The sequence below is a fragment of the Antechinus flavipes genome, chromosome 5, assembly GCF_016432865.1.
Source record: "Antechinus flavipes isolate AdamAnt ecotype Samford, QLD, Australia chromosome 5, AdamAnt_v2, whole genome shotgun sequence".
Classification (NCBI taxonomy): Eukaryota; Metazoa; Chordata; class Mammalia; order Dasyuromorphia; family Dasyuridae; genus Antechinus; species Antechinus flavipes.
In genome coordinates, this window is record NC_067402.1 from 183,759,553 (window position 1) to 183,903,731 (window position 144,179).

At 33.1% G+C, this 144,179-nt stretch overlaps 1 protein-coding gene across 1 annotated transcript; it reads right to left on the reverse strand.

Moving 5' to 3' along the window:
* Positions 1-213: 213 nt before the first annotated feature.
* Positions 214-112,253, reverse strand: PTPRO (protein tyrosine phosphatase receptor type O). The gene is made up of 27 exons (XM_051962428.1): positions 112,176-112,253; positions 109,944-110,217; positions 98,748-98,906; positions 89,353-89,505; positions 84,287-84,730; positions 79,413-79,574; positions 76,010-76,209; positions 71,968-72,088; positions 71,456-71,649; positions 69,006-69,117; positions 61,653-61,804; positions 59,725-59,845; positions 59,038-59,177; positions 56,350-56,482; positions 52,169-52,289; positions 47,391-47,459; positions 41,442-41,525; positions 32,245-32,280; positions 27,766-27,847; positions 24,718-24,808; positions 23,578-23,654; positions 22,661-22,795; positions 19,572-19,694; positions 9,195-9,349; positions 6,319-6,454; positions 3,009-3,129; positions 214-565 (listed from the first exon to the last, which is right to left on the reverse strand). Exons 1-26 carry the CDS (start codon positions 112,251-112,253, stop codon positions 3,025-3,027), a joined length of 3,657 nt encoding a protein of 1,218 aa, XP_051818388.1. The 3' UTR covers positions 214-565; positions 3,009-3,024.
* Between the last annotated feature and the right edge of the window lie 31,926 nt (positions 112,254-144,179).

Here is a 144,179-nt window from a genome sequence, read left to right on the forward strand (position 1 = left end):
GGTACAGTACTTTAATGGGAGGGTAAACGATAACATCAATATTCCTATTTCCTTGTGCAGAATTGCAATTACTTGATGTATGTTCATGCCTCTTTCTTTAATAATGAAGAGTTATTAGATGCTAATAATAGACTAGTGACACATAGTGAAAGCAATTTTTCTTTCTGAGATAGTCACCAAAAAAAAAAAATATATATATATATATATATGTATATATATGTATATATTGTACTTGCATTTAAACTAAGTCCAACCAGCAAAAGACAAACCAAACTCTTCAGGAGTGGTGTACTTTCTGTCCTCTGTTCTCTGCAGAGTATCTCATCATTTATCATGTTTGGTTGAATTTGGTCCAATATTTTAATTGTCCAGAAATAAGCAGTCCAAAAGACACTGTAGGCTCATTAAGGCTAAGTCTTCCCAGTGTTTCTACAAGATAAAATATATCCTCTTTAATGGCCACGTACTGCAAAGCAGGGACCTTCCTTGGCAAAATGGCTAGTAGGTTCTTCCCGCCCCCAATAATCCTGAAGCAAGGGAAGGTGGGTATACTTCATGTTCTCTCCTGTGAATGAAGGAAAAAAGAATACAATAAGCATTCTGTGCTTGGAAAAGGTCCTGTCCCCTCAGTGAATGGGTTTGGATGACAAAGTAATACACCTATAAGTTTCTAGTCTCCTCCTAACCCTGTTACTAATTTACTTAATTTTTTTCAGCTAGAAGCAACATTCCTAAGTCTCCATATTCTTTAAATTTCTGAAAGACTCTTCCTTTCTTGTAATGTTCTTCTCTAAAATTTGATATTCTCTGGGAGCAGATTTCTTGGGGGGCCTCTGGAGGCAGATTTAGTTTCAGTTCAGTGTAATAACCCCAAATGCAGCCAGGGGTTAAAGTCCAAATCCTTTATTGTCTTCTTCACATCTTGTCTCCTTCACTTGGGGCTTGGCTAGTTTTTCTGGAGGCCTTCTGCAGTCTTGGTACCTACAGCATAAGCTGCCTTCTCTGGCTTATGAATATCCCAGACTGAATCCTGGTTGAGGCTTCTAGTGGGCTCATCCTCCAGTGGGCTTCTTTGGCCCTGAGAGCTTCTTGCTTATATGCTGTACACTGAGTATACACCAATCATTATATCACTAGGAAACCATTATTTGTTGTAGGATTAAATCAATGCTAAACTAGATTTAACTCCCGTCTCCTCAATTCCACTTAGTGCCTTGTTTCAAGTTCTGGCCTATAACATCTGCTTGTAGGATCAGATAAATCATACTGAACCATGCTAAATTAGGTAATTATTGTCTCTATCAATTCCAGACTTAGCACCTTGCAAGAAACCTAACACTTTCTTGTTATTTGTTCTTTCTTCTAGCCTTCCTCTTTCTCTGACAAATTTTCCATTTTTTCTTTTTCCCTTTCTTCCCAAGTTGACCTTTTTTATTAACCAGACATAATCTAGAACTGAAGTGATTTTTAAAAATTTGTTGTATTTATAGAATGAAACTTTGTTATCTATACTCTTGGGTTTTTCTTTTTTTTTTTTTAATTGAAGAATTAGCTATATGGCATTTGCCTCTCTTGAAGGATCAATGAAAAATTAAATTTTCTTTTACTGTCTGACATAACTTCCAAAACACAAGTTTTCATATTCAGTGTCATATTGAACTACTTGCTCTCACCCTATATAGCTGCTAAGTCTTGTGATATCTGCTCATCGTCTCTTATACACTTCTCTCCACAAGGCCACAGAGAAAAGTTACTGGAGGTAATAAGAAGAAAGGGAGAGGATGAAAAAGAGCTATCACAGAAGGTGACATTTGAGCTGTGTTAAAGGAAACCAGAGAAGCCAGGAGACAGAGGCAAAGAGGGAGATTTTTTTCTTCCTTTTTTGTTTTGGCTGAGGCAATTGGGGTTAAATGACTTGCCTATAGTCATACAGCTAGGAAGTGTTAAGTGTCTGAGGCTGGATTTGAACTCATGTCTTCCTGATTTCAGGGCTGGTGCTCTGGTCTCAAGAGGGAGAATTTTCAAGGCATGAAAGCCAGTGAAAAGTACAGAAGAGAGAGATAAAGTCATTTATGAGGTATAACAAGTAGGCCAGGTGGTTGGAACAAAAGAATACATGAGAGAAGATACATAAGAAGACTGAAAAGTTAGGAATCAGCCAAATTAGGAAGGACTTAAAAACCAAACAGATTTTATATTTGATCCCAGAAGTAATAGGGAATATTATAATATACTGAGTAGGAATATGTATGTGTGTACATGTGTTTGTGTGACAAAGCCAACCCTGAAATTTAGAAAAATCATTTTAATAGCTGAATAGAGGATGGATTAGAGTTGGGAAAATCTTGAGGCAGGCAGACCAATTAAAAGTACATTGAATTGTCAGGTGGGAGATAACCAGAGCCTGAATCATGGTGACTGGTTACTTTGTTATTTTGTTAGAGACAAGATATAGGAGATGTGTTAGGAAAGTAATAATAATATTTGACAGAAGATTGTCAAATGTGGGGTGAGTTCAAATCCAGTTTATTGGTATGTGATCCTGAGCAAGTTACTGAGCCCTATTTATCTTAATCCATTGGAGAAGGAAATGGCAAACTACTTCAGTATCTTTGCCCCCCCCCCAAAAAAAAAAAAAACAACTCATCAATAGTGTGGTATGGGGTCATGAAGAGTCACTAGTCATGACTGAATAATAATAAAGAAATGCTATTGTATTATTTTATAACCAAATTTATTCTTATTAACTCTCTCTTCCTTGCCTGTACAATCCAGCTCCTCTTCTGTAGTGCCCCATTACCTTGATCCAGACATTTCTATCCATGTTTACAGCTGAAGTTAGTATGATGGATGTCTGGAAGTCAGAATTACCATTCCTCACGCCATTACCCAGAAATATTAAGCACATACTCATATGTGCTTAATGCACATATTGTGCACATTAGCACAACACCTATTATTATTAATTATAATATAAATTATTAGTAGTATTAGTCTTCAATACTTACTATTCAGTATCCTTAACTAGGATTTGCTAACATTCTCATATATCACATCACTGATGCAGAACTGTCTCTTTTTCTTCATCCACATCAATTGTACACACTGATGGATAAAAATGTATTGTTCCTAGAGTAAAAGAGAAGTATGAAATCTTCAGAATCAGGTTTTCCTATACAGTCCTAAGACTATGATATCAAAATACATTTTATCAACAATATGCCAGGAAACTATGGTCATGGATCTGCTAAACTTTGATAGATGGTTTTTGTGCTGATCTTTGCATAGAGAGGGAAGTCTAATATCTCAAATTTGCTAATCTGATACCTCAGTTAAAAATGTATTTTTCAGTTCACTCCTTCAAGTGATTGATCAAAAAATATGCATCATAGAATCTTGTGATTGAAAGGGAAATTAAAAGTTTATGACTTTAATGAATTAGTGTGGTAACAATAGAAAAGACAGCTTATTTTAAGTCAAATGACCCAGATTCCAATTTTAGCTTCACTTATGATTTTTATAACATCATGCAATTCACTTAATGGTGCCTCAGTTTCTCCATTTGTAAAATGAGAGAATTGGCTTTCATCACAGTCCTAGAACTAGAAAGGACTGATGATTTCTGAGACATCTTATACCTCTAAACTCTGTGATCCTCTATAAAGCATGGATGCTCTCTATAACACCAAACTCGATTTAATCTTGATATACATACATTTATGATAGCAACTTAGAATAAAAAGTCACTTTATATTATCTCATTTGATCTTCACAACAGTTCTGCTCTTAGTCAAAATTACTAAATAATACACTAAAATTTATATGGTATTGATGAAATATTTACTCCTTTAGCAGAGAGGGAAAGAAAACAAAGTTAAACTAACTTTAATAATCATCAAGAGAAAAATTATTAAAATAAGAAGCTACCAAATGGTGGACCCATCTCTCCTCTTTTTTTAACCACTGTCATAGCTATACTGCAGGTATATTTTCTTCCTCAAGATATCCTACATGGGTTTTGTTTCCTAAAGTATCAAGTCTCCTCCTGGAGATCTCCCCTTCCAACCCGTGGTCCTTCCATTTTATTATCTTAGGCACCAGAATTATCAGTCAAGGCTCTGCCACAAGTCTTTTGATGTTATAACATCAAATAGCCTGCTGCAAAACCTGTTAAACAATGTTTAGTAAGTCCTTTATTTCTGGGTCAGGTGCAAGACAATTCAAGGGGAATTTTTTAAGGCCACTAAAAGTATAATAAAAAATTCTTTTTATTTGGTTCTTGCTTCCTTCAAAACAAAAAATGGTAGAATAATGCTAAGTGAATACCATGTTCTAAGTATAAACTGGACAGAAATGAGAGGCTAAGTAACTAGAAAATAGATGACATGTTCTCAAGAGTTTTGAAGTAAGTGAAAGATGAACATGTGAAATTGTTGTCTAAGATGAATATACTTTGTTCAAGGTCACCATGTTAACCGTGATTTTTTTTTTTTTTTTTGGTGAGGGCAACAAATGACCTTTCTGCAATTCAATGAAAAGAGCTTGGAAGTTGGAATTAAGAAATTTATGACATTGAGCAGATATGAATTTTTTTGATTTCAGTTTCCTCATTTGTAAAATGAGGAAATTGGGATGAATTTTCTCTAAAGTCCTTTATAAGTCTAAGATTCTGATCCTTGACTTCAAGTACTTTTTCTGCCAATTATAACAAAAAATTTAGGTATGAATCTATCTAAGGAGGGACAGGCAAACATTATGAATTTAATGACAATGTATTTGAATTCAAAGGGGAGAAATGATATCTACCTAGCATCTGGAGTTAGATTGTACCTAAATATAATCCTATTATTTCTCACATATTAAACAAATTGTTGTGTCCAGTATGTATGAGTATATGTGTTGGAAGTAGAGGGAGAAGGAGAGAGAAAGACAGGCTGACAGACATAAAAAGACAGATAGAAAACAGGAGGAAGAGGAAAAAGAGGAGAGTTGGAAAAATCTAACAGAAAACAGCAGTAGCTATTTTTTTAAATTATCCTGACATCTAGTGGTCTAGTGATGCAAAACATACGGAAGAAAACCACTTTTGTTCACTTGAAATTTTAAAAAGATCCAGAAAGCATTCAACTAAAGTGTTCCTCCCACACACTCCTTAGAAAATGGGGTCATTGTCTACCTGATTTTAAGATGTTCAGAATCTAAACTGATTGACTAGGATTATAGGAAGGGTGCCTGGGGTGTTTGTACTTACAATAATTCATGCCTACTTCCACTTTTTGCAAATCAGCTCCACTTTCAGGCTGCTGGTTGGCACCAGATTTTGATTATTATTATCACATCCTGCTTATATATTCCAAAGACACAAAGATGGGGGTGGGCTAGGGTATTATGTCCAATACAAGATGATGAAGAATGTCATTGCACATTTATCAAAGGTTTTTCCACGTTGTGAAAAATGAAAGATCCATTTAAATGAAAGAAGAAAACCTAACAATGGAGGTAGAAAAGCAATGGGCAAGGTAGGTTGGGGAGGGGGGAGAAGGGAAGGAGAGAGAAATAGGTTTTCTTCCGAAATCATGTACCAGATGTAGATTAGATGGTAATCCACCCAGAACCTATCATTGGTTGTGACACTTGCATAGAGAAAAACTAATGAAAAATTCACTGAGTCAAATCCAATATTAACAATTTAAATGAAATTTGGTCATCACTCTTACATGTTTTATTTTATCATGTTTTAACTTGTGGAAATATTCTTGTTTAGATACTTTAGTTTACTCATAAAAGCTAATTTCTCTTTTGGCAAATGAGGAGGATGGTCTCAATAATCTTGAGATGATTTTCAACTTTCAATTCTACAATTCTGTGATAAATGTTATAATAAAAAATCTTGACACCAATAAAATTATGATCATTTTAGAACAAATTTACTTCTAGAGACTCATAACAGTATGACATAGTTAATAAAGTGCTGAATTTGGAGGAAGATAGGGGATTAAACTTCTACTTTTAATCTTTACGAGGTATGTGACTGGACAAAACACTGTTTATGAACCTATTTCCTCATCATAAAATGGGGGTTATAATAATACCTAGAGTACCTATAGCATTTTTGTGAGGTAGAAATAAAAATATAAAATAAAAGCTTTTTTAATGCTAATTTTAGTTTTAATTGCTTCTTTTATGGTAGGATGACATCAAAATACATGAAAACACAATTATAGATAAAACCAGGATATTTGCGATGCTGTTTTCATGTAGATGATATGTTCTCTTCTGAGAGCAAAATTTAAGCATGTACATTAATCAAGCTCTTACCTCTGTCTGCACCATGGACATTCTGTATGATCTCATGTCTGATACCAGACCCAATATGTCAACATATTCATGATCACAAACATGTTGTAGCAGTCGATCCAGGGCTATGAATGTTCCTGTCCGTCCCACACCAGCACTGCAATGTTGTTTAGATCATTTTATTTGTAGTTGAGAATTATCAATTATTTTTCTTTAAACATAATTAGTACTACTAGGGAACATATTAATCATGTTCTCCCACAGTATTTTCCACTTTAATACTTTAAAAAAGCTATATTTTAAAGAGATGCAGTTATTCTTCCTGGTGTTTTTCCCCCACTTGGAAGATTGTTTTTTGCTGTTGATACTTTTTTGGTGAACTTGCTAAAGAGATGATGATCACACATTCACATGGGCTCTTAGTTCTCCAAACAAATCAATAATTTATTGAGCCTGTATTATAGGCTTAGCACTACTAAAGTCAATTGGAATACTAGACAAGTTGCTGACATCGTCTGTATCTTTAAGGGACTTGTGAGTTTATATCTTCCACAGTTCACACAGGAAGGTTCAACTTTCCAAATTTGGTTGTTATTGACATTTTTGTACTTATGGGATCTTAGCATTTTTGTCACTTTGGGTAAATGGGTAGTATACCACAAAGGAAGATCTGATTCTAAATTGTTAGAACTACAGCCCTGGAATATTTCAGTATGAAGTCTGTGTGACAGGCTAGTAGTAAAACCCTAAAGATCAGTACCCCTTGATAGAAGGTAAAGGAATTCTCTCGAAGGCAGAATCTTCAACTGATTATGGAATAACTCCTTCTTCAAGGACATCTTGGACAACTGTTTCTAAATAGAATTGAATATTTGGATCAAATCATCCAGATTCCAAACCCTAGGACTCTTAGGATCATGGGGTTAGGGGTGGGATGGAGAATAAAGGATGCATGTATTAGAGAATTTATTGGGATATCTAGTGTTCTGTATGAGTTAGCTCTTCTTTGCTATCAAACAATTGCTTCACATATTTACTGAAGCATCTAGGCAAAGAATGGTACTAATAGAACAATAATAAAGCTAATGTGTTCAATAATTCTGATGTTTGATCTTTAAGTCTTATGAGCTGAACTAAATGATATGAGCTTTCAAAGAAAGAACAATCCTAGTCTGAAAAATCTGGATTCATATTATTCATGTACAGTGATCTTAAAAGTTAAAAGACTTGGCTGACATAAAACCATATGTAAGAACAAGCATATTACTAGGCAGAAAATAGATAATGACTTTTGACAACTGGATTTAATTAACTCTTGTGCTTGCTTAAATTTATCTGCAGAGCAGACTCAAAACATCTCCAGTTTGCTACAAAAATTCCACAGAACTCTGTGGGTCCAACCTATTGTAGCTTTTTGGGAGAGTACCTTCAAAATGAATTTTGTAGCCGAAAGAATGATACATTTGATGCCATCAGACCCAAGTTCAAAGTCTGCCTCTGCTACTTATTTGTGTGACTTTGGGCACAAGTTTTTGTTTCCTCGATGAAAGAGAAGTATTAGAAAACCTTGAATTCCTCTTCAATGTCAACATCTATGATCCTATTATAAACTTGACAAAAATCTGTAAACATGAACATTTCCATATACAAAGAACAGAAAGGGGGAGGTTGTTCATGAGATTATGAATCTCTCTTACATAGTATTATTATATATATATATGTTTATACATATATATTATAAACTTAATCTGGCATTATGTGTCCTATTTTTCTATGTCCTATTCTGAACTTTCTTTTATTTTCTTTTATGCAATTTTAAATGTCTTTAACATTTCCTTCATTTTTATTTCATTCTCATGCCATCCCTCTTCCCTTTACAACTCCCCCTCCAAAAAAAAGCCTTCCCTTATAATAAGGAGACATAGTTAAGCAAAATAAAATTGCATATTGATTGTGTTTGAAATGTGTGTTTCATTCTACATGTACAGTTCATTTCTTCCCTGCCAAGAGGTGAGAAGCATACTTATCATTGGATTTCTGGACTAGTGATTGATTGATCTTTGCACAGTTCAGAGTTAAAATTTCAAAGCCATTTTTCTTTACAAAATGTCCAAATTGTTCTACTGGTTTCTACATTTCATTCTGTATCAATTCATACAATATTCTCTGAGTTTTTAAAAAATTTTTCCTTTCATCATTTCTTTGGTCTCAATAGTAATCCTTTACATTCACATATTTTAATTTGTTAGCCATTTCCCAATAAATGGTTACCTACTCTCTTCTCTATTCTTTAATACATCAAAAAGCATAGTTATAAATATTTGTATAAATAATAAAAGATATAACTGTAAGTAGTTGTATAAATTGATTCTTTCTTTCTTTGAGCTCTTCCAAGTTACTTTCTATAATAGAAAAATCCACAAAAGTATGTCTTTGTTCTTCCAAAGCCTCTCAAAATATTACAATTTTCCTTTTTTGCCTTGAAAATAAAAGAGGTAATTACAGAGGGGGTTTTTTTGGTCCTAAACTAGAGAGTTTTTTGGCATAGGTGCAGACCTTAGTAACTAGGAAATATGGTTTAAAAAATAAAAGCTTGTTGTTGATTAATGGGAACTCAGAAGAGATTGGTCCAGTAATGCATTCAGGAAAAAGTAAATGAAGAACACATAGTTTCCAAGTGACATGTAGCTGGGTAGGAGTACTGCATGTGGATAGTAAACAGTACACAATTTCATAGGACTAAGAGAGAGAAGCTAGGTAACATTTTCAAAATCGAATAGTACTCATAATAATTCTGAAAAATATTGCCCTTAAAGGAAATCTGGTATTACTTTCATTGAGAAAAAAAAAGCGCACCCCACCCATTGCTCAAAGGAAAACAGAAATGAATAAATTACCTGCAGTGTATGATCATGGGGCCTCTGCTCTTTGTGGAGTGCTGTCGGACCATCTGTACAAACTGCATGATGCTTTCTGCAGCATTTGTAGTGGGCACACCATGGTCAGGCCAGGCAGTGTAGTTAAAATGCATGACATCCTGCATCTCATCAGCCTTTTGTAGGAATATGCCAAAAAAAGTGTTTCAGTAACTTTTCTATGTGATTCAAGCACTTTATCAATAAATACCAACCGTGTGAGATGCACTGTGCTGGATGCTAAGGATACAATGAAAAGAATAAACTAGTCTTTCTTCTAGTAGCTTACACTCCATTAGAGACAACATGAACACATATAGTTACAGATCGAATCAATACAGATTATTTGATGAGGAGGCACCAATGAGATTAGGATAGGATGAGGGTTGTAAAAAAAAGCCTCCTATGGGGGGGTTCTCTTGCTAAAGTATGACTGATACTGAGCTCATAAATATAGAATTTTCAGTGGAAAGATAAAGGTATCCCAATTTTGCTTTATGTTACTTGGTTTTTTAAAATAAAATTATTTTTATTCTCACTTCTAAGTTCTTTCTTCCTTTCTGTCCTTCCCCATCCACTGAGAAGGAAAGACATACGATATTTATTATATATATGAAAAGAGGCAAAACATATTTTTTGAATAGATATCTACTGAAGAGAGGGAAAGCAAGAAAAATAAAGAGAAAAAATATGCTTCAATGTGTACCCTGAGTCTATCAGTTCTTTAAAAAATGAGTCATCAGGAATCCTTTGGTATTGTGGTAGATTTCTGTATTGATCAGAGTTACTAAATTTTTCTTTTTTTCATAATTATAACTTTTTATTGACAGAACCCATGGCTGGGTAATTTTTTACAACATTATCCCTTGCACTTACTTCTGTTCCGACTTTTCCCCTCCCTCCTTCCAACCCCTCCCCCAGATGGTAAGCAGTTCTATACATGTTAAATATGTCACAGTATATACTAGATACAATATATGTGTGTAGAACTGAACAGTTCTCTTGTTGCACAGGAAGAATTGGATTCAGAAGGTAAAAATAACATGGGAAGAAAAACAAAAATGCAAACAGTTTACATTCATTTCCCAGTGTTCTTTCTTTGGGTGTAGCTGCTTCTGTCCATCCTTGATCAATTGAAACTGAGTTAGATCTTCTCTTTGTCAAAGAAATCCACTTCCATCAGAATACATCCTCATACAGTATCGTTGTCGAAGTGTATAATGATCTCTTGGTTCTGCTCATTTAACTTAGCATCAGTTCATGTAAGTCTCGCCAGTCCTCTCTGTATTCATCCTGCTGGTCATTTCTTACAGAACAATAATATTCTATAACATTCATATACCACAATTTACCCAGCCATTCTCCAATTGATGGGTATCCATTCAGTTTCCAGTTTCTGGCCACTACAAACAGGGTTGCCACAAACATTTTGGCACATACGGGTCCCTTTCCCTTTTTTAGTATCTCTTTGGGGTATAAGCCCAGTAGTAGCACTGCTCGATCAAAAGATATGCACAGTTTGATAACTTTTTGAGCATAATTCCAAATTGCTCTCCAGAATGGCTGGATGTGTTCACAATTTCACCAACAACGTATTAATGTCCCTGTTTTCCCACATCCCTGCCAACATTCCGCATTATCTTTCCCTGTCATTCTAACCAATCTGACAGGTGTATAGTAGTATCCGAGTTACTAAATTTTTCACAGTTGATTATTTTACAATTGTGTTATTATGCAGATTGCCCTAGTTGCATCAATTAATATGTCTTCCCAGGTTTTTTTTTTAAACTATCTCCTTCAATATTTCTTAAAACACCATAGTGTTCCATTTCAACAACTTGTTCAGTCATTTCCCAACTGATGAACATTCTCTCAGTTTCCAATTCCTTGCCACTGGAAAAAGTAGTTATAAATACTTTTGTACATGAATGTCCTTTTTTTTCATTGAGTAGCAATATTGCTGTGTCAAAGAGAACACATAATTTTATAGCCCTTTGGGCACAATGTTTTAGAATGGTTATACTTGTTCACAAATTCACCAGTAATGTATTAGGGTACTATTTTTTTTAATATTCTTTCCAGTATGAAATGTTTTATTTTTCTCCTCATCTTAGCCAGTCTGATGACTGTTAGGACTGTTTTATTTTGCATTTCTCTAATTATTAGGAATTTTGAGCATTTTAATAGATAGATTGATAGCTTTCATTTCTTCTTAACACGTGGAGAATGGCTACTATTTTTTATAAATTCATCTTTAATATGCTTGAGAAATGAGATCTTTATTAGAAAAACAGTAGTTTTCCCCTTGGTTTCCTACTTTTCTTCTAATTTTAATTGCATTAGTTTTATTTATGCAAAAATCGTTCTGATTTTATGCAATCTAAATTATTCATTCAGCTCTGAACCCTCTAGCTTTCTTGGTCATGAACTCTTCTTCTATCCATAGATCTGATAGGTAATTTTCTATGTGTTCTTTTAATTCACATAAATATTACCCTTTATGTCTAAATCATGTATCCATTTTGAACTTATCTTGGTATATTGCATGAGGTGTTGGTCTATACTTAATTTCTACCAGACTACTTTCTAATTTTCCGTGTGGTTTTTGTCAAAGAGTAATTAGTTCTTGCCTCAACAGCTTGGATTTTTGCTTTTATCAAGTACTAGGCTACTATACTCATTTGCTTCTTATTCCTCCTTACATTGTGGAACTAATACAATCACTGTTCAACCATCCTATCTTTTAATTCACTACCAAATTGTTTTGATGGCTATCACTTTGTAATATAGTTTGAGATTTGTTTCTGCTAGATCTGCTTCCTTCACAATTATTTTCTTTAATTCCCTTTATAATCTTAACAAAATTCATTCATAGGAATTAGTTCTCCATAACTGCTTTTTGGGTGATTTTATAAAGGGAATTCACATATCAAGCTAGGGTTTGGGCTACATGATTTCTAAAAGCCTTTATATTTGTACATGGTCTTCGTATATAGTTGAGGGTTTTATTGTCCCAATCACCTAGAACCTAGAATACGCCTAGAAGATGAATAATTGTGACCATACAATGGGAAAGCATAGATTACATTAAAAATTGGTTACTGAAGGTTAGGTGCAGATGAAAAGAGCTCAGTAGGAAAAGTTCAGTATCTAAAATAATCAGCAGGACAATAAAAGTCAAAAATTATAATGTGACCTTGATCCTTATTTTTAAATAAAATGTTTTAATGAGAGTCATGAAGGTAAAAAAAAAAAAAACCTTTACAAATATGAAAGATAAGAAGGTAGAATCTATCAGAAGTGTCAAATGAATTGTGACACTGCATAATACTGAAGAAAAAAAGGAAACATGGTATTTATCAACATTAATTAGGCATATGAATCCCTTAGAGAGCTCAGATGCCATAGGCTACTAAATAACTTTTCCTAGAGAAGTTTATGATGGGTAGGTGGATAGAATGCCGGACTTGGAACAAAAAAGAGTGTTGAAAATTTATTTCTGGCACTTTCTAGCTGCAGAACCTAATTAACTTTTTTATCTTGATCTCTTTATCCTTATATGGGGATAGTAATATCAGCCATACTCATTTCATAGAGATTTTGGGGAGGATCAAATGAGATAATATATAAAAGCACCCTGCAAACTTTAGAGGATTATGCAAAGGCTTATTGATATGAATAATGATAGTGAAATATAAGACAGCATGTAGAATATGGAAATCACTTAATAAATATATTTACATATTCAACTGAGATAGGTAATATTATAAATCCAACAAAGCACAAGTCTTCATTTGATCAAACAAGACAGCAAAAAGAAATCAGCACACTTCAATAGCACATAAATTACTGGAATAAAAATCTCTGTTCATACTCTTTGTCCCCCAGTTTTTTACAATGTAGTTTCCCATCTGTTCAGTGTAGGACATTTGAGTGTGATGATATTTCTCTGGACTTTACCACATCAGTACCCATCATACAGACCAAATGAAAGATTTAATTTACTCTAGGCCTTCAGAGTACATTTCCTACATCAAATGAATTTGAAAAATTAGGACACAAAGATTGCAGAAAAATAAAGTGTTAGTTAAATATTTATTCCCATTTTCAGAATTTTGAATTGTCATTAGAATTTGTTGCCCTTATTTGATTCCAATCACCAAAATTAAATCTTTGAAAATATTAAGAATCTTGTGATTTTTTTAAACAAATAAATCTAGCCATGTCATTCCCCTTTTCAAAAAATTCCTTGCTATCCAATATTAAAATAAGACAGGAGTTCCTCTGCAAGCCGGGGAATACATTGACTGAGTGACATGGGGAAAGAGTCTGTCCTATCCTTCTCATAATATTCTTTCCCAGAGCCCAGGATAGATTTCAGAGGGGCAGGCTGTTACTCTGTGTGTGATGATCTTTCCCCTAGAAATAGTGGAAAAGGAACTGATGAATTCTCAAGCTAGGATCAAAAGCACCAATTTATATCATTGATGAGATGTTTCTATATTGATTAAGTGAAGTACTTTTGCAAAGAAATATATCACCAAATATAGAATTTGTTATACTATTATCTTGATATTTTACTAAATTACCAATGCATTAAAATAATTATTACTGTCAACCTTTTAGAAGAGTTCTATTGATTTTTCTACTGTAGCCAGCAATCCATATTAAATCAACAAATATCCACTAAGTCCTTATATGAATAATGTTTTTATAATATAATTAGTTGAATAGGGCTGTTTCTAGAGAAAGAGGAAAGGCATTAGAGCAACCTAATGAATATTTTCTATTATATTTTCCATTTTATTGACTCAATTCAATTCATTTCTTCAAACATGTATTGAGCACCATCATAATGATATTAAAGTCTTTTGAACAGGTCAATGGTATAATTAGAGCTATACATTAGGGAAAAATAATTCTGGCATCAAGTGAAAGAGGAACTAGAGTTGGGAAGAACCTAAGCACAAGGGGTTCAATTCATATGATCATAGATTTAAAAACTGAAAGGAACTTAAAAAAAAAAACAACTCCAACTGTCTTATTTTACAGATGAGGAAACCGAGACACAGTGAGATTAAGTAATTTCTCTAGGATCACACAACTATTGAGAATCAAAAGTAGAATCTGAACCCAAATTTTCCTTACTCCAAGTTTACAACTCTAACCACTAACCAAACACCTGCCTCCAGCACAGAGATCTAATATTCCAGAAGAGAGAAAGTGAGCTAGTAATTTTCTAGGTTTTAATATAATTAGGATAGCAGTAACCAGATTAGAAAGAAGGGGGAAGACATTCCAAAAGAGATGATGTCATCTCTTTTTATTTTATACTTTCTCACTTGGTGATCTTATCCATCCAATTTCCAATTATTGTTATGCAGATTACCATATATACCATATATGCAGACATACCATATATACCATATATGAATGAATGATTAAGTGCTTATTCTGAACAAAGCAATCTGCCAGGTGCTGGAGAAACAAATAAAAAAGTGTGACAGTCCCTGCTTTTAAAGAGCTCACTTTCTATCTGAATAGATATTTTTATTTTTCTCCCAAGCTCTAGTCATGCATTTCCTACCATCACATAGATATCTCAAATTGGATGGTACAGGCATCTCATACTCAACATATTTAAAACAGATCTCATTTTATTATATTTCATCTCCCCCCACAACCATTGAAAAATCCCTATCCTCTTTGATATTGTATGCACTGTTATTACTCTTTAGGGGTATCATCATCTTCCCAGTCATCCAGATTCATGGGTATCACTGATGTCATTCTTGACTTCCTATTTTCAGATTCAATCTTTTGCCAAAATTATTTTGTTCTTCACAACACCTCTTATAAATGCATCTGTCTTTCTATTCATACAGCCACAATCCTAGTAATGGCCCTCATCACTTTTCACCTAGAATATTGCAATAGCAGTCAACTTGGTCTTCCTGACTCAGCTTTCTCCCTATTCCAATGCATCCTCCAAGTTGCCAAAGCGATAGATAATTTCTCCAAAGCATAGATCTGACTGCCACCTCTGCTCCAAGTGCTACAGTGCCTCTACATTGTCTCCAGGATAACACAAAGAATCTGTTTGGTATTTAATGCTACTCATTACTTTACCCCTTCCTGTCTTTTCAGTGTTCTTACAATCTACTACCACAACTATATCAACTATCTTCCAATTCCTTGAATAAAATATCTCTTATTTCTGTATCTCTGAATTGGTTGTCTTCCATTCCTATTATACTCTGGGCACTTAACCTCTGCTTTTTAGTTTGTCTCACTTTTCCTCCCAAGACTCAACTCAAAGTTTTTCTTCAATGGGAAGCCATTCTAGTCCTCCAACCTGTTAATGCATCTCTTATTAAGTTATCTTCCATCTACTCTGCTGATATTCTGTATATTCCTAGTTATTCAACTAATCATTTACATCTATTAGAATGTATGCTTTCTCCTTGGGAAATTAAGCCAAGGCAGAATAATAGTGGCTGTTAAGGCAGATAATTAAAAGGCTGAAGGTTGATTTTTTGGTAAATGATCTGTAAAGGAATGAACATTGTATTGACTATGCTCCTTACTGTATTAGCTTGAGAATGTCATGTAATTTTTCTGGGCTTCAATTTACCCATCTGTAAAATGGGCATAATAATATTTGTACTCTACTTCACAGGATTACTTGAAAGTGATCTATATGATATGAAATACTTTGTAAATATGACCTATTTTGTTAGCCTGTTGTTATTGTTAATGTCATTATTCTAAAATAGATTTAGTTGAGTATGATAGCATATACATTTTTTTGTTTATTGAGAATTCTTGGGAAACAAAAGGTTCATATTATTAGTGTGTCCCTTATCCAACCATATGAATTATCAACTTTCATTAGAAGAAGAGAGATAAGGAACAAACATTTATTAAGAGCCTGTATTCCAAGCACTGTGCTTATCATCCTAATATATTATCTCATTTGATCATGTAATCAAAATTGTACATTAGGAAGATAAATCTGATTCTTTTTGTAGGAACTGAAGGGAAAGGGGAAAGGTCTAAGGATAAAGAACTCATTTCACAGAATCATAGATTTTGAGTTAGAAGGGACTGAAGACTGGAAGATATACTTAGCATTTTAAAAAATATGGTAAATATGATTACTGTCTGATTATTGGACAACAATTTTCACTGTCTTGTAGATGTGCAGAAGAAAGCCATTTGATAGGTTTTTTGAGATTTTGTTCTAATCCATAATTTTCTCTTCCTTCTTTGGCATTGGAGTATCTCTTCTTCATTTTTGGTCTCTAGTTTCTTGACTCTACTCTAAGGGGCAGATTTTCCCCTCCTCTTTTTTTCCTACACTTTTTTCTTGGTGGTCTTATCTGATGGGCCCATATAATTTTTTTTAACTAGCCCTAGTTTCTCTCCTAAGCTATGGTGCAAATAAACAAATAGTTGTTGCATATTTTAAATTGAATGTTTTGTAGGCAATTCAAATAGATTTCCAAATCCTAGTCTTACTTCAAAACAAAACTCATCTTTCCCTCACACACACAAAACTACTTTTTCCCAAATTTTTGTATTATCATTGAGGGTACCACCAATCTTCGAGTTACAACAGATTCAAAACTTTGTTCATCCCAGATATCCAATCCCTTACTAAATATCATAATTTTTTGGGGAACATGTTTCACATAGCCACCAGCCTAGTTGAACCTCTTATAACTTCTTGCCTGTACTATATCTATGAGCTTCTAATTTGTCTCCCTGCCTCAAGATTCCACATATTTCAATCCATCCTTATCACAACTAACAAAGTGATTTTCTTAAAGCACAGGATTGATGTCATTCCTTCTACGTATCCTACTAAATTCTAGTGGCTCCCCAACATCTCCAGGATCAAATAAAAAGCTCTTTGTCATTTAAACCTTGTTTCCACCCAGCCCTTTCCTCTTTTCATTCTTCTTACATTTCAGATATTGTTTGGTGAAGTCACACTGTTCTTCATACATGATCCTCTATGTTATACCTCTTTACTGCTACATAAGTAGTTCCCCAAGCCTAGACTATTCTCCCTCTCGATTTCAAACTCTTAGAATCTTTTTCTTCCTTTCACACTAGGCTCAAATGTTATCTCCTTTAAGTCTTTTCCTAAACTGAGTGGATACCCATCAATTAGAGAATGGCTGAATAAGTGACGGTATGTGAATGTTATGGAATATTATTGTTCTGTAAGAAATGACCAGCAAATTATTTCAGAGAGGCCTGGAGAGACTTATATGAACTGATGCTGAGTGAAATGAGCAGAACCAGGAGATCATCGTACATGGCAATAACAATATTATATGACAAGCAATTCTGATGGACGTGGCTTTCTTTAATAATGAAATGATTCAGGCTAGTTTCAATGATCTTGTGATGAAGAGAGCCATCTACACCCAGAGAGAAGATTGTGGGAACTGAGTGTACATCACAACATAACTTTTTTTAATTTTCTTATTCATTTTCTCTCCTTTTTGATCTGATTTTTCTCAAGCCACATGATAATTATATATATTTACATATATCAGATTTAACATATATTGGATTGCTTGCCTTCTAGGGGAGGTGGAGTAAGGAAGAGAAAATTTGGAACACAAAGCTATGCAAGGGTCAATATTGAAAAATTATCCATGCATATGTTTTGAAAATAAAAATCTTTAATAAAAAAGTTTTTTCCTAGTCTTCTTGCCTCTCTCCATCTGGTAGTGCCATCATGTCACTATTTATCTTGTATGTTCTGATTTACCTTTCATTGGAATGTAAGCTTCTTGAAAGTAGAGATTGTTTCATAGTTCTAGTGTTTAACACTTTCAAGATATTAGGAGATGCCCTGATACTGGAGCTAAAGTCCAACAAGCTGTCCCCTGAGATTGGTGTAACAATAATCCTTTGTACTAATCCTCTAGATGATCTTACCTTCTGGCAAAGTCATGTAATTATTGTACTGGTTTGACCAGCACCAAGTGTTCTCTGAGCTCAGATGAATTCTAGTTATGCTATGAATCAAAGTGTCTCATTGTTGCATTACCCCTCCTTGTCAGGACTATGGCTCACTCCATAACCATTGGAATGAGTGTTGAGATTTGGCCACATTAAAGTAGGTCCTCTCACCAGGGATGGACCCCAGTCCATGTGTCTACATCCCCTCCTTGCTTGCAAGTCATCTCCCTCACTTTGAAATTAAATTTCTGTTTGATTCCTGACTCTATTGTCTCTAGCCTGCTTTGTTCACTCCAGCTGTGCACAGGTTAATGGACAATTTGGGTGGGTTGACAGCACAGTTCTGGCACATAGGCAGCCCCTAGCAAATACTTATTGGTTGATTGATGAATGGATCCATGCTACTCTAATAAATATTGAAAGGAATGGAAATATGACACCAAAGTTCGCCTATAGATTATAGCCTGGAAAATTTTACATTTCAAACTCCACAGGCATCAGTGTCTTGCTTGATTGCTAGTCTCTTCACCTGATAAGAGAATTCCCCAACTATGTCCAAAGGGCTATCAAATTGTGCATATCCTTTGATCTAGCACTGTCTTTACTGGGTCTGCATCCCAAAGAGATCTTAAAGGAGGGAAAGAGATCCATATGTGCAAAAATGTTTGTGGAAGCCCTTTTTGTAGTTGTAAAGAAACTGAGTGAATGCTTATCAGTTGGAGAATGGCTGAATAAATTATGGTAGATGATGTTATGGAATATTATCATTCTAGAAGAAATGATCAATCAATGTGGCTAAATCTTGATGTTCATACCAATGGCTATGAAGTGAGCCATAGCCCAGAATGATTTCAGAAAAACCTGGAGAGACTTACATGGACTGATGCTAAGTAAAGTGAGTAGAACCAAGAGAACAATGTACATGACAACAAGATTATGTGATGATCAACTCTGATGGATGTGGCTCTTTGCAAATGTGGCTATTCAGACCAGTTCCAATAGAGCTGTAATGGAGAGAGCCATCTGCACTCAGAAAGAACTGCAGGGACTGAATATGGATCACAACATAGTATTGTCATTTTTTTTGGTTGTTGTTTACTTGCTTTTTTTCTTTCTTTCTCATTTTTTCCCTTTTGATCTTATTTTTCTTGTGCAGCATGATAAACTGGATTGGATTATTAGACTGGATTACTTGCTGTCTAGGGGAGAGGAAGTCTCCCCTAGAGACTCCTAGGGTCAGGGAGAGGAGGGAGAAAAATTTGGAATACAAGGTTTTACAAGGGTGAATATTGAAAAACTGTCTTTGAATGTATTTTATATAAAGCTATTATTTTAAAAAGAGAGAGAGAGAATTCCTCCATGATCCCTGCTACTTACATAGCTGATTCGGAAACTTCTATAGGCCCAATCACTATGTTCTTCTTCAGAAGTCATCTCTACTGTAATGTCTCCATAAGCAATGGGTTCTTCAGTAAAGGGCCAGTAATGATCACATTTTACCTGCAACAAAAAAGGACCTATGTTTTCAGAACTATGAAAATGAATGATAATAAATCAATTAGGCTATTTTAAGAAAAGACTAGAAATTTATAATCTTATTTGATTCTCTCTCTCTTTGGTCTTCAAACTTCATTTTACTAAGGAACAAAGATCTAGACTTAAATCCAACCTCTGACTCCTGTGAAATCTCTAACTTCCCTAGGCTTTGGTTTCTCTGTAGAAGAAAGGAGTTAGTCTAGGTTACCAGAAATTTTGCTCAGTGTTAGGCATATAAATATGAAAATTAAATCATTTCTGTCCTCAAAGAACTGAGATTCTATTAAAGGAAAAACATGTACCAATATAACGAGGTACAAAAAAAATGCAAGAGATAAAATTATTTAGTGGGGAAGAAAATCAAGAAATATGTCACATAGGAAATAATCTTAGACTGAGTTCTGAAGGAGATTAGAAGTTCTAAGAGGCAGAAGTGAAGGATGAGTGCATTCTAGGTATGTGGAATGGCCTGTTCAAAAGCAGAGATACAGTACCAAATGTGAAGAACAGTAAGTATATCAATTTAGCTGAAGCATAGAATGTATGGTGTGGTAATTTTCTTCTTTTAAAATAATATAAAGGTTCTCTCTAGGAGAAGATTTCTCAGGGAGGTTTTCTGGAGGCAGCCTTAGTTTTGGTTAAGAGTAATAATCACCCAAAAGGCAGCCAGCTGGTAAAAATGCAAATGTTTATTTTCTCCTTCAAAAGAGCCCGGTTAGTTGAGGCCTATCTCTCTGCTTGGTTCCAAGAGCTCTTGCAGATTGTCCTTTGCTTCTGCCTCTGCTTTCTTCAGCCTCCAGCCAGCACAAGTGGAAAATGGAATGAATCTCTCTTGCCTCAGAGAGAGGGCTTGTGGGCTTCCTCCCAGAGTGCTCCTCTCCGACCCCAGTCAATGTTCCAAAGTAACTCTCTCTAACCAGAAGTAACTAACTCATCCGAAGCTAAGAGCCTCTTTATACATGATCTCCCAAAGGTTGACTTCTCTTTCTGGAGACACACCTAGGGGAGGTGTGAATTCACAAAGTTACACAGTTTACTTTGTTAATCTCCCATACTTGTGAACTCCAGTGAATACTGGTGTGAACACAAGCATTGCATCAATTATTTCTACTTTAGTATCTTGTTTCAGGTTCTGGCTCAAAACATCTCCTTGTAAGATCAGATCAATGATACTGAACCATGCTAAATTAGATAATTATTGTCTCTATCAACTCTAATGATTTAACAGTTTGTAAAGATTCCAACAGTATGGCAAGGAGTTATGTATAATAAACAGAGTAGTAGGGTGGAAACTGTGATGACCGCATATTTAAAATCAGCTGGAGTCAGGAATTCAGGTTAAGGGAAAAATCTTCAATCTATTCTCAGTAGAGGTGAGGGGGTTTGTGATAGCAATATGGGCAGACAGGGGGGGATCAGAGATGATCGCAATAGCAATGCGAGCAGCTGTGTCAAGACACCAGCCAGCAGTCTCTCCTTCCCCTTCCCTCTCCACTTCCCTGCCTCCACTCACCAAAATCGTCATTTCCTATATAATACATGAGGACTTGCACAAAGAGTGGGTGGGGGCCATTCTTTCTCCAAGCACATATATTAATAGAGTATGGTCCAATTACTATTTAGCCTCATGTGCTTGGGACCTCAGTGCATCAACCCGAGCCTAGACCATTACAGGAAACAGATTGGGAAATATTTAAAAAATAAAATAGAGGAGCCTATATTTCATCATAGAGCAACAGGAAACCGCTCAAGCTCTTGGATTTGGGTAATGACTTGGTTCACCATGTACTTTAGAAATATCACTAGATGCTATGTAGACTATTCTTTGGAGCGGGGAGAGAATAGAGCCTGGGAGGGTCAATTAGGAGGTTACTGAAATAAAACCAGACAAAAAGAGTCGATGAGGGCCTGAAGTTGAGTAATAGGCACATGAGGTGGAAAAAAAAGGTTATGGAATGAGGGATTATGCAAGTAGGATTAATAAGAGTTGGCAACTGATTGAATGTAAGAGGGAGGTAAGGGAGTGCAAAGAGTAAAGCATGACAACTTGTGAAACTGGGTAACTAGAAGAATAATGATTGCCTTGATAGAAAAAGGGAAGTGAAACTTTTTTTTCTGAATGTTAACTATCTGTATTACTGTGGGACTGTCCCCAGCCTAAGTTTCAATTTTTTGATTTGTAAAATGAGGATAATAAACCTGTAATTCCTTTTTATATATTTGCAAGAGTCAAGTGGGAAAATGCATATAAAGCAGTTTTGCAAACCTTAAAGAACTACCAAGAGCAACTATTATTGTTCTAGAAAGCTCAACCAGCAAACCACAAGCTAGAGCAAGATTCTACCATACTGGAAAGATTTTTATCAAGGGCCAAGGAAAGGTCTATATTTCTGGAATCTGAAGAATAGCTTAGCTAAGTTGAAGCTGACTCTGGGGAATGTGGAAATGGTTCAGGTCAAACAATTTGCTCTTGGGTCAGAAACAAAGTAGGACTAGAAAATTATGAAGGTAATCTGCTTCAGAGGTTCAGAGAAATGATGGTATTTCTGAAAATTGAGTCTCTGTGTTGTGATCAGAAGTAGCGTATTTGAAAAAGTGAGTATAGCTTCACAGGGTGGATTACTTTGCAAGCAATAAGACTCATTTGGATAAAAAAGTTCTATCAAAATCAAACACCCTAATTGATGTTAAAGTTTTATCAATAGGATTACGTATTGAAATTTCTTTCCCAATACTTACCATATTTTCTATCTATATCTATCTCTCTCTATATATATCTATACATATATATAATAAACAGCATATAAATATATAATAATTATAGTAAAATACCTTTACTTATAGACATATAAATACACACAAGCCCTGTTTTCAATAGAAACTAAAGTTTCTATTGATTTTCCCACATAAAATAGAACTTAGGTACTTACCCGCCTTTTCTCATTACACTGAGTGAGCATGACAATAATCTGTGACTTCTGCTGAAGAACCATCTTCCAAAAGTCATTTCTGGTTTCTGGGAGGGGTCCCTGTGTGGCAATGTACTCCTGTGGTGAATTATATCCCTGTTTTAAAAAAAAAAAAAAATGTGGTAGATACATTACCCATAGGCTATTGCCAACATTAACAACTCCTGAGTGAGCAAAGTATAAGCACCTGCAGCATTAGCATGGCAGGCCTGATTAAAATAAAAATTTGACTCTGACTATATACATTTTTAAGATTAAATTTTGAAAAAAAAATTTAATGTTATAACCACCCAAGCTAATTTAAATGATTATATAGAACTTTAGGATTTCCATCGTTATTTCCAAGGCAACCTGACGATTTCTGTCTTTAGTCTTTTTGAGCAGTTGGTTGGATTAGCATCCCAGAGACTCAGCTGTTGCTATTTCAGCTAGTTCAGATCCCTGGCTTTGAACAATCACAAAAAGTAGAGGTAGTTATTGGCATCATTTCTATTTCAACTTACACTAAAAGTATGTTTAAGTAATATTTGAAAATGGAAATAAAGATACTATGATTTTATTCATTCATTTTTACTCTGTGTTCTGAAAAAGAAAAATGGATATTGTCCATTAAATAATAGGGAGGGTAAAAGAATTGTGAAACTTTTTAAAAATATTTTTTCCCCTGGAACTGACATTTCTTTCATTTTATCTCCCAGTATTTCATTTTTTTTTGAATTTTATATTATCTGAATGTATGTCTTATATTTCCTTTAACTTCCATTATTGAAACCTATGCCTTTAGGTATATTTGTATTATTTATGGAAGTCTGTTCAATTATTCAATTATATATGTATATTATATATATTCTAATATTTGCTGATTCTTTTTTACTTACAGGAATATAGTTGGCATTGATGTAGTCTGCACCTTCCTCTTCATTCATGGAGACTAGTCTGACACGGCTAAAGTCATCTGTAAAGATACCAGAAGGAAAGGAATTATATTCACATTTCTTCATGGAAGATGGGTGCTGAATAAGTCCTCAACTCAAGTGTGGGCTAAGTCAGCAAAAGTCAAAGAAACCTTTAGAATCATGAAGGAACATGAGTACCAGCTGGGCAAGGGTCACATGCCTCCTAAACTTCAAATTGTTTTCATTTAGATTTTTTTTTAGGTTGTAGCATAACCCCCAATACTGTTGGGGATTTTTCCTCACACGAATTATCTAGCTATATTAGACATATTCCCTATACATTTGATTTCTGAACCCAAATATAGAAGTTTATATTTTTCCTTATTAATATGTTAATACAATTAAATCTCAATTCATAAAATGTCATTATTCTAGCCTTTTTTGATTCCTGATTTCACCACTTAAACTTAACAGTTTCATGTCATCTAAAAGTTTCACAAACATATCATCACTTGAAACATTTTCTGAGGAGACATGACTATATATGTCATCTAACTCTTAGAATATTATAGGAATTATGAATGTCCCTTTGCAAGAGATAACTTGAGGGTAGACCTCTCTGGTGACCAAGACATCTTCTTTCTGATTTCACAGATCCTGGGATGGCCTTCATGGTACACTTCAGCACAGAGGAAGAGTGGAGTCTGGCTACAAATGGAATCTTTAACTCTATGCTGTGTTGTCTGTTCCTAAAATACAATTCCTATTACAAAAATGCTCAGATTGAATCTAGCTTGTCAGTTATAAGTAGGCATTTCAGATAAATTATCCTTCACTTTTTCCTTCCCAATATGTTAAATAAATATCAATGTTATGGAAACCCTTATTTCAATCTCAGATTGAAGCTTAATGTTTTCAATGAGTGTTAAATATCCATAATTTTCTTTAGTATAGTAGCACCCATTTATTACCATTTCTTATCAAAATGAACAGCCAGCAAAATTTTAACATGATACAACAAAATTTTATCATAATTAAAAAAAAACTAATAAGCTATTAAAAACAAAAACTTTGGCCCTTGATATATATCAGCATGACTGGGACAATGTTCAATATACTCACATGGTAGAATATTTGTGTAACGGTTTTTACATCTATTCAGTGGAAGATCAGCAGCAAAATGTGGAATATCCAGTCCAATTAGCTTCAACTCCTATTAAATGACAGAGAACAGAATTCTGAGATAATATTCTAGAAGTTTTTTCATTACCTAAAAAAAGATAGAGGGTCAAGATACCCCTTACATTGCAGGAGATGAAATTAGAATTAAGGAAATTTCACTAAATATCTGGGAAGTATTATTAGTGTCCTTTGAAAATTGGAGCATGGACACAGTTCCACTGATTTTCCAAGGGAAATGACAGTAATCTGAGGACCAACCTAACAAAACATAGAAAAACAAAGAATGGGTCCTAATAAATATAGTTTCTTTCTATTTCCATTGGGATCATTGTGGAATGATGAAAAAGAGCATAGAGAATGCTAATTATTTCAGTTTTAAGAGCCTCTATAAATAAGTGTTCTTTGTCTAATGACCAATGAATTCCATCAGTATAGATATTCTTATAAAACTTGAAGCCAGAAAATAAAAAGTAATTGCAACTGAAAAAAGAATGATTTAAAGATTCTTATTATAGAGACAAACAAAAAAGTTGTCAGAGTTGGTTCAACATGTTACCAAAAGCAAGAAAAAACATTGTGTCATATGGTCTTGATCCTCTTGCTTTACAGTGCTTATATTGAATATAAACAAGAAATCATCATGAAGATAATTTAAAATTACTCATCAGCATCTGTTTTTAGAAATCATTTTATTAATATAATTTTAACATCACCACAATTTTCCCCATGTTTCTCTCCTATCCATCTCAGATAGCCATCTCATATAACAAAGAATATTTTTTAAAAGAGGAAGAAGAAAAAATAACAATTAGCAAAACATTTTAATATACTGCAACAATATAAAAAGATTGAATGTTCTACAACAATGACTTTTGCATGTCTGAGAAATAGTGAGAGGAGGTATCTTTTCATAGCTCTTCTTTAGGGCCTTACATAATCTTTATAATTTTGCAACATTCATTTCTTATTATTTATGGTTGATCTTTCCATTTATATTGTTTTAAACACTATATACATTTTCTTAACTGCTTATTTCACTTTGCATTAATTCCAGTGTGTTCATGCTTTTCCGTATTCATCATATTTGTCATTTCTTGCAGTATAGCAAGATTCGATTATATTCATATAGAATTATTTGCCTAGCCATTCACCAAATGGTGCAGATTTATTTTGCAGATTCCAGTTCTTTGCTAGCACAGAAAGCATGGATGTTTTAGTCACTTTATTTGCGTAATTGAAAATTGTTTTTCAAAATAATTGTACTAATTCACACCTTTATTTTTTGGATATTCCTTGCAGAGGAGAAAGTGCAGAGGAGAAAATTTTATAATCTGAAGAACTATACAAGATCCTTTAAATCAAATGAAAATGTACTGAGTGATGTTGAATGTCATCATATACACATACACAAAAATGAAATTGTATCATAATAGATAGGAAATAACTATTTACTCATGTGGAAGTCATATCATATTACTTGTGTATGCAATAAAACTAATAAAAACAAAGGACAAAGGAGAAGAGGACACTGTGAAGTTATAATAGCATTAAACCGAATTATCCACAAAAACTATTAAAGCTTTGAAAAATTGAAAATGGAAAAGAAAACAACCCAGTGACATTGACCCTGATTATCCCCATTTCTGGCAAGAGTTTACCTGATATAAAACTGACAGCAGAATGAATAGGTAAAAAGAGTCTCTAAATTCCCTTCACCAGCAAACATTTGATTTTCCTGCCAGATGGGGAGAGGTGGGAGCCAAGGGAGGTATTAAAAAAAAATTATGGAAGAGAATGAATGATTTTTTTTTAGTAACATCTTGTAAAAGAACAAAAAACACTGGAAGCAAAATCTACAAAAAGCTTGGCATGAAATGCAAATAAGCTTCAACTTCCCAAGAAGTCAGAGGAATCTGGTAGAAGGAAAACAAATAGACAAAATGTAACAAATTTTCCCGTTTTCCTGTATCAATCTGCTTTCATCATCAGTTGTATCCAAATTAGTATCCTAAAATTTCAGCAACTAGTACATTAACTGAATAGGATAATGTGGGACAAATAGAATGACTAAACAAAAATATATATTGAAATAATCCATACTGGAAATATTACCATCTGATTGGGGAGAAAGGAGTTCTAGAGGGAGACCCTAAGTGTGGATTTTTATGAAAGTAAAAAAAAAAAAGGCATTTTGCAACTCAAGTTCAGAAGGTGGAAAATTGAATATTGAAGTTGAATAGTGCCTCTACTTTCAGCATCCAGAATATACTTTTGGAGTTAGTTATGAGTGTTTCAAATTCCATCTGAAAAAATAGGTATCTGGCTGTGAAGTTGAGTGTCCTTTTCCTCCTCCCTTTCTGTCCAAAAGAGGCAGAAGATGATTCCAAAGCTTATTCTATTATACATACATACATATATACATATATGCATATATATAATATATATACTATTTTCTGTTCAAGTATGATTTTTTTCTGACTAGATAAAATCTACTTAAACCTGTGAAATACCAAAATGAAAACAAGAGAGATGCAAATTTTAATTCAAAGTGTGAAGTTTTTCCCTGGCGATGAGTTTACATCAAATGAAAAAAGAATCTCATGGCTTTAATTTATTATTATTTTTTAAAATCAAAGTTCCAATACAGGGTAATAATGAGCCCCAAGATTTTTCTGCTTTTAAGCTAAAATGAAATCAGTGACAACTGGTCAAAGGGGATGGACTCTATTGAATTATCCTCACTTTTGTTTTCTCCCTGGAAATGCTTAGCTGATGACTGACTAGGCATTGGGTCTGGCTGCATAGGAGGAGAAAAGAGAATGGTTGGGAAAGTCCAGCCTGACTACATTCCAAGAATGGGAGCCATTGAATTGCGAATTGAAGATTTTCCTTTCTCTTCATTATATTCCACCAACATTGACAGATAATATAAAAGCCACATCTTTATATATAAATATTTGTTTTATTGAATTGAATTCTATTACTTACTTCAAATTGCAGAGAAAATTTGTAATCTGAATCTTTGGCCATCTCTTTGATGTAGGTGTCAAAGTCATCCAGCTGAACAGGACTTTGTTAAGCAGGAAGAAAATAATAGAATAGCATGTTGTTAAAATATAGTATTGTGTTTTAAATGAATATTAATAATTAATGAGACATCTCATTCAGTGATCAAGTCTTTCTCTGACCTCTGTCTTTTATTTAACAAATATACAACTTATAATGTTTAACTTTTATGATTAATATGACAATTCATACTCTTAAAATTCAATTCTTAACATTTTTCTTAGTTAATAGTATTTGTCTTTTGACAACCTCTTTAAAGGTAGAAACTTATTTTGCTGAACTAAGAAATTAAAGGAAATCTTTATATTTCCCTTATTGTATCATCTTTGATGTGGTAAAATAAAATAGTGTATCCTTCTACCTTTTTCATTAATTATTGAGACCATTCCATCAGAACTCTAGCAATGCCATTAACTCATTAAAAGTGAAGTATTAGAAACTCAGGCAAAATTGAACTAAGCATTTATTGTTTATGCTTATTATGTATGGAGATATGTAAATATATATGTGATTGCATATATTTGAAAATGTATACAAACATATGAATATTATATAAATGCATGTACTCCCACTTCTTTATTGACTCTTCATTTTGGGACAGAATTATCCTTATTTTCTTAAAGGCATTTGCAACCAAGTGTAAGCTCTGGCAAGTCCTTTACAGAATTGGAAGGTTTCTAATGAATATCATATATTTATTATACATCTCTCATATTATATATATGTATATATTTCATATTTATACATATATGTTTATATGTATCATATGTAATAATAATAGCTAGCATTTATATAGCACTTTAAAGCATTTTATAAACATTATCTCATTTTATTCTCACAAGAATGCTGAAAATAGATGTTATTAGTATCTCCATTTTGAGGCAGAGATAAAGTGACTTTTCTAAGATCAAATGACTAGCAGACCCTATTAAATCTCTGTTCTTCCTGGTTCCCTCAGTCTCACCATTATAACTGGGTCATTTTTTGCTCATGTACTTCTTTGATGGCAATTTCTATATTACTTCACTTACATAATATTTGATAATGTGTCATGACACATTCATGTCTATCATGTTGCTCTCCATCACTCTTTGGGTGAATTTGAATTAGAGTTCTTTGGAGACTAAAGTATTTCATCACTCTTAGTCATTAAATCCAACCAAAATAAAATAATTTTTAAATGGACCTTTCTTTCCTGGAGAAGCTTAAGGTAATTAAAAGAACTTTGCAATTTCTAATAGTCTTTGCAGCCTAATTTATTTCTTCTGTTTAAGCTTAGGTCCCTGTCATGGAGTGTTTTCCATGTTTATCCCAGGTCTACATAATAATAGAAGATATCTAAACAGTTTCAACACTTGATTTTTCCTAAATGGAGAATTAGCTAGGCTCTTTTGAGTGATTAAGACTATCAATCAGTTAGGGCCCTGGAATGTTTTGGCCTGCTCTTGAAAGACCATTGATAAATGGGATTATCTGGAGAAATTTGTCATTTGTGTGAGTCTTTGTTAAACTTTAACTTTGCATTGGATCATCTTCATTATCATGGCAACCATATTGTGGAAGCATAAATATACGTATTGTGTGCCTCTACTGATACTATCTGGGTGGTTCAGTAGATAGATCACTGGGAGGCCCAGAGTCAGAAAGACATGAGTTTAAGTCACACCTCAGATACTACCAATTGTGTGATCCCAGTCAAGTGATTTAGCCTCTATTTGCCTCAGTTTCCTCAACTGTAAAATGGGAATAATAACAACAATTACCTACAATGATGCTATGAAGAAAAAATGACATAACAGGACATACAAAGACTAAATACAAAGAGGTGATTGGGATGGGAGAACTCTGCCAGTAGCTGAGGAAATCAGGAAATACTTCTTGAAGGAGATAATAGAACAACTCTGAAATTATATTCTAAAATCATCAGATTGGCAAAGATGATTAATAAAAAGAAAATGACATTTCTTAAAGAAAATATAGGGTAAAAGGGGGATAGGCATAAAATACTAATAAGGGAGCTGTTCAAAAATTCTGGAAAGTATACCTTAAGAATCATTAAACCATGTATTTCTTTTGATGTGGCAAAGGAATTAGGTCAATGGATGAACTGGAGAAATCCAGTCTCAAAAGAAGTTATCAGGAGACTCTTCAACTACCAAAATTGGTAGCAGAGTCACCAAAGCTTGGAAGAGAAGTAGTGGCTCTAATGAAGAGCCAACCTTAAGTAGAGATCTACTTGACCCAGGAGCTAGACCAGTTGATGAAGGAAGTGATTATAACATTACACCCCAGAAGTAAACTTGGTGGAGACTTCGCAAAAGAAAGAAAAGGATTTCTACAGTCAGGAGTTATGATGTACTCCATGTACTTCCCACTTGTATACATGACCTTCCTGTTTTAAATTTTAGTCCACTCTTCTCAGAGACTGAAGAGGTGCAGAAGCAAGAATATGGACTAGTTTGGGGATGTTTCTCTTCTTCCTCCTCCTCCTTCTTCTCATCTTTCTACTCTGCTCCCTCTCCTCTTCCTCCTCATTTCCTCTTTACTTTCTCTTCACTTCCTCCTCCTCCTCTCCTCCTCCTCCTCCTCCTCCTCCTCCTCCTCATTCTCCTCCTCCTCCTTCTCTTCCTCCTCCTCCTCTTCCTCCTTCCTCTTCTTTTTTGCTGAAGCAACTGGGGTTAAGTAATTTGCCCAGGGTCACACAGCAATGAAGTAGTAAGTGTCTGAGACCGGATTTTGAACTCAGATTCTCCTAACTTCAGAGCTAGTGTTCTATCCACTGCACCACTAACTGCTTCTGTGACTTCTTTTCTTGCTATACTTTCTAAGTGAATATTGCTTTGTAAAAGCTAACTGATATCACCTGGTTAATATATTGGAGGGTGAATCACACTGGAGGAAGACTTGTGACTGATTGTATTAAAAATCCTAACTATTTAAGGTTATTCCTAGAACTCCAAAGACAAAAATAATCACCTGCATTCTAGGGATTCACCTGGTAATATAAATAAGTTGAATAGCTATGTTAACAAAGTCATATCAAAGGCATTTAGAAATAAAATTGGAAGAAAAATCCTCCCCAAACATTGACTGATTCTTGATGTCTCATTGAGTTATTCACATTCCATTTTTAAATTGCATAAAATATGTAAATATTTTATAATGAACTGTTTTTACTCTCAAGGATAGTGAAACCATCACATCATAGGCTTTTGTATGCTTATTATAGAGAAGGAGAGAGGTAGCCTTGAAGGGAACAATAAAAACCAGACCAAGTTTTCAGAGTAAAGATCTGTACTGGAGATAACACAATTTTGAGGGTTCTTGGAGATCAATTCTCAAGTTTTCTAAGGGAGATAGAAAGATATCAAAGAAATGAGGGGAGATCGTTATCTTTATCACTACCCATAAAAGGAGACCATGGAAATATCAATTTCTACTGTCTGCTTTTCTAGCTAAGTAATTTTTTTTTTATTAAAAGAGTCTGTAAAAAATATTTAGGAAAATCTTGATGAAGATATTGGAGAATAATTGAGTTAACCATTACAAATTGGCTGAAAGATGCAGAGAATACAAGATTTCCTTGTGCTTATTGTTTGTTGACTACAAAAGCGTTTGATTTGGAATCTTAATTTTAACTTTGAGAAAGATTTAATTAATGAGAAAAGTATTATATAAAAATAATATTAATTCTAAGAATGCTAATACTATTAATTTTTATCTATTCAATGAATTATTTCTATTTTATATCATCCATTCCCTACTTACCTCCAGTGGGAGTGGGAAATTCCCATATTTGCTATTATCTTTTTTGCCTACAATTAGTAATGATACAATATTCTACCAGAGATAAATATCAAGAATGAATTGTTTGCATAAATGCCCCATTTTTTATTTAAAACAATTTTTAATCTTAATGAAGGAAAAGCCTGAAGGGAATGGGTAAGTGTTAATTTTTAATGATTATAATCTTTCTTCTGCTAACTGTTCCTATATAGCTGAAATACATTTAACTTAGAAAAATCATTTTTTGCTATTTATTTATTGACATTATCTGAGATTGTACTTCCAAAAGCATTTATTATATGCCAAATGTAGTAAAAGGTCTGAATTAAAAATGCAAGCTGACAAAACAGAGTATTGCTTATAATACATAATTTTTTTTTTATTTCAGAGGCAGATTTTGAACCCAACTCTTATTAACAATAATGTAAGACACATAGCTTCTTGGCTTAGTTTTATTCATTTTCGATCAACAGACTTATTGTTTATTATAGGAGATATTTGTTTTCCAAATATCACCCTGGTTTTATGCAAGCAGAGTTTTTGGTAATTAAGTGAAAGTCAATCCATTCACACAGATATATTTAAATAAGTCATCAAGAGAAAAAAAAAACTTACTTGGTCAATTTTCTCTTCTTTAGTCCATTTTTACTCCTGTAAATAATAATGAAAATAACAACAACAAAAAAAGATTAAAACAAATTTATCTGGGGAAAATAGCTGATTAATATAATGACTTGAATCACAGAGATTTGTTGCTTAATTACACAAAAGTATTAAATTTTCATTGAAACTAATTCATTTTACTTCTTTCTTAAAAGTGAGAAAATGACTGTGATAATCTGGAATGTTTGGTTAAAAATCTTTTAAATTTTGATTACTGAGAATATGCCTATATTTTAGGTTTCCTTATATTTTCAGATTGCATTTACTCCAATTTTATAATAATATAACTAATTTCTAAGGAATAAGTAGAAGGTAATTAATGTATTTGGTAAATATAACAGTATAATCTGCTTCCAAAACTACCCTGGCACTTCCTGGTACAGTAAAGGACAAAAGCTTGGAATCCTGTACTGTGCTAGAAATAGAAATATCTTAGTGCAGTTTTAAATTATTTGAGCTTATGGAAAGATAAATATGCCCCAAAAGGTTTAGTGCATTTTAAAACTATATTTTAGGGACACTGTATTTACCTTGCCTTTAATAAAAAATTTTGACTAGGGTTTATAACTTAATTGTGAGTGTATATGTATGTGTCTGATATGAAGAACACTGCCATGCTGAAACTAATATATATACATATATATAACATATTAAAATTGCATCTATATGTGTATAAATGTATCTATAAGTACATAGATATGTATACTTATTGATATGTGAAATATATATCATAGTATATAATACATATAAATACACATATACATAGACATACTTAATTTGTTATATGTGTGTATGTGTGTAAGTATGTGTGTGTATTCATCTTGATATTGATCTTCCCCATAAGAAGAATACTATTTTGAACATTCAAGTTATATACTTTTTCTTTTTTGACATGTTTGTAGGCATAAAGATATGTTATTTATGAATGCTATTTTTGATTTTCCTGGGTTAAAAATAAATAGTAACACAGATATTAACCAGTAATTAAATTGTATTAATTTAATTTTCAAAAACAGAACAGAATAATGCCCTTAAAATTTAAAAAAACACTGGTTCATGATCTATTGGTATGAAGTACTTGAGAAGCTGTGAAACAGTAGAAAGAACTATTCTAGGCACAAGGAAATACAAAGACAAGAATAAAATATTTCTTGTCCTCAGGGAACTTAGATTCTAAAATGGGAGATAACACATAGTAAGTATATGAATAATGCAGACATAATAAACAACAAATTTTTAACATTTTTAGAGGTGGTGAATTGGAATCTGGATAGATGAGGAAATGTTTTTGTGTAAAATGTGGAGCTAAAGCAGAATTTTGAAAGAATCAAGGAATTCTAAGAGGCAGAGAAGAATATGGGAGTATGTTATTTCAGGCATGGGAGACAGTCACAGAAAAGGTACAGAGATGGAAAATAGTGTATAAGGAGAAGCAAGAAGGCAATTTTGGCTCAATTGTAAAGTAAGTAAAGTAAGAAAAGGGGAACAAAGAAATAGGAATCAGGAGACCTGAGTTCAAGTCCCAGTTCTACCTCTATCTCAATGAATGACACTAGACAACTCATTTGACCTACATTACTGCTGTTTCTTTTATAAAATGAGGCTGTTGGAATAGTTGCCCTTCCCTTCAAGATTAAGCAACCTACTTTAAAGCAAAATTTAATATATATTAATATCAAATTGGCCTTTCCATCTTTTTAATAAAAACATTCAGAATGTAAAGTGCCTTGGATAGGAGTGAAAATATTTGATCTCTAGTCCCAGCTCTACCACTACTTCACTATGTGACCATGGGCAAGTAGTGAGCATCTTAAAACATATCACTTTCCTGTTGGGTGAAATGGAAGAGTTAGATTAAATTATTTCTACAGTCTTTTACATCATGACAGTTTTATGATTCCATGAGAATATAGGAAAATAAACTATTTGATGTTGGTATATGAGACCAAAGTTTATTAGATCATCAGTTATGTTAAGGTCAGAAACACCAGTTTAAATTCCATTTGCAATCATCAGCAGATATACTGCTGAATGATCAAAACAAAAAAATTAAGATGCCCTTACTAAATGAATATTTTCTTTTTGGTGTTTCATCAAATGATGTATTTAATACAACAACAAGTCAAAGGGGAGGGAAATATTTGTAAGAAGAGAGGAAAATTAAGAAAATAGAAGGGAAGGATGACACATAGGGTAGGGGCAGGCACTCTTGTGTCTTTGGAAATTTTTGTTTCCTGCCTTATTTCTAGGTGGAATGCCAATCATGCTGTGGTATTCTTGTTTTTATCACTTCCTTTTCTTCATCCATCATGCTCCCACTAAAGTGGAAGTATCCTGTTTTTACATATTACATATTAAGACATTTTTGACTCTCTTGAATCTAACATAGTTTCTAACTTAGGCTTTAAGGGTCTGTTTTAAATACATTTAAGAGTTTAGCAAAATATTAGCCTCAGGCAAGACTGGCTAGGATGGGATTGGGTTGAACAAGGACTAAGAAGTGATTTATTTGGTTTCTTTTTTAGAACATTTCCTTTCAACATTTCTTTTTCATTTTTTCCCTCGGGAAAGTTTTAAAAACTGAAAGTAGATAACATTTCTGGAAACTATATAAACTGCTATCATAGATTATTACTAGGTATAAGAACTATAAAGATTTCCTACCTAAATCAGAACTCTTATTGATTCTTGGGGCAAAAGAATAGAAGATGGAGAAGAAAATAAATCTATTTCTGAAACTGAGATGACAACATGAATGCATTCAACAATGAAAATTTAATCTGCAACTACTATTCAAAAATTAACTAGATACTTGAGTTTTGGAGGAGGCAGATCCAGGTTTTGTTTCTGCATTGTAGATATGGCCCGAACCAATTTTCATCTCAATCTACATTATATACTTGTATTTCAGTTATCTCATCATCAGTGGCATGTGTAGTTCTATAATTTGTTCAGGACTAATTTGAAATATTTTGTTTGATTCATCCTGAATTTATAGAAGAGCCAATTTTTAGATGCTGGGTTATGACAGATAAGATGGGGAGATTACAAAGCATCATCATGAGAATGTCCTACTTGCTCATGGCTTTATGAATTGTAATGCTAATGCAAAACTGATATTGTAAACTGAATCCATTAGAAAGTTATTTCTAGTAATTTTAAGTTGATTGTCTTGTAAAAAAAAAAGAAAAACAATATAATGTATATTAAAGTGATAGGAGGGAGAGGGATTGGATTTCACTTCACTGATATAGGGATCTACCTCTATCAATCCAATTCAGAATTTTCTCTGTAACTATAATCTAGACCAGTAGTTCCTTAGGGTACATGAACCTCAAGAAGTTTGTGCTAATAATTTTTAACACTGTGCCTGAAGCAGTAAATAAACATAGAATTCTATGGATAGTATATTAAATTACCCTGGAGGTCCACAACACATTTTTGTAGTTGAAAGGAATTTGCAGAACAAAAAAAAAAAGTTGGGAATTACTTACTGTATTAGTTATTTAAAGCATGAAATGATTAAATGATTTGCCCAGGTCACATAGAAAGTATGTGGCAATATGTGTCCTTTCCTTTTACTCTCTTTAATTTAAAATATATACTTTTAAATTTGATGGTACAAAACAAACATTTCCACAACATAGTAAAATAAAAAAGATGATTGCAAATGAAACTTCAAATTTGTTAAGTACAACTTTTCATTCCTTTTAAATATATAATAAATGTATCATGTAAATTTCTTTTTTCCTTTTTTTCTTCCCTTTCCTCCTACCCTTGAGATAACTGCCATTAGACACAAATATGTATATATTATAATTGTGTACAATCATTATATTCATACTTCTATTTTTCAGTTCTTTCTGTGGATGCAGATAGCATCTCCTTCTTAGGTCCTTTGTAATTAATTTGGATATATATAAAAGTAGAAATGAGTCAGTTCTTTAAAATTGTTCTACTTTTTTCTTAGCTCTCTGTATTCTGGTTTTGAACTTCATCATTCTCTCCAAAGTTACTAAAGATTTCCTAACTTTCTAATAGCCTTTTGCATTTTGCAATTATATTATTCACCATCTTTTCCTTTAAGATACTTTTTTCTTTTCTGAGTTTTATCAAACTGTTCTCTCTTGGTCATCCTTGCTCCTTTGCTAAATCTTTATCCAAGTCACATTTGTTGATCATGAGGGGATAGGTGTCTCACAGGATTCTGTCCTGGGTCTTCTTCCTCTATATTATTTCACATGGTGATCTTGGCAGCTCTCATGGATTTAATTATCATCTCTAATTAGATGATTCTCAATTCTACTTTCTAGCTCTAACCTCTCTCTAGTCTTGACTTTTTAAATTGCCTAATAGACATCTTGAACTGAATGTTTCATAGGCATTTAAAATTCAATATCCCCAACCTAAATTCATTTCCCCAAAGCCCTCCAATCTTTTCCAAACTATAAGAGTACCACTATCCTTCTAGTCATCTAGACTCACCACATGAGTGCCATTTGTGACTTCACTGTGTCCCACTTCTTCATATCCAATCTGTTGTTGAATCCTGTGGATTTTACTTTTGCAACATCTCTTTCATATGTTCCTTTCCTCATCGACACTCCTACACCTAGTTTGGACATACCTTCATCACTCCATCCTGAACCAGTAGCCTACTGATTAATCCACCTACCTCAAGTTTCTCCCTAATTCAGCTCATCCTCCAGATGGCTATCAAAGTGATATTCCTAAAGCACAAGTCTGACTGTGTCCTTCCTTCACCGAGACAAATAGGGTCAGTGACTCCCTAATGTCTCCAGAATCAAAGATAATGTTTTCTATTTTTCTTAAGATCTTCATGTTCTTGTCTAATTTTACTTCTCCACTCTTCTTACTCTTTACTTTCTGCCACATGTGATCCAGAAATCTAACTCTCCCTTCTGCTCCTTGAACAAGATATACCACCTCCCATCTCTGACCCTTTTCATGCCCTCTCTCACTCCTGGTTTCTGCCCTTCCTCACTCACTTCTGTCTCCTGGCTTCCTTCAACCCTCAACTAAAACTTTACTTTCTACAGCAATGTTTTTCTAGCCTCCCTTAATACTAATGCCTTCCTTTTGTTATTGCCTAAAATTTACCTTGAACATTTTTCTTTTTGCATGTTGTTTTCTAATTAGATTGTGAGCTCTTTGATGTCAGCAATAGTTTTCGACTTTCTGTGTGTCCCCAGTGCTCAGTACAGCATCTGTTTATTGACTTGATTTGAGGCTAAACTTGAATCCAAGTATTCCTACTTCCAAGACTATTTCCCTATTATTCCACACTGTGATGATAAAAATGCTAATTTGGAATGATTATCTAGACACAGTGAATTTTCCAAACAACCTATCTAAAAAAAGTTATCAAATAGCAAAAATATACAGAATGAAGAATTTCTTTTCAGTATCTTGCTTTTCGTTTGATACTAGGGAAAATTTTTCCAAATATCAAATTGAATGAATTAAATTGCTCAAAATGCATTTATAAATCTCAATGAAAGTGGGAAATCCATACAACCAGCCAAATGGAAATTTATCTCCAAGAAAAATTATAAAGGTATGAAGTACATTGAAGTTTCAGTGAAATATTTTAATGGATTCCCAAAATAAATGTTACATAGATTATAATGAGATGAAACACTTTAAATAATCTCAAATGAAATCAATCTATGATTCCTAAAATAGAATGAAACACAAATTCATTTGAAGCAAAGACAGCATTATAAACTGTGTTGTTTCTTGCTGAAAATGTCAAATGACCAAATGAATAATTCACCACACTGTGGGTATTAGAAAAGAGTCTAGACCCTACTGGAATTAATATGTACTTTAAATAAGAAATAAAATCTGAGATAACTGATATAAGAACTTCTGGTAGAACATATTCTTTTGATTAACATAATTGGGCAATGGTACTCTACAATGCTGTTGCTCCCTACCCCCCTCCCTTGGCCCCTAAAAAAGAAAAAACTCAGCCAACACGGAGAGAGATTTTCTTGAGTTCAATACAAAACACAGAAGGCAGCATAGGGATTTACTTGAAAACCTATAGAGTACAAAGTCCTTTGCAAGAAGTGAATAATTTATACAGGAGGATGGAGGGGATGTTAGAAAAATGAAGCTATGATAAATCTAAAACATTGTGATGGGAAGTGAAGTTAGATAATGCATGGAGATGGGCAAACTGAAAGGCTTAACAACAAGTATTCAACAAATGGAAATAACATGAATTAAAAATAGAATCCTTATAAAGGATAGGAAAAAAGTGACCTGAAGAAAGGACATTTGAAAGGCTTCCCAGTCTTAAGCAGGAGCTTTAAGGCAGGGACTATGTCTCACTCTTTTGTATCCCCTATAATAGCTACTACAAGTCTGGGTTGACACTAAATGTTCAATATAAATTTAATAGTTGACTGAAATGTATAAAAGTCAGAAAGTTGTATTTCTGCTCTTTGAAATAACCTTATTAGTTGAAAAGTTAAAAAAATTTTATCTTAGGATTTAACCTGATTGTGATTGTCAGATATTCAATTAGAGACCAAAGGTATCTAATAAAAATAAAAACCATGAAAATTCATGTTCACAAATCTGGAGTATAAAAATAAATTGAGGAGGCTTTGATGTGAATTAGAAAGTGAAATGGAAAGAAATTTAGTACTGGTAATTTTTTTATTGGGATTTTTAAGAAGAAATGAATTATTTAATGATCAATAATTGAAAATGGTTAGATGATAGCATTAATAAATATTAAGATAGGCAACATATTAAGAGTAGCACATTTTGTGCAACTATAAACAAACTATATACCTGACCACAGGGGAAGAATTAAATGAACTGTAGTATATAAATGTAATGAAATATTACTATATCATAAAAACAAAAAATATGAAAAATTCATGGAAATGTGGAAAACACACAGTGAAATAAGCAGAATTAGGAAGAATATATATATGTATACATATGTATATATATGTTTTTATAAATATATAATATATGATATATAAATATAAAATATTTATACTTATATATTATAAACAAATTATATATGTATGTAATATATAATGAGTATAACATATTAATGTAAAGAACACAAAACAAATAAATTGAAGAGGGTGTAATTATAATGACCAAACAGTCCTAGAAATGATAAGAAAAATATATATCTTCAATGTGGTAATATACATAGAATTTTCAAAATAGTATTTTAAGAGGATAACAATCAGTAAGTAGATTACTTCATAAAAATGTAATAAGCTATTTGATGATAACTTCAAGATAGCAAGAGATTAATAAAGTAGCTCTGGCATTAATAATTATAAATTAAATACACACACATAATTTAGTAGCTATAATTACCACTTAAATTTTATGTTCAAGGCTCATTCAGGTTCTCATCTAATCATTGCATTCAAGCCCCTCTTTTTTGCAGTCCTGAGGATCATTGGTTACTATGTTTTAAAAATTAATTCATGAAATAAGATGCCCCACTATTCTTTCTTTATTCACCATAATAATTAGCAAACCTTATTTCTAGGAAGTTCTTTATATATTTCTTATGTTGCAAGCCAATTTTAAAATTCTTCTTGTTGCACCCACACTGTTCTCAGAGGAGCTAGACATATCTTGTCATAATCCTCTGCATAATTAGTCCCCTTTGTCCTTCCTCCAATAAATTAAATAATCTCAATTCATTTCATCTCCTTCCCTACACTTGGATCTCTTTCTTAGTCTTTTAATTATTTCTATTCTTTTTTTTTTGTATTATTCCAAATTACTTAGACCTTTAGATAGCTATGCCTTATCACTGTAGCTCCCAAACTATATACATTATTATTCAAGAGCAAAAATATTGTAAACATTGATTCCGGGAGGCTGATATTCCACTGTTTAGCCTTAAAAGTCTTTCACAATATTGCTTTACAATATCTTTCCAGGCTGACTATAGCTTTCTCCCCATCATTCACCCAAATTGTTCTGTTGACTGTTCTCTAGGAATGGCATTCCATATTTTCTCTCCCTGCCTTTGCAAAGGCTGTTCCCCATTCCTGGAATATTCTCTCACTATCCCTCTTGGAATCCCTACCTCCTTCAAGTCTCAACTACCTCATTCTAGATGTTCTTCCTAATTCCTCTGGTTGTTGATGGCCCATTTGGACATTTTTTTCCTTTTTCTTTTGCATATCTTTTATCTACTTATCCATATTAGTATTGTGTTCTCCCAGTAGCACATAAGTTGTTGTTGTTTTGTTTTGGTTTTTTTTTAAGAATAGGCTATTGTATGTGTGTGCACGTGTGTGTATGTGTGTGTGTGTATTTGTGTTGTATCCACGGTGGTACATACTAGGCATATAATAAATGCTTGTTGAATTGAATATTTCAACCAAATCCTTTCTCTTTTCTCATTTGTCCCATGGGGAATTTGCACAAACTATAACTGGAGCAGTCTTCCTGATTGCCATTTTTGATATCCCTCACTCCAATGAAAGGCTCTAAATTCCATTTCTTTCTTTTTTCCTTTCCATCCCAAGCCAGCAAAAGTGACCTTACTTTTCTCAAGTTGTTGGTAGCACTTTGCTGTTGCCTTAATAATAATTAGTCCTTTCTTGATGTAAGATTATAAACACTTGTAGGTTCTGAGAACAGGCCCATATTGAGTAAAACTTTGAATTCTCCAGGAATGACATAGTATTTTGAAAACAGTAAGTAATTAATAGATGTTTAGTGAGTTGAATTGAATTAAGGAGAGTATGTATAAAGTATTCTGATTTTACTACAATACATGAGCGTATAATTGATTTTTTTCTGTGATGGACCACAGTCTTCTGATGGACCAAAAATCAGGAAAAAAGGGAAACATTTACAAAGATGAAAGGCATGTGGTAAGACATGAAATGAGTGGGTCAGAGGTTAAAAGAAAAAATCATAAAAAAAACTTTGAAAAACAGAAATATAAATGATAAAATGACAGCATTTTAGCCCCATAGAGTGTCTTAATTCCTTTTTTAGTTCATGGAAAAGTATTTTAGATACTTTCAGCAAATTAGATAAATTTTACAACCTCTTTTATTTATTAAGAAGATAACATTATTCAAACATTGCACAAGGAAAACAGTAAAAACATCACTTACCAGGGGTTAATATAAAATGCCAAAAGATAATCAGTCCAAAGACATGAGGGTAGCAGAGTTAGGAAAGCAAATATACTCCTACGCCTGTGAGCATTAATAGATAATAGATGTGGAAATGAAAAAGCAAGATGTTAGTAATGTAAACATAAAACAGAGATCAGTTATCTAATAAACATATTCAAATGATAGATAATTGTATTATTAGAATTAAAGATCATCCTATGAAATTTCAGATATAAAGGTTTATTTATTAACTGACAGATAGATAACTATGCATTATCTTGTGGTCACTAGGTAGATTTTGTGATAATTAGCATGTTTCATGATGATTCATGTTATGTTTAGAGAATTAATGCTCTTATATTTTCCTTGGGCCTTGAAAATTGCCTTCTCAAAAGACTGATACTAGAATGAACTTCTATGTTGTCAGAGACTGTCTTAGCTAAATTTTATCCTTCACCTGGGAAAATATAGTGTACTTTGTTTAATACATTTTATTAAATGAATGATTGAATAATGGAATGCACCATCTTTTTTTTAAGATATAAGCAAGCTACCAAGGTTACCTCCCTGGCAACCACTCTGAACAAAGATCGGAGGTTTTGTTACTAAGAAGGATACACAATAAAGAGAGACTGAGAGTTCTTCCAGTTTCACCTAGCTCCTTTATCCTTATTCTAAGGTTTTTTTGCATGTCATCCAAAAGGATGAAAATCAAAGGGAACTTTAATGCCCTGAATCCATACTGATCCTTGGAGGTTTTGTTGGGTAGAGTCTCTGAAATGTTTTTAGGAAAATGTCTTAACAGGAATTTGAAAGAAAATAAAGGGAATTTTCTAAGTTGTAAGGATAAGCATCTTGACCTGGATGTCTGTTGCCTTTTTTCCAGATGTTTGGATGAGTCTAGCTGTCACGGCCTTAGGCTATATGAGTTATAAAAGATCTTGCTCCTTCCTTCTAAGGGAAGAGGCTTCCTACCAACTGCACTACAGAAGATTGTAGCAGAAAGGACTTTGAAGAGACTGTGTAGCCAAAGACCGGCAGATGGTAGCAGAGAGCAGCACAGCGAACACCTCAGCTACGGAACGATAGAAATGTCCAGCAGAGATAAAATGTGACATGCAGTAGAGAGCAACAAAGACACTGTTACATCCAGCAAGGAAGAGCAGAGAGGATGAGATAAACTAAGGGCATTCCAGCTTCAACTGACATATTGTTAAGTTTTCAGAGTGAACATTTATACCTTGTGGATCACCAAACACTACAAATCAGAATGATCCATTGCCTTATTAACTCTATACTTAAAAAATAATGAAAAATGGTAATAATGCAGATTGAACTTAAAATATGATATGCATATTTTTCAGATAGCCAGCTGTTAAAACATTTACACTCTCCAAAATTTGTCATCCTACAAGAGGAAATCAATTCTGTAACTCATATTTCTTCAGTCATTTCTCAACTCTTCATCTTGTCCCATGCTGGGTATATACATTGTCTTTTCAACTTTGTGTGCGTGTGTGAACACACGTGTGTGTGTGTGTGTGTGTGTGCATGCGCGCGCATTGTGGGAGTGTGGTCTCATTAGATTGTGAACTTCTTAAGAGCTGAGATTGCCATGCCTTTTTTTTGTATTCCCAGCACTTAGCATAGCACCTAATACATAGTAATACTTAATAAATGTTTATTGATTCTGATTTGCAAACATGCCTCTGAGCCAGAGACTACACAATGTGCAACTGGGAGTGCAAGATGACATCATCAGAGGTTATCAGTGTCTCTTCAAGGTCAAAACTATGAATTTCCCCAGAAGTGCACGTAGCCTGCATTTGTATTTCCTTTGAGTATTCCACTTTGTTTGTGAATATATATTCTTCTTCATGCCTGTATATTAAGAGTTACCTATGTATTCCCCCCTCCACTTCCAATCTCTGTGATAACCATGAAGACATATACCCCTATGAGCATTAGAGAGTATCTTCTTATCAGTTTTTTTGCCATGCCTTTTGATAAAAATCCTTTCCTTTGAGTGAGTGTGTCCTTCGTAGTTAAGAAAATGTTTTAGGTCACTTTTCTAATAAACTACACTATTTCAAATCCAACTACATGGAAGAAGTTTGTTTTCAAATTCTTTCTGAAAGGTCCTGGAAGATAGGGAGTAAGGAGGGTAAATTCTATGTTGCTTTAGTTGTCCTTTGTGTCCATTTTGTTATATATGTAGATCATGTTTTGTACATAGGCCTGGAGACTCCAATTTATGAGTATCGATTAAGGAGCAAGAAAAAACAACAATTAAAAAAAAAACACCCACATGTAGAAGATAGAACAACTTTACTAGGATCTGACTAATTGATATTATATGACATGTTATCTTTGTAAAAAAGTATTAAATGAAGGAAGTTCCTTCCACTAAAATAAATTTAAAACCACTTTACTTTGCTGGTTTTGATCTTTTTTGGGGGGAAAGAAGTAAATGTAAACGTTTCTATCCTAATACTGGTAGATTTTTTTTTAAGCCAAGTGTCCCCTCAAAGAGCTATTTATTATGTTATTATGAGATTCATATAAAAGGATAAAATGTTTGGCTATAGTTGCATTTGTGACTACTTAGCACTGCTTAGTGAAATTATGATAAAGTTTGAATGACACCCAGATTATGGGCTTTGTTTCTGAATGGACCAGTTTAACTGCTCTTTTTATTAGTAGATAGTAGAGCTATCTACTTTGATCAATCCCTAATCATAAGGGGGACAAAGAAAAAGAAGGTGGGAGAAATCACAAAATTCTAAAGTGTATGCCCTCCATTCTCATTATAGTTATTTTCTGGGTAAATGAATTAAAAATTGTTGTAAGATTCTACATTATCTCACTTGCAAGAATTGCCAGCCTTCCATTTCAGCACAGCAAAATAATCAAAGATGCTAACAAAATTTGATGACATACGGTAACTCAATGTATCTCATTGTCTTACTTAGAAGGAAAGTAATTTATTTCTGTGAAGATCAATTTTTTTTTAAAAAGAGATCCCTTTTATTTTAAGAAAAACTATTTAATACAATGAATGTTCCATTTATCTAGTTATTTAGTATAGGATTCTATCATATCTGGAGCTAATTTTTAAATATATACTTTGCATAACTGATTACTCAGATGCTCAGAATAATATAAAATAAGTGGTTTATTTTGTAATAAATTGGCAGTTCTGCCAACTTTGTCAATTAGCTTGTCTTCTAAATTTTCTTTTACTATACTTGTTCTAATGTACTTTCAATCCATTGAAATACTTATCATAACTTAAGTATCTGGCTCTCTTGCCCATTTTAACATAATGAGAAAAAAAAAGGCAATGGGGGATTAGGGTAAGGGTGGGGTGTAGCAAAAAAGAAGTAGGAAGGTAGCAGGGGCTGCCAAAAGCCCTAAGGAGGTCATATATTTTTTCTAAGATTGTTTGCAAATGGAAGGAGAATTAAAATTTCAGAACAAGTTTTCCTAAATTCACTCCTATATAGTGGTTTCAGAGATGGGGGAGATATGAAGTTTGAGTTCAAATCTGCTTTCCCATACTTATTAACTATCTGACCCTTTATGATTAGGTAGTGACTCTGGAGGAAGGAGCAAAATGTCACTGCATACATTGACAGATTCTTGGAGAAGGTTGGTGAGGTTTGAAGTAGGAAAACTCAAATAATCTTGGTTGTTTTGGAAAGTAATCAATTTTGCTTCCTTAGGGATTTTGTTGTTTACTCTTTAATTTCTCTGATAGTAGCATCTCTGAATGGATTAGCTTTCAGTTATCTTGGATTGGAAATGAGTCTTCCACCCTTTCTAAGACCTCAGAACAGAAGCTGCAGGTTTACTTGAGTCAAGATCATTTGGAAGAAAAAATTGAATGGCAGCTTCCTTGCCATGAGTATAGCAGGCCAAGAGATTCTTCTGACATGTAAAGAGATGCTTCTGGGGAATATGACTTTCAGGTTCAATACTCTATAAAGAATGATAAGCCTTCCTAGAAAAGAAAGTTCAGGAACCAATAGCTCACCCCTTTGGACAGAATCATGAAGGAACTGTATAATGGTAAAACCCTGGAGAAGTTCAGTGAAAAGACAAGAGTAGGGATGACTGGAATGACTAATTAGCAATTCATCTGAAGTCCAGGAAAGAAGAATGACTAAAATCAAGGACAAAAATTGTTATACATATTATATTATACTGGGGTGAAACATAAAGGACTTTTCTGATATACAGGGACCGACTGAGGAAAAGGTGGTGACCTAGTATAGTAAGCAATGAAAAGCCTTTGCTGGACTAGAATAGATAAAATCATCTTTCCTCTTTCAGGGAGGGATGATACAATTAAAACAACCAGAAAGACAAAGCAGTTGATTCATGGATACATCAAGGTGAGAGGTGTAAATGATGAGAATCCTGGATTCTCTCCCACTCTGAAACTTCTTGTAAACAATGTATAAAAGTCAGAAAAATCAAAACCTCTAAGTTGTTTTCCCTAAAGTGGTATCTATATAATAATTCTCATGGAAATTTTGAAGGATAGTTACGTTTGTTAGTTTTAATGATTTTATTTTTCAGGATCATATGAAAGCCTTGTAAAAGGACTTAGAAACCTAAAAGAAAGGAGAGAGAAAGAAAAGGGAGAAAGAGAAAGCCAGAACTTTTTCTCTGTGGAATAGCAGCGCAGTTCTGAGGCTCTGGGGTACTATAATGGTTGGTGAAACACTGTGTTTAGGGAGCTTAAGGTGTTGGATTGAGAGTACAACAAATGTGTGGAGATTATTGTTTTGTATAACAAGGAACATGAAAGCTACATCCTTTAAAATATAGTTGAGCCTTTTCCTATTCTTTTGGATATACCTGTATTTGAGGTTGGGAGACCTAGAAAACTAAAAGAAATAAGTTCATGAGTTATTGTAGAGGTTTTCTGCTTTGAATACAACAATAAAATTAATAATAATAATAATAGCTAGCATTTATGTCATACTTTAAGGCTTATAACTGCTTCTAAAATATTACCTCATTTTATTTTCATTTTTAAAATCTAAACCTTGGGAGGTAGATGGTATTATGCTCCCCATTTACAGATGAGGAAATTCAGTCAGAGTTTAAATAACTCATTTATGGTCACAAAATAAGTAAGTGTCTGAGGCTGGATTTGAATTCAGGTCTTCTTGATTTCAGATCCAATGTGTTATTTGTCATATTGCCAAGTTACCAAAAACTGTGTATTGAACTTATATTTACATATTGTAATAGGAATAGTGGTCCATAGTCAGGGGGCAATCTAGATTTTCAATGGAATTATTGTCTTGCCATGCACAGCTACCTGGAATTGTAGTTTATATTTCTTCCCACTCAGCCTTTTTTGAGAACAATGTACCTCAAACTCTCACTCATCTGCTCACCATTTATCTGGGGCTTTAGGCTCATGTGGCAACTAGGTGATCTGTTATTTGTAGAATTATTTTATCCATTTAGTTGCTATGATATTAAAATACATATGTATCAACATAAGGCTGTAACTATTAGTGTGTTTCTCTTAGGCAAGGATCTAACTAATGTAGGCTTATATGTATCAAAGTACACATTAGAGAGCCTGATACAGTAACAAAGAGCCACAGGGCCCTGGATTTGATTCTCTATTCCTTAAATCCTACCTCTTATGATTCACTGCCTATTTGAACTTGGGCCTGGCTCTTATCCTTCATGGACCTCAGTTTCTTCATCTGTAAAAGCAGTGCTTTGGACTAGGTAGTCCCTACCCTTCCATCTTATATTTGTTTGATTGAACTTGAAAAAATTCAATTAGGAAGTCTTAGCAATAATTAGAGGTCTTTATTATCTGTAATTTTATAATAAAACTCAAGTACAGTGCTTTAAAGTGAAATAGGGCTCTTGGAACTTTTTCCTGAAGGATGGTCCCAAGTTAATACTCACCAGTTGTAGGGAAGCTTTCCATCTCTTTCTAAGGATGCAAAATTGACAAATGTTCCAGCCCCACATTCTCTGTTTGAAAAGAACCAAATAGTTAAGGTTACACTTGCCAATGCTTGGCACAATACTGCTCTAAGACAGATTCTTTATTTTAACAATATTGGAGGTGTGGATCTGGGAACAACAAAAATCAGCTAATGTAGGATGTAATGGAAAAGCAAAACATCAACTGTTTCACAGAATAACAAAATCAAATTGGATGGAATCATAGCCATCTGTTTTGAGTCCCTTCTACAAGGCTCTCATATGATCCTGAAAAATAAAATCACTAAAATTAACTGCAGTAACAATTCTTCAAAATTTCCATGGGAAGTGTTAGTCAAAGTCCCCCAATAAATTCTGCAGTGTTTGAGATGTTAAGAGATTCAAAGGAATGTAATAATTTTCCTTTGCTGCGACTTGAGTCCTTTGCTTCTTGACTAACAGGTCACAGGACTTCTAGATCGAGTTCTACCTTGTAGTATATCGAGTTACAAAAGCTCAGAGTAGAAAGGGAACATGAGAGACACTTAAGTCTAAGCCATACCCCAGTGAGTATCCCTTTTAAAGCAGTCCTATCAAGTAGTTACTCGACCTGTCTTTGTGTGAAGATGAAACCCAATGTAATGGAGTAGGTTCAGATGTTAGAATGTTTCTCCATTTATCAAGCCTAAATGTGCCCCATTTTTAATGACTTCCTTTGTTTTCTTTTGACTCTTTTGGAGTCAAGAAAAACAAATCGAATCTTTCTTTTATTTCATAGTCCTTCATTTACCTAAAATGATTATCTTTTCTTATCCAAAGATCCTGAGTTCCCTTACTCAGTCTTCACATAGCCTGATTTCCAGGCTCTTTTTCATTCTACTCACACTCCTCTAGATGCTCTCCAGCTTAACAATATCTAGGTGAAACACTGGATAAAGTGGATAAGAAAACACAAGTTCAAGTCCAGCCTCAGATACTTAATAGCTCTGTGACTCTGAACAAGACACAACCTCTGTTTACCTCAGTTTCTACTTTTGTAACATTGGAATAATATTTTATAACACTGATTTTACGCAGTTGTTTTGAATTATGAAAGGAATAATGTAAGCAAAGTATTTTACAAGCTTTAAAGAAGTACGTACGTTATTGTTATTTTTGTTGTTAAGGAAAAGAGAGCCTATCTAAGTTCTTGTATAATATTTGAGATAGAATAGAACTCCATCAAGGAGAAAAAAATCACTTTCCATTGCAAGGGTCAGGAAAGGCACAAAAAATTAGATAATTGGGGTATGCTCAGAAGAAAGATGAAGATTTTGAAATCTAAAAATGAGTATAAAATGCATGCCTGAATGATTATGAACTCTAAGTTTTTGGAGACTATAATATTCTATGAAGCATCACTATAAGAATATTATTGCTAATAAATGGGGCTTTTTTTTCAAGAGAAAGCTTGGGATCATTTAAAATCACACAATAATATCCTCAAGGAAGTTTAACACATTCTCCTTTCAGCTCAATTCTGAACCTATGTAAAAGGTCTGACCAAATTAGGCATCTGTGTTCCAGAATTACAGCAATAAACACTATGTTATCTGAACACAGGAACAAATGAACAACCTCACCATATGCAATTCCTTTTCAAAGTATATTTTGCAATGAACATCCAAATAGAAAATGGTAAGGTCCTCCTGATAGTTCTTTTTACAGTTCATATTTTACTGATTTTACAATTATCGTAAATCATCATTTTGTGTTGAATATGCAACCTGTTAAATTCCCTCCTCCCATATAATTTTTCACTGTGGTATTATCTGGCCTGTTTCCTGTTCTGTATTTGTAATATTTATTGTACCCACTAACAACTGATTGAATGAAATAAGACTAGTACTGTCAAATACATGGAAATCTAAAATAAAAGAAGGAGGAAGGAATTGACTGTTGGACCATTGAACTGTAGCTAGATAGATCTGAACTAACACAAGTATTCTATTTTGCAGGGATTTTTAAAGGAAAATGATGGATTACTTGAGTAATGTAGAGCTGGACCACAAAAAAGCACTTGAGGATATACTCTGATGAGCAATGCATCATTGATAAAAGGAAACATGGAATCACAAAAATTGAAAATCAAAAGGATTTCCCATTTGAGTAAAAACTTAAATCACTTATACCTTCAAATGATAGCTATAAGACCAACAGAAAGTAACTCTAATGACTTAAATTAAACTGCACACACATTTTACAATAGCACAGTTATAGTGGAAAAAAAAAACAATAAATTTTTCCCTCATTATTTTGTGGTGTCTATTCTCTTCATTTCTTTCAGGGAGAGACCATTCTTCAAAATCTTTCTCACCCCTCTCGTCCCCCAAATATACTCAATACCCAAACTGAAGTTATCTAAAGTGACAAATAGAAAAGATGGTTTTGTGTTAGCAAATAACTCTACTCTGCTATTACAATAGCAATATATTCTATAATAAAAAGTCTTATTCACCAAGCTGTAGTATAAAAGATAAACCACAAGATAGAAAAATCATTCTAAAATAATTCTGAAATTGTATAATTTAGACTACTAGTCAAAGAACTATGATAACTATATAACACTCCATAACAAGTTGGTTTCAAGCAATTGTGAATTTCCCGAAGAATCTTGAGAAATGTAATATGCAGGATTCCTTTCCTACCCATGTTGGGATAGGGAGGAGTTAGAGAAAACATCATCTGGGACTAAGGATTGGGGAATGAGTTTACAAACTACAAAAAGCTGGAGTAGGCATAGAACTTTGAGAAGTATCAGGCTAGGAGTATTTTGATAGGGATACACTGAGAGCAGTGCTGCAGAGTGTTTACCTTCCCAAGCCTACAAGGAGAAGGGAAAATAATAGATATAGACTTCTCTGATCAGTCTTGGCAGCTCACCTAAAGTTCCAGGAATGTAAGAGATAGTTTTCTGCTTCTCCCTTTAGTCAGGTACATCCAATCCCTATTTTTAAGCATGTTCCTTTAATTGACCTAGTTTTACTTCTCAAAAATAACTGAGGTCAACTCAGATATATCTTTCTTTGGGTTTATTTATGGTACAAGTGGGTGGTGAGGAGTTCCTGGTAGTTTAGGAGATTTACTAAGAACAAAGCTTCAAGTGAAAACATCCAGGATAAGAGAATCTCTCTGAGGACATGCTTATGAACCATTTATCTAATATTTTTATTAAAACATTTTAAGCTCTAAAAAGCAAAAGTTTAAAAAGGAAATCGAGATAATTCATTTCTCCCTGACTGGAGAGTCTATTGTTATAATCACAACTGTTGATAACGCTCACTAAGAGAAACAAGTCTTCCCTTGACCCTTTGAAGTTAGACAAGGGTTGGGGAAGGAAAGAAGACTAGGGACTGGACATAAAGCCATTATCACTGTACTAACCCAGTAGGCAGAGTTCTGACTATTCGTTTTCGATTGGGAGGGAGATGTAAAGAGAGCAGCTCTTGATTCAAAGCAATATTAGTATTAAAAAATTTTTAAAGGCATTTAAAAGGCATGTGTTCTTTCTGCTATTCACATAAATAGTTTGGGATAAATAATTTTCCTGTTACTTTTCATGTTCTGTTTCCAAACTTTAACAATAGTATTCACAGAACATGAAATAAATTGCTAAGATTTTTTTCTTTTTTAAATCAACCATAGTTTCAAGAATAAGAGTAGAACTTATACATAGTAAAGTTTTGCTTGTTGGTTAACTGAATAACAATTTTGATAAGAGATCAAATTGTTAAGTTTTCTTGAAATGAATGTAAAACACTTAGAAATTTTTACTATATAAATGTTGGCTGTCATTAATTTTCTTCCCTACATTCTAATCCAGCTTTCTTCAAAGTCCCCAGGATGATAACTCTTAGAGTAAAGGAGTTATGCTGCCAACCTGTTGGATAGTGTGGCAAAATATGCAGACTATTATCATGATTTCCAAAATGCCAGATGTCTGCTTTCAAAATTATAGGTTCAAAGATCATTTCTATAAATCCTCATTCTTTGTTTTGATCATATTTCTAATTGTTGTGATGAAGAAAACAAAGAAATTTTCCCCCAGTGGCCAGCAGGCAAACAAATTCCAAGGTTGGAGGTGAAGTGGTTGGTTAAGTATTCTTACCTGATATAGGAGGATTAATTAACAAGATGGATGATGTGATATCAAATTATAAAATATTTGCCAATGATGTCAAATAATAAAATTATCTTCCTTTATACATTTATCTAGAATGTTGAACCTAAAAAGTTGATCCTCAAATTGGAAAGATTATATGACATCACTTAGAAAACTTTACAAAAACTTTTTAGAACAATTCTCCTTATCCTGTAAAGCTTGCACTGATTTTCACAGTTATCATGACCAGTTCTTTTATAAACAATTCATTGTTGTTCTTCCATTATTCTTCTGTTCATTAGACTAAGAATGCATAAATTGCATCAGTTATTCAATGATCATTAAGACTAAGATATTACAATAATGTTAAGTCTTATCAATAATATCAGTAGAATAATGATTTAATGAAGAGAATTTCTGTTTCTGTGAAGTGTACAAGTTAAATGACTAAGATTCTTTGAGCTGAAATGTTTGCCCATATCTCACTTTCAAAGCAGACTGGTTTATGAAGGGGCATTCTAGGAAAATTTTTTAAAGTTGAAACTAAAAAGCTGAACTAAACTAATTAATAAACTAAAAAAATTACTATTGTTGCTTAGTGGGAAATAGGAGTCACCTGGCCATCTGCAGATGCTTTTTCCTGAGAATGATGAGTGTAACAAGGAGCAGACCAATCAGGAGTGTGCTCAGGATTGCCAACACCGAGATCACTACCACATTGGGGTTCATCTCAGTAACTATAAAGAAAAGTAGAATATATTAGTAATCACTGGCTTTGACACATAGAAACTAATAGTTTTTTTTTTTTATCAAACTGTATTAACTATCCTCAAGAACAAAGGAACTCATCCAAAGAAATGATGCATTTTCTAGGTAATGGTATCACAGAGTAAATGTCATTAGTTCTGGAAGAATTAATTATGACTCCTTTTCAAAGGGCCCAAACTGTTTTGTTTTGTTTTGTTTTTCTTTTGTGACTAAGGTCATTATGGGATTTGGAAAGTGTTCGTGTCATTATATCTATCATATCAAGAAGTCACAAAATATTAATATTGGAAAGAACCTCAGAAGCTAACCAAATCAGTCCATATCTGACTAAATGTTCCCTTAATAATAAGTGACTTTCCAGTCTTAATTTAGATCCCTAAAGGAACAATTCTCTAATTCCTGAGCTATTTTTGAATGACTCTAATTGTTTAGTATTTTTTTTTCCTTTGCATTTTGGATCTTGCTGCAACTTCTACTCCTAGTTCATTCTCTTGGGACCAAGAAACTAAGTCTATTTGTCCTTCAAATAGTTGAAGGCATTTTTTCTCTAACACAAACATCTTGAGTTTCTTCAGGTGATCATCATATGGTATGAACAAAGTCTTTCATCTTTCTGACTGCATTCTTGGGACTTTTAGAACTTGGGGTTATGAATCATCTCCTGAAAATATGATGCCCCAAATTGAATATAGTCCCAAATGTGATCTGATCATGCCAAAATACAAAGAAACTATTATATCCTTAAACATTACCTTTCTTAATTTAAGCTAAGAGATCATTGAATTTTTTTGGTTGTCATATTGTACTGTTGAGTCTTATTGGATTTGCAGTCCATTAAGGTGTTCAGATCTTTTTCACATATATTGTTATTTAAATACCTCTTCAAACTTGTACTTTTGCAATTATTTAAAAACAAAACAAAACAATAATTGAAAATCCAATTATCTCTAATATAGTATATATACTATACGTGGTATATATAATAATATATATCAAATATTTATATTTGATAATGTTAAATTTTATTTAAACATACTTGTCCATATTCCATCTTGTCAGTATCATTTCTGATAGTTTTGGTAAAATGAGTTTTGTTAATATATTAGCTATCCCTCCCAGCTTTATGTCATGAGTAAAAGTGGTACAAATTCCTCCAATGTCTTTATCTATGTTACTTATTTTTCAAATACATGTAAATATATGCATATATGCACACATACTTATATGTGTATATATGTATACGTGTGTGTGTGTGTGTGTGTGTGTGTGTGTGTGTGTATGAAAGAGTAGAAGAGCACAAAAGGAACCGGAGAGACTTCCTTCTAACTTGTCTTAAGCCATTACCCTTATGTTTAGCTCATATCTTTCCATGTATCAACAAGAATGGCATAAGAAATTTTGTCAAATATTTTGCTGAAATTAAACTATAGCATTATGCTAATCTTTTGGTCTCATATTACAAATTTACAAAAGAGATATGAGGATAGCTTGGCATAACCCAAATTTGAAATCATATCGAGTTTTTAATAATTTCTTTCATTTTCTCATGAACTCTATAATAACAATAATAATATATAGATTTTGTGATGGATCATACTTTATACTCTATAGACTACATTTTCTTCCCTTTTTGGAAGATTGAGAAAACATTTACACATCTCTAGTCTTATAATATTTTTCCTACTCTTCATGAGTTTTCCAACATCACTATCACTGGGTCAGCAATTGCTTCTGCCAATTCTCTTAATACCCTGGAATATAATTTTTTGACGTGGTTATATCTAATCATTAATTCTGTTGTCAATTAGCCTTGCTTTATATAATCTCTTTCTCTTTGATTTCCTAATGTAACTCAAAAAACCCCATCTTTTCATTATCATTATCATATACATCGTTTCCTCATTATAAGCTTTAGTGATCCTAATTCTATTTTTAGAAAACATCTCTATTTTTATATTCATTCTTAGTTATCCATCCTTTGCTTGTATCTTCTTCATCACTTTAAAGTTACTCAATACAAGGGCATGCTTGTCTTTAAAATCTAAATATATTAATGAGCTAATAGATGCAAAAGATTTGTTTACATTGTTCTGTTCAGGCTCATCATACATATTTCTTTGGGTCTCAGAGAAGAATGGTGAATAGAGAGAAATGTTGGGCCCAGAAATCCTTGGTTTCAGTCCCACCACTGACATTCACTGGCTAAGTAATCCCTGATATGATTTCAAATTTAACTTCTCAATGCTCTAGATTACAATTGTCAAACATATGGACAACAAAATTCCTGAGTGTAGCCAGAATCAAATTAAAATCTATCAAATTAAATATGATCCAAGAGATTATATTAATTGCTGGTTTTCTAAATGAACATAGAGCTACAGCTATCTATTTCTATTTGAGTGTAATACCTATTTCTTTTTGAATATGACCTTTTTTGAATTGAGTTTCCTCATCCCTAGAATGGGAATAACAATATTTTACATTAGCTACCTTACAGTCTTAGGAGGAAAAAAGAAGTAAATATTTCATTTACAACAATATGTAATAAATTCTTATTCTATAATTTTCTATTTATTATAGATTGTGAGTTATGTAAAGCTTACATAAACACAGCAAAAAGGATGTGATAAAAAAAAGGATTACTTATTCCCCCTCTCAAAAAAAACCAAAAATCTCTTCTAATTATATTATTAAATAGATAAAATATCTATTAAAATGATATATCTATTGTAATTATTAAATTAAAAGATCCAATTTATGTTATTTAATAAAGATCTATTAAATAATATACATCATTAGTATTGTATTATTCATATATATATGAATATATGTGTATATATATATATACTTTAATATTTTGATGAATCTGGGAATTCCTTGACATGAATATCCCTTCAATGATGTAGAACACTATTCAATCATATCTTATTGTTTTCTTGTCCAAGTCCTGCATCTTTCCCTGGATTTAATATCATTGCATGGATACCAATAGAATACAGCATTCATTGCTTATTTTTTGGTTATATTCCAATTATAGTTTTTGGTCAGACATGTGATTTCATTGATCTGGAAAACTCCCAGTGAGGTAATTCCCTCTACCAGTACAAATCAACACAATAATAATTGTGAAGAGTTGTATACCAAGAGATTAAATGAATTGCCTAGGGACACCCAGCTAATGTGTACCAGAGATATGACTTCAACCCAAATCTTTTTTGACTCTGAGGCCACTTTTCTATCTACTCTATGCTGTCTCATATGTGTTTCAAATATATATCATTGTATAATGATTAAATTATATGAATTTTATGTTTTTGTAGATCAGTACTATCAAACTCAAATAGAAACAGGGGCCAGTAAATCATAAATTAGGATCCCTGCTGACAGCATATTAATTTAATTTTAAAATGTTTTATTGTTTTTTTAAAAATTTAGTTTGTTAATTATTTTTGATCATATTCAAAGGAACTACGGAGCATTATGAACTAAATGTGACACCTTTCAGAAAATAAAATAGAAATGCTATTATATAAAAGAAAATGGTAATAATGAAATGAACAAAAAAGTGATTATAATCTTAAAAGTTTTAATGACAGATGTCTTTACATTGGGTATTGGATAATATAAATGTTCATTTGAAAGCTAAAAATGATTATGTTGATTCAGACATTTTGAAATCTGAATATAAAATAAAACTATGAAATTAAGAAATAAGAAATGAAAAATAAGCCAAGAAGATAACAATGAAAAAATATTAGATTAGCTCTCCCTTATCTATCCAATTCTACAGATGATTACAGAAAATTTCTCTGTTTTGCTTTAACAATGTCATATTATTGTAGTTTTATAAATGTCGAGGTAATTCCAAACCTGAAACAGTCATAGTGTTTAATTATTTTACTTAAATTCAGCTTGACTTGTAGAGTTGTGTCAGGGAAAGCACTTTGGATCTAAGTGTATGAAAAAGAAAAGGGAAAGACAAAGCTGGAAACAGTTTAGAAAGAAAATGTATGCCATAAATGTATCTACCCATTGTAGAGATGGCTATGAATGTAGGAACACTGGGACTGTTGTGGCTGAAGCTGGTTACGCTACAGTTGTAGGCAGTAGCAGGCAGGAGGCTGGAGATCGTCACAATGTGGGAAGAAACAGAAACTGGCTCCTAGAGTTGCAGGGAGGGAAAAGAGAAAACAAACTGCATTTTCTTTTTTAAGAAGTTCTTTCTAAAGCAGTGATTCTGGAAACACTGAGAACTACCTCATATCCATCTCAGCCTGAATCTATTCTATTAATCCATGTCTTTATAACTCTATTTATTAAGTGAACTGAATAACTACATTCCTGGAAATATTGGTCATATTCTTTACTATCAAAAAAAGCTGTTACAGTCACCTAAGCCAAGGGAAGTCAAAGTCATTAGAAAAACTTTCAGGGGCATTTTCTCTTCTCATCACCTTTTTCTGAAAGGACAGTACTAAGCAAGGTCAATGGGATGAAGGACAGATTCTTTGCATTTTCCCTGGCTGTCTCTCATACCTGAAACTTCTTCATCTACAAAGAAAAATCTCACTTTTATAAGAAGTCTTTCCCATATATGCTAGTGCCTTCCCTTTGTTGATTATTTCTATTAATACATTTGTATAGGTATATCTATATTTCTCTATCTATCCAATCATCCATCCATCCAAACATTTCTATTTCTCTTAATTTCTTTTGCTTCCTCACCTATTTTCATATTATCTAGCCCTTTTGTTTTTCTGTGTCCCCAGTGCTTAGATTCAGTGCTAGGCATATAGAAAGTGCTTAATAAATGCTTGTTGACTCAGTTATTATTTGGTGAACAGACTTAAATAAGAAATGTTAGGTAAGAAATAAGATTTGACTAATCATTAGCAAAAAAGAGCATATTTGAAGGAAGGGGAAAAAGAACAAAATATACTTTCTAAATATCAGCTAAATTATATCTATTTTGAAACACCTTCTGTTACTCTTCTGTTACTCAATCCCAAGGATTCATCCTTCAAAATGCACTGAATTTGTATGTATAAAGAATAATAAGGCCCTCACCATTCTACTTTTCTTTCAACATAGAATTGTACCGGGCACTAAACAAAGTAGGTCCTTCACCATTCTGCTTTTCCTTCACCTGCCCCAGGGAAAAACAGGTAGTAAAATGAAAGCATAGGCTTAACTGCCTTTAAAATGTAAATATTACTGGGATTAGAGTACCCATAGTTCAAGTAATGCCTTTTAATTCAACTAATAAATTTTGACTCTGAAAATCCCTTAAACCTCTCTTTTGCACGCCAGTCCATACTCCACTTTCTTTCTCATAAAATATTTCAATGGAATTTTGCAAAATTATTTACACTAAAGGTAGTATCATTCTAACCCTAGAATCCACCAGTGAGATTAAACAATGCCTCTGTTAATATTGATAGGACTAGGAGAAAACTGTTAAAAGAAGAAGAAAAGGAAGCTTAGGAAGAAGGAGAAAAATAAGAAAAGAAAAAAAGAATTTTGATTGAGGGAAGAGTTCTGACAGCACCACAGAAAAATTGCCTACATTTACTACTCAAAGACATTTTTTCAGAGATTGCCTGTGCTTGATTTACTCCCTTCACTTCTCTAGAACAAATAGAAATGGGGTTTCTGTACAGTGATTCGCTGTGGACCATACTGACTTAGTTTTAAGATGTTTTATTTATTGTTAAATATTTACCAGTCTGATTGTTACTACACTCAGGGGTGTTATGGAGCACTAGGGGGAATGCTTGACACCTCTGTCTATTTGAAAGCTCTCTTGAATTTTTCTTTGAGTGGAAGATTCTCTTGACTGCAGAGTTAGTTGTTATTTTAAGAGTCTTTGCCCTAAGTTTGGATTGAAAATGGTGGCCCCAAAGACTAATGAAGGAAAAAACCAAAGATAGTCATAGTTCAACCTTATCATTAGGCTAGAAGACAAGGTCCTAAAAACAAAATTTTTCATAATAAATTTTGAGAATTGCTATATCAGGCCATATACTATTATCCCTTGGTTCTGTCTTTTATAATGGCTCTAAGTGATCATTTAGGGATTATATTTTTGACAGCAATTTCAGATTTTGAAACATGTTGAATCTTTGAGGTCTTTTTCAGCTCCAAATTTCATTAACTCTGTACTAAATATCCCAATTGGAACTATTGCCTACAAATTTAAAAAAAGATATTTATATTTTCAATCACTTTGTAGGTTTATTAATTGTTTTATTTTTTGTTTGTTCCAAGTTAGTATCCCCTATTTGTAGGTAAATATCATTGACAAATAGTTTCTTACCACTATTCTTCCTGTTTTTAAAGACCAATCTTATTTTCAGATTCCTCCTTCCAGAATGAGTAATTTAAAGTATTTTAGTTTGCATTTCACCCACCATATCTTCATATAAATATGCTCCTTCACTATTCCAATTCCCTTCCCTCTTCTTCAATAGCATGAAAAAGAGCTCATGGGCTAAGAATAAAAAACATATCAATCTCCAAACCTAGCTTTTGGTTTTTACATTTTAAAAGTTTTTTCACATATTCTATCTACCTACAATATATAGATCTTGAATTCTTGTTGATTGAAAATACATAGAGGAGATTATTCTTACTCAAGTAACTTACCCTAGGTATTCATTAACCTAGGTAATGAAAATAAAATTAGAGGGAAAAAAACCTCACAGAAATGTACAGTACCTGGAGCTTTATTTCCTGGTTAGAACCAACTTGTTGACAGAAGACTTTGTAGAAGTCAACTACTCCATCTTCCACCCACAGCAGAGTCACTGAAGTCTGAGTCTTATTCACTGCAAAAAGTGATTTTGGAGGAGCTGGTTCTGTACACAAAGAAAAGCAAAACCTTTAATTTCCTTGTCCCTACACCAAATTTATAATTTTGTCTTTGGACCATCAAGAGGAACAAGTAAACAAAAGGAGTCTAAGAAGCAGTCCTCCATAAATTTTTTCCATTTTCTTTAAAAATAATTTGTATCTAAAAAGTCAGGAGCAATAAGTCTTGCCTCTTCTTCTCCATCTCAAATATTTCTCCATTTAGAAAACTTCCTGTTTCAAGTTGAGCTTAGTTATAGGCATCTTCTATTAATAGATTGTGCATTGATATATGAAACAAGCACAGGGAGTTGTCACTTCCTTGCATTAGAAGAACTGTACTGCAGCAGAAATTCATAGTAGCTACTTAGGAATGCTGGGTAAAACAACACAGAAGCAATTAATCTGAGCAAATGATGTCTAGTAACACTTGTCATCTTCAAGTTAAGTCAATTCAGTTTTGTTTACAAAGAATGACTCCTCATCATCAACTTGAGGAAATAGACTTTCACTGTTTTCAGTTGTCTTACACACTCACAGACACAGTAGACTCACCCAACTTTACGAGATGGGGCAGAGAGGTGTTGCTTCCTCTCTCAGTGCAAGCAGTTACTGAGAGGTTGTAAATATCACCTGGAGGTAGGTTTAGCACAGCAGTCATTACATTTCGTGTTACCTGCAAAAATAATCAAAATCAAGTGTAAAGCCTCAAAGTAAACCACAAAATATATCATTTCTCCAAAGTCTCTTTAATAACTTTAGAAATCATAAATGCTATAAACTTAGATAAAACATTAGGAAGGTAAATTATTTAAAATTTTAAAATATTGGTATGTTTCTTATTAAAATTCAGCATCAACTGTCTTGTACTATATATTGCTCTAGTTAATTTTCTAGCTATAAAACTTTCATCAGCTGCTGCTGATGAACAGCATTGCATTTATAATCTTACCCCTGAGACATCCAAAGGAGTAGGTTTTGATTCATATATGAAAGTTTTTAATATGTCCTCATAAAAAAAGTTTTTTGTAGATAGGTCAAGTGACTAAAATGGCCAGGCAAAAAGACCTTCACTAATAATCTATTATTGTTCCCATTATACAGATTAGGCAACTGAGATCAAGAGATTGAATGATTTACCCATAATCACACACCTTAACATAGTAAATAGAGAGCTAAGATTAACCAAAAGGATCATAAAGTTTGGAGCAAAAATATTCCTTTTTCTTAGAGCACAACACATCAATAATATCTACTACTGGGATGTATAACATTTTTTGGATAATGATATGAATTCCATGCACCAAGTAGGTTCAGGGCAATACAAGAAAGTAGGTGCATGGCAAATCAGGGCATATTTAAACAAGCCTAGAGAAGTAATTGTTAAATTTTCAGTGTAAACATTTATACCTCAGAAATCAGCAGACACTATAAGTTGTCATGATTTATTGTTTTCTTGATTGTCTAGACTTAAGAAAGTAATGGGGAAAATGTTAAGAATGATACTAAATTTAAAAATAGTGTCATCAATATATTTTCCCCCCAAAGAACCAGCTGTTAAACATTCACCAGCACACTCCTGCTTATGCCAGAAAGGATTATCATAGAGCATACCCACACATGTTCAATTGCTGCTGATGAGTATATCAGGCAAATCACATAATCCCCCTGGATCTGTTTTCTCATTTTGAAAAGGAGTAGTTGGATTAGATGGTTCCTGGGGCCCCTCAGAACTCTAACTTTATGATCCAATGACTGAAAGTATATTGTTTAGTCTGGTTATTTATGCACTGGAATTGGATGGTTGAACCTCAAGCAACTATTTCTCTGATACAATCCCAACACCGAGTTCTTTCTTCCCCTTATCCACCTGCTCCTAAAATATCAGGAAGTCAGAACCAGCATTCATTGATACACATGCCAGATTAATGAAAATAGAACATAGATAGGTCAAGCTGAGAATGTCTAACTTCACTGCCCCTCTGTGCTCCTGTAACAATTGATACAGAAGAAAAGGAAAATGTGCATTATGTCAATATATAGAGTTAGTGCATAAAGATAGAAAAGAAAAAAAAAAGAAAAGAAAGAGAAAAGAAAGAAAAGAATATTAATAAAACACTAAAAATATAGAGAGAAAATGGAAGGTCAAAATGCAACCTGGATAAGCAAAATATTGTAGGTATTGCTGTGTTACACTTAAGGACATACTTAGAAAAAAAATTTAAAGCTTCATATATTAAGAGAATCCCAGTTTCATATATCAGTTCCCTTTTTCTGTCCTCTATTTCTAGAAATCAGTTATTAAGTATATATAATGAAAAAGAAAATATGAAATAGAAATAAAAAAATCAAAGTAGAAGTTAAAACATCCAATGTAGATTTCAGTTCAGAATTTAAAATAGATGGTGTTGTAGGTGTGTTTTTAAGCATTTGCACAAATAAATGTTCTATCACTTCTCTTTTAGAATTCCATGGACACATACACTCTTTTTTATCTTTTTCTTTCCTTCAGCGACCACCATCCAATGCAGCATTCTGGAATGGGAGAGGTTAGTTGTGTCATCCCCATACATCCAACTTATATACAACAAATTGTTGTAATATTCAACAGAAGTGATTTCTGGAGCCACTGGGGCTGAAAAAAAAAAGACGTATTTCAATATGATACAGTGATGGTTATTAACATCATGATCATTCCAACATACATTTAATTTAGATAATGTAAAATCACTTGGCCCTTACCCCTTTGTGGTCCTAAGAACACGTGTCATCTACCTAAGAATTGAGTAGGAGAATTGCACAGGCCTTGGGTTTCTAGGAAATTACTTCCCTCCCCATCAATCAAATTGATGCATTTCTAAGTCTAATATACTGTGATTGAAACAAGTGACACATGACTCCATCTGGAAGCATATGCAACAGTTTACAACTATATGCATTTCCCTCCCCACCTCCTAAAGGAAAAAAAAAAAAGAAGTAGATGTATCTCTTCTTGTTTATGGAGGACATTGAAGCATTCATTCTAAATGCTATGGAATAGCATTCCATATAATTCTTTTTTTTAAAGGGAGTTTTCCTCTATTTTTTTTTCTCTTTCACATATTTTTTTCCTTTTTTTTTTCCTCTTTCACATTTTTTTTATTAAAGCTTTCTATTTACAAGTTAAATGCATGGGTAATTTTACAGCATTACCGACTGCCAAACCTTTTGTTCCAATTTTTTTCTTCCTTCCCCCCAGACCCTCCCCTAGATGGCAGGATGACCAATACATGTTAAATATATTAAAGTATAAATTACATTCCATATAATTCTATAGCATTCCAAAATGCCATAGAATCCTTAAGAAGCTTGTATATGCAGCTACACCTATTGTAACACTTGACGCTAATATACATACATCAATGAAATTATTATGCTAACTAAATCCTACTTGAAAGTCCAGGGGGAAAAAAAGATCAAAGAATACTCATCACATTTCATAGTGAAGGTGTGAGTTTTCCCTTAGCTCTCAAACATTGGATTTAAATAACTAGAAGTAGGAATAGTAGGTATACAAAATAAGACAGAGTTTTAAAAATAAGATTTAAATGAGTAATTTAATAGAAATAAAACATTAAAAATAAAAATAACATTTTTATCATGTCATAAGGTTAAATTGGATCTGGCATTAACTAATAGAAAGAGATAATTCCAATTATTGACCATTGTTGATGTTTGTGGCTTAGGGTTTCTGTTGTTTTATTATAAGGAATAAGTGTTATCATAGGATCCTAGGGTAATATGGGTCTAAAGGTCACACAGTCTAATTCCTTCATCTTATAGATGAAGAAACTGTGACTAAATAACTTAGAAAGACTAAATGATTTGCCCAAGATCGCACAAGAGATAAGGAGTAAAGACAAGATTCCAATCCTCATTCTGACTCTAACAAAAATTCCACTGCAATTTTTAAAGAAAACTTATCAATTGTCAGCCATGTAAACATAGCTAAACTCTGAATTTATCCTATGGTTGGTTTTTAATTGAAGATTAAAAGAATGTAATCTTCACATGAGAAGGCCATATTTTAGGGAACAATTGTACAGATAATATATAAGTACAAATAGGTTCTTTTCCAAAGTCTAGTATAATTTCTTTTTTTTTTTTAATCTAGTATAATTTCAATGAAGAAAGTCTGGAACTGGGATTTCTGCTGGAATCTGGAAGGCAGAAAGACTAGGCTCTTTCTTCTACCAAGCTCTCATTAATTTTGCCCCTCACTTAAGGGTGGGGTATTGAGTAATCAATCACTACCAATGAAAAGTCTTATGCAAATGAAGAAGTTTGAGCCTGGTTTCATAATTTAAACATAATTCACAGATAACAAATCTGTGAATGACACAGACTTCATCTTCTAATATGTTGTTCTTAGCATAATATAAAATCAGGGATTATTAATGAAAAGGATTTGTAATACTAAAAACTAGGTAACAGCACAGATATAAGTGAGAGAGGAAATGGCAATTTTCAGTGCACTTAGCAAAAACATTTAAGATGAATTATACATTTACTGGGTAACAATGTGCCTTGCATACAATAAGAACTTTAAAAATGCTTGTTGAAAATATGAAATTGTATTATATAAAGTACTATATAAAGCAAAAACCTTGAGCTAACTATATTCACAATGGAAGTATTCAAAACAAATGTGACCACATTTATTTCCTACAAGTTTCCTCTCCACCATCTGATAATTCAAGTAAGGAGAAAAAACATTTTGCTTACAATAAAAGTGGAAATAGCATCAAATTTAGATATCTAATTCATTGCAGATGAAGGCTTCAGATTGCTATACCATTTTAGCCCTTTCAAAAGTCTATGATGTTTCTGAAAAACCACAAGATGTCACCATTGTTTTGTTAACCATCATTTAGGACCTGTGTTATTGTTGCTGTAAATAGTTGCTTTCAGATAAAATTATATAATTGTGGATGGTTTCAGTGTGAAGGTTTTAGTAACCCTCTTCACTTCCTCCAAAAGGGAGAGAGATTTCTCACTACCATTGAAACACAGGATATTTTTCTTATTCTTCACTACAACCACATACACACAAAAGTCAGATCTGATATCCTGAAAGATTATACATAATTTAAGATCTTTATTTTGTTATAATGTGATACTATCCTATCTACAATAGTATCATATCCATGCATATTCATCAAATTGTTTGTAATTGGAGAATTTCTATTCTTGTACATTTCTTACAAGTATTAAAAATTAATAAAAAGAGGAAGAAATCATCAGAAGTACGATCAGCCTAAAAAAGCATTTTAAGAAAGCACATTTTCAGAAAAAATTTATTATATATATATATATATAATAGAAAGAGAGAAAGGGCCTCAGCTCTGCTCCCAATTTACTGAGTGACTTTGGGCAGGTCATTTCTCCTAATATGCAATTTAGTTTCTTCATCTTTAAAATGAGAGAATTACGGAAATATCCATGGGAATATATCTTAAGTACATCAAAGGAAAAAAAATTCTCATAGATTAAAAAAATCATAGCAATTACTGTGGTAACAACAATAAAATATCATTTTTAAAAAGTCAAATAGAAAAACTGGAAGATAGATTTAGAAATAGAAGGGATTTTAGAAGTCATTTAGTTTAGTGGCTCTTAAACTGGGGGGGGTCTATGTATAAATTTCAGTGAATCTATGAATTTGGATGACAAAAGTTTCATATCTGTCACAAAATTTTAGCTAATTTGCCATTTCCTTTTATTATACAAGTTGGCAAAGACAACATTCTAAGGACTTTACCAGTTTGCAAAAGGGATCCATAATACAAAAAGTAAAAGGGCCCTGATTTAGTTTAATCCTCTCATTTTACAGTGAAGAAAACTGAGACCCAGAGAAATTAAAAATGATTTGCTCAAAGTCAATAGGGAGTGACAGAGTTAGTATTTGAATTCAAGACTTTTGCATCATACTGTTTCATGAATGCACATTGACTGGGGAATGATAAGAAGGGAACAGAATAGCATTGCATTATAAAAATGATAGACATTCTTTTTTATCATCTTTGCCGATTTGATGGGTGCTAGGTGAATGAAATTTTAGCATTACTTTAATTTTCATTTCTCTATTTGTTAGATCTTTGGAACTTTTTTTTTTCATTTGGCTGTGGATAATTTGGATATTTTCCTTTGAGATTTCCTGTTCACATCCTTTGAGCATTTTTCAATTAGGAACAACTCTTATTCATATAAACTTGAATAAGTTCCATATATAGGAAATGAATGAAAATAAGCAAAAATAAAAAGGAATGCCAAATGTAAACAATTCAGAGAAATGTATGAGTATTTATATGAACTAAGGTACAATAAATCAGAGCTAAGAAAACAATATACACTATAACTACCTTAATGTGAACAGAATGAATGTGAAACAAAATTGAACAAAAAAAATTTGTATTGAACACTAGCCCTAGAATAGAGATGGGAAAATGTATCTTCCCTCATTTGTTGGAGACGTGGGAAACTAGGTTACATTTGCTATCAATTGCATTCAGTTTTAATTCATTTTAGTTAACTGTTTGAAGACAAGTTATTGACTATATCAACTTAGAGAAGGATCACTTAGTGCGTAGAGAGATGTATGGTATATCTAGAAATGATTTATGAAAACTAAAGGGCATGAATAAAACTTTTACTTTTTTAAAGGAGGTTAGACTAGATCATTTGAGATCTTTTTTTCTAACTTCAGCGTTTTATCATTTTCTAAATCTACAGTATCCAAATGTCTAGATTCGATACCTAAAAACTCTCCAGAATAATAAAAATGTGACTAGATTGAGGAAGAATATCTTATAAGTGGACCATAATAGACTTTTATATATTAATTTCCATCTCTAAATCCCTTCAAAATAATTTTATCTTGTTATAATTATTTTTATAAAAGAAATTTATTTTGTATACCTCTAAAATATGAATTTATATAGGCTTTACTTCCCCATTTCTTTCTACTTCTACTCCCAATCTAAGTTCTCTTTGAAGGGGTAATCAAACACTACAATAGATTTGTGATATTATTGCTGTGGACATTCCTTCCAAGATACATATTGCAGTCCATCCATGTTTGCTCATCTCCTCTATGTTCTACCAAAAGTTCCCAGGAATTTCCCTCCATTTTTGGGGTGGGAGGAGGGGAGAAGAAAGAGGGAAAGAAAGATTTTCTGTATTTCTTCTGACATCAGATAAAAACTCTACTGATTACCTCTTGGTTTTACCAACTTTTTTTCCCAACCATATTTAACTTTAATGACAAACTTAATTCTTGTCCTTTCTAGTTCTTACTTAGTGTGTGTTTCAGTCTGTTAACACCTACATGTGCTTCTTCATCGTCCTCTAAGTGATACTCATTCTTAATTATTTTGAGAGAATAGTGTTCCATGACCCACCTCCATAAAATAATATCAGCAGAACTTTGAACTCATTTAAAGAGCTTTATAATTTATTAAAAGGAATTCAACCCACTCTCCTATTAAATTCTGGACTCAATTTATTGTACATTTATCTAAGATAGAGACATAATGATTGAATTCTACAAGTAGTCTCATCTAACTTCATAGATATCATAATCTAAACAATAGGTATTATTCATTCATTCAGTTTTTCCTGTGTGGATAGGTAGATGCTTATACACTCTTTTGATTAGTTCTGAATCTCTTCCAAATGAGATCTCTTTTAAAGAGCATGAAAAGTAGTATTTATATACCCACAAATACTTATGTGTCTATCTGTCTTTCTACCTATGTAAAAGCCCACTTATCACTACAGTTGACATAATTATGCAATATGAGATCCAATCCATGGACTAGACTAAAACTTTTTAACATATTTAAGTCTAAGAGATTTGTCATCATTAGCTAGATTAATTAAATTGTTTAAAAGTAGATACAAAATGAAAATTTCACTCATTAAATAAGTAAAGCCAATTGGACATGAAATGAAAACTTAAATGGTAGATCCTCTATTATTAAAAAGTACCTTATTATACTGCTCTATTGCAAGGAATCAGTCCTTCATATTTGGAGTAAGAGCCAAGTATATTTCCATTTTGATTTTTAAAGCCAGCCATCTAACTAACAATCAGGAAATAATTCAGTGCCGCTGAGTCTTAAGGGAGACTGTACCAGATCTAAAATTGTATTATAAAGCAGCAGTTACTAAAACCATCTGATATTGGCCAAGAAATAGACTAGTTGATCAATGGAATAGGTTAGGTTCAAAGGACAAAACAGCCAATAACTTTAATAATCTAGTGTTTGACAAACCCAAAGACCCCAGTTTTTGAGATAAGAACGCATTATTTGACAAAAATTGCTGGGAAAATTGGAAATTAGTATGGCAGAAACTAGGCATTGACCCACACTTAATACTGTATACCAAGATAAGGTCAAAATGGGTTCATGACTAGACATAAAGAATGAGATTATAAATAAATTAGAAGAACATAGGATAGTTTACCTCTCAGACTTGTGGAAGAGGGAGGAATTTATGACCAAAGAAGAACTAGAGATCATTATTGACCACAAAATAGAAAATTTTGATTATATCAAATTGAAAAGTTTTTGTACAAACAAAACAAATGCAGACAAGATTATAAAGGAAACAATAAACTGGGAAAACATTTTTACAGTCAAAGGTTCTGATAAAGACCTCATTTTCAAAATATAGAGAGAATTGACTCTAATTTATAAGAAATCAAGCCATTCTCCAATTGATAAATGGTCAAAGGATATGAACAGACAATTCTCAGCTGAAGAAATTAAAACTATTTCTAGTCATATGAAAATATGCTCCAAATCATTATTAATCAGAGAAATGCAAATTAAGACAACTCTGAGATACCACTACACACCTGTCAGATTGGCTAGAATGACAGGGAAAGATAATGCAGAATGTTGGAGGGGGTGTGGGAAAACAGGGACACTGATACATTGTTGGTGGAATTGTGAACACATCCGGCCATTCTGGAGAGCGATTTGGAACTATGTTCAAAAAGTTATCAAACTGTGCATACCCTTTGATCCAGCAGTGTTACTATTGGATCCTATAGGAGGAAAAGGGACCTGTATGTGCCAAAATGTTTGTGACAGCCCTGTTTGTAGTGGCCAGAAATTGGAAACTGAGTAGATGCCCATCAATTGGAGAATGGTTGATTAAATTGTGGTATATGAACGTTATGGAATATTATTGTTCTGTAAGAAATGACCAGCAGGATGAATGCAGAGAGGACTGGTGAGACTTACATGAACTGATGCTAAGTGAAATGAGCAGAATCAGGAGATCATTATATACCTCAACAATGATACTGTATGAGGATGTATTCTGATGGAAGTGGATCTCTTTGATAAAGAGATCTAATTCAGTTTCAATTGATCAAGGATGGACAGAAGCAGTTACACCCAAAGAAAGAACACTGGGAAATGAATATAAACTGCTTGCATTTTTGTTTTTCTTCCCGGGTTATTTATACCTTCTGAATCCAATTCTCCCTGTGCAACAAGAGAACTGTTTGGTTCTGCACACATATATTGTATCTAGGATATACTATAACCTATTTAACATGTAAAGGACTGCTTGCCATCTGGGGGAGGGGATGGAGGGAAGGAGGGGAAAAATCAGAACAGAAGTGAGTGCAAGGGATAATGCTGTAAAAAATTACCCTGGCATGGGTTCTGTCAATAAAAAGTTATTTTAAAAAAAAAAGAGAGAGAGAGAGATTTAAGGGAGAGATTTTGCTACGCATCTCAAATTAATGCTTGTGTAACCACTTCCCACACAAAACACACCTGTTATGAAGCTTATAGTAGAACTGTCACAACAGCTCAATTCTGGCTCTCCCCATGTCACCATGGTAACCCGAAAGTTGTAATACCATGCTGGTAACAGATTGGCTATTCTCTGAAACAGGAGACAAAGACAAAAAAACTACTGAGAAAGAGGGAAAAAAATAATGAATATTTTGAGAACACAGGGATTTGTGGAGAGGTAGTTTTGAGGGTTTTTGCTGATTAAAAATAATCAAACTGTTTAGGGTTTAATTTTGCCTTCAGAATTCATCTGAAGCTTTAGCATCAGATTAAGAAAATGCCATGAAGAGAATTTACAGAATAATTTATAGTATAAATAAGGAAAGAGTCACCATATGCTCATATTCCATGCCTATTGAATATTCTCGGGAAAAAAAAGGTTTCTTTACTTTCATTTTCTTATTCCTCTACTATGATCCATAATCATCCCATTTGTTATCCTCAAATTTATGACTCTCCCTATTCTGTTTCTTCTTTATTTCCTTTCCTTTTCTTTGTTTGTTTCATTCTTTAAAAAAGGAAACAAAAAACGTTTTCTCCTCTAATTTGTCTTTCTTTGCTCTCTGGACTTCCATTTGTGTTTTCTACATTTAATTTTGTTTTTGCCTCCCTCTAGCTAATTTGCCATTTTCTACTATCATTCATCATACTATTTATTTTCCTGGTATTTTTCTTTGGTTTCCTTCTTTTTGTTGAAACTCTTTGTAATCCCTGGATTATAGAAGGCAAATACTGTTCATGGGTTTTCTTGTTAAAAATACTGAGATGGTTTGCCACTTCTTCCTCCAGCTCATTTTACAGATGGGGAAACTGAGATAAATGAGATAAATGATTGCCCTGGATCTTATAACTAGTAAGTATCTGAGATTGCATTTGACCCCAGGTTTTCCTGACTTCAGGCTCAGCACTCTATCCCCTGAACCACCTAATTGCTTCCTGTGGAGATCCTAGGCTCTGCTTCTTAGTTGAGTCTATACTAATCTACTTTAAATGTTATTATGACCATTAATCTATTATTAGGTATTAATTTATGGCTGGCTATACTAATAATGAACCTTTCCATAGTAAGTAGCTAGACTAGTCCTTGGAGAACAAACATAATTTAGTAGGACCTGCCAGAGCTTAGGCTTCATTGAGATAGCCTTTGGGATTCCAGAGTCATTTTCCTAACAGAAGGAGACAACAGAGATGGACATATGAAAGTCTGCATTTAACAGTAGAAATATTCACAAGTGGGTATTTGGGCACATTTTTAATTATTTTCCTGCCTCATTCTTCGTAAAAATCAGTGATTTCTATAAAGCTTTTCCCAAGGAAAACTTATGTTTGTGAGAGAATCAATAGCACAAGAATTGGTTCTGTGATGATGGTTGATGGTAACAATTCACATCCTATACTGATTGAAGATTTGTAAAGGACTTTCATTTTATTCATTTAATTACTTTCAAGAAATTTTCAAGTCAAAAAGTTACAAATTCTGAGTACCATCAATTTCTCAAACAGATTATGTTAGGTGTTAGGAATTTAGATTAGTTAGAAAAATATTATAGTTTCATTGCTGAACTGAGAAAAAAATCCAGAAGAGCATTAACATCCTGCAATCTCATATTTTATTAATAACTTGAAGGGCAATCTGAATTTTTTCATCCTTTCCAACATCAAGGAAGAAATGACAATGGTATGTAATCCTAGACACGGTACTTTGAGAATTTTTCCAGCCTACCTTTTTAGAATCCAGTGATAAAGATCATCAACTATTCCCTGAATGACTCACATGCATCTCTTATATCTTCCTCCAAAAATTAAGTATTATACAGTTTTATCATAAACAACCTAATATATTAATATCAGGTATATTAATACCCAAGATAATTTAGGGAGTACATGTTAGTATCACAAAAAAGAACTTTGATTAGAAAAAGAAAATTGCAGTAACAAACTACTTCAGTGAACTTATAATTTGATTTACAGATTTTTAAAGAACATATTGGGCAAATTGAGATACACACATACATATATATCTACACAAATATAATAGCTAGAATTTACTTTTATAGTAAATTATAAAAATGTACAAAGTATTTTATAATATCTCTTTTGATTCTCAGGACAGTCCTGGGAGATAGATACCATTATTATCCCATCTTACTGATGAGGAAACAGAAGCAGATAGTAGCTAAGTGACTTGCCCATGGTCACACAGTTAATGTGTAGCTGAGGCTGGATTTGAACTCAGGTTTTCCTGACTTTAAGTTCAGTACTCTATTCACTGTCCCAATTAAAAGTCTTATTATCATGCATATGTACACACACACCTATATATACATGTATGTTATAAGGTAAAAGTAGACTAAATCTTTATTGAATGAATGAATGAATCAATGAATCAAAATATGAAACAGTGTGAGAGTTTGTAAAGGGGCTATTACCACAGAAGCAGTTAAGGAGACAGTTGCAGCTATTTCATAGTAGGTTGTCCACTCTGATATCATTGTTGCAGGATTGAAATAAAACATTTCTACCACATACTTCCTGAATGCCCCTAAGTAAGGCCTGGTCCAGCTCAGAACAACGGCAGTCGGACCCAAAGGGTAGAGCATTAAATCCTTGATTCCAGTGGGGACTAATGTCAAAAAGAGAAAGGGGGAGAAGGAAAAGACAAAAAAACCCAGGTGTATTAATATCCTCAAAATTTTGTTTCAAAATTTTATCAGTTCAACAACTGATATATTCCAAAACCAAAGCTAAATATTTTAACTTTTTTCTTATAGTCATAATTGAGCTAATAATATTAATAATATAATCTACCAATAGGCAAACCAGTGAATTAGGACATCTTATCTATAACAATGATATATTTGTGCAAATCAGAGCCCCTCCCATTGGAATTTTGATCTGAGAAAGCTCAATAAGGATTTTAATCATGTATGCTGAATATTACCTATGGCAAATGTAACAGGATCTGAAGGTGGTCCAATCAAAGGACCTTTTCTTAGGTAAATCACAACCTGGTACTGGGCACCAGGAACCAGATTTTCAATGATGCTTTTGCTTGAATTAACCTGAAAAAAAAAAAGATACATTAGGAAGATTTTTAAAGTAGGTACATCATATATGAAATAGAATTGTCAATAGTATGCAGAAAGTCTCTGATGAATTACTTTTACTTATAGAATTCAGTGCCCTGTAGCTGACTTTTCAGTAATTAAATGATTTATAGTCCAAGGAATAATCTGTAAAAAAGTCACAGCTTTTAAATCATATGATAAGATATAAGCACTTGTGTAACAGAACTTTCAATGTCAATTGGAGCTAAATGTACTAGAGACACATTAGCTGTAATAATAACTAAATCTATTAAGACCACAAGGGTAACTCAACATCTTAAATTGATGTGTCATAAAGAGATCATGACGGTAACCAAAATCAGTTTCTGGATTCCTGTAGCTTCTCTTCTTTTAGACATATGGAATTGTAGAATTATAAGAGATTTTGGAGTTTAGTCCACTACCTCATTCTGTAGATGAGAAAACAGAGATTCAAAGGGCAAAATCCTTTGAGGCAAAATGTGCTAACATTTACATAGGGTTTTCTATGTACTAGGCATTTGCAAATATTATCTTATTTGATCCTTACAAAAACCTTTGGGAAGAAATGCTAATATCCCCATTTTACAGATGAGGAAACTGAGATAGAGTTCAAATGGCTTGCCAGAGTGACATAGCTAAGAAGTATCTGGGCTTAGATTTAAACTTAGGTCTGCCTAACTTCAGAATCAGCATTCTGTTCACTGCACCACCTATCGTGTTTCCCCAATAATAAGACCTATCCTGAAAATAAGCCCTCCCCTTACTGTGTTAGATTCCTCTAAAATAAGCCCTCCCCCGAAAATAAGCCCTATTGAGATTGCTACTGTAGTGAAGGTGATCCCCTGCACTACACACTACATTACGGTACCCTCTGTATGCACTGTTCCCCTCCCCCCACCCCTGTGAAACGCACGCCGCGCTCCGAGCTGCATCCAATCAGAGCTGCAGCAGTGAGTGCGTCATCCTGTTCTTCCCCAGTGATTTGCTTGCTGACGCCATTGAGAGCAGTGCTGCGGAGGAGAGCTGAGGCAGGACAACATAAAAACCCGGTATGTAAGCAGGAGTGAGGGGGCATGATGGAGGACAGAAGGAGCACTCAGGGAGCATTGCTGTCAATGTTCATTAAAATAAGCCCTCCCCTGAAAATAAGCCCTCTGGTGTTTTTCTGTCCAAAAAAATAATAAGACAGTGTCTTATTATCGGGGAAACATGGTAGCTACTCACTAGTTTGGGGACATGCCCTGTTTTGCCTTTTCCCTCTTCATGCCTTTGTTTGTCATGGATTTGTTTGCCTGGAGTGTCCTTTCTTATCTTCCCCCTGATTTCCTACCTCTTCTAACACTGGTAATTTGATCATATAATTCCTTCCATCTAGTTCTAAAGATTAATATGATTTGGCTGGAGATTCTATCATTTGATTCAGTGAGGCAGCCCCTGTTTGTAAGGGAAGTTAGTGAAAAAAACATATCCTTCCCCTCCTTTTAATGAAAAAAACATATCCTTCCCATCTGCCTCCTCCAATGTGGCCTTCTGTAAGGACCTCCATATTCCTACATGCTTCCCTCATTATATCAGTGTATACTATCAATTAAGAAATCAACAGTCATTTTATTAGATGCCTACTAGGGATAGGCAATGTACTGCTTGTGGTAGGGATTAGAAAATAAGAAGGGGGGAAAGTCTCAACTTTCAAGAAACTCACATTCTATCAGGGGAGATCAATACTTAAGTATAGAAAAAATATAAACCATTTGGTACTGCTAGGTGAGGGGATCAGAAAAGACCTCATATAGAAGGTAGTGATTGAAGTGGGCTTTCAAGGAAACTAAGGCTTCCAAAAGGAAGAGGTAATAATTGTGCATTTCAGAAATGAGGGACAATTGATGCAAAGTTCTAGAAATGGGATATTATGTGTTGATGACATCTATAAACCAGATAAGTTGGATCACAAAATACAAGAAATATATACATATATGACTGAAAACTGAATTGTGTTGTAAAGGGCTTTAAATACTAAATAGAGAAGTTAGTATTTTATCTTAAAGATAATAGGAAGGTGCTACAGTTTATTAAGCTGGAGAGTGGCATGCAAATAACTTTGTATTAGGAGAATCACTCAGCAGCAAAGTTCAAGGAGGATTAGGGAAGGGAAAAACTTGAGATAGGGACATTTATTAGAAGGCTACTACACTTATTCAGAGATTGATTAAGGTCGACACCAGCAGAATGGCCATGTTCATAGAAAGAAAGGGATGAATGTTGTAGAGATAGAATCAACAAATGTAGGCAACTGATTAATATAGTATTGTGGATAACAGTTGATCTGACATCAAACGACACAGATTTAAATCCCAGCTCTGATGAGGACTGCTTGTGTGACCTGGGACAAATCATTTACTATCCCTGAGTCTCAATTTTTTTATTTGTAAAATGAAGGAATTGAACTTAGATGTCCTCTGACATCACTTTCAGATCTAGAGCTATGATATTATAATGAGAAATGCAGGGTGAATGATAATGAGGAACTGAGGATGCCTCTCTGGCTATGAATATCAATGTCTATGATTCTAGTTCTATTGGAAGCCTTCATGAAACCAAAAAGAGTCAGTTAGTTGGACTTTTCTCAATATTAGGCCTTTTTGTTATTTGGGTTTTGGTTTCCTCATCTCTAACATGATTCCACTTAAGATTGATTTCATGATGTTTGATTACAGGGAGAAAATGGAAAAGGCATATTTGTTGTGTCAATTTATTAAGTAATTTGACAAGAAACTTTCTGAAAAACTTTACTCAAGATCACTGTAATAAGTCTTTCTTGTTCCCGTTGTTCTCTAAAACAACTCCTCCTAATGAGTTCTAAGGACTCATTGTGCTTTGTAACCCTTTAATGTATTTTGTGCTGTTGTTATTGTTAATGAACTGTTTTCAGTTTTGTCTTCATGACCCCTTTTAGGTAGGGTTTTCTTGGAAAAATTACTGAAGTGGCTGGCCATTTCCTTCTACTTAAACTACTGAGTTAAGTAGTTTAAGTGGTTCGTTTTAGAGACAAGGAACTGAGGCAAACAGGTTTAAATGGCTTACTATTCACACAGCTAATAAGAATCTGAGTCAGATTTCAACTCAGGAAGATGAGTCCCTTAGTTCACTCTACTAGGATTCAAGGCAAAAAGAAAATAGCAAAGGGGGGCTTTGAGCAAAGGTTGCTATGTCTGAATCAATAAAAATTATATTCTTAGCAACACCCTTTTCTCCTGATTGGATCAATGATACACTCTCCCCAATTCCACTGAGAAACTCTGGCATTAGGTTCCTTAATAGTAACAACAACAATAATAATATCTAAGATTTACAATGTTTTATAATTTGTAAAGCCCTTTACAAATGTTTTTTTTATTTTGTCCTCACAAGAACTCTGAAAGATAGATTATTACTCCCTTTTGCCATCAGGGAAACTGAAGGCAGTGAGTCTCCCAAAGAAATGCAGTTAACAAATGTCTGGGAGAAAATTTGAACTCAGGTCTTTCTGACTCCAAGCCTAACTGTTCTGACCTATATTTGTCCTTGCATTCCCTAGCATATAACCTCCTATCTTTCACAAAACACTATCAATAAGAACAGCCCTTAAATGGAATTGAGTCAATATTCAAAACAAGTCTCCTCAGTGGAAACAACAAATTTTAAGCATTTCAACAAAAATTTTAAAACTTCAATAGTACCAGACAAAACTATTTCAAGATTCTTCTAGTTTCTAGCTACACTACTCTGAGCCCATGGGGAGGGAATGAATGAAACTCAGAAAGTTATTATACCACCTTGGATTTTTGAAATTTATTTAACCCTTCCCTCCTGGAGTTATAGTCAGGTAGGTTTACACATTAGGATTTTTTTTTTTACCTGAGTACAATAATGTTTTTCAAGTCTTTGACTTTCCTTTTGTTTCTGGCAGGTTAGAGACACAACAGACACAATTGTGTTATTGTTGTCATTCTCTTGAGAAGATGTCCAGGACATTAAGGCAGTGGTTGAGCTCAAAACATTCACATGGACATGCTGAGGCTTCTCTGTTAATTCTTCAATCCATTCTCCCAAAGGACCTGCAATATTCAAGAGGGAGTAGGAACTATGTTGAGTAGTTCACACCAGGAGAGATGAAAGCACGTCAGCAATTGTATTTTTTCTATCTTCTTTTTCTCCTCTCTGTCAAAGGTTATTTCAGGGAGGTGAAAGGAAAGAGATAGAGAGCCTTTTGGACTGACTGACATCCATGTTCCTCAACTGTAACTTCAACACCTGTCTTCAAGGAATTTTCTCTTTAAAGAAGAAATGTGAGCTTCATTTCCATTGTTTATTGGGTTCTTGAACTTTCTTACAAAGCCCTAACTAAAGAGATAATGATTATTTGCATCTGTATTAATTTATCTGTTAACTAGATAACTGGAACTTCAAGAAGTCATTTTATCAATATTTAGAGCACTCTTACCCTCAGGATCTTTTGCAGATAGAAATCTGATTAATTTGAGATAGATTCCAGTTAGCTTGTATCTCAGTAGTTTAAGAACAGTTTAGGAATTTGAGGATAAATAAAGCAGCTGTGATTCTGTTGGATCTGAGGTAATCAAAAGGGCTGATTCTACAGACAGCCTCTATAGTAGGGACTACCTGAATGATATACAATCATTTGAAGGGAACTAGAATTTCCCATCGTCCCCATCTCTCTTCATCTCTGTCTGCTAGCTTCCTTGATTTTCTTCAAGTCTCAATTTTTGCTCTGAAAGAAGCTTTTCCTGTTTCTAATTCTTAGTTCCTTCTCTCTAAGATTATCTCTAATTTACCCAATGTTTGTTCATAGTAGTTTACTTATTATTTTTTCTATTGGACTGTGAACTTAAGAGCAGATACTCATTTTTGTTTTATTTTGTTTGGTCTTTCTTTGAATTCCAGCACTTTTCACCCTATCTGACATATAGTAGACACTTAATAAATTCTTCTTAACTTTACTTAAATTGCCCCAGACCTGAGATTACACCATTAGCATCATTCTCTTGTATTAGAAATTATTTTGAAAAATTCCCTGCTAAAATAGAGCTATATTTAGTTTTTGTTTTTTACAACCTCTCAGCACCTACTATGTAACTAGTCTATACTAACTTATGTGGAAGAGAAAAGAAAAATTAGATGAATGGCCCTTGTCTTTGATGTGTTCATAATTTGATTGAGGAGCCAAGACATAAAATAGAAAGTAACACAATACATGTTACACAGTGCAAGGTAAAATAAGAATTCCAAGAAAGGGAACTGTAATTTTACTGTAGAAGTCAGAGAAGAGCTCCAGGAAGAGATATCCTTTGAGCTGAGCTGCTGGGTATACTACATTTCTCAGCTGCAAGGGGTAACATTACTGTATTTGGAAAAGGTTGCAAGTCATCCTAATGCTCTTCACTTAAAATAAACCTCTGAAAATTATGCAGAAATTTTTATTAAATACAATGAAAATAGCAATTTCATCAAATTTGATAATGAAGACTTGGAGGATTGAAACCTCATAGCAAAAACCTCATAGAGTATCATTTCATTATTTGTTTTTGTTTTTGCAAAATAAATAAAAAAGATCTACAAACTTCTTTAAGCAATTGAGTGATATTTCCATCTCAAAAAAGTGACTGAATTGTTCTCCATCTCCTTTTTTCTATATAGAGCCTCTCTATAGGTTTTCGCTAAATAAATCCAAATTCCATGATTGGCTTTCTGAACAAGCAAAACAAATGACTTAAGACTTTCAAAAATTCTATAAATTTGGGAGGTTTGGCTAACAAAGATATTGTTTTTTAAATAAAGCATTTTGTGGTGTGATCTAGAGGGATCACTGTTCTCTTAACTTCCTTTGGGAAGTAAACCTTCCCTGGACTGATAAGTAGATTAGATGAACATTTTTGTTTTAGGTCCTCCATATTTTCTCTTCCATCAGAAATTCATTCTAAATACTGCTTAAAGGTATCTTCCAATAACTACTCTGTAGTTATCTTGTGTGTTTCCTCCTCTTTTTGTTTGTATCCCCATTACTTATCACAGGGTCTGGAACATAATAAAGTACCTGATAAGTGTTGATTATTATTATAAAAGTTTCACATAAATTCAAAGGAGTTCATAAGGAAAAGTTGGTTTCAAATGAAAGCATAGAGATGGAGACTAGATTTGCGATTTCATGGGTCCTGGAAACGAACAGATAAGAAAATTCCTTCTGCTAATGAAGCTCATCAATTTGAAGTCCTTTGATAGAATAGTAATATTAAACTTAAATTGAAAAGGGGGGTACCAATTATCCATACATAAGGATTCCTGCAGGCTGAATATTGACTTAGTTTTTTTAAAAAGTAAGACTATCTATGATTTATTGCATTTTTAAAATTTTGTTCAATATTTTCCAACTATTTTAATTTGTTTCCAGATGTGTTTAGAAATGTGTTTGACCTGGCCTATAGCACTGAAAAAAGCTAATTGACTGATCTAGAGTCAAATAGTCACTATGTTAAAGGTGATTGAATTTAGGTCATTCTTACACTGAGGATAGTTCTCTATCTAATAAACTAATAATAATCGCTCAATATTTTTGCTTCTCAATCATAATTGCCAACATGTATATAATTCTTTTAAGTTGCAAAACCCTCAATATATATGTTATCTCATTTGATTGTCACTATAGGTAGTGAGGTGGTGCAGTAGATAGAGCCTGGATCTGAAGTCAGGGAGAACTGAGTTCAAATCTACCCTCAGACATATACTCGTTGTGTGTCCCTGGACAAGTCACATACCATTGGTTTTATTGATAGTAAATTGGGGATAATAATAGCATCCATTTCAAAAAAGTTTTTGTGAGGATCAAATGAGATCATATTTCTGAAAATTACTTAACATTGTGTTTGGCTTTTAGTAGGTACTATATAAATGCTTATCCATCTTTCTTCCTTTCCCCTTCCCTACAACTTCATGAAGTGGATGCTATTATTATCCCCATTTTATTGACGAAGAAATGGAGGCTGAGATTTCCCCAGGACCACATAGCAAGTAATTGTTTGAGGCAGGATTTGAACTCCATTTTTCCTGTCTCCAAAGCGAGAGCCATTCACTATGGTTACCCAATTGCCTCTGCTAGATATTTTCTTACCTGCTAAACATCTGATGGGGTTCAGTAACTCCTGATCTTGTAGACTTCACAGGGTCCCCTAAGCTCAATAAATAATCTGAAGTATTATCAATCTTTTCCCTTGCATAGCTAACATTGTCTTTTGTTGGTACTTACTGATGTAAAAACTAATTGATTTGGCTGATTGACTTCCCCGAGTTTCACAAGATCCAGAGGAACTAAAAGTTGTCACAGATAATTTATATTTCCCAGGTTCATTCAGTTCAGTGACAAATTCATGTGCTTCCTCATCCACTGTCAAAAATTCAGTAGAGTTTTCTAAATCATAAAAAAGAAAATATGGATTTTATTGTGATTTGAGATTAAAAATTACCTGGAAAAAAATGTATTTAAGGTATGGGAACTGTGGAGCTCCTAATTAAGTTTATCAGGTCAAATATTAACTCTGTCCATCTACTTAGCTACCAAATTGATCTTTCTAAAGCACAGATCAGACCATGCTACTATCCCTTCCCCCAAAAGGGAAACAAAGGGATCTCTATTCCTTCTAAAACAAATAAAAATCCTCAACATAACTTTTAAAGACTTTCACAGTCAGATCTCTTTTTACCTTTCTAGTCTTATAGTTTTTTCCCCTCCACATACTCTATTATACAGTGATATTGGTATCCCATAGTTACCTGCAAAACATGTCATTTCCTTAGTGCTAGTGACCTCCATCTGTTAACGAACTCCTGTATATATCTTGTTTGTACTTAGTTGTTTTCATGCTGTTTTCTCCATTAAACTGTGAATTTTTTGAGAGCATGAATTATCTTTGTTTTTCTTTGCATTTGCAGAATTTAGCACAGTATTTGGCACAAGAAGGTGCCAAATACTTATTGACTTGATTCTAAGCAAAGGTTGACATAAAGGGATAATAAAGCATAGAATTCAAATTTCATTTTTATAATATGTGGATGTTCAAATCTGGAAATCTAGAAAATGAGGATATATATGTACATATGCATATATATATCCTCAATTTCTAGATTTACAGATATATATATGTGTGTGTGTGTATATATATATACATATATATGTGTATATATATATATGTGTGTATATATATGTGTGTGTGTATATATATATATATATATATACACATATATATATATATATTCCTTTTATCTTTTTGGCAAAATTACTTGTTCCAGATGGAAAAAAGTGAATATTTAGGAAGATTGTCAATATAATCCTCAATGAATAAGGAATGAAAATTAACCACAACAGAAGATCTTATTGCTGTTTTAGGATTCATTAAATAGCCTGGAATGTCTTTGAGAATATCTTTAGATATTTCAAGCTAGAAATAAAATATTTTCTGTCATTTGTGACAAGAACATCTACAGTAAAACTGAGTCTCCATTACATCAAAGTTCATTTCCAGCTGCTTACTTTCTCATTTGAAGTCATGATCTGAAGTTCATGTCACAACTAGCCTTCAAAAAAACCACTTAGCAATAGGATAAAAGGCTGATTGGGTTTTCAAGGGAATAGGCAGCAAGAAAGAAAATTCTGAGCTTTCTACAAAGATCCTATTTTCAGTCAAATATAGCCAAGAGCAGAAAAAAACAGAAGAGAGATGAAAGAAAATCTTGCATTAGTGATGGTCGGCAATATATTTTCATTTAGGAGTGAATCTCAGTTCTTTTCATTTGACAAATAAAACTAGTAATGACCAACTTATATAGCATTTGACTGATACCAATCACTTTCATATTCATTCCCTCCTTTGTTATTTAAAACTATCTTATGAGGTAAGCATACAAGTAATATTTTCTCTATTTTATAGATGAAAAAACTGAGGCTCAAAGAAGTTAATCCAAGGTCATAAAATTAAGAAGTGGTTCAAAATAATATGTTCTAACACTAAATCCAGTGCTTTTTTCATAACAATTATAATAATAATTATAATAATAGTTAACATTTATATAGTAGTTACAATGTACCAAGGACTGTGCTAAGTACTTTACAATTACCTCATTTGATTCTCACAACAATCCTTTTTTGGAGATGAGAAAATTGAAGTAGACAGAGGTTTCTGTCCAGAGTTACATAACTTGTAAGTATCTAAGCTATTCCTAGTTTTAGATCACTTTATCCATTGCACCATCTTATTCTCCCCACTCTATCACAAAAATGGTGACTCAAAGTTTTAGAATCATAGACATAGAGTTGGAAGGAATCTCTGGGTTACTTAGCCCTACCCTTTCATTTTATAGATGAGTAAACTAAAATCTAGAGAGGTAAAAGAGGCTCGTCAAGATCACATGACAAAATCAAGATTCAAATCCAGATCCTCCAACTCTAAACAAAATGTTTTTTTCTACTGTACCATGAGTCTGGGAAGGGATGGCTTAAAATCCAGAATGGGTGGACTATTCAGAAAATAAAGACTGAGCAAATCCCACAAGAAAGTGGATGGATGTTAAGAACAGGAGTAGCTAGGTGGTACAGCAGATGGAGTGTAGAATCTGAAGTCAAGAAAACTCATCTTCCTGGGTTTAGATATGGTCTCAGAGACTTACTAACTGTGTGACTCTGGGCAAGTCACTAACTCTACTTGCCTCAGTTTCCTCATCTGTAAAATGAGCTGGAGAAAGAAATAGTAATCTGCTCTAGGTATCTTTCCCAGGAAAATTCTAAATAGGATCACAAAAAGTCAGACATGGATAAAACAACTGAACAACAACAAAAAAGTCTTAATAATATTTGACAAGAGCAAAAAAAAAAAAAAAATTGACAAAAGCCGTGACAGGAAATATGGGCATCATATAAAGTTAGAATGGCAGTAAAATTTAAATTGAGAGATCTACCTACCTAAAATGTCTACTCTCTATTGAACTATATTAGATATAAAACAATATCTTTTTTTTTTTCTGGAATTTAGTTGCCAAGCAACCTTACCTAAGAAGAACATAGTCAACAAACTCTTCCAACTCAATCCAGTCCCTAAATAGCCAAAATATAATCAAAATCTATACACTAAAATTTATTTTTATCTACTGTGTGTCTCCTTTAAAAATAGCACTGTGAGAATACAAAAGATTGTTAAGAAAGGTGCTGTTGTTTAGTCATGTCTGACTGTGACCCCATTTGGGTTTTTTTGGCAAAGATACTAGAGGGATCTGCCATTTATTTCTCCAGCTCATGATGGAAACTGAGTCAAACAGGCTAAGTGACTTGCTCAGGGTCACACATTAGAAAGTATTTGAAGCTTCATTTGAATTCAGGGAAGATGAGTCTTTCTGACTCTAGGTCCCCCACTCTGGGCATTGTGGCTCCACCTAGTGGTCGTGATAATTATTGACAAGGGAGATACACTGTAGTAGTAGGGGGGGAAATGTACAAGTACAGTAAGAGAGGGGTGTTAGATTTCCTAATCATAAGAGATTTCTTGAGTAACCTTCTGAGGAAACTAAACTGGGCTTCAAACCACATGTGAGCCAAGCTATATCTATATATTTAGACAGAAACTATATATACATATATATAATATATATACATATACATGTGTGTATATATGTATGTATATATACCTTACATAATATTTAGATATTATTCATTATCTGGAACAGGAAAATCCACTAATTTTTTTTCTTTATTAAACAAAACAAGACTAACTTTATTTTTTTATTAAACAAAATGGGGTCAATTGCTTATTCTTTTACTAAACAAAACAGCATCAAATCCTCTATGATTCAGTGATATTGCTTCTTTGTTGTTTCTTGCATATAAGACTAGCTAACTTCAAGGACCTGCTCTGAATGCAGAGGTGTCATTCATATGACCTGTATGAAGACATATAACAAATAAATATATGCATTAAAATTTCAAAGAAGAATTCTAAGAACAAATGGTAGTATCAGTCAGTATGATGTTTAAAAAATAGTATTCAATTCTTTACTTAAATTAGTCAAATGTAACAGCATTGCCGTAATAAACAAGTGTGCTAAAATGGAAAACTAGGTACCAGATGCTGAGTAAATGGACACAAGATAGAATTTTAGTAGCTACAGTGAAAGTACCATCTGCTATGTCTTCCCTGCTTTACTTCACAGCTGCTCTGTGGAAAAATGCCAATGATGGGTAGCAAGGAGGGTAATGCACTTCAGAAAGAAAAGAGTAAGGAATTCTGTGTTCTGTAGACATGATACAGAACTAATAATTATCATGAAACTTGCCATCTTGCAAAGGTATCATGTGCTAAGGAAGAACATAATAGGGATCCTAAATCTGGATGCAAGAAAATAGATCTTCTGTCAAGGCTCTGTTGCCCCTTTCTCTAAATAATAAAGGTCAGACTTTTAATTCCAGGTCTTTCTCAGTTGTCTGATGGAAGTGAAGCAATGTACAGTTTCTAGGATCTATGCCAGCATAACCCAGTAGAAACAATAATTGACAGAATGAGAAGATATAAGTTATAGAACTGACTTTAAATAGCCATGTAAAATTGCTTTATTATTATTATCCTCATTGTTGTTGCTGTTGCTGTAACTGCTCTTCATTATTAATATTATTAGGCAAATAGTAATAGAGAGCTAGCCTCCAATTCTAGACAACCTGAATTCAAATTCTGCCTCTGACATGTATTAAGTGTATGTAAATTTCTCATTTAATCCATGAGATCTGCTGATCTGCAGTTTTCTCCTTGGAAAATTCCTTATATCAATGAAATCACAGTTTGCCTTACAAATAATATATGTAAATAAATGGTGTTTTAGACCACCAACATTGAAGTTGTATTTTTTTTTCAGATTGATAAGGCCTAAAGTTTGCATTCTATTGGCAAAGTCCTTGGTTACCTCCATGTTTCAATAAAGAGTCAAAGCAAAACCTGAGTAGAGTAATTTGAACCTTGACAATTTTTTTTTTTCTTAGCCTATGCTCCTTCTCTTCAGCAATGATTTCCTGAACTTCATTCTACCCTTTCCAACTTGTTTCCTTCTGAAATACATCTGAATAGTAACAAAGAATTAATATTTTACCTTCTCTTTCTATGCGAATATGGAACCCATCAAAGGCAGTAGGTGGCTTTGGGGGCAACCAGTTCAATATCATTTGCACAGGGAAAAAAGATAGAGGTGCTGACGTTGATTTCTCAATTGGACTAATGGTATTATTATTTTTATCTTCCCTGGGAAGTACATTGACAAATTCATCTTCACTTTCTGGCGTTACAGATTCATTATCCCACCAATATGGTTGGAGAGTTGTTTCCTCATCACTACTGTTAAAGTCTGGCCACCCAGAAGAAGTGTTGACTGAGGAAATTTCAGGAGGATCATCTGGAAAATGAAGCAATTTCTCTTTCTCAATAACATCTTGTGGTTTCAGGAAGGATTCCTCTGGGAAACTTCCACTCTCTTCTTCCCAATTATTCTTGTTCAGGTTTACAATTCGAACAGAGATGTTCTGAGGTGGGAAAGGAGCTGGAAAGAGAAATCTTTTTTTTTTAAATATCTTGTATTTTATTACAATAAAGGAAATTCTAACCTATTAAAGAATAACATGCACAAGAATTTGTGAGAAATGCAACATGGAGTGGTATCTTAATACATGAGTAGACTTATTGTAATGTCTAGATGCATTTGAGCATATTGAATTTTAAGATTTTTCAAAGATTCAGAAGTTTATCATCTGGTAACCACAATAACTAAAACATATTAACATATCATTATACTCATTTCTTTTCAAAGAATTAATTTGTGATAACATTTTTGTTCAAGTGGTAATTTGACCTTTTCCCTTAGCAAAGTAATATTAAAAAAGACAACTTAAAAAGAAAGAACTTGGCAGCATTTTAATTTTGATATAGAAACATTTCCTAGTACTATGTCTTTCTTAGAGAAAAGGTTACAACATTTACTTTTGGGGGCAAGAAACTGCTGAAGAGTTAAAATCAAAGATAAAGTCAGTAGATCCCTAGAGTATAGCACCTATAAGGGTTCAAGGGGGGACTTTTTAATATCACTTGCTATAACTGTATGTCTTAATGACAGCTAATCCTGTTATCTCCAGGTCATAGATATTTATGTAATAAATCAAATCCCATATTCAAATTCAAAACTCCTGGTGGACTAATAATATAGAAACAGAGATTAAATTTTCAGTCTAATTTAGTGTGGACAAATGCCTTATCCCAGTTTTGTGACAAGTATTAATAGAGACTTGGTGCTATACATCTAATTAAAGACAATTTTAAAAGATTTCCCAAATTGTTGAAACACAAAACTTATTTGAAAATCATGAAAAAAGTTACTTTTTTGGAGGCATATTGTATAAGGAGGATATAAGTGGAACTTCAGATAATTACAGAATCATAGCATGAAAGGTTTTCAAGTAATCTTGATCTAGTTCAATGTTTTCATTTTATTGATGAAGAAACTGAAGCCAAGAGAGATGAATTTCCTAGTCTAAAGTCATGCAATCAGTTAGTCACAGAGCCAAGACTATAATGCAGGTCTCCTCATATATATAATATAACATAATATAATATAATAAGCAAGTTTCATTTTACGGGTATAATAGATATATGAGGAGACCCGTAAGACTCATGAATAGAATATGGAGCAAGAAGAGTATCTTTGTTCAAAAGAAAAAAGACAGATAAAAGTGAGAGATGATGGATCAAATAACATTATTTAAGAAATTATATTCATTTGAGGAAAGCAAGGAACTGAAGTAGAAAACATGTGGAAGGCATTTGAATAAAGACATATAGAAGCAGAATCATTAATGGTATTTGTCATCAGAGTAGAATGCATATGACCCGTCAAGAAAGAATTAGAGAAAGAGTTTGGCAATCACATCACAATTTTAACACAGAAGTATGATGTAGTAGTTTTCATATACTGAAATTATACAGACATCTTCTAAAACTCACTATCTCTGCCAAATTCAGAGTAGATAATGATTTATTGATTTCTCTTTCTGATAATTTTATTTCTTTAAAAAATGGAGGAAAAGAAATTCTATTCTGATATGGATTATCACTAGCAAGGAGAAACTTTCTTTTCTTTATAGGAAGACTTTCTTAGGAAATTTTGGGATAGGAAGAGTTATTCTATCCTAGAATTTCTAAGTAGAGAAAAGATGTAATAATCTTGCTTACACCTTAGATTTGGGGGAATACAGATTTCAAAGGGCTCACAGTAATATTCTCAGGACTAAAATTTTATAGGGAAAGACAGGAAGTATGGGAAAATATAAGGAATGAAATAATGAAAACAAAGAAAATGACAATTCTGATAAGGAACAAAAGGGGGAGTTGCTGATATAGATGGCAATATAGATTATCCCATTATGAATGTATAGGAAGCTCACTAATTGACTTAGATATTTAAAAAGAGATTTCTTTAGCAGGTTGAAGCAAAGGCACATAAGATAAGAGAAAAGAACAATTATTAAAACTAATAAAAGTAAGGGAAAATGTCTATAAACAACAAAATGATTTTTTTTATTGCAACATTGCAAAAAAGAGGGACGATGGAACATGAATTAGCTGAGTCAATGATAGTGGACAAAGAAAGACAGTAAAACTATTCTAATTTTGTGTCTGCTTTCTCTCCCAATCAAAATGCTATTTGTATTGGAAAGGATAGAGAGATGTATATGTGCAGTTGGTTCCCAAGATAAACAAGAAGATAATAACATATTATCTTGATGTCTAAGACAAGTTCAAATCACCTAGCTCAAATGAACTACAACTTTAGGATAACAGACAAATGTGACTGATAGTCATTGTGTTTGACCCTTGAAAGTTGCAGAAAAAACAAGAGATACTCCTGGATGGGAACCAGATATAATATAATACATATATATAGAGAGAGTTTGAAAACTACATGAAAGTGAATGATGAATATGACAGGAAGTCCTGGAAAATTCTAAAATGTATCATTAAAGTACTGGTTAAGGAACAGATAGAAAAGGAAAGCAGTGATAACAAAGTCAGATTAACTTTATTTTTTTTAAAAAAGGGTTGGTGGATCAAGGGAATTCTATAAGAAGAGATTACCTATATGATAAAAAAAAATTCATAAGTCACTCATGCCATTTTGTAGAAAAGATGAAGTGATGTGAAACTGGTCACTATCTAGATTCAAAATGTAGTCTTTAATATCATTTTGGAAAGGCAACTCCAATAATTTCTCCCAGCATATCTCCTTAGCTTCATGCTATTTAATTTTTTTACAAATTAATTGGATAAAGACAGAATGCTTATCAAATTTTCAGGTGTCAGAAAACTGGAAAGCATGGACGACATTTGAACACCAGTCAAGAATCAAATATATCTTAATATACAGAACATTGGGCAAAATCTGAGATAATTAAATTAATAGAAATAAATAAGAAATATCATGTTTACATTCTAAAAAAATTAACTTTGTAAATATGAGATAGGGACTGGGCATAGAGAGCTGTTTGTTATAGAATTGCAAACTCATATTGAGTTAATAGTTTTATATGACAGTCAAGAAAATTTCTATCTTTGATTACATTAAGGAAAACATCATTCAGAAATAGAGGAATGATAGCCTTGTTGTACTTGGGCTTGGTAATATCATACCTAGAGTACTGGGAGCAGTTCTGAGTCCACCTATTAGGAAGGATTTGGATAAGTTGAAGAAAAAAAAAAAAAAGAAGGATAACTAGGATGAGAAAGGATCTCATGCTTAAGCCATATAAAGATCAGTTTTAAAGACTAAGAATGTTCAATTTGGAGAAGAGCAGCCTGGGGTGGGAAAAGGATAGTGCATTCAGAAAAGTTGTATTACAGTATTTGAAGGTCTATCACCTGGAAGATTTATTCTGATTGGTAGCAGTGAAAAGAACCAGAAGCAATGAGGGGAAATTGCAGGGTGGTAAATTTTATTGTTATATTAGGGGAAATGTCCTAACAATTAAAGCTATCCAAAAGAGTACCTTTTGGAGAATGTTAAGCAAAAATGGAATAACTATTTGTCATACATGAGATAGAAAGGATTCCTTTTCAGCTACAGATTGAAATAAATGAACATTGAGGTCTCCTCCAATTTGGAAGTGCTATGATTTTGTAGTCTTATTTCTCCCAGTCCAGTGTTTATTCTCCCATATCAGACCACTTCCTTTTTTTTTATGTAAAGCATTAGTTAATTATTTAGTTGAAATGGCTTTGTATCATGTAGCCCAAAGTTTCTTTAACTGTGGTTCAACCTCATATAGGTCTCATAAATGAATGTGCAGAGGTCACAGAGTTATGTTTTATTATCAGTAAATGTATGGCTTGTAATTATTTTATATACTTATACACTCAGGGTCACATAAACATTTTTTGGGTAAAAGTGAGTCATCAGTGGCAAAAGTTTAAGAGGCCCTGGTCTAGATCATAATTGTTTTCTCGCTAGGTTATAATTGTAAAGGAAAAAGACCAGTGATTTCAATAGTAGGCTAAATACACAAATGCATGACTTCATTCATTTACTTATTACACATATATACATACATAGATGCATTTATGAAGTTCAGTTAGGACCAAATTATGTTAATAATGCTTTAAATGCACTTTTACTCAAAGTCTGATTTTCTACCTTGAAAAAGACCTATACTAAAATGTTTTCTTTTCTATTTATGTTAGGAGATACAGTGTAATAAGTGGCTTGTTTTTAAGCCACTTCTAACACTTCAAAAAGTAGACACTAATTAATGTTTCATAAAATGTATTTATTTTTAGAAATTTCCTCATGAGATCTTATTATATATTCCCTTATGTTCTTTATTCTTAGATACTAGCATATGATATATGGTCATTTTAAGATTCATGCCTGTAATATAGTATCTTGCCATTTAAAATTTTCTTGGAATAATGATCCTTTTAAATTAATAGAAAACATTTATTAAATTATTATGTAAATATTAGTACAATAGTTCCCCTTATGTTTATTCTTGTAAAAACATTGTATTTTTCTGAAATTTATATAAAACAAATAGAAAGACAATGAAGAAAAGGTCACATTACGCATTCTTTGTAATTTAATCATTTTGCTCACATAATCTTGTTTTTCAGTAAACTCACCTGTTCTATGCTGTTTAGGTTCATGACTTATACCACTGTATTCCACCAGAGTGCTTTTGTTGAATGTTGCCTCAGATACTAGCTGAAAGGTAATATTACTATAACATATCCCAGGTAGCCAATGATTAAAAACTGTTTTACCTTTAAAAAAATCTGTAGAGACAAAAATATATCAATTTCTAAATTTTCCACTCAAAGTATACTTTCTAAATTTCAACACAAATGAACACCAGCTAGGAAAGAACATGTATGGGATTATTTAGCAGAGGAATACATACAAAAACATGGCCAGAAAGCTGTGTAGGGATGGTAGATTATTTCAAATTTCACTCAAAAATCCCTACCTGGAATTCTTATAAATGCAGAAAAAAGAGACTATAAGAATTTGAATGAACAATTTAACAAGCAGAATGAACTAAATAAAACAGTTATAAAAATTATTTTTGAGTTAAGAACTCAAGGTTTTGTTTTAGTTTGATTACTTCATATCTCAATGACAAGCAATTATGTAGGAATTATACACACTGAAGCGCATGTTTTAAAACTAGCTTGCTGGTAGGCAGTTTACCCAAGAAAAGGAGGGAAAAATTCAAATTTTGAAAACCAAGCTATTATTTATTCTCATTATTACTCTACCAATATGAACAATTACTATGAAATCCATTTCAAGAGACTAGAATACAGATATGAAAGAGCACTCAGCACTTAGCACAATGCCTGGCACATAGTAGGTGATTAATAAATGCTTATTGATTTGATTTCAATTATACTTTATTCAAAGGACCCAGGATAGATAAAGAGAGCAATACAAAAGCATTGTGGATTTCCTTATGAGTATATCCTTTCAATATACAATGCTTCTCTATCATCATCATTATCTATTCTGTTTTTTTGGAATTAAGCATAATAATCCTTTCAAATAAATTATCCATCAAAAGTACCAACCTACTAACTCTCAGTGATACATAATTCAAATTTATTTCTTTGTCTTAAGATCTCCTATAGACTTTGTCTATCACCAATGTGTTATGGTTTTAGAGATAAATATCAAAAGGCATTTTTTCTTTTTTTTTTAAACTTTTGATCCTAAATGAATCTTATCCATTTTATTCAATATAACCTCCATTTGGATTTCCTCCAAAGTGCTAGAGACATTTCCTTATTTATTTATACATTCTATGGATATCAAGCCAAATTTGAACTATTATAACTTGAGCTTGCTGTGTAATAAGTACATCTTTTCTAATCAGTCGTATAAATCCATATATGCTCTTTTGGGAGAAATTTTGTTTTTGTTTTGATGTTTTTTTTATTTTTAACACAGATTGATTTATAAATAATGTTGGGAGGGAAAAATCAGAGCAAAAGAGAAAAACCATAGGAGAGATGAAAAAAAATAGAAAAAAGGATGTGAACATAGTATGTATTGATTTACATTCATTCTCCTTAGTTCTTTTTCTGGATGCAGATGGCATTTTCTGTCCAAAGTCTATTGGTATTATGTTGTACCACTGAACCACTGAGAAGAACCAAATCTTTCATAGTTGATCATTGCACATTCTTGCTGTCATTGTGTACAATATATTTCTGGTTCTGCTTGTTTCACTCAGGATCAGTTCATGTAATTCTTTCCAGGCCTTTCTAAAATCAGCTTGTTCATCATTTTTTATAGAACAACATTCCATTGTTTTCATGTACCACAACTTGTTCAGCCACTCCCCAATTGATGGACAGCTACTCCTTTTCCAATTCTTTGCTACCACAAAAAGTTGCTATAAACATTTGTGAACATATGGATCTTTTCCTCTCCTTTATGGTTTTCGTGGGACACAGACCCAGTAATGGCACTTCTGGGTCAAAGCAGAGGCAAAGTTTTATAGCTCTTTGGACATAGTTTTAGATTGCTCTCCAGAATGGTTGCATCATTTTACAACCCCCCCCAAATGCATTAGTGTCCCAGTTTTCCCATATTCCTTCCAACATTTATCATTATCTTTTCCTGTCATCTTAGTCAATTTGAAAGATGTGAGGTGGTATCTCAGAGTTGCTAATCAATAGTGATTTAGAGCATTTTTTTCATATAACTATAGATGGCTTTAATTTCATCATCTGAAAATTGTTCATATCCTTTGACCATTTTTCAATTAGGGAATGACTTGTATTCTTTTAAATTTGACACAGTTCTTTATATATTTTAGAAATGAGACCTTTACCAGAAATACAAGCAGTAAAGATTTTTTCCAACTTTGTACTCCCCTTTTAATCTTGTTTCTGTTGCTTTGTGCAAAAACATTTTTAAATTTAATGTAATCAAAGTTGTCCTTTTTGCCTTTTGTAGTGTTCTCTTTGGTCATAAATTCCTCCCTTCTCCAAAGATTTAATAGATAAATTATCCCTTGTTCTCCTAATTTGTTTATGGTATTATCCTTAATGCCCAAAGCATGTATTCATTTTGGCCTTATTTTTGTGTGGGGTGTGAGATGTAGGTTTATGCCAAGTTTTCCAGTTTTCCTAGAAATTTTTGTCAAATAGTGAGTTCTTATTCCAGAAGCTGGAGTTTGGGGGTTTATCAAATACTAGATTGCTTGATTATTGTTCATGTGTGTCTAATCTATTCCACTGATCCACCACTCTATCAGCTATTGCCAAATGATTTTGATGACTGCTGCTTTATAATACAGTTTTAGATGTGATACTGTTAAGCCATCATCCTTTGTATTTTTTTCATTAATTTTCTTAAAATTCTTGATTTTTTGTTCTTCCACATGAATTTTGTTATTGTTTTTTCTAGTTCTATAAGATAATTTTCTGGCAGTTTGTTTGGTATGGCACTGAAAAAGTAGACCAATTTAGGCAAAATTATCATTTTTATTATATTAGCTTGGCCCAGCCATGAACAATTGATATTTTCCCAATTGTTTAGATCTGACTTTATTTGTGTGAGAAGTGTTTTATAATTGTGTTGTGATATAGCCAGCGGCTGCTGGAGGTCTAATTCAGACCTGTAGAATGGATCTCTTCATGTGAGAAGATGATGATGATACAAGGAGACTGAGAGACCTCTCTCCTCTTCCCTCTTGACTCCAATTTATTTCATTCCCAATCCACAAGGACCATTTGTATCAAAGGCTGCTTTACAACTTCTTCAAGCGTTATGATTCACAGCTGTGGATGCTCTCAGAGAATCGACTTACTCCTTCACTTAGACATGGTCCTTAACAATTCCCCATTTTTTGCTTTATGAGACTGTGATTATTTTCCCCCCACAACATGGTCAGTAAGTCTGAGTCCGCATAGGGAATGCAAACAGCACTATAAGTAGGTGTTGAATTTTGTGAGATGTCATGGAGGCAAACTTTCAAATGGAGAAGAGGATTGTAGTCAGGACAAGTATTTTTCATGAGTCTCTCTTCAGTCTCCTGGCTCAGCCCTTTGATGTGTTGGCTTATTTAATTGCCCTGACTAAAAAAATCTTACTGGGTCTCTTCTCCCTTTCCTTCACTGTGGGTTACCAAAAGAACTCTCCTGGGAGGATCCTACTCATGAATAGCTCTCAAGTGCTATTGCTTTATGTAATTGTGTTCATAAAGTTTTTGTGTTTGTCTTGACAGGTAGACCTCCAAGTATTTAATTTTGTCTACAGTAATTTTAAATAGAATTACTCTTTCTTTCTCTTGTTGATGAACTTTGTCAGTAATATATAGAAATACTGATGATTTGTGTGGGTTCATTTTTTATCCTGCAACATTGTTAAAGCTGTGAATTGTTTTCAGTAGATTTTTGGATGATTTTCTAGGATTCTTTAAGTATACCATCATATCATCTGCAAAGAGTGATAGTTTTATTTTCTCATTGCCTATTCTAATTTCTTTCATTTCTTTTTCTTATTACTAAAGCCAACATTTCTAGTACAATGTTGAATCATAGTGATGATAATGTGCATTCTTGTTTCATCCCTATTCTTACTAAGACTGTGCCCAGCTTTTCCCCATTACAAATAATGCTTGCTGTAGGTTTTATATAGGTACTGCTTATTACTTTAAGGAAAGTTCTCTTTATCCCTATACTCTCTAGTATTTTTCATAGGAATGGGTGCTGTATTTTGTCAAAAGCATTTCCTGCATTTATTTAGATTATCATATGATTTCTGTTGGTTTTGTTATTGATATGGTCAATTATGCTAATAGTTTTCCTGATAGTGAACCAACCCTGCAACCTGCAATTCCTGCAAATCCTACTTGGTTATGGTATATTATCCTGCTCATAAATTATTGTAATCTCTTTGCAAACATTTTATTTAAAATTTTTTGCAACAATATTTATTAGGGAGATTGAGCTACAATTTTCTTTTTCTGTTTTGGCTCTTCCTGATTTAGGTATTGTTGTCATATTTGTATCATAGAAGGAATTTGGCAGCACTCCTTCTTTATGTATTTTTCTAAATAGTTTACATAGTATTGGAATTAATTGTTTTTTAAATGTTTGTTGGAATTCACTTGTGAATCCATCTGGTCCTGGAGATTTTGTTCTTGGGGGAGTCATAGTGACTTGTTCAATGTTTTTTTTTTTTTTTAAATGGGACAATTTAATTTATTTCCTCTTCTATTAACCTAGGCAATTTATATTTTTATAAATATTCATTCATTTTAGTTAGACTGTCAGACTTTCTGCAATACAGTTGGACAAAATAACTCCTAACTATTGCTTTAATTTCTTTTTCATTGGTGGCAAGTCCACCCTTTTCATTTTTGATGGTGGGATTTGGGATTTTTTTTCTTTCCTTTTTCTGATCACATTAACCAAAAGGTTATCTATTTTGTTGATTTTTTTTCATAAAACCAAATCTTAGTTTTATTTGTTAGTTCAATAGTTTTCTTAGTTTCTATTTTATTATTTTTTTCCTTTGAATTTCAGAATTTCTAATTTGGTATATAATTCAGGATTTTAAATTTGTTCTTTTTCTAGCTTTTTTAGTTGCATGCCTAATTCATTGATCTCTTCTTTCTCTATTTTATTCATGTAGCTATTTAGAGATAGAAAAATTTCCCTAAGACCTACTTTGGCTACATCCTATAGGTTTCGGTATGTTGTCTCATTATTGCCATTTTCTTGGATAAAATTTTGTATTGTTTCTGTGATTTGTTGTTTGAATTACTCATTCTTTAGAATTATATTATTAGGGCAGCCAAGTGGCCTAGTAGATAGAGCACTAGGCCTGGAGTTACAATTATATTATTTAATTTCCATTTGGTTTTTAGTCTATCTTTCTCTGGTCCTTTATTGAATATTATTTTATTGCATTGCGGCCTCAAAAGGAAGTATTTACTATTTTTGCCTTTTTACATTTGATTGTGAGGTTTGTATGCCCTAAAACATGGTCAATTTCTGTGGAGGTGCCATTATTGCCAAGAAAAAAGATGGATCCCTTTTTATCCCTATTCATTTTTCTCCAGAGGTCTATCATATGTAGGTTTTCTAGGATTCTATTAACCTCCCTAGTTTCTTTCTTCTTTATTTTGTGGTTAGATTTGTCTGATTCTGAGAGAAGAAGGTTGAGGCCTTCCACTAGAAGAGTTTTGCTGCCTATAACTGGCTTAAAATCTTCTCCAGGAAATTGCCTGCTCTACCGCTTGATGCATACACATTTAATATAATTACTATTTCATTATTTCCAGTACCTTTTATCAAGATATATTTTCCTTCCTTATCTTTTTTAATAAGATCTATTTTTACTTTTGTTTTATCTGAGATCAGAAGCGCTACCTCTGTTGTTATTTTTTTTTACTTCAACTGAAGCATAATAAATTCCGTTCCAGCCTTTTATCTGTACTCTATATATGTCTCTTTGTGTCAAATATGTTTCTTGCAAACAACATACTGTAAGATTCTGTTTTTTTAAGCCACTCTGCTATTCCCTTCTATTTTATGGGAGAATTTATTCCACTCATATTCAGAATTATGATAACCAGCTCTGTATTTTCTTCCATCCTATTTTCTCCCTTGTACATACTTTAATACTCGCTTTCCACCCTGTCCTTAGTTGTGTATTCTTTTTATCCACTCACTACCTTATCTCCTATCATCTCTCCCCCTTCTCTACCCACTACCTTATCTTCTATCAACCCTACCCTCCTTCTCTTTCCTTTTTCCCTAGTGTTTCTACCCTCCCTTCTAACCTGTCCTTTTTCTTTTCCTCTTTCTCCTACTTCTTTATAGGGTTAGATAAATTTCTATACCTAACTGAATAATTAAGTTATTCCCTTTTAGAGCCAAAACTGATGAGATCAAGCTTCAGACAATGCTCACCCTCCTCCTTTCTTTCCCTCCATTATAATAGGTCTTTTGTACCTTTTCATGTGAACTAATTTTCCCTTTATACCTCCCCTTTCCTCTTTTTCCAGTACAGATCTTTTTCCACCCCTTAAAGTGATTACCTCAAAGTCCATTAACAACCACACCCTCAGTTCATATGATGCTCCCCTGTCTGCCCCAGTAACAGGTATAGTTCTCAAAAGTTACATATATCATTTTCTCATCTAAGAATGCAAACAGCTTCATCTTTAAATAATGTATTTTTTCCCTATTTACCTTTTAATGCTTCTTTTTAGTTTTGTTTTTGTTGATTAAATTTTCTGGTTAGTTCTGTTTTTTTTTTTCAATAGAAATGATTGAAAGTCTTTTACTTCATTGAATCTCTAATGCCTCCCCTGCAAGATGATACTTAATCTCATTAGGTAGTTATTCTTGGTTGTAACCCTAGGTCCTTTGCCTTCAGGAATATGGTATTCCAGTTTCTCTGATCCTTTATTGTAGAAACTGCAAGATCCTGGTAATCCTGACTGTTGCTCCTTGATATTGGAATTGATTTTGTCTGACAGCTTGCAGTATTTTTTCCCTGATATTGAAATTTTGGAGTTTAAAAACAATGTTCCTTGCAGTTTTCCTTGTGAGATCTCTTTCAGAAGGTGATCAAGGGATTCTTGCAATTAGCATTTACCTTCTGATTCTAGAATTTTGAGATAATTTTCCTGAATGATATGTTGTATAATGCTTTCCAGGATTTTTTTTTTATTATGGCCTTCAGGTAGAGCAATAATTTTTAAATTGTCTCTTCTGGATCTGTTTTCCAACTTGGCTGTTTTTCCAATGAGGTATTTCACATTTTTCTTCCTTTTTTTTTCATTCTTTTTAGTTTGTTTGACTGATTATTGCTGTCTCACAAAGTCATTAGTTTCCATTTGCTCTGTTCTAGTTTTTAATGTGTGATTTTCTTCAGTTAGATTTTTTTTTATCTCTTTTTCCATTTGGTTAATTCTACTGTTGAAGGAGTTGTTTTCCTCAGACAATTTTTATCTTTCCTTTTCCAAGCTATTAACTCTTTCATGCATACCTGTCTTTTCCCTTCTCATTTTTTTCTACCTCTCTTATTTGCCTTTTAAAGTTTTTATGAGCAATTCCAAGAAGTCTCTTTGGCTTGAGACCAATTTATCTCACTCTTGGATACTTCTTAAGTGAACATTCTGTCCTCATCTGCGTTTGTGTTTTGGTCTGTCCTGTCACCATAGTAGCTTTCTATGGTTAAGGTTCTTTTCTGTTTCTTACTCATGTTCTTTTCTTTTCTTTTGGTATTTCCTTTTTTTTTTTTTTTTTTTTTTTTTTTTTTTTTTTTTTTTACTTTTATACTTGGACCTAAGTTCCTGGGGTAAAGGGGACACTGTCTCAAGCTTCCTATGCAGCTCTGAAACTTGGCTTTGAGCACAGGTGCCCCTTGTGTTTACAACAGGTAGCTTTGCCTCCTCTTTTCAGGAAACATCCTGGTTTCCCAGAGTTTGCCTTCTGAGCTTGGACTGGAAACAGCGCCACTGATTTGTTTCTCTACTGAACCAGGATTGAGGGTCTTAGCTGCTGATTTGCTGTGATTAAGACCCCCTCACTGGCTTTCCCAGAGTTTATCTGACCTGGGATGAATATCCTTTTCACCCCAATGAGTTTGACCTTTCTTTAAATTTTTTCAGTCTATCTTGAGCTGCAGAATAGTTTCATTCTGTAATTCTATTCAGAGTCTTTGTTTAATGTGGTTTTTGCATGACACTAGAAGTTTCCTGACTTTCCTCCATCATCTTGATTCCACCCTCAGAAGTCCCCCATTTTTTATTCTTAGATATTGTCTTCTACGAATTACTACTCATCTCTACTGATATGTTTCTTAGACTCTATCTACTGTTTAATGGGTCATTTGACTAACAAACATATATATACATATATATAGGCAGTTTCCTCTCTCTCCATCTATCTTCAATTTAAAGTAGTCATAATCAAATTTTAAACAATGTTTAAGAAATATTCTTATATTTCTAAGACTTCTTCTTAGTCTAAATCTTCCTCAATAGTTTTCAAAGATAAGAAATTCATTCATTTTCTCCTAAAGGCTTCATCTCTCCCCAGACAATCATAATTCCTAGGAACACTCCTTAGGTTTCTTAAAGGGGGTGATTTCTGTGCCCAGATGTATCACCAAAGGTGAGTATGGATCTATTAAATTTGAGAAGTTTAAGAAAATTCTCCTTTATATCACTGAGAAAGACAGAAGTCCCTCTGGTCTTCACTTGGGTTGACAAATTCCAACCTGGTATTTCTAGTCTTTTGTTATTGTGAGCAGTATTGTATGATCTGGTGGCACATGTTTACACACACAATCTCTTGACACATTTAATTCATTTGACTCTTTTTTGACCATTTTGACCAGACAACTCAAAGTCAGAGAAGAAAAGTCAAGTCAAATAAAAGTCAAACTGAGTGTTCATAGTAGACATAGTCAGATGATTAGTCACACATAGAGACCCATATGAATAGATGAATACGTGGTCTTAAGCATTTAAAGAATAATGCTGAAATTTAGTTATATCAATTTTATTTCTTTGTATCTAAGAAAAATATTGAAAGGAAGCACTCTTGCAATCAACAATCAGAAGCTATCTTTTCTGGCAAGAATTATAATAGGATCTACTTGAGGCCAATCTACTTAGAGAAGATTTTTGTGTTTAATAGACATCTTCTCCACTAAGAAAAAATATTTTTCCATAGTAGCAATAACTTGGATATTTTACATATTTTATAGGTTCCATAATATCCATAGGAAAATTCACTCTGATTACTTTAAGACATGCCATGAAAAATATTTCCATTTAACTGGGTTTTTCCACCAATAGTACTACCCCCTATTTCTAAAATAGTACTCTAATAAATAGTACATTTGAAAATCTAAGGAATAAAACAACTCTTTCATATTTTTTAAGTCAAGCCTAAGAACTCTGTACTGTAGAATTCTCATGACTTTAATGATACGGTAATTAATACCAAATCATGCTATTTTCAATCTTCACATTTCTTCTTACCTTTGTATAACATTGTCCGGAAGTCTTTGCCTTCCCAATAACTTATGTTTACTCTTGTAAAAACATTGTATTTTTCTGGATAATGAATTTCAAATAAGACTCCTGTTTCAGGAGAAGGCTTATAATCATATATAGAAACGCTGGTGACAGGAAGAGGCTCTACAAAAAGAAAATGAAAAAAAGAAGAAAAATGGGAAGGGAGATAAAAATGGAGACTATGGTAAAAATTTTCTATAATGAGATGAATTAAACTTATGTGAACCATCATCAATATTATTACCTTCTATAAACACTGAAAACTTCAATAGTCATGAGCCAAATTATATTCTAAATTAGTATCACTTTATTTTTCCTTTATCTTTTGTATTTCATTTTTTTTTCTTTTGCATTTTATTCTTTTCAGAGTGCTATTACAGCAGGTTTTTTGTAAGACTGAGTTTCTTTATCTCATCCAGGATGAAAATGGAAAATTTCACATATACTTTTTTTGAATGTCTGGTTCATTTTTCCTTAGGCACCCTAGTGGACCCCATTTTTTTGTGCTTTCCATATTAATGCCAAACTTCTTGGTTTAATCAACTGTAGCTCAGAACTTCTGAGCTCAAGAGATCTGCCAGGCTCAACTACCCCAAAGGCAGAGATTATAGATATACACTGCTAGTACCAACTCATCTATTGTTTCAACCCTGTAAAGCATGATGGATAGGTATTATTCCAAGTCTACAGATGGAATAATCAAGGTTCAGAAATTTTAAATTACCTGAAAAAGGTGATAAAGTAATTTAGTAGCAGAGCTAAACGATAGAATGTAGAATCTTGCTAGGATCTTCACAGCATACTACACAAAATCATTTTAATAAGATACAAATAATGAGCACTTAACTTTGGCTCCAAAGTCAAAGGTTAAATGAGCCTTCATTTTAATTTTGACCTTCTGCAATTATTTCTCTAATTCAATTATAATAAACTTTGAACCGTTGCAAGACAGGGACATTATAAAGCAATAATTTATTTATCTTGTTCTCATATAAAAATTACATTTTCCTAATAATTTAGAATCATACAGCTCAATCTTTTTATCATGCATACTGAAGTCTAGAATTAAATGCCTCCTGCTCTTCTTTCACTAATATGTTAGTTACTTCACCAAAGCATTTTGTTTCCTGTCTCTGCATTAACTAGTATCCCTCAAAGCTAAGGCTGAGAACTATTTTCACAGCTCCTATGCTTATTTTGTCCTCCAAAATGATACTTTTATTTATTTCACATATATTTATTTATGTACATGTGATCACCTATAGCATGTAAGTTCCTTGAGTTTAGGGGATTTTCTTTTCCTTTCTAACTCCAATGCCTAGCACAAAGGTGGCCTTCAATAAAAATGCTTGTTGATGAATTGATTGATTTTATACATTCTATCACAAAAGCAATCTCTTACTCTGATTCTAAGCTAGTTTTTATTCCTCTATGTTAATTAAAAGTGAGAAAACTCTGTGAAGTGAGAATTGAATGAATTTACTTATATTTATTGTGGAACATTTACACAAAAAATTTCAAATAATTTTAGTGAAGATTAAATGTTGGGAAATTACTCATCATCCTTACAAACTGTCAGAGACTAGGCATAATAATATACTATTATAGAGTTATAAATTGGCCTTACTGTTTTGTGAAACAATTTTAATTATACTTTTTAAAAAGCACTAAAAGACATATTCTTTGACCCAATTATTCATAAATCCCAAGAATGTCAAAATCAGAGGGAAAGTATTAACATATACAAAAATATCTAAAACAGAACTTTTTATGGTAGTAAAGAACTTGAAAGTATATAGCCATAGAAAAATAGGATGGCTGAATAAATTGTGGCATATAAATATAATCAAATATTATTGTGCTATGGAAATTATGAATATGAAAAATTCAGAGAAATTTAAGATGACTTGTATGTGCGAAAGTGATATAAGGTAAAAATAAATATATCTATATATCTATTCAGCTAAGTTATTAGAGCACTGGGCTTGGCATTGGAAATCATGAGTTCAAATTTGGCCTCAGACATTTACTAGCTATGTGACACAGGGCAAGTCACTTATACCTCTTGGCTCAGTATCCTTATCTGCAAAATGAACTGGAGAAAGAAATGACAAAGCACTCTAGAATCTCTACCAAAAAAACCCAAATGGGTCACAGTCAGATATGACTAAAAATGACAACAACAAACAGAAGGAAAATAATTTGCATGATGATCACAATAATGTAATATAAAACAATACTGAAAGACTAGAATTATATGTTCAATAATTTTCCAATTATGACTTCAAGTGGCTAAATGATAAGGTATGATCCCTATCTCTTGGCAGAGAAATGGCATATTATAGGTGTGGGATGAGATATATATTTTTAGATGTGGATAATGCATTAAATTATTTTGACTGAATTTACTTGTTAATAATAACAACTAGCACTACACAGTGGTTTAAGTTTTGCAAAGTGCTTTACAACTATTATTTCATTTAATTCTCACAATAACCTGGCATGGTCAATGCTATTATCCCCTTTTTACATATGAGGAAATTGAGGCAGGCAGAGGTTAACTTGTCTAAAGACAGCTAATAAGAGTTTGAGAAAGGATCTGAAACAGTGAGACACCTGTGGTGTCAAACTCAAATAGAAATTGATTCTTGCCATAGCATATTGACTTAGAAAACCACAAATTAGCATAATCTATGTTATATTGCATTTTTATTTATTTTATGTTAAGTATTTCCCAAGTACATTTTAGAATGGTTCCAATGAGGTGAAATTTTGCTAACTGTATGGACTATGAGTTTGATACCTCTGCACTATACTATCTAACTCATGTTACCTGTTTTTTTTTAATAACTTTTTATTGACAGAACCCATGCCAGGTAATTTTTACAACATTATCCCTTGCACTCACTTCTGTTCTGAATTTTCCCCTCCCTCCCTTCACCCCCTCCCCCAGATGGCAAGCGGCCCTATACATGTCATGTTACCTGTTATAAGAAGGTATGGTCCTTGGGAAATTATTTATCAAAAAAAGGAAATTATGTCCATATAACAATTTTAATGCATGTATCTATTAGCATAGAACCAAAATTCACAAAGGAAAAACTAAATGAATTGCAAAAAGGCATAGTAAAAAAACAGTTACTAAATAAATGTTGATAAAGCTGAATTAAATATAAAATGAAACCATTAATTAATAAATTAATAAATTTAATCTGGGATATGACATGGAGTTGAGAGGTATAAGAAAGTGGGAAGGTGTTCTTTTCCTTCGGTGGTCATTGCCATGGTTCATCTCAAGTTCTCTTTGGGTCTATTCCACTGTGACAGCTATTACCTCTGGGATCCTGTGCCTCACTTCTATACTTGCCTTCCCCCAATTCTAGAAGAACCAAAAGTTGGATCACTCCATCTCCTAGTGTTCCTGCATCTATGTGCAGATTTTTCTCTCTACTGTATATATGACAAACCACAATGTCTCTGTGTTCCAAATCATTTAAAGGTATAGACTAAATTTTAAATCAGTTGCTTTTAGTAGGATTTTCTTAAGGGCTTCCTTCCTGCCACCTTCCTTCCTGCCACCTTCACTGCAATAATAAAGTCATTCATATGTGTAATTTAAATATGTCTATCTAGATCATGAGGAATAGTTTCAAATTGAGATTTATTATCATGAATATGATTTCACTTCTAGCCTAACTGAAGCCAGCAGATGCCAAATATGACTTGAACTCACATAACTTCTACTCTTAAACTTCTACTATTTTTTATGGATACCAACATGATTTCTAACAAAGTCTGACTGCTGACTTTTGATCTAAAAGTACCAAAATGAATGCCAACAGCAAAGAGATGTCACAAAAGAATAAGCTTTCTTTTTTCTGCCTCTTCTGTCACTAGAGTTCTCTCTCTAGAAGAGAAAGGCTGCCATCTCTCTTTTTATAGCTTAGGGCACAATGTTTTTAGATCAAAGCTCTTGTCAAAAGTCTGAAACTTCATAAGCACTAGAACAAGAGTTCATATATTTAATTTTCTTCAACTGTTTATACTACCACAATCTATATAAACTTTTAAACTGAAAGAATTTTAAAATCTCCACTTGTTTGCTGGCTTTTTTTATTTCAGTCAATTTGGAATGAAATAATTCAGTTTCAGATGTTCAGACCTGTTCTGAGTTCAAATAAAAATAGTACAATACTTAATAGTTCAATAGTACAATACTTAAAATTATAAATAAGTCTCTTTAAATTCGCAGATTATTTCTGCGGAAATATTCTGGGAAAGTGGAAGAGTAGGTCAGAAAATGTCATGCTCTTCAGATTTCCCCCACAAACAGAACAAATTTGTTTCTTAAGGCAAACATAAACTAGTGAAAAACAAAGAAGACTTGGAGCAAAATAGGGGCTCTCCTGGGATAAGCTGAGAAGACCTGAAGAAAGAAGTTTGTGAAGTGCAGTCACTTCTAGATTAACTTCTCAGAAACAGTAGAGACTCCTGAGTCTAGCTGGATTTGGCTGGAGCCTCAATAGGAACCAGAGAAACTTTCACCTCTGGATTGTGCTTAGAGTCAAGGATCTGAGTCAGAGAAGACTGAGGGAGCCTTGTCTGATTAGGAAGCTCAGGTCTACCTGTGTTGGAGAGCCATGACCCTGGGAGAGAAGGAGCCAGCATACACAGTGAGTGCAAAAGCAATAGGGCAGGGACACTGTTGCTGGCTGCAGGTACTTGCAGGTGAGGGGTGAGAAGGGCTTTTGGTTTGGGGTTCCAGGTCAGAGTGGAGAGCTGAAGTGAAGCACTATGTCTCCCTTCATCCCCCTCCCAAGATTAGAATTGCTTACCCAAATAGTTATTATTTTTTTTTAAATGATGAGCAGGAAAAGAAAAAGGAACTGAACCATAGAAACTTACTATGGGAATAGGGAAGACCAGAATTCATCTTCAGAGGACACTGAAGTTCAAAAAAACCTCTTCTATACCAAAGAATAATATTAAATGGCTACTTTTGCAGAAAGAATTTATAGAAGAACTCAGAAAAGACTCAAAAAATAAAGTGAATGAGACTGAGGAAAAACTAAGACTAAAAATGAAAGCCATCCAAGAAAAACAAGATTATGAGAAAAGCATTAAACAACTAGAGAAGGAGATATAGAGTCCTAAAAAAGAAAATAATTCTTTGAAAATTATAATTGGACAAAGGGAAGCCAATGAAGCTATAAGAAACCAAGAAATAACAAAATAAAATATGAAGAATGAAAAAATAGAACAAAATGTGAAACATAAGAAACATAAAAGATATGGAGAACAGATCAAAAAGAGAAAATATAAAAATAATTGGACTATCTGAAAGCTGTGACCAAATAAAGAACCTTGACACAATAAATGCAAAAAATAATTCAAGAAAATTGTATTGGAGTGTAGAACAGGAGGGGAAAGTAGAAATAGAAAAAGATCCACCAATTAGAGCTCCTTAGTGGAAAATACATAGAATTTTATTGTCAAATTTCAAAACTCCCATATCAAAAAGAAAACTTTGAAAGAAACAAACAAAAAAAATTCAAATTGGCTGGAGTTATAATTAGAATTGTACAGGATTTATCAGTCACCACAATAAAAAACTGCAGGTCCTGGAATCATTTATATTGGCAATCAAAAGAACTAGGCCTGTGGCCAAAAATATATCCAGCAAAATTATCCATAATATTGGATGGGAAAAAGAGAAAGAAGATTCAACAAATTTGCAGATTTTCAGGTCTTTCTCTCAACTAAAACCTGAATATAATAGAAAACTCTACATATAAGAACCAATATCAAAGATTAGTTTCAAGGATCAAGTTAAGGAACTCAACATGAATAAATCATTTATATGTTGTGTATGGAAATTTATACCATATATTTAAGATTGATGTTAGTAATTGAGTAGCTCAAAAGTAAGATTGGGGCAGAGTTGAGTATGATCTGATTCTAAAAAGCAATGCTGTCTAGGGAAGGGTAAAAATAGTCATTATGTTATACAAATGAGGTGCAAAGGAAGAACTGAAATAGGCATTAGAGAGGAGGAGGAGGGTTCCTAGTTCTGAAAACCTGCTCACATCTGAAATGGGTTAAATATGGAACACTATATTTGCACATATATACAACATGAAGAACACCCTCCAAAATCTATTAATAAATAAGGGGGGAGGGAATAGGATAAAGTGGGAACAGAAGGATGTGTAAATTTATGGCAGTGGGTCAAGGTGTATAGAAGGATGTATAGAGTAATAGTAGTGGGACGAAGAGAATAGATTAATGGGAAAGGGATAAAGAGGAGGCATAAAGGTAGAATAGAATAAAGTGGGGTACAGAAGGATGTTAGATTAACAGGAGCCTGATAAAATAGGTAGATTAATGAGAATGGGATAAAGAGGAAAAGAAAGGATCGGGGGGAGAAGATAAGGGAGGGATCCATGGGTAGAAGGAAGTTAAGTAATAGCAAGGCAAGTTAAGGAGCAGAATTAAATTAGAAGAGTTAGCAGGCATAGGAAATAAGAGATATACAGAGACTACAACAAGAATCAGAAGTAGAATTTATTAGGAAAAAAATTAGGGCTAGTAATCATTGTTCTTAGACAAAACCTAACTTAAAGATTCAATCAAGAGAGAAATCTACATTATAAGTAAATCATATTAATATAATTTTGGATGCATGTTACATATGGATAAATGTGTGTGTGTGTGTATTCCATACACAAAATATAAATGATTTATTCATGTTGAGTTCCTTGAACTTGATCCCTGAAACTAATCTTTGATATTAGTTCTTATGTATGTGTGAATATATGTGGTTATCTATGTATGTGTATATATAGATATATGTATATGTGTAGGTATGTGGATTAGTGTGAAAATATATGTGTGTGTATATTTGTGTATATATATGTGCATATATATATATATATATATATGTATATGTGTATATATATACGTGTGTGTGTGCTTACTTGTAGCCTGCTTGGAAGAGGAGGGAGGGGATGAAAGAGGGAAAAAAGAATAAAGTAAAAAGTGCACAAGCAGACAAGAGAATAACCTACAAGGAAGCAAAGAAAAGACGGACACTCATGAATATAATTTCTTCTATTATTATATATTCTTTAATGAAATAGAAATTTATTATATATTTTGAATTCTCCCTGATGTTTTGGTGAACTCATGACAAATTTTTTAATTGTCCTGTTTTTTTTTTCTTTTTCTATTCTGTTTTTCCTTATTGTGTATTCTTGCAAATTATATAAACCTAGATGTGATACTTGTCAGGATACAAGAAGATATGGACATGCTAGAATTTTAGATTGAATCTAATAAGACAACATTAAATAAAAATAAATGTGAAGTCTTACATAAAGTTTCAGAAAATGAACTTCATAAATAAAAGATGAAGAAACAAATATAAGATGGAAGAAAAAGACATGGGGAGTTTTAATGAACTTTTAAGTTCTTTCTGAGTCAACAGACGTTGCAGACAAAAAAGCTTATTCACACTCTATATTAAGAATAGCATAATTTCCTTAAAATAAAAAGTTATTTTTAGCAATATGTTGATAAATGCTTAACAATTAGCTTTCTCCCCCCAAAAAAATGTCATATGTATGACATTTTTTTGTCTAATCTGAATTAGTAAGATTTTCTTCATCATTGTTGGATCATCATTATGCATCTGTGCCAAGATGGGAAACAAAATGTATATGACTGAAACTAAATCAATCTGCTAATCATAAAATTTTTGTACAACATGTACTTTGCAAAGAACTTTTCCTCAATTGTCTCCTCACCAGGTCATAAGAGGTAAGATAGATATCATTTGACAGCTTCTTTTACCAAGAGGACCACTGAGGCTAATTGGAAGGAAAAAAAAGTGATTTATTGTTATATTGAAGACTGGGAAAATCTGTTTTCTTTTGCTTATTCTGTTCTTTATACTACCAGTATTGAGCATGGGATTAAGATTTGAAAGATCTATGTTATAGGCTTGACACTGCCACTACTTCTGGGATCATGATAACCTCTTGGACTTCATTTTTTCCAACCATAAAATTAGATGTTTGGACTACTTAATTTGTAATTTCCATCTGATCTGTAAGGGACCAATCTATGAAGGCTCAGCCCTAGGAGTATACAAGTTTGGTGAACTTGCTTCTGGAAACACCTAATGACAGGTCATGGACAGTCTTGGGTCTCTACATAAGAGCATTCATACCCATTTTGAAACCAATTTTTACTGGTTTCTCAGGTAGTGAAGTTGCTGCAAGGTCAGAACTGAGTACATAAACAAAAGTCAAAATTAGCTAATCAAAACAACAATCTGGCTGGAACATAGAATATGTAGATAGGAAGAGGATGAGATATGGCCGATGACTGATTGTGGAAAATCTTAAATGTCAGGCAGAAAAGTTGAATTTTATTTAATTGGCAATAGAAAGCCATTAACTATTTTTCAGCAGAGGATCAATATGGTCAGAACTATTATTTAGACACACAGCAAGGGTTTGGACTAATGTAGAGAAATATAGTCTTATGATTCTTATTTGTGGTACATGACCTACAAAACCCTGAGAAGTAAGGGCTATTTTACAAACTGGGGGAAGTATAGGTTATATGAATAAAAATCCAAATTTGGATTTGAATTGAAGTCTATCTTTATTCCAGGTCCAGATTCTTTGAGCCACAAGTGCTTACTATTTGTCAAGCATTGGGCTAAATATTCAAGTTCTACATCTTAAAAAGAAGCTAGTTCCTTCTTTAAAGGCTTTTATAGCACATATTTTTTAAAATGGTGATTAGGGAGAACTATTTTGGTTTGGAAAATTGTAAGGTTAGTGAAGAAGACCTCAAGAAGAGTTAAAATGACATACCCTTTCCAGGAGCAATGACAAAGTTAATATGACTCTCATAAATGAGGTTAACTTTTCACTCCATTTTAATGCATTATTTTATTAATAATCAGTACCAATTAATAATTGCCAATTCATGATATACCTTTTTATGGTATTCATCATGCTGTGGGTGATAGCACTTTATTTAGGTTCAGGCTTGTTGATTCTATGAAGTTTTGTACCAGCAAGTTACATGCAACCATCATTCTTGTGGATTTGTCATATGACCCCAAACTGTCCTTTTTCTATAAAATCTATATATTGATCTAAAGACTTTTGTTCAATCTATTATTCTGACTAAAAAGTAATCATGTTTTCAAGAAATTAGCAAAAATTAACTTATAATTAAATTACATATGTAAAAATAAATAAATTACAGATAATTCAATTCAATTGAATACAGATTTAAAGTCTATTTAGTTTTGTATACTAGGGATAGAACACATATAAGACTTGTTCTTGGAAGCTTACATTCTACTGAATATTGTATTATATTCTATTATTACATTCTATCTGAAGAATACTCAGATAAATACAAGATATCAAAAATTAAATATATAGTCCTTTTGTGAGACAAAGAAAACTGATGGCCAGAAGAAACAGGAAGGAACTCATGAAGCTCTGGCACTAATCCTTAAAAGGATCTGGGCATTCTGATAAAATTAGGAAGGAGAGCACTTCAGGCATGGGAAATAAAATTGCAGATGTTGTTAAGTTAGGTTGGAGCAATCAGTGTTTAAGTAATTCCTATTGGAACCAAACTATGTACAGTTTTAAGGGTCAGTTTTCCAGGAAAACCAAACGGCTGTGAATCATGGACCAAAAGAACTTCAGACCACTCAAATTTGCAGATGATCCAGAAAAAAATAGCAAGATGTGATAGATTTCCGTAGATGAACCATATCTATTAATTATGATTTGTACACAAAAAGTATTCCTTATATAAAAATGTCATTGAGGACAAGCAATAATGAAAAACGGAGTGAACTAAAAATTTCATGAGATTAAGGGCCAACAGTGTGAGGGCAGCTAGATGCACAGTGCATAGAGCTCTAGTCCTGAAGTCAGGAGATCCTAAATTCAAATCCAACCTCAGACACTTAACACTTCCTAGCTGTGTGACCCTAGGCAAGTTACTTAACCCCAATTGCCTCAGGGGAAAAAAAAAGAAAGAAAGAAAGAAAGAAAGAAAGAAAGAAAGAAAGAAAGAAAGAAAGAAAGAAAGAAAGAAAGAAAGAAAGAAAGAAAGAAAGAAAGAAAGAAAGAAAGAAAGAAACAAGAAGAAATAGTCTCATGCTGATAGAAATGAAATATCAAAAGAATCTAAAGCCTCCAACATATTGAGTAAATACTTCACGAAGAATTTGTGCAATGCTATGGATAAGTTTTGCTCAAGTTGAGAATGGGCAATATTTACATATCAGAGGATTTCTGGTTCCCATTTGAACAAATAGAAAGTGTGACCATATTAACAGAACTACTAAAGATACAAAAATAGATGAAAGAGTTTGTGTTCTTTGGGGCATTGGCCTTTGACAATACCCAAATATTCTAACCCACTGTCAAGAGACTAATTAGTCTATCAAGAATAATTTTCAGCAGCAGAAAATATCCCTTAGCAACTTGATTAGCTTAGACTAGATTCCTTGTTCCTAAAATCATCACTGTCTCATTATTGTGGCCCCTACCTGAAGATCCCTAATTTTCTGTGAACATGAAAGGATGCATGCATGACATAAAATTAGATGAATCAAAAGGTAGAGCATTTTAACTGCTACTGTCTGGTGCCTGTTATATTGCATGGATAGTAGGGACTCATTACATTTTATATAAAATAATTGCATGATCAGATGGAGATATTTGTGATATGTTACAACTAAAGTTTAACCAGTCTTTGGAAATTTGTATTGTCATCCCACTGTTTCTCATTGCATGTTCCTCTCTTTTCACTGTCTCTATCTTCCTTCTTTTCTATGCTCCTAATCCTTGGTTTTCCTCCTTATATTTTAACCATAGATCATATTGGAGCTTGAAATTATCTTGGAGACCATTTGATCTAACATCTTCATCTTTAAAAAGTAAAAACTGACATTTGCTGTCATCTAAGAACTCTGCTGCATAATTAGGACTAGAATCCAGGTATCCTGACTAGATCTACTGTCTTTCCAATTCAAATAAATATTTTTTGGTATGAGGCCATATGAATATGTATCCAAAGAAGGTACTTGGAGATCATGCTGAAGACAGTACTTACTTGTTAACACAGTGATTGATCTGGCTGGTTTGAGCACAACATTTGCGTTCACTATCACCAAAGTGATTATATAATAAAGACCATGATAACTGGCATTGAAGACCACAGGAGCAGGCAGTGTACTGTTAAATTCCTCAAACTGGAAGAAATAATTCTTAGATTCACCAGTTATTTTCACAACATATACAGATGATGAACTCACGACATCTGATGCTTCCAGGGAGACAACAATACTGTTATCATCTTGGACAGTAACATGGAAAGGTGTAGAATTCTGTTGAGATAGAAAGAAAAAAGAAAAAGAAACAAGAGATAAAATTCACACTATCATCCATATTCATATAAAGAATATGAATCTAATAGCTAAAAATTGCATAAATTAATTTTCACAACTGGATTATGATTTTAAAAAACTAATTGAATACTTATAATTAAAAAGAAATATATGAACACTGAGGTAGCTGAACTCAATTCCAATGATTCAGGATCTTTTCAAGGTTTTATACTTCTTTGTTCCTTCATGACCTTAAACTATCTCTCTACTGACACATCACAATCATAATTGGTATATGAGAGAATTACTACTATCATGGAAGAGTTTGTTATTTCATTTTGGTAAAGGGAGATATTCAGTAGACATTAGGGTGCTCCAAGACCATAAATAGAATTAGTACATTGACAATAATAGGTGGATATTAGGATAGACCAATGTTTCAAAGTTAGAAAGCTGAAGAAGAGACAGGAATTGAGGAAAAGGCCAAAGATTTTGACACAACTCTTGAGATAAAGATTTAAGGTAAGTTAAATCATGTGGATAATGACTTTTAATGATATACTGAAGGGTAAAATCATGACTGATTGCACCTAAATATTGCTTATGAGCTACTTCCTAGAATAGTCAGGAAACCTGGATGGAAGAATGATTAAGCCATTAAGCAGAAAATTGCTTCAGATGAGTTACTATGCTGACAGGTACTTAACAATAATAACACCTTACATGTATAAAGGAGTTTGTAACTTATAAAGTACTTTCTAATATAGTATTTTATTTGATCATCATCACAGGCAGGACATATATTGTAATTTCTATTTTACAAATGAGAAAACTGAGGCACGGGGATCATAGATATTACATTTAGAAATACAATTAGAAAATAGCAGGAACAGGTCTAAAATGCAGTTCTTCTGCCTACCTATTTTCTGCTTTATATTGTCAGTATTCTGCTTTAAAGAGCCCAAACCATGCACCAAATACCCACACCTGCTTCTTCTTCTTCTTCTTCTTTTTTTTTTTTTTAAGGTTCCAGAAGGGAAAAGGACATGCAGAGGGACTCTGTATGTGACTGAGATAGAAGAGGAATTTCTAAACCTGCTAAAAGTCCAAGAGAATTTCTGAAGCCCACTTTTAAGGGGCAAAACCTTGGACCAAACTGACTTGTGTGTGTGTGTGTGTTTTTAAATGCCCAGGGGGAAAAAAGGAACAGGCCAAGGAAGTCTGTATGTGTTTGGGGGAAAAGGGGGACTTCTTTCTTCCTCTGTATCTTAATGGAAAATACAGAACATATTTTAAGGAGGTCACTCAGGCCAGTGATCTATTAATTTCCTACCTCTACTTTGAACTTCATATTGCTCCTCAATATATTCCCTGTTTTTCCCCTCCCCTTTTCAGCTTCCTTTTGTGTATTGTCTTTCTCCTTTAGACTAAGTTCTTTGAGACCAGGGGCTTTTATTTTATTTTTATATTAGTACTCTTAAAATACTGAGAGAGAAGAATAAATAATAGTTAAGAACAAATGTCTCAATCATGATTTCTCCCTGCCAGAGAAATTCTAGAATGTATTGCTTAAAAAGGTAGGCAGCATAATATAATAGAAACTATAAAGCGATATTGGAAACCTTAGTATCAAGTATTGCTTCTGAGGTATATTGACTATATGATCATGGATAAATAGCTTCACTTCTCAGTGGCCTAGAAAACTCTCTAAGAATATAAGTTGCAGAATGGTTTGCACTCTATGTTGCTAGAAAAAGTTTGTTTCTTAGAAATTCCCTATATTGGATGAAGTCATAGGAAAGGAAACAGTGAAAGGAAGAAAAAGGGGGAAAGGAAGGAAGGAAAAGGAAGGAAAAGAAAGGAAAGCAACTGACTGGGATTGATTGGATAAAGTATTTCTCATTATTGAGTCACATGTTCCCTGTTTCCAGAACTGAGACCTTGGGAAGATCATTTACTCTCTGGAGGAATGAACTTTGAACCTGAGATGCAGGAAGTTGCAGGAAGTGACATGAGCTGTGGGAGGCAGCCAACATCGGTGATCATTGGTCAAGGATGGTTACATCCTGTTGGTCTATCCAATGAGAAAGCTCGAGCCTTTTGCTTTTAAACCCTGGACAAGCAGGAAGCAGGTCAGGTTCTGGGAGCACATGGCGGGAGTTGGGATGGCTCCCAGATGTGTGTCTGGGCCTCTCCCTGCAGATTAAATAAATGTTTTCACTTTATACTTGATGATATCTCTGATTACTTAATTGAATTGGGAAGGGGGTCTTGCAAAGGACTTGTCTCACACACAACTTTTTAAAAAAAGCAGAAATCTTAATAAAGCATTTTACCCTGTTCTATGGGTTGAAAGGGCCAAGAAAAACTCCAAAATAAAAATACTAGACTGGCAGAACAAAGAATAGTAAAAAAACAAAACAAAAAACCCCAATACAAGAAGCTTCAGATCTTGACAAAACAAGACAATAATGATAGGGTAGAGCTTCTAGGGAAAATATAGCAATAATTCTAAGGTCCTCTGACTTCAAAGTTGTTTTAAAATCTGTCCCTCTGATTCTAAAGTCTTCTGGCCTTAGAATAGTCTTACAAACCTTGCTGACTGTCAGATACTTAATCTGCTGGTCAGTGATAACCAAATTCCTGAGACCACTCCTCAGTTCTACCTCTAGACCATAAAATTAGCATATCAGTGACATGAAGAACTGGATAAATTTGCCTCCTTGTTTCTGGTTCTTTGCTAAATTTTTTTGGAACTTAGCCTGCCTTGACTTGGAGATGGGTTCAAGTTTGCAAATTCTTTTGAAATACCTCCTGACAATAGTCTGCAACCCCAACCTTTTGGGTCTCCTTTCTGAACCTCAACAATAGTGCTAGAGAATGTTGCTGAACCAATTTGGGAATTATTTGTTTCCTCAAAAAAATGAAGAAACAAAAAGCCTAAATATCATATTACAAAAAATAATGCAATTTCAAAGTAAGAGAATGGGAAGGGAAAAATATGCTTTACTTTGGATGCAAAAAGCCTTAATTACACTTACAATTTCAGATAAGGAAGTCACTAATAAAAAAAACTTGATAATTTAAGAATAAGTGTACTTTAGAATGTTAAATAATGTCACTATTAATCATATAATCCTTGAATAGCATAGCAGTCAAATGTTTAAAGAAAAAGCTAATTGAAATGCAAAAAAAGATTTGTGTGATATATCATACTAACTGTAGATGATTTTAGCATTCCTCCATTAGAGCTTGAGAAAACTAACAGAAAGATAAGTAATGAGAACATTGTAGGTTTGAGCAGAATGTCAGTGTTGTGCCACAGTTCTCTTTTATTGTCCTGACTCAGTTTCCCTAATTGTCATGCCTTGGTTTCCCTGAATTGTTCTGCCTTGGTTTCTAATTGTTTTGTTCAACCACCTCTCCCTCCTAATCATGATGATCCAGATAAGGATAAAAGACCTTATCCTTAAGGATATAAGGATAAGAATAAAAGGATAAAAGATCTTAGACATCATGACCCCAGCCCTTCCATACTTACTTGAATGCTTCTCCCAATCCCAGAATGTCTGGTGTCTCTCCTCACCCTGTGAGAGTCCTATTCCTGCTCTTAGCATTCTGACTCCACCCCTACCTCTGTCTCCCCGTTGTATGCGAGCCATGTGTATATATGTCATTGAGAACTCAGATCGTTTGCTGGATTCTTGGAGACGATAGTCTCATTCAGCCCTAGGACTAAACCATGGATCCATTTGGTCCCAGTAAATCTCTCCCTTTCAAATAAAATATTAAAACTCTCGAATCTCTATCTTGCCTCAGTTTCTCCGGCATTGCATCAGGAAAATTGGGTTTAAGGCCTATGGAGAACAATGAATGAGAATATTAGTCTATTTTTTAGATTTTCATAAGATTTTTATATGCACTGATTTTTCTTACTAGGATATAAAAATTCATAAATATAGAAATCTTAATGACATAATTTTTAATTTAATAATATAACTAAAGTTATACTTAATTGAGAAAATATGATAAAAGGAAAAAATCTTAAAAGGAGATATACATACACACATATTCACAAACATATATGCATATATATGTTTAGGTCAAAGACAAAAACATAAAAACTGTATTACATTATTAAAGACAATAATGCTGGTGATATAGCATACCATACTCTATAGTATGCAGCTAAAACAGTCCTAAGAGAAAAATTACAATTTAAGATGTATATTAGCAAAAGAGAAAGTAAAGATTACTGAATTGTGAATTATTACATATTAAAAATTACACAAGCAGAAAATTAATAATACCAAAAAAGTAAAGAAAACATGAAAGAATCAGAAGTTAGAGTAAGAAGAAAGTAAACTAATTTAATTGCATCATTTTAAAGAAAAAGAACCTGAAGCTAAAGATTTTAAATCTATGCCCAATGTCACATAGCTAGAAAGCAAAAGGGTTGGGATTAATGGCAAGGTACTTTGTTTCCAAATTCAGGATATTTTCTACTTTACCACAATGAGAGATTTATTTGGTTTCCACAGTTATGAAAATTAAATTGGAGAAATGAAATTTAAATTAGAAAATTGAAACTCACAGGGACATCAAAGAATAATTAAGGCAATGGTGGGGGCGGGGTGGTAAATGGAGAGGGGGAGGGAGATTAAAAGAATGTAAACTCCTTAGGGACAGGGACTTGGTTTTGTAATCCAAGTGGCGGCCAGAGATTTGAAAAGACTTTTGTTCTCTACCCTTATCCCTCTTCCGTTACCTCCCTCCTTTTAAAAAGGGGAGAGGTAACAGAGGTAAATTCCTTTGGGTTAGAGACCGACAATGTAATGAGGGGTAGAGATTCATTTTGTATAACTTCTGTAACATCCTATTAATGGGGAATCAGGGGAGGGACTTGTGCTTCAAGATGGGGAATAAAAGGCTGTCCTTGGAATTTCAAAGGTATAATGGCTAACTCAGGCACCCATTTTTGCAAAAATATAAAATAAATCTTTCCTGCAATCAAAACAAACAAACAATTAACCTCCTGTTATATTTCAGGCTACCAAAGTCTGAGCTCAGTGCCTGAGATAACAAAGAAAGTCAAAAAGAAACAACAAAAGAACTCTTAAAAAACAAAGCAGTCCCTGCTCTCAAGAAGCTCACAGATTAAGGGATGAAACAACTTCTAAAAAATCATGTACAAAGCGGATATATAGACATATAGGATAAATTGGAGATAATCTCAGAAGAAGACACTAAAAAAGAGAAAAATATATTGCAAAAGTAAAAAATGAGAAGGAAAAATGCAAAACAAATTAAGAGGGATTTTTTCTTAATAATCATAAATAAGCATATCAGATTGAATGCCAACAATACTAAAAGCTTAAATGGATGCAGTTTTGTGAAAATATAAAATTCCAAAATTAGACAAATGGGAAATAGTTTAAATAAGTCAATCTCAGAAAGAGGATTTTACTAGTCCACAAATTTAATTCACATAAAGAAAGCTGTAGAAATAGATAGACTTGGTACTGAATTCTATCAAACATGAACAGAACAGAGTTCTTATGCCATATAAATAGTTTTTTAAAATAGAAATATTTTATATATTTATAACTTTTCTAAATAGGATTTCTCTATTTTCTTTATGGGTTTAGTTATGGCTATGAGGAAATGTTGACAACTTTGAGAGATTTACTTTTATCCTACTATTTGTAAAATAGTGGAATAAAAAAGAAATTCACAAAATTGCCAGCATTTCTACATTTTGATAATAAAATACAAAACAGAAATTTAATTCAGAATAATCACAAAATGCATAAAGTCCCTAGTAGTCATTCTAATACAATTATAAAAGATTCTTTAAAGAAATAAAATAATAATTGGAAGGATATTCATTGCTGTTGATTAATCTCTCCCAAATATAATCAAAATGAGGATTCCATTTAAATTAATTTATAGATTGAATCTTGTACCAATTAAACTTCCATGGAGTATTCATAGAATTAGGCAAAATAGTAATGAAATTCATTTTGAAGAAGAAAAAATTGAAATCTGAAGAAACACAATGAAAACAAAGTAAAAATGAAGGGAAAATGTACTTTCAGACATTAAATTTTAAATAATAATCATAAAAACTATTTGAAGTGGCTAAAAAATAGAAAATTAATTCAGTTAGAAAATAATTGATAAGCAAATAATAAGAGGAGTGGTGATGAAGGGTAGATTCAATAAATTCTTAATTTAGAAAACTATGAGATTGGAAGAGTTCAATGTCTGGGCTAGTTTTCTGGTGGGCTTAGTGGAGGAGTGAAGTGAAGGAGGAAGGAGAGCCATGTGACTGATCAAAGATGGAGACTGGAGCCTGAAATCTCTGTGGCTAAGATCGCTGTGGCCATGAGAGCCCTCTATCTCTGGTAATCCCTTAAAATACCCCAGCACAACTACCTCACCACACCACACTGGGCATGCATAACTGTAGAACATCACATCACCACATTACCATAAGTATACACCAACTAGATTGACCACATTATTACATTACATCAAGTATGTGCTTAGAGAACCATCATCTCACATGGAGTAGGTACTTAACTACAAGCACCCTGCTGTCTTAGACTCAAGTATACCCTTTCAGAGTTCCAGAAAATTAAAGACTTAGAAGAAACCACTGGAATAAGCAATGAAGAAATCTTGGTAATCTAGGAGAAAGTAATTTTGTTTGGGCGTGGGGGAGCTTGAGAAGTGAATGGGAAATCAGAAATTGGAGAGTAGTATAAATGGTTTTAGGCAATAACAAGAATTTTGCTATATCTAGTAATAGTTTTTTTAAGAATGGGAGAAATCTATCTAGATGTATTTGCAAACAAATGAATTATTGGATAAATAGATATTGTTGATTAGAGTGAGAAAGAATAATGGAAAGATCAAACTTTAGGACATGAGAAAGGATGGGACCAAAGTTGCAGAGAGAAGAGTAGAGAGAAAGGACACATCTTCTTCAGATATTGGAACAAAAGAGGAGTGAACAAAGAAGCTGGTAAAGGAACTTGAGTTGTATATTTGGACAAAGTGGACAAAGGATACAGATAGAGGAGTAGGGAGAAAAGACACATCTTCAGACACTGGAATAAAAAAGGAGTGAGTAAGGAACTGGTGAAGGAACTTGAGCTGGAAAATTGGAGAAAAGTGGGAACTAAAAGGGATGCCCTGCTTTCACAGGAGAGTTAGAAATATTCTGCTGAGTGGGAGGAAGGCAAGAATGATATAGGTGGCTTAAAGAGATAAGAAAAGGTTTGAAACAATCATAGAGAAATCTTCTGCATAGTGATATTGTTGAGCCAATAGAAAAAGACAGGAACTCCAAGAAAGAGGGTCGCATGAACAAAAGGAAGAATAAAAGGATTGGTGTGCAGCAGAGAGGACCCAATGGATGCTAGATTGTGTGCATTTGTTATTTTGTATTGTCATTACAATTCTGTGGTTGCTTTCAGGATCATTTCTCATCAACAGGAGAGAAAGTAGATAGTGATGGCAAGATTAGCAAATATAGATCAACCATAGGAGTAGGAGGCAATGGATTTGAAAGAAAAGAACAATGTAAAACTGTACTGCTTAATTTAAGATGAAGATATTGTGAAGAAAAGAAAAACTGACAGAAAAGTGATAGACTAGGAATGTAGGAAGGAATGAAACTATTACAGATCAAGATGAAGAAAAAGAATATATCTAAGAAGAATAAGGCAGAAGGACAAAAGGAAGAATGGAGGAGGGGGATGACTGGAAGACAAAATGTGTAGTCAATCTTCTAAATAGCCTATGTATTAGCATGATTGTAGATCTTTCCCAGGCTTCCCTTCCTTCTTTCTTTTTTGAAAGATTTTGTCAGGACCCAGAAATATTCATTTCAGAAGGAAGCGATGGAACATTGTGGGATAGATTCTTTATTCTGACTCACAGAGTCTAGTTCCTTAACTTTTTTCCTTACCAGTTGTCTGTCTTGAAGATAATATATCCTCCCTTTGAACTTCTGTCCCTGTTTCCCTATCCTTTGACATGGATTCCAAAACACTCAAATATTCCTTCCTCTAAAATTAGCAAACAGGACGCCTGTTCAGAGAAATTTTCCTGTTGTCCACTTTTCAAAAGGAACAAGTCACATTACCCCAACTTCAAGGAAAATGCATCACAAAAATCATGGACTGTTTTCTCTTTATGAGTAAAACTTAATTCCTATTCCCCTTTATGGGTTCAATTCAATTATTCTTACTTTTCAAAAGCCCTCAAAACACAATAAGGGATTAAAAAAATCATAGGGTATTTTCCCTATGCTTGGTCAGATGGTAATATAACTGCCAGTCTCTCTTCTTTTCCTCTGCTCTTCCTAACCAAAGTCTTTTCCTCTTTACTATTCTCTTAGCCTCACAAAAAGGTAATTTTTAATAAGGAAATATATTTTTCAATATCTAAAGACTTAACAGAGACAAAACTAGAAACCTGGTTGTATTAGTCTAAGACTTGAATCCTTTCTGTGACACAGACATACTGTCTTCTTAATACTCTAAAAAGAATGTTCTAACCTTTCCCCCTAAAAGAAGGCAAAGAAGTACTATATTAAATAGTTCTAATAAATATTTCCCCATGCTATAGTTTGGCTTAATTTATAATTTCCATCATCTCATAGTACAAAAAAGCTCACTGTCCTCATGCTGTTTTGGTATAAAAGATGGCAGGAATAACAATATGATATTTATGTTTTATAATTGAAACTCAAAAACGTCGTTGTCTTCCAGAACAGCTGTAAATAGACATTATGTATTTTGCTTCATCAAGTGAAAAGATTCCATTCTTTCTGAAGGATGAACATTTGTTTAAGTCCTGAAATTGGTGTATGGCGTTAAGGAAATATTAATTTTCTTTGACAGAACATAGCAGTTTGTATTAACTTAACTGGTACTTTCCCATTACAATATTTTTATGTAATATTTCCAATGATTATTAAAATATTAAATAAATAGAAATGTATTTGTAACTTTAAGAGGGAGAATATCACTTAGATTTTTGCAAAATAAATTCCAATGATAAAGGTGAAAATGTTAAAAAATAAAATTCATTATAGAAAGGATTAAATCTCTTCTTTCTACTTCTGGTCATTAGTTTAAAACCTTTGTAATTAACGGCAAGCTATCCTGAAAATTGACACACACAATTTTGAAATCACTCATGCTTTATGTTTTAGTCCAAATGCCTCCATTTAATAAGCTTTAATGCAATTCAAAAAAGTAGGACTTAAAATCAGTAAAAGAACTTAGCTCATTTAAGAATAGTTGGAATAGAAAGAAAAAGGAAGAAAATAAATCAGATACACTTTTTTTTTTTTAAAGTGAAACCACATATACAAAAGTTTTGTTTTATTTTGTTTTGTTTTAAAGCATTACACAAAGTTTATATAGAATGGGTTCAAACTTAAGAGTGGCTCCAAAAATCCTATTTCTTCAGCCCCCCCAAGGAATTGCCTTTGGGAAATCCCTACAGGTCTCCATATATGTGGGTAAAAGGGTCCCTTGTTTCAATGTAAGCACTCAATATAACAATATATTTGGGTTATAAAACTATATCATATCTGACAGAAAATTTTGGAAATACATAAAGGACTTAAAGAAGCCACAAACAGTTCATATAATTCCCCTTTCCTTTCAAGTGAATCCCACATTCCTTCCCAGGGCCCTGGTACTATGCTAGCTAAAGAGACACCCTCAGATTTGGATTGCCTTCTGCAGGGTGATGGAATACAGGAAAATGTTAGGAATTTCTGTAGAATAAAGCAATTTAATCTATCTAGACCAGAGGTCCTTATTCTGGCATCAAGAAATTTGCTTTCAAAATATTTAAATAATTTTATTTCATTATAATTTATTTCCTTTGTAATTCTTTTTTACTTTTTGTGTTTAAAAACAGTATTCTAAGAAGGGTTCCACAGGCTTTATCAGACTGACAAAGGTTCTGTGAAATTAAAAAAGAATTAAGATAGGATTTATACCAGGAATGCAGGGTTGGTTCAATATTAGGAAAACTATTAACATAATTGACTATATCAACAACCAACCAAACAAAAACCATATGATCATTTCAATAGATGCAGAAAAAGCATTTGATAAAATCCAACAGCCATTCCTAATAAAAACACTTGAGAGCATAGGAATAAAAGGACTTTTCCTTAAAATAGTTAGGAGCATATATTTTAAACCTTCAGTAAGCATCATATGCAATGGGGAAAAATTGGAACCTTTCCCGGTAAGATCTGGAGTGAAGCAAGGTTGCCCACTATCACCATTATTATTCAATATTGTATTAGAAACACTGGCCTCTGCAATAAGAGTCGAGAAAGAGATTAAAGGAATTAGAGTAGGCAATGAGGAAACCAAACTATCACTCTTTGCAGATGATATGATGGTATACCTAGAAAACCCCAGAGATTCTACTAAAAAGCTATTAGAAATAATTCATAATTTTAGCAAAGTAGCAGGATACAAAATAAATCCCCATAAATCCTCAGCATTCTTATACACCACCAACAAAATCCAAGAGCAAGAGATACAAAGAGAAATTCCATTCAAAATAACTGTTGATAGCATAAAATATTTGGGAATCTACCTACCAAAGGAAAGTCAGGAATTATATGAGCAAAATTACAAAAAAGTTTTCACACAAATAAAGTCAGACTTAAATAATTGGAAAAATATTAAGTGCTCTTGGATAGGCCGAGCAAATATAATAAAGATGACAATACTCCCTAAACTAATCTATTTATTTAGTGCTATACCAATCAGACTTCCAAGAAAATATTTTAATGATTTAGAAAAAATAACAACAAAATTCATATGGAACAATAAAAAGTCGAGAATCTCAAGGGAATTAATGAAAAAAAAATCAAATGAAGGTGGTCTAGCTGTACCTGATCTAAAATTATATTATAAAGCAGCAGTCACCAAAACCATCTGGTATTGGCTTAGAAATAGATTAGTTGATCAGTGGAAAAGGTTAGGTTCACAAGACAGAATAGTCAACTATAGCAATCTAGTGTTTGACAAACCCAAAGATTCTAAATTTTGGGATAAGATTTCATTATTTGATAAAAACTGCTGGGATAACTGGAAATTAGTATGGCAGAAATTAGGCAAGGACCCACACTTAACACCACATACCAAGATAAGATCAAAATGGGTCCATGACCTAGGCATAAAGAACGAGATTATAAATAAATTAGAGGAACATAGGATAGTTTATCTCTCAGACTTGTGGAGGAGAAAGAAATTGTGACCAAAGATGAACTAGAGACCATTACCAATCACAAAATAGAAAATTTTGATTATATCAAATTAAAAAGCCTTTGTACAAACAGAACGAATGCAAACAAGATTAGTAGGGAAGTAACAAACTGGGAAAACATCTTTACAATTAAAGGTTCTGATAAAGGCCTCATTTCCAAAATAAATAGAAATGTATTTGTAACTTTAAGAGGGAGAATATCACTTAGATTTTTGCAAAATAAATTCCAATGATAAAGGTGAAAATGTTAAAAAATAAAATTCATTATAGAAAGGATTAAATCTCTTCTTTCTACTTCTGGTCATTAGTTTAAAACCTTTGTAATTAACGGCAAGCTATCCTGAAAATTGACACACACAATTTTGAAATCACTCATGCTTTATGTTTTAGTCCAAATGCCTCCATTTAATAAGCTTTAATGCAATTCAAAAAAGTAGGACTTAAAATCAGTAAAAGAACTTAGCTCATTTAAGAATAGTTGGAATAGAAAGAAAAAGGAAGAAAATAAATCAGATACACTTTTTTTTTAAAAGTGAAACCACATATACAAAAGTTTTGTTTTATTTTGTTTTGTTTTAAAGCATTACACAAAGTTTATATAGAATGGGTTCAAACTTAAGAGTGGCTCCAAAAATCCTATTTCTTCAGCCCCCCCAAGGAATTGCCTTTGGGAAATCCCTACAGGTCTCCATATATGTGGGTAAAAGGGTCCCTTGTTTCAATGTAAGCACTCAATATAACAATATATTTGGGTTATAAAACTATATCATATCTGACAGAAAATTTTGGAAATACATAAAGGACTTAAAGAAGCCACAAACAGTTCATATAATTCCCCTTTCCTTTCAAGTGAATCCCACATTCCTTCCAGGGCCCTGGTACTATGCTAGCTAAAGAGACACCCTCAGATTTGGATTGCCTTCTGCAGGGTGATGGAATACAGGAAAATGTTAGGAATTTCTGTAGAATAAAGCAATTTAATCTATCTAGACCAGAGGTCCTTATTCTGGCATCAAGAAATTTGCTTTCAAAATATTTAAATAATTTTATTTCATTATAATTTATTTCCTTTGTAATTCTTTTTTACTTTTTGTGTTTAAAAACAGTATTCTAAGAAGGGTTCCACAGGCTTTATCAGACTGACAAAGGTTCTGTGAAATTAAAAAAGAATTAAGAATCCCTAATCTAAAACATATCCTTCCTTTTATAGGTAAGACTATTAAATGCTAAAAAGAAGATGTCACACAAGGAAAAGTAGACTACACACTCTAGGAAGGAGAATTGTATTGGTTACTTTTTGTCAGTAATGTTTATTGTTGTCAGATATTGTTCATCCTTTCACTAAAGGTAAATTTACATAGGATAGAGTACAAGGCATGGAGTAAGAAATAGTTTAATTCAAATCCACCATCAGACACTTATTCCACTGTGTGACTTTAAACAAGTCCTCTTTTTTTTTTTTTTAAACTTCTATTTGCCTCAGTGTCCTTCACTGTGACATGAGGATAATGATAATACCTTCCTGCCAGGGTTATGAGACTCAAATGAAATGAAAATTATAAAGCACTTAGCTCTATGCCTGGCACATAGTAAATGTTCTATAAATGTTAGCTATTATTATTATTTTCATTATTATATTTATAAAGCAACTTAACACAGTGTTTGTCACATAGTAAGAGTTCTATAAATATTAGCTATTACTATTATCATTATTGTATTTATGAAGCACTTGGCACAGTACTTGGTACATAGACACCCTAAAAATATTTTTCCTTTCTCTTTTTCTTTCACTATTTTCTACATTTCTTTATGGGATCATATGTTTCCTTTTATTTTCAGCATTTTCTTTTTATAAAATGAAGCCTGTTCTATACTCAACAAATGCATTATATTTAATGTTTATATAGTACCTGAGAATCCATTTACCCATAATTGTAGAAATCTAGACAGGGGATACACACAATTCATATTTAGAAACAGATTTATATGTGAATACAATAATGAGTAAAAAGAATGACCTTTTCAGTCACCTCCCAAATTTGAACCTGACTTGAGTGAGCCCAGAGCTGGAAGAAGTTGTTTTGTGTTGATAAAATGTTGATTAAGTAGAAACAAATAAATATATACTTAGATAGATTTTAGGGACTCAAAATGTTTTCACACATTATTTTACTGAACCTTCACAATTATGTGATATTGCAAAGAGGGCATTATCATATCAAGAAAGTAAATCTTAGAGTGGTTAAATGAGGATCAGACAACTACTAAGTGTCTACATTAGCAGCTGCACATAAGTCTTACTTCTGGTACTTTTTCTATTTCACTATGAGCTAGGCTGACCTTATACCTATGCAATAATTTTAAGATTGAGAGTGCTTCAAAGCATGCTGATTTAGGAAGCCAAGTGATTTTGTCAAGTGAGGGAGAAGTGAGACAACAGTTAGCTATATCTGTTTCCAAATATAATTTGTGTGTATCTCCTGTCTAGATTTCTACAAATATGGGTAGAAGGGTTCTCAGGTACTATACAAACACTGAATATAATGAATGCATTTTGGTCTTTTCAACCCATGCTCTTGAGAAGAATATTTATGAGTCCCCTTACCATTGTTTCACTTTCCCTTATGTTAAGTGAAGAACCAGAGAATGACTTGTACTGGTGAGGAGAATAATAGGAATTAAAAGGAATTTTCTGGGAAAAAATAACATAAGTGTTAGTCTGAGAGGCTAATTGATGGGTCAGTCAGTCAACCAGGGTTGATTAAATATTCACTTTTTGTCAAATACTATGTTATATACTAAAGGCACAAAGAATAGTAAAAACATAGTCCCTATCTTCAAGAAGCTCATATTTTGATATAGGAGATAAGGAAAATAAATTTTGGACATACATGATATATAAAGTGTAAATGGAAAGTAATTTCAAGAAAAGTACTAGAAGTTGAGGTTAGGAAAATAAAGGGAGGACATAGAAAAGACCTTTTGCAAAAGGGGAGTTGAAATTTCTCTCTTTTTTAAAACTGGAATAGCTAGGCCAAACAATAGATGGGCCTGAAGTTAAGAAGACTCATATTGATGAGAATTCCTTAGTTCAAATCTGACTTATTAGTTGTCAGATCCTGGATAAGGCACTTAACTCTTTTTTTTTTCCTGCCTCAGTTTTCTCACTTGTAAAGTGGGCCAGAGAAGAAAATGGCAAACTATTCCAGTATCTCTGCCACAAAATCCCCAAATGGGATCACAGTCACACATGAATTTAAAAAAATATATTTTAAACCAAAAATAGATGATTTGGGTGCCTTGTTTTATAATATGGTTTGAGGTTTGAAAGTACTATTCCCTCTTTATCCCTAGATTTTTTTTTTACAAGTGAATTTTGTGATTTAATTCCTTCCCTCTTTTTTCCTTTCAATTAAGTAATCAATGAAAATCCTTCTTCCCTTCAATTTATTCACTGCTTGCCTTTTATTTAATTTTTATACCTTTTTAAAATAAGAATGTTACCATCTTTTTGCATTTTTTTCTTTTGTGTTTATTCTAGACATTTATTTTTAATTCATGACTATTACACTTATTTGGTCCTTCTTTCGTTCTTGTATTCTTCATGAATTAAAGCTTCTAAAGTATCTTTTTAATTTCCCTTTTCTAATCAGTTTCTTTGCAATTGCCTGATAGATGTTGTCCCATCCCCACTCCATTTTTATGATGTGCCTCATTTTTAAAAATGCCAATTCCTGTCCTCTTGTTGAGTAATTCCCTCTGGCAGAAATTTTCCTATATCCATGATTGTGCAGTACATTTTTAACCATTGCTCTCCCTAGGGACATTTTTTTTTCCTATTTGTCAAGAAGTGGCTTCATATATTTTTGTTCTTTTGAATATTGCCTTAGAATATTGAAAGGTCTCTATCACCTCTGTAAAATATCTCTTTTCCACTATGGGAACACAACACAACACACATCATAGAATCAAACCTACAAAAACAAGATTTCTCCCTTCCTTTCTCCCTATTTCAAGCACATCTTTTATTTTCTTCTTCCCAAGATTACAAAGAAGTTATTTTTATTGTCAGCTTTTGACTTAATTAGGGAACATAACATCTCCCTATATCTTCTTATACCCTCTCCCTTTTATGCATCTTTCTTTTTTTTTTTCCCAGTTCATTTTTTTTAATTATAGCTTTTTATTTACAAGACATATGCATGGCTAATTTTTCAGCATTGACCCTTGCAAAACCTTTTGTTCCAACTTTTCCCCTCCTTCCCACCACCGCCTCCCCAAGATGGCTGGTAGACCAATACATGTTAAATATGTTAAAGTATATGTTAAATTCAATGTATGTATACATGTTCATATAGTTATTTTGCACAAGAAGAATCAGACTTAGAAATAAGGTAAAATTAACCTGAGAAGGAAATCAAAAATGCAAGTGGATAAAAACAGAGGGATTGGGAATGTTTTGTAGTGGTTCACACTCATTTCCCAGAGTTCTTTCTCTGGGTGTAGCTGGTTCTATTCATTATTGAACAAATGGAACTGATTTGGTTCATCTCATTGTTGAAGAGAGCCAGGTTCATCAGAATTGATCATCATATAGTATTGTTGTTGAAGTATTGATCTCCTGGTCCTGCTCATTTCACTCAGCATCAGTTCATGTAAGTCTCTCCAGGCCTTTTTGAAATCATCCTGTTGGTCATTTCTTATAGAACAATAATATTCCATAACATTCATATACCACAATTTATTTAGCCCTTCTCCAATTGATGGTTATGCATCTTTCTTTTCTGTAACTTAGTCTTATATTAATGCTAGTTAGCCTGTTATGAGCATTATGAGGTTTTGTACATTAAATTTCAGGCCAGTTTTTCCATCATCATTTTCATTTGACCTCTGTTTTTATTCTTGTTTCCCGGTGTACTTTTAGGGAAAAAAAAATCTCTTATAATCTCTTATTTTATTGTTATCTTTGGTATCTGTATTTGTTTACTTTTCTAATATTTCAGTTTATGGAGTTTTTGAAAAGCAAATAATTTGTTCACGTCTGATTTTTCCTAGGATTGCTTTGAATGTCTCTTTTTTATTGAATATCAACTTTTTTTCATTAATAATTAGACTGACATTTGCAAAGTAGGTCACCGTGGGTTGAATTTTGAGCTTCACTATTTTTGAAAACATTAGTCTATGTCCTCTCATATTTCCTAGTGAGTATACAATTGTCTTATACAACTTACTTTTCCTTTATATTTGAAGATCTTTCTCCTAGTCATTTGAGGAATTTATTATTTTTCTGTGGAATTATTAAATTTAACTACTAAATTTCTTCAGGTAATAGAATAATGATTTCTGATGAAAAAAAATTTGGAGTCCATAAAGTTTGCAGCATAATTACATTTTGTTTTTATTTGTTTTTTTTTTCCCTTGAAGCAATCTATAGATTCTTTTGATTGACAATTAGTTTTCTGTGTTCAGAAATTCTGGTAAATTTTGTTATTTGTTATCCTTGTATTATGGTTTTCTGATCTTTTGACTTGTTTTCCAGAAGACCAATACTTCTTATTCTATGTGGTAGATTGTACAGCAAGCATGCTTTTTAAAAACAAAACAAACAAAAAACATTCTTGCTTTTTGCTTCTCTTCTCCCAGATTGTCCTTTACCTTTGTATATTTGCATTCCCAATCAATTGTTCTATTTTTCCTTTGGTAAGGCTTTCCATAGTGGATTCAAGTTTTTCTATTATATCAATTATTTCTGCTATGTGGGTCAACAATTCTGCTTTCATAATTCTCATTTCATTTTTAAATCATTCTGGAAGATCCTTTTGTGGTTTCATGCTCTCTTACAAATTCACAGGGCCCTCTGCATCATCAGATATTGACTCATTTTTTTTTTGTCTTTCAATAGTTGTTCATTTAAAAAGTCTGAAATTATACCCAAAGAGTTATTAAAATACTTATACCCCTGGGCTCAGAAATACCCACTACTACGTCTGTTTCCAAAAATGATTAAGGAAAAAGAAAAAAAGAACCTATATGTCATAAAGTATTTATATCACCTCTCTTTGTGGTGGCAAAGAACTGGAAATTATGGAACTTCCTGTCAACTAGGGAATGGCTGAACAAGTTGTGCTATGTGATCGTGAAGGAATACTGTGCTATAAGAATGATGAGTTCAGAGAGGACAGAACTGGCCCCAGATAAGGGCCAGATTTAGTATATTGTCACACAGCCACATATACTGGCATTATGCCCCAATTCCCTCTACTCCTCAGCTCTAGCTGAACTTTGTTGTAGCACAACATACTGTACACTGAAGTTCCATTCAGACCAAACATCTGAATTTTTTTATTTTTCTTGGTACAGGGAGGAGGCATCAGAGCTAGAGTCAAATTATTTTGCAAGCCCATGGGTCAGCTTGTGTAGCCCTGAAAGAATGTGGTAAGAAATTGGGGAGGGGATACTCAATCAGTGAATTAAGGTTGAGGATCAGCCTTCTCTGTTATCTCCAAAAGATTGTTATCTTATTACAGTTTTTAGTGTTTAGCCCTTGGAGACAGTTTAAATTACTTTGTTTCTTAAGCAGAATTTCTATTTTGGAGAGGGATAGGTTGTAAAAATCAGCAAATTAAAAAAAAATCTAATTCTCCAACCTGTTTATCACTATGCTTCATGTTTTAAGTTTTTGTCAAGGCATACTTATGTATTTTGAGTATTTGTGTGTGTGTGTATGAGAGAGAGAGAGAGAGAGAGAGAGAGAGACAGACAGACAGACAGACAGACAGATAAAGACAGAGAGAGACAGAGAAACAGCTATTCTTGATCTACATTTTATATTGAGAACTTTTATATTCAATTCCGGGAAATACTGTAGACACAACTCAATCTTTTAAGCAATTTTCCCTGGCGTTCTAGCATGTAATGTGCCAGTGCAAAAAAAATTCTAACTCCTTTTTTTTAAAGGGCAAGGTTCCCCACTACTTAACCCAGCTTATGTCAGGATCCCAAATCTGGGATATCTTAGTGTTAGCAGGTGCCCCATCCCTCTAGGCAAATGTTGTTACATATATGTGGATATGTGTAAGTATATTGTTCAGATACTGCAAATGAAAAAATAATTCAAATCAAGAATTTAACAGAGGAAGAATTGACTGGATTGCCTTTGGGAAACTGCAAAGTTCTTTTAATGATCCAAAGCTTCTCTCTAAAACAAATGTCCATCTATCTAAATCAATAATCTATCAGTGTTGTGTATGGCTGTTGTTAATGGAATATTATGTTCTCCAAAGAATGAAAAATGAGCTTCATTCAGAGAGCAATGGAGAGATGCAGGATGAGTGTGAGCAGGCTGTGGCATATCACAAACAGTGAACTATGAAGGAGAAAGGAAGTAAATTTTTTCAGTATAGAATTCTCTGGTCGAAAAAGAAGGTGGTACATTGACCTCCTTGCCTTCTCAGTGAGGAGGGATGGGAAGGGAGAAAGGGAAAGGATTTGAAACTCAAGTTTTAAAAATAAATGTTAAAAAAAATTTTACATGTAACTGGGGAAAATAAAATAAATTTTAAAAAAGAAAAAAAAAAGGTGGGCTGAGCATGAGGTAAGAAAGAGAGAGAAAACAAACAACTCCTGTATACCCTGGAACCCCCATAATATCAAGAGAAAGCAAAGAAGGCGACCAGGACATTGGGTGGACTTCCTGCAATAAGCAAGGAAATGGCCAATATAAGTACAGGAGAGAGAGACATGAATTAATTGAAGTTAGCATCGCTGAAGGGAATGTTCAAATCGATGACATCAGAAATCCATGTAAGCTTTGTGTGGGTAGTTGAAAAAGGCTCATAGTGGGGTTTTATTAAAAATATCTATTGTTACAATTGCTTATTACACTTTCTTATAACAATACCTACTAGCCTATTTACATTAATTATTCTTGCCAACAAACTGCTAAAATTAGTTGTTTCTTTGCTGTCAAGGGATTATATTCCTCACACTTTTGTGCTCTCAAATTTTAACATCCGATAGTCAAAGCCCTAATTTGCTATTTTATTGAGAATAAATGATTTATTATTATTATCTCTGACAATAACAATAATAATGGTTTGCTTATAAGAACGATGAGATTCAGAAAGGTTTATTAATTTATAATCAGTCACAAAGATAAATGTAGAGCTGGACTTTAAATCCATGTTTTCTAACATAAAAATCAGTACCTCTCTTTACACTACAGTGTGCATGGCAAAGTAGAACAGACAACATACTAGCTTTAGAAACAGAAGACCTAGATTCACAACTCAGATCTGATGCTTTCCAGCTGTGTGACTTCAGGCAAGTCAATTTAATTCTCTGCACTTGTATCCTCAGCAGCAAAATGGGTACTTTCACTCACTATATCAGACGGTGCTAGGAGGAAAGCTCTTTATTAATATGACTTCATTTCAGTCTGCATTTTTAGTTAAAGTATTATTACTCTATATTACATTTTTAGGAAACCTAGGCACAGAGTCATTCAGTGAATTTCCCATAGTCTGAAAACTGCATGATGAAGATGATTCTCAATCACAGTTGACTTCAAGCCCAGAGTGTTTTCCATTACACCATAGTGACATAGTCAAATACCCTATGACAATTTTAAAATGATGCAAAATGAAAAAAATTCTGGAGACTCAGAGGACCAGATTAAAATTCTAGCTTTTTCCCCCTACCTGTGTGATGTTAGATCACTCACTTAATAACAATAACATTTATTTGTTATTCAGTTATTTCAATCATGTCTGACTCTTTGTGACCCCACTTGAGCTTAGGTTTTTTTGTTTTTTGTTTTTTTTTTTGCAAAGATATTGGAATTGTTTGCCATTTCCTTCTCCTATGTATTTTACAGAGAAGGCAAGCAGGGTTAAGCACTTTGCCCAACATCATCCAACTATTAAATGTCTGAGGTCACATTTGAATTCAGCACTTGTTGACTCCAGGAACAATGCTCTATCCACTGCACAATCTAATAGCAATAATCATTAACATTTATATTGTGTTTTAAGTTTGCAAAGTGATTTATACCTATTATCTTATACCTCACAACAAGCCTGAGAGGTAGGTGCTATTATTATCTCCAGGTTATAGTTGAGAAAACTGAGGCAGAAAGAGTTTAAGTTACTCTTAAGCAATAAATGACTGAAGTTGGATCACAACTCAGTTTTCCTGACCTTGGGCCCAGAACTCTATCCACAGCATCGCTTAACTGCCTCAATTCATCTGTTCCTGGGCTTCAGTTTTACTCTTCTGCAAATGAGGAGGTTATATATTAGATGGCTTTTAAGGTTCATTCTTCCCCTAAAGCTGTGATCCTATGATTGCAGAGTAGTGGTAACTGTTAAATTCAGCAATATTTTAAAAAGAAGTAGCTAGCTCCTACTGTGCTGAAGACTTAAAGGGTGAAAGCAGCCCTATGATTCACAATCCAAACATCATTTCTTTGAAGCTAATATAAGTGCTGCCCTTGTCTGTTTTGTGAAGAGTGAAAGAAGCATAGAAATACATTAGAATTAATCTAAGACAATACTTTCTGCCCCTCTTTCCCCAGCTTTGATTCTTTTCTTATTTAATTTTTAATTTATGGAATAAAACAAGCATTTCCATAAAATACAGATGATTACACATGAAACTGCAAAACTATTGTGTACAATATAATAAAATTATGACATAACTTTCTTTTTGCCTCTTTTTTTTCTCTTTACCCCCTGCCTCTTAGAGATGTGTACAATTAGACAAAAATATGTGCATATATATTAAGTCATCCTATACACATTTTATCAATTCTTTGTCTGGATGCAGATAGCATCTTCCTTCACACGTCCTTTGTTCAGCTTCTTTTCCTTCTCTGACTCCCAAGCTTAGGCTCTAAAGTATGAGCAAGTAATACTAACACCTCAAGGATATATAGTATTTTATAAGCCTTCAAGTGGTTTTTCTCACAATAACCTAGTGCAAGTATTGTCATAACTACTTTATAAATGTATAAATTGTGGCTCCAGGCTTCAAAATGACTTGTTCCAGATCTCACAGATGTCTCAGAAAAGGCTGAATCTTCTAATATAAGACCAGTGCCTTTTCATCTACCATGTGGCTTTTTCCTCATTTAAGATACTATGAAACTTCAGTAATATGAAGTACAAGGGACCAAATCTTTCCTTTCTCTCTGCCAACCTTGTAGCTAATTGATTTGGGATGATCTAAAAAAATATAGTTTATCCAGTCAACTGAGAAATGGCAATGCAGTTGGGCACTGTTCTGAATCAACTGAGGCAATATTAATGAGGTTTTATTGCATTGAAGGGTACAATGTATGAAAATTCCTTTGTATATTTGATTATATTTACTTCAATATTTTCCCCCTGATTTGGTAAGTGCTATGAAATCCTGAAGGACCAAGTTCATCTAACATGAATTTGGCTATTATGTTTCACTTGAGTTATTTCTCTCACTCTTATTTTGGCATTTAGTCTTTTATTCTAGATAAACCAGAAGCCTGGTCTAGGGAGATAAGGTTTAAATTATTGAAGATAAATTATAGCACATAATCCAAGTAGAAATTTGCAATGACAGGTCTGTGTCAGTTACAGGCTCATTATATTTCATTCAAATGAATTTTCTCTGAATTTAGCTACCAAAAAGTATTTTTCAAAATGTAGGAAGTTCTTTAGGAAAAAAAAATCACAAGAGTACATGTGTGGTTCATTTCTTAGAAAAAAAGTTTATAACCTCCCAGAAAAAGGAGGTATGTTTTTTCTACAGTTCTTTAAACCTATGTGATGTGAAAGAATATTCATTTTTATTTGATATAGAAAAGAAAAGCAACTTAAATGATTTATTCATAGCCACCTAAAAACATTGCAAAAGAATCTATAAATCAATAGACTCAAAATAAAATTCAAGCCAATAAGACACCATTAATCAATCAATCACTAAATCTAACAGAAAATATTTATTAAGCCTTGTATTTAGGCATTGTGTGTTTTATGGATACAGAAAAGTGAAAACAATTGCTACCTTCAGGGAGCTTATATGCTAAAAGGAGAGACAACATATAGGTCAGCACAGCACAAGACAGAAAGTGGCTACAGAGGAGAAGGCAATAATAACAGCAATGGATAGGGAACAGGTAAAACTTCCTAAAAGAAATGGCCCTTGAGTTAACTCTTAATGGAAGCCAGGGATTCTAAAAGTGGGAGATAATGCAGGAAAATCTTCCAGGCATGGAGGACAGACAATACAAATGTTTAAAAACAGAAGAGGAAAAATATGTGTGAGAAATAGCAAATAGCTAAATATGCTTGGGTCATACGTTATGGGAAAGGAATTGTGGTGTTAAAAGTTAGGAAGGAGCCATGTTATAAAGAGCTTTAAATGGCAACAAAGAAAATTATATTTGATCCTAATAGAAATGCAGACACTCTGGAATATAATCAGATCTGTGCTTTAGGAAACTAATTTTTAATTGTGTGATGGACAGATTGTGAGGGGGGAGACTTGAGACAGGTAGACCAATTAGAAAGCTAGTCTAAGTGAAAAATGAATGAAGATCTAAACTGGGGTGGTGGTTATGTAGAAAAAAAGTAGTTATATATGAGAAGTTTGCTGAAAAAGAGATTCTAAGATTTGGCAACTGTTTGGATATGTGAAGTGAGCAAGAGGAGGAGTTGAGGTTGTCAGTAAGATCTTGGACAAAAGTGACTGGAAGAATGGTAGTGCCCTTAATTATTATAGGTATAGAAGTGTAGAAGAAAGATGTTTTTGGAGGGAAATGAGTTCAATTTTGTACATGTTGAATTCGGGAAGCCTCCTGGACATTCAGTTTGAAAAATCAAAAAGGCAGTTAGCGATATGGGATTGGAACTCAGGAGAGAGACAAGGACTGAATAAACAAATCTGGGAATCATCTGTAGAATGATAATAATTGAATTTATGAGAGTTGATGGATTCACCAAATGAGAGAGCATATTAAAAAAGAGAGAGAGAGAAGAGGGCCTAGGACAAATCCACTATGTTAATGGATATAGTATTAATAAAGAATTAGCAAAAGAGACTGAGAAGGAAAAGTCAGGCAGGTACTAGTGGAAGAGAATGAAGAGAAAGCAGAGTCAGAAAATCAACAGAGACTGTATCCTGGTGGAGAATATGGCCATTAATGTCAAATACTGTAGAGATTCAAGAAGAATGAGGTTGAAAGAGCCCCATTAGATTTGGCCATTAAATGATCAATGGTAACTTTGGAGAGAACAATTTTAATTGAATGATATGTTCAGTTATATTGCAGAGTCTTTAAAAGAGAATGAAGGAGAGATGGTTAAGGCACCAAATATAAATTAGTTTTCAAGGAGTTCAACTGAAACAGAGAGAAGAGAAATAAGATAAAAAATGGATGGCATGGTAAGATCTACTAATAGTATTAGGGAAGTCAGATAAAAGAATATATTAGTAGTCAATGGAGAAGGAACCAAAAAAATAGAGATTGACGACTCAAAAGTAGAGATGATCGTGGTGGCAAGTTGCTGGAAAAGAAAAGAAAAGATGGGATCAAGTGTATATATAGAAGGTTGGTTTTAGTAAACACAAGGGCCACCTTATTATCAAAGACATTCTCTTAGTTTTTAGTTATTTGCCATTACAAAAATATATACTAAAGTATTTTTGTACATATAGGTCTTTCTTTCTTTAAACTCATTGGCTTAGTAGTGTTATTTCTGGGTCAAAGAATATGCACAGTTTGATGAGATTTTGAACCTAGTTCCAAATTGCTTATGAGAATGATGGTAGCAATTTGCATCTCAATCAACCATATATTTTCTAGTTTCCTACAGCTCATATTGTTGTTTTTTGTCAGTTTTATTATTCTGATGAATATGATGTAGAGCCTCATAGTTGCTTTGATCTGCATTCACCTAATAGTAATTTGGACTCTTTTTTTTCATATGGCAATTAAAACTTGGGTTTTTTTTTTCTTTGAAAATTATATCCATATCCTTTGACTAAAAGGATTATGTCAACTTAAAATAGGGCTAGTGAATGGACCTATGATTTCACCGATATAAAAGATATCTTTCTACAAATGCAGGTCCCTTTTTTTTTTTTCCCTACTTAGGTCTCAGAGAACTGTTTAGAGCACTGAGAAAATAGATGAGTTTCCCAGGGTCACACAGTAGTTATGTGTCTGAGTTCTAGAAAGATTTGATTCAAATCTTCTTGGCTTCAAGAATGTCTCTATCCACTATGTCATGCTGTTTCTCTTTTATGTGAATACATAAAGATATGTTTTATTGCAAAGATAATCATTTTAGTTTCATATATCATGCCTTTGATCATATTGAGCAATAACCATAAGCACCAAAAATGCAAATAATGGAAAATATAGCTTGGTAATATAGTTATTTTTCTTTCTAATACTGTATTGGCTTTTTTGTGGGGTTTTTTTCTTCAAAGGGTAATGAATTTCTTTTTGTTGTTGTTCCTTCTATGACTTGGAATTCTTAGCTAGAAAAATCATAAAAGAGAAAACATAATGACACTACATTAAGTATTCTGCCTTCCATTATCTTGTATATTTTCAGCATTCACAGTATTGAATCTGAATCATCTTAATTGGCTTAGAATAGTAATTAGAGTCTTGATAGGCAAGAATTATGCGTAGGGGTAAGTGCATGATTATCCTAGTACTAGCAATACTCAATATGATATTTAAACAAGGTTATTTTTAATTCCTCAAACCCCCAAATCTAATAAATCTAAAAACTTTACTTCATTAACATCAGGAACTTAATTTAAGGTACAATGAGGGAAATCTAGGAAGACTTGTATGAGTTGATGGAGAGTGAAGTGAACAGAACTAGGAGAAAAAATTTCTATAACAACATCATTATAAAGAAAAATAACTTTGAAAGCTGTAAGAATTCTGATACAACAACCTATCATGATTCCAAGGGACCCAGATTAAATACAGTTCTTCCTAACAAAGAGATGATGGACTCAGAGTGAAAATTGATACATATATTTTGGGGATGACAAATGTGGGTATTCATTGTGCTTGATTGTGTATACTTTTTTAAAAACTTAAATACAAAAGGAAAAAAAAAACAGAAAAAATTGCCCTCTGTACAACAGAACATAAGACAGGATTCAAAGTATGAAACAATAAATTTCTATTTCAAGAAAGCCTATATAATAAATACTATATATTGTGTTCAAAGCTGACCTTTTTTTTTTTTGCTTCTCTGTAGATTTTCTTTTGTTTTCTGCTGTGTACTTTTTTATTTTATTCTTTTTTAAACACAGATACAGTTATATATACATATACATAGATATCTATAATCATATACATATATGCACCTATGCATTCATAAACATCTTTGTATCCACACTTGTTTTCCCTCTGTTTCTCTAAAGGTGAATAATTTCTTCCTTCATAAGCCCAAATCTTTCCATAATTTTCAAAATCTATCAACTCATTATTTCCTACACTAGAACAATTTCAACATTTTACTATCTAGTTATGAAAAAAATAATAAAATGCAAGCAAACAACAACAAAAGGAGTGAAAATGCTATGTCATGAACCACCCTATGTTCTCACAGTACTCTCTCTGGATATAGATGGCTTTCTTTATCACAAGATCATTGGAACTGGCCTGAATCATCTCATTGTTGGAAAGAGCCATGTCCCTTAGAATTTATCATTGTACATTGTTGCCGTGTAAGGGGATCTCCTGGTTCTGCTCATTTCACTCAGCATCAGTTCATGTAAGTCTTTCCAAGCCTTTCTGAAATCATCGTGGCAGGTTTTATCAAGCTAGAAAAAGGTTTGATTGGAGAATACTTTTCCCCTGGAATAAAGAAGCATTTTCCCCCTTACTGAAAACAATTCTTTGAGGTAGTTCTGAAATGTTACTTGAATGTTTCTATTACTTGGGATTTTTTTTCTAGTAATGTTCTACAGATTCTTTTGATTGTTCTTCTTGAAGTATTTCTGGGTAATTTTTGTTATCTGAATTTTCAGAGATGACATAAGATTTGCATTTACATGATGTTTCTCTGAAATACCTATAATCTTCACATTATTATTATTATTATTATTCCTTTATATCCTTTCTCACATTTAGTATCCTTATTTCAGAAAACTCATGATCTTTCAATCTGGTAGTCTTTTGGTTTTATTCAATTCTTTTGTCATTCTCTTTTTCTGAGAAAAAGTTTTGGAAAGTGTTTCAGTCTTTTATTGTTATATCTATTGTTAGGTCTATTTTTTTCCTTATGGGGGCAGTTAGATGACACAGTGAATAGAGCACCAGCCCTAAAGTCAGGAGGACCTGGGTTCAGATCTGACCTCAGACACTAAATGCAGTTCAATCGCCTAGCCAAAAAAAAAAATACAAAAAATACCAAAAATACAAAAATAGAATGATGTGGATGATGTTGACACCAGATCATGGTAGGCTCCAAAAGCTGGGATTTGGTTATATGAAGAATTCACAATGATTATTCGCTTTGGCAAAATGTAGGTTTATTTAGGGGAACAGGTTATAGACAAAATGAAGGGTTATAATAGACACTAGGAATGGTAAATATAAAATAGAGTGGGAGAGCATATGAAAGCAAGTTTCTCAGTGAAGAAAACAATTACCCAATAGAAAAGGAGCACCCTATGAGATTGGGATATGTCTTAGCTGGTAGGTTAAATCTTGAAAGGAACTTAGCACCCTAAAAGAGTTAGCTCTAAGGAGAAGGGGGTCAGAAGAGACACTATACAGAATGATGCGATTAGGAGGCACCACCTGATATGGGGGAGGGGCAAAAGAAAGACCCCATGAGAAGAAGTGCTGTGGTGGTGGATTGACACAAAGGAAGGCCTCAGGGAAGCCATGGCCCAAAAGTAGATTTCATAGGGAAATTTAACCTCAGGGACATGACTGGAATTTCTGAAAGGGTATAAGCAAGATGAGACTGCCCAAGACTTCTACAGAGAATGAACTTAAGGGTTTTGACATAACTTGAATTTATGACTAGAGGACCGCCCCAGAGGGTGGAACCATGGAGCTAAACTGATGTCTATTAGTACCTTCTCTGCCTGCCCCAGGGATTGATTTTTTTTTTTAAATCAATTCTTCAGTTTCTCTCTGCTAACCACACCCAACATTGAGTTCTAATTTTTGTTCTTATTTCTTTGATATTTTCACTTAATTCTTTCATTTATCATTTGAACTATTTTGAGAGTGGTTCTGATTGTCATTTTGAGGGAAATTAAATTTATTGTAACACCTTATTCTTACTCAAGATGTTTGAACTCAATTTCCTTTGCTATAACAAAATACAAATGTAGTAAGAGATGTCTTTTCTTCAAATGTTTGTTTATTCTCCCTCCTTACTCAGTTTCTATCCTTTTTTAAAATCTCTTTGCTGATTTTTTTTCTATGATATCTTTGTGTAAAAAAAAGATACTTTTCAAAAGCAATCCTTTGTTTTTGTGGTCACAAACCTATTATGCCATCCCCACTGTCATTCTGCTTATTCTTTGTTCTCTCAACCTATTAGAACTATATATCTGTGGATTACAAAGGCCCAGGGTGATCTAATGAGATATTGCTTCAGTAAAACTCTAAAAGGTCACTATATTTGAAACTCTTTTTCATTCCCTATTCCACTCTTCTAGAGTCCACCATATATCTTCTCTCGAATTAGTTTCTTAATTCCCTCTTCTAACTCTGGAGGATTGGTTGGTAAAGGTCTAGAAGAGGATCCCACAATACATTATTGGCAAGAGAAGACATGCCACAAGAAGCCAGTAGGCAATAGGATTATGGTCAAGAGAAACCTGTTATCTCTTCACATAAACACCTAGACTATACCTTTGTTTATATGTATACTCCTTCATAAGGATGTTTTAACAAGATTTGGAGTTAGGAGGGCCTGGGCTTGAATGCCACTTACTACTTGTATGATCTTAGGCAAATTGTTTGTCCTCTACTGACATCAGTTTCTTGTTTTATTTTTTAATCTGAAATAAAGAAATGGAAAACGGTAGGTGATTTTAAAGTCCTTTCCAACTCTACATTTGTAATCATTCTGTCCTAAGGTGGACTTCTGATGCATAGATGAGTACCACAAACCCCTAAAATATCTCTGAATGATTTCTCAAAATGATATAGAACCCCTCCAATGTTTTTCTTCTCTACTTAGTTTCCATAGTACAAGATACACAAATAAAAGCAGATCTAAATAATCACAAAAATATTAATTGAGCATAAGTAGGCTGAGTCAATATAATAAAATTGAAAATTCTACCTAATTTAATTTACTTATTCAGTATCATCTTAATTAAATGAAGAAAGAATTGTTTTATAGAGCTAGAAAATAGTAACAAAATTCATTCAGAGGAAGCCAAAATTGGAATTAGCAGTTAGACATTTCAAACTCTATTAAAAAGTGGTCCTCATCAAAACAATATGGTGATGGCTAAGAAATAAAGTGACTCAGTGGAATAGGTTAGGTACACAATGCACAATAATAAAAAATTATAGTGATGTAGTCTTTGATAAATTTTAAAGGTAAGAAAGAATTCAACATTTGACAAAAATGCTGGGAAAATTGGAAAGCAGTTTAAAAGAAATTAGGCATAGATCAACATTTCATACCATATACTGAGATAAAGTCAAAAATGGATAAATGATTTAGACATAAAGGGTAGGATCATAAGTAAATTGGGGGAGCATGGAATAGTTCTCAGATCTATGAAAATAGGAAGAATTGATGACTAAACAAGAAATAGTAACGATTACAGGAAGTGAAATAGATCGTTTTGATTACCTGAAATTAAAAGGCTTTTATTCAAACAAAACTAACACCGCCAAAATTGGAAAGAAAACAGGAAACTAATAAATTTTACAGCAAATTTCTCTGATAAAAGTCTGATTTCTCAAATATACTGAACCAAATTTATAAGAATATGAGCTATTCCCCAGTTGATAAATGATCAACAGATATGAAGAGACAGCAAAGTTATTAATACCCACATGAAAATTGCTCCAAATCACTATTGATTAGAGAAACACATATTAAAGTAATTCTGAAATACCACGTCATACCTACCACATTCATTATGACAGAAAATGCTAGAGATGCGCGAAAATTGATGGAGTTGTGGAAAAAAATTGGGAACTAAGCTCAAAGAGTCATAAAATTGTGCAAATCCTTTGTTCCAACAATAACAAATACCATGTTATATATCTCAAAGAGATCAAATAAAAATATTTATATATTTGTGGTAGCAAACAATTGGAAGGTGTACATAAATACAAAGGGGCTAAATAAGTTGTGGAATATGAATGTGATGAAATACTATTGTGCTATAAGAAATGCTGAGCAGGATGATTTCAGAAAAAAAAACTTGAAAAGAATTATATAAACTCTTACCATCTCTTTCTCAAACTCATTTTACAGATGAGGAAATTAAGAAAAATATAATTAGGGGATTTGCCCAGGGTCATGTAGTTTATAAGTGTCTGAGGCTGAATTTGAGTTCAGGTTTTTCTGACTACAAGATCAGCACTTTATCCATGTAGCTGCTCCTTCAAAAGGGATTATCCTTCTTCTAAGAAGACAAGGGTATCTCTGGGACCTGATTGGCCCTTGCATTCCTAACATAATTTTATGTACCTAACGGCATATTAGCTTAAGTCATAGTCAATCAAGACATTTAAGACTTAATAGATTTTTAGAGACCACATAAGTCATATCCTTCATCATATGATTACCAAAAGTGTTTCCACATGGAGATGAAAGGGGCTGTGCCCATTGCTGTTTGAAGACAAAATAAATTTCCTGTTGCATACTGTTCAGTGATTTGCAAGTCCCTCAATTTATCTTTACATTGAATTTGAACAAAGAGAGCGACTACATTAGAGTTGCTTCCAAAACCCACTACAAACCCTAAATATGTTAACTAACTATCCTATGACCTGTATATATATATATATATATATTATGTGTGTGTATGTGTTTGTGTGAGTTACAAGTATAACTTTTCCCATAAATATCTATTCATAAATGTTTCTAGCCCACCATTGAGAAGAAGAAATAGCTTGTGTTTCTATAGTTAAACTAGAGTCACAAAAATATTGTAGTAAGAAACTGAAAAATAGATCTTTTTTTTTGGCCTAATTTACATAGAATCTTTACTTTTGTTTTGTCTACTCTGCTCTTCCTTCCTACTGATCAAGCTAATCAGGAGAAGATAAATGAAAAAAATAAAAAGATGAGGACAAAAAAAGACAGACTAATGTTGCTCCCAAGCTTTGATGTAAAAACTAAACTTTTTGTCCATTCAGGACAAAAAACTTTTTATACATAGAGAGTAAAGGAATTAGTCATCATCTATTGTAACATGAATTTGGCAAAACTGGTGCTAATTAGAAGAAAAACTAGTTTTTCCTATAATGCACTGTATACTTAATGTCATAGTGAGATTTCTTGGAACATGGTTCAATATAAATTAACTCAGATTTTTGCTGAATTTGGACAGAGATATCATCTCTCTCTGTCTCTGTCTCTTTCTCTCTCCCCACACCCACTCCTCTCTTTTTTCTGTTAGGATGAATGAATCTTCCTCCTTACTGAGTTCATATAACAGCAGTTTTACAAAAGGTAATTCCCTGCCATTCACCTTATCATGAGACCAAAACTATACAATTATTTTTTGAAATTCTAATTATATTAAAGTTTAATTTCATGAATGCCGACATCCTACTATGGATCTAGAAATCTTAGTAAATTAGAAAACACATTATGAAATCTTATTCTATGAGAAAGAAACCTTTATAAAGGAGCTATAGAAAAGGAATGCTTACTTAATAATAGTAAATTTCATTCCAAATGGAAAGATTGTTTGAAAAAAAAAAAAGACTATCATTATAACCTTTGAGGATTTGAAGACAACAGTATTAAAAAATAAAAAAAAAAACCTCATAAAAAAGTGATTAGAAGAAAACCGCCTATATTTAGACTGTAATAAACCTGTAAAATTGGAGAGGGGAGTTGCTATACAGTTTTTAAAAGGAATTGTTTATAAAAACAGTAACACTGAATTATGATCACTTGTCACCCTATGGTGAATTAGATTGTCTCCAGGATTCCATTTTCCATATATGATAATAATAAAAAGAATAACAGCTAGCATTTATATAGCATCTTAAAGTTTGCAAAGTACTTTGTAAATATTTTGTTTGATCCTGGGAGGTAGGTACTATTATAATCTTCCTTTTATAGATAAGGGGAAAAAAGGCAGAGGGAAAGGTTAAGTTACTTGCCCAGGATCACACCATTAGCAAGTGTGTGAGGCCAGATTTGTATTCATGAAGATCCTCATACCATGGACTGAAAGATAAACTTGTTTATTTATTTGCAGGAATCCAAAGGCAAACTTGATAATATTCAGATACTTTTGAAATTTGTACTATATGAGGCAACAGGCATAAACAACTAAGGGCCCTACTTAGTGACTTAATAGTTATTTGTTTAAAATTTACTTTAAGCCTTCCTATCTATACAACATTAGTCCATCCTCTTTCTTTTACTTTGTTGTTAATTTGTCACTCAAATATTTGGTTTGGAGTATAATAATTACATGGAGTGTCATATATAAATGAGATATGAGACTGAAAGATGGGAAAGGAGGAAAAGTAAAAGAAACTTTTTAAAAGTTATAACGGGAGTTTAAAGATATAAAGTATTGATACTTTACATGATTATAGTCCACTTTCCTACAGTTACAAACCATTCCAGCACATGTTAATGTAAATGTTAAATTGGAGATAACAATTTTCTGTTTAAATAGAAATATCTTGTAATGATTGTAAATATTAGAATATTTGTGAATGGACATCACCAAAACTATAAATTGTCTTTATTATATTTCTGTGACCTTATTTGAATACCAGATTAACCATTTCTATTGCAAAATGGTACATACTGACATATTGGGAACCCATCATGCAAGGGAAATATTGTTAGTGGGCTGTTTGCCAAGGTAATCAGAGTAGTCCATTTTGAGTGTCAAATCAGCCCAAAGGGATGAATTAAATCAGTCAAAAAGTCAGACACTCAGTCAGTGAAGGTGACCAAAATTTTCCCAAGTTATTTCCACACTGTTAGACCTACTTACACATAAGACCTACTTATAATGCCTCTTGGATTTTATGAAATTATAATCAATTAATTGGATACTTGCAAACCCTACCATTTTTCAAGGATTAAACAAGGTTAGATAAAAGTAACTAGGCCTGGCATATCTATGACAACTAAATCTATAATTTTCAGATTGTTAGAGACAAAGCTCAATACTAATATAAGCAGGTCTCTCTTTTGATTTGTTTAATACTTGATAAATGATTAAGTATGTAGTCATCACAACAAAATTACAACTGGTCCTGAAACTATTTTCATCTAAAATTCAACTAAAATTATAAAAAGTATAAGAGAATAGTGATGATGCTGTTAATGATAACAATGAAGATAATAATATATCTTTAAGATGGAAATACTGAAAATGAGATGAAACTTTATCACTAATAATAATATTCCTATATTTTAAGATTCTCAAAGCTCTTTTTTGTATGTATTACATTGATAAATCATTATCATCACTATTATCATCCTCAACTAGCTGGTGGTGTTGTGACAATCAGAAAAGTTAAGAAAAAACCATGAGTTCAGTCTTATATATTTCATTCATGCTTGCTATTCAATAAATCTCAACCAACAATTTTAACTATAGTTCTCAGAATGGAGACAGGGATAGGAGAAAAATAGAAGTAACTGTTAAGCTAGAAAAGCTCTCCTAGAAAAAGAGACAGACAGACAGACAAAGCAAGCAGAGAATGAGACAGAGAATGCTGAAACAATCATGACAAAAACAAAGAGACAGGGAGAGAGGGAAAGAAAGGAAAAGAGAGGAAACTAATCACAATATTAGAGGTCAACTATCAGGTTTTTAAAAGGAAATTATGTTTTGGGGGATGCAATTTGACTGAATCTATTGGAAAATATCAATGTCTAAAACAGGGTGACTATTCTGGATGATTGAGAAATGAAAGGAAACTATTCAAATAAATCTTGTCTATAAGAACTATAAAATAATGTTCCTTTCTAGATTTATATCAGCTTTCTATTCATTTCTTAGAGTGATGCAAAATGAAGTTGATGGTGTCTTAGAATGGCAGAACAGAGAAATATATAAGTAATTACAATTCCATTCAAGACTCTTTACAGTATGAGGAAATGAGACATGAAAATATTTCATCTAGCTGTGGCAACAGTTTCTGAGTAATAATTTGTTTGAAGGAATTTTGCTGTTCAAACTTTGTGTGGGTGTTTGCTGACAGAGGTTTTTCACTATGTGAACAAGTCCAAGTATTCCTTAATGAGGAAAACAGAGCATTTTGGTTTAGCTCACAAAAAAGTTGTTACTAAATTTACCTTAAAATTAGAAGCACACTGTTCCCTACACTTCCAAAAATACAAGGCACACGTATCATCAGTTTGGAACTAGAAAGAACTTTATAGGTTATCTGCTCCAACCCCTCATTTTACAGATGAATAAATTGATAATTG

Coding starts and splice junctions, on each gene's coding strand:
- PTPRO (XM_051962428.1), bottom strand. CDS start 112,253: ATGTTGGCTGCCTCCCACAGCTCATGTCACTTCCTGCAACTTCCTGCA. Junction 79,575..84,286: donor TATTCGCATAGAAAGAGAAG/GTAAAATATTAA, acceptor TTTATGATTTAG/AAAACTCTACTGAATTTTTG. Junction 6,455..9,194: donor CCCATGATCATACACTGCAG/GTAATTTATTCA, acceptor ACAACATTGCAG/TGCTGGTGTGGGACGGACAG.